Raw genomic sequence first — 142,685 nt, 5'->3', positions numbered from 1 at the left:
CCGTTTATAGTGTTTTCATAACAAAAAATGAGATTTCGGAAATATTAACTTAAACAACTTTTTTAACAATTTTAAATTTTGTGTATTGATAATGTAAAGCAATGCCTTGGTGCTACATTCCGTCTTGAAATTTGAACTTCTGTTTATTATACACAGACTTCGCAGCCAACTGTTGAGTGTACAGGACAATTGCGGGGCTAGAGCTACGATCCTTCTGACACTATTAGTTTTCCCCGGAGAGAGAGAGAGAGACAGACTTTTTATTTCAAATAAAGTTGTTCCTTGATCATTGACAAAATTGATTTTTTTGACGTAGAATACGTCTTACGGCAACATATATAGGGGTTCAACTTCAATACAGGGATCCAATTTCGAAAACCGAAAACATGGAGAGCATCACGAAAATTGTCCAATTTCAAACGTTCTAAACTCAGTCAGTTTTCAACCGATTTCCGTCATTTTTGCAGCAATCGATTGGAAAATCATTTAAGCAACCGTCCAAATGCAGAAAATTAAAATCTGACTGTTCGAACTATTGTATTATTGAAAATTGTTGAACCTTGTCGAAACGTTAATGAATGTCGACCTTTGATTGGTTGCTTGCTGCCTTTCCCTGAAAAGGACGACAGAATGGAGTACCTAGTTAGCCAGGAATGCACTCGTTGGGCTATATAAGAGACTGCTTCTCCTCAAGCAATCTCAGTTTACTAGCAGCAGGCAGCAGCGGCGGACAGTAGCAGCGATGGCAGTGGGCAAACGCGGCGCGGAGCAGCAGCGGGCAACAGCGGCGGCGGTAGTGGTTAGTTGCAGAACCAAACTTTTTCAGTTCGGCTTCCTTTTGATCTGAGTTGGACCCCACCAGTGGTAATTCAATTCAGATATCGTTGGGTGAATACAGCCAGAAATTAAATGAGACTCGCACCGCCAGGTGGTTTGAGAAGCCACCATCTTCCAGGGTGTATATATAGGGTGTGTGCACATATATAACGTGTGTGAATATTTATAGCGTGTGTCGCTAGCGTGCGTGGCTAGCTATATAGCGCGTGCATGTCTATAGCGTGCGTGGCTTGCGTGTGCATGGCTATATAGTTTCTGTGCTTGTCTATAGCGTGTCTGTGCATGTCTATAGTATGTCTGTGCATGTTTATAGCGTGCGTGGCTAGCTATATAGCGTGTGTGCATATCTACAGCGTGCGTGGCTAGCTATATAGCGTGCGTGACTAGCAGTATAGCGATAAAAATTATCATATATAGTTTCAAATAAATCATCTCATGTTGATTTTACACAGTAAATCATTCAGAACTAAATCAAAAATTTGCCATGTCAAAAAACAATATTCAGTTGTCAATAAATGGCATTGACAAACATTATTAACCTCTTTTGACTTCAGCGAAGCCTCAAAGTTTACTGAGTGTATTTTAACATTTATTTGAAGAATGTTTGCGCCAGTGAACCTGAATCACATAATTTTTCGCTCAAGTCCTACTATTTGCAGCGATCAGTTTTAAAATTATCTACGCTACTGGAAACTGCAGAAAATTGTTCGTATTAAACCTAGGTTACCGGGAATGCACTATTGGCCCTCATCGTAGCCACTGCCTAAATTAAGCTTTCTCAGTGCAACTTGATACAAAAGACAGCCACAAAACAATACAATTTCATTCTTGTTTTGGATATGGCGTCAAGTGAAACTGCTTAGCTGCACATAGCTTCTGCTGTTGTTCTTTGTCGTTACCAGTGCCGTCTGTAGAGGTAAACGTCATCTGGAACAGAGAGACCATTAAATTGATTAACCCCATTGAGTGTATTCCCAAACCTATTGCAAGAAATACATTGACTTAAAACAGGCTGTCGTATTCTAGGTTAACTCTGCGGTCGTGTCTAATAAACAACCTCTTCAACTCTTTCACGATGGGTAATTCCTTACGTATAATTAGTTGGTGTTAAGTCAGATAAACATTTTAATATAAGCAAATTCTAGATTTACTACTCTTTGAATTTCGGAGTTTTCAAGCTTTTGTGCAATTTTGATGTTATGGGCCCGTTTGATTTATCACTAACAGCATGTTTCTCCTACTTGACCCATTATGGCCAAACAACATCTGTCGTTACAAACCCAACCAACTTTTCAGAAACAAATCCCCTGTGGTCAATGAAAGCAAATAAATATGTTACCAAAATCGAACCATCGACGCACTGTGTCAACAGGGTGTGTTACAACTGATTCAATTGTGACGTACGGAGAACTTACAAAACAAATTTCTTCTAAATATGTATTAAGAATTTTTTCCTTACTGTTACAAGTGTATACAAATTTTAATAACAGTTCGAATATTTACAAAACAAATGAAAACAAAGGTTCAAACTATAACTGTTTTCAGTACAGAGCATATAGCTCTGAAACTAACCTTATAATCGTTGTGGCAATGCTTTTCGGTCGGAGGGCTGTGGAATGAGCGCGAAGCCTTTTAAGACCACTATTGTTGGCCCTAACTAGTGTTTCTTGAACTGGTATTCCGCGAACATTCGACTAATTGAAATCAGACCAATCAGGAAAAAAGCTTCGATGAGCTTTTTATCATACCAATTGTTTCTCCTCTATGTTTTTCGAACGTTTGTGAAAGATAGAAAAAGTTTTAATGATTTGCAAAATATTGCAGATTTTATCAGGTATTAATCAGGCATTAGACGTAACAAACACTTGCCATATTTTGTTTGGATTTAAGTTGCATAACATTTTTACTAGGGTAAATATGTTTGTTAAATTAGCCGTTACAAATTTGATCTGTAAATACTTTATGTCATTTGTACTCAGAAATATAGAAAATTGAAAAGGAAGGGAAAAAAAGATCTGAGTTGTTATGCTTATATTCCAAGTTCCTTGTTGAATTTAGTATGAATAAACAAGTCCAGTGATAATAAAAATGTCGTTGCCAGCATATGTTTAATAAGAATGATAATTCTACAAACCTCTACAAATTTTTGCTAAAAATTTTGCTAAAGAAGCCTTATTTTACCTCTCGGTGTTATTTCTGTACTTCTGTACAAATATATTCGGTTCAACACAATTGGCATACAGCACTTAAACCTGAAAATCGCAGCACTGAAACGTGAAAATGCAGTATCAAAATCTGCAATAATGCATCCAAAACCAGTTCAAAAGCAAGTCAAGCATTATTCAAAGATTTTCAAAACTCCATCCCCGTTCACTCTTCCATAACGTTACTACCCAAATTAGTATGAGGAAAATATTCCATTCACTAATCATAACAAAAACTAGTGAGTAATGTCATTGACGAAATCGCAACGCAATACAACAAACGTATGATTTCTCGGTAACAAACATAGCACATTTTGGTATCTGTTTGGCTGCTATAGAAAACCTGCTGAAAAAAATACCATCCGAACTACTTACTCTCCCTCCCATCATCACCGCACCGCATCATCGCTGCTGCGTCACTGCGATGCGAGATGCAATCCAACCAACATTTATGGGACTCTCAATTATTCTTTTGCTTGTTGCTATCGTTTTTTCCCTACGATGCGCCACGTACGAAGAGAGAATTACAACGGAGCAACGCGCATCACTCTATTCTCAGAGTTGTATGTAGTCAACTGTTGTATTTGTCATCTCCGAGTGACCAAGGCACCAACATTTTATTACGTATTGAGAGGATACAATTTTAGTCATGAACTGTGCACTTCATGATGTGCACAACTCAAGATGAAAAAACAATCAGCTTAAAATCATTTCATTTCCTTCACTGTCCTCGAATGCATTGATAATATCTACGATCGTGGAGTTCTGCTAGATCGCAAGATCACGTTCAAGCTTCGAAACAAGTTAGTTTCATCGCCACATCGTCCGGGATTTTGCAGATCTACACTGCTTGAAACAATGCATTAGCTCGACCAATCCATGAAAAATACCTACATTATCTGAAATCCTTATGATCTGTGCTAGGAAGACAGAACGCGTTCAACGAAGATTCGTAAATTACCAAATCAGTTTTGAACGTATCGTTTCCATCGCTTGAAAAATAAACAAAAAATTTACCATGTTTTCAGACCATCGACACATTTCACCATGACGAATCGAACAACCGAAAGTATACCGTTCTACGACGTGTTCGGATACTACGAATGGACCCTCACACTGGCGGATCCTCGAACGAAAGGTTGGCTGCTGGTGGATTCTCCTGTGCCAACCCTGCTCTGCGTCTGTGGTTATCTTTTCGTGGTTTGGATCGGCCCCAAGCTGATGCGAGAGTAAGTTTTACATGCACACGGGGCATTATCTCTATGATCATGTGGCATTTCATTTGTGATTTTTTTTAGCCGGAAACCGTTCGATCTCAACTCGGTGCTGATACCGTACAACTTAGTGATGGCACTACTAAATCTGTACATTTGCCTTCAATTGTTCATCGGTTCGATACAGCTCAGCTATAGCTACATTTGCGAACCGTGCAAGCAGAGCTTCAGCGGTCCTGAAATGAGGGTAGGTCGATGTAAAGTTGATCCTAATACTATGGCTGATTTTCGAATGTCGAAGGAAATAGATTTATTTGAAAATATGGGGCCTTTTTTAACAACCCAGTTGGAGTTGGATGATATAATTGATAATAAGTTTACCAACCTTCGGAGACTCTAGGCAACATAAAATAAACGTTTAATCCGTTTAATAGCCGTTAACCAGACAGCTCAACATGGAAGAGAAGAATCAAAAAGAAATAATTCAGCAGCTTACTTAACTTTTCACAACTTTGTCAATCTACCGTAAGCAAAAAATGACACGAAAAACGTATGACCCGATCAACTACTGTGCTTTAAAGGATTGAAGCGAAGAGTTCGCAACAGTAACGTAGCATTGGGGGGTTGGGGGTCCATCGATTTAATTTTCAGTAAATCTGGAAACACGGGACAGCCGATTTTTGTTTCATATTTACAATCCTCTTCATTGTTCACCCATTGAAATTTCTCAACCATTTCCTTGTGTGCATCGGTGGCTGTTTATTCACAGCCGTGCAAAAGATAGCGCGGGGATATGCAGCACTACTGCACTGTCTCATGCGATAATAATTTATCAATCGAAAATTATTGTTGACATACTTCCTGCGGTCATTGATCGGCTCCCGGGGGTCGATCGTTAAGATGAATGCATGCTAGGGCACTGGACCATGTGTGTACAGTTTCCACTTACAGTAAGTTATTGGTCTGCTGTGTTACCGTGTCAGGCTGGCAGACAGAGGATCTTAATTTGTCATGTTCGATGAGAGTCAACCCTTCGTCGTTGCTTAATTTCGCTTTCGTTAACTTGTATTTCTGGTTTAATTTCTTTTTTACGCGCTGCTACATTGGTGAATTCGAAATCCCACATGTGAAACAAAGATCGTTGGTGCGGTCTGGTGGTACTACTTCTCTAAGGTACTGGAATTTATGGACACATTCTTCTTCATCCTGCGCAAGAAAGATAACCAGCTGACCTTTCTGCACGTGTATCATCATAGCACTATGTTCTCGTTCTGGTGGATTGGCGTCAAATGGGTGCCCAGTGGAAGCAGTGAGTATCTAATTTTGTTATCGCCCCCTGAAGACTGATGTTCTTTTTTATTTTCAGCCTTCCTACCGGCCATGGTTAACTCTTTCATCCACGTCCTTATGTACACTTACTATGGTCTCTCTGCCATCGGTCCACATATGAACAAATATCTGTGGTGGAAGAAGTATCTCACCATGCTTCAACTGGTAAGTCGACCGATCAGAGGTACCTTATACACAACTCATTCCAATTCACCCTATAACAGGTTCAGTTCACCTTTGCGATGCTGCTCGGAATCAACGGGATCGTCACGGGATGTGAGTTCCCGCTGTGGATGCACTACACCCTGATCGGTTACATGATTTCGTTCATCGTCCTGTTCGGTAACTTTTACGCGCAAGCCTATCTCAACGGACAGCCCATCAAGCAGTTTGAGATCAATGCCAACTGTTTGGACCTACGCTCGAGAAACAAGGACGAATAGAGAGGATCGGAGAAAGCGACTATTTTCGATTACCAAATTAGCTGCTAAACGTACCGCGTATAGGATTAACGAATGGGGAGAATGGATCATTATCACACTTCACAGCAGTGAACTCAGTGATTTAAATGTATAATTTTGATATCACGATAGACGTGTTTCTGTAATAGTCTAAAGCCTATGTTTATGTTAAACAAATGACTAAAATAAAGCTTGCTGAGAACGTATGTTTATATTAATTTGAGATTTAAATCCATTTCCACTCCAATGAGAGTCCTCTTTGACTTACAATAAGTACAAATTCAGGTCAGAAAACTTTATTCAGGATAAAAAAAATTGTGAAAGAAGTAGGATTTTCTTTTGTAGAATTCTTGCGAATTGTTAGGCATAAAGCTTTTTTATCCACATTTCTCATTATTAAGCAAACCAACCTGAATGATAAAAATCCGGACCAATTTTCAAAACTCAACTCGATAATCAGTTAATCAAATCCGGACTTATGTCAAACACCACATAGTTTCTTCAAAGTTTGATTAAAACAGAACAAAAAAGGTTAAAAATAAAACTTGTTTCTAGACTATCACACATCTTCTTGATAAAATGTATACTTGAAACACAATTTCCTCTAGTGAATTCGGTTAGAACTTCAAAACTTTATGAAGGGAGATTTCATTTCACAGAAAAACAGGGCCCTTAAAAGTTTCTACATGTAACTGAGATCATTCTTTTTCCCAAATGTTAAATCGAACAGAATCCGAAAAGAAATGTAATCCGTACGCCACTTCTTCGTCTGGACGAGGAAATTTTTTTCTAAGTCTAAATCATATCCTCAGCCCGTGTTCATTATTCGCATCCTCGAAAAAATCCCATACATTGCCTACCTTATAACTTTAAAAATAATGCATTCCAGAAAACCGATGCTATGATTCCATCTCTAAGTGTAATATCATAGCTACAACCTTTTTCGAAAAGAGGCAAAAACACTTCAATTCGCTGAGAAGATCATAGCATTCCAGAAATTCGATGCTATAGTGACTTTTTCCATGAATCAACAAAAGAGCTAAGTAGCAATTTCATGCAACATAGGACAATTTTATTATATTTTTTGACGTAGAATGATGTCTAACGGCATCATTAGAGGGGTGCAAATCGGAAAACGAAAAACATCGAGAGCGTCATAATAATTATCCACTTTAAAATGCCTTAAACCTAATCAGTTTTCAATGGAATTCCATCATTCCTACAATAGTCGAATGGAAAATGAAATATGCGTTCATCAAAAGGTGTAAAATTCTAATTTTGTGATGCTTTGTGAAATTTTGTGAATGAAAAATGTATCGTCCTTTGGAACACATATTTCGACTAATTAGAGCTGAAACAAGGCCTTCCTTAGCACAGCAGACGCTAAAGTAATCGAACGATTTGACTTTATAGCCAATTTATTGTTGTTTACATTGCTGTTTTACTCGCTCTAGTCCACAAAGGCACGCCAACCGGAAGTTTAACTCTCAGTAGACACGAACAAAAGCTAGCATGCATAAATTTAGTCTTCATTGTATAACCGAGAGGATGACTCTTGCTAGAAACCGGCTCAAACCGCAGCTGATTTGAGCGCAGCAAGACAGAGCTATCATTCGATTATTTCATTCGATTATATCTAGATAAACATTTCAAAAGGTCCTATCTGCTTTCATCGTTTTTCCGAAGGGTCTTTTTATTTTGGTAATGGTTCAACTTTAGTAGCTCTCCCAAGCGTAGTTTTCGTTCAGAAGGCTAGAGTGATCCCTCCGCTATCAACTTGTGCAAATAACGTGCCATAAAAGGTGTTTGATAAGTTGTGGTGATTGAATGAAAGTGATCGATCAAAAAATCGATCAAAGTAGATAGGACCTTTTGAAATGTTTCTCTAGATATCATTCCACAGCAAACAGACCAACCAGCGCACCGCAGCACTGCATGCTGAACATGTCCGAACATGTTAGTAATTTTGTCCGGATAACCGTGAGTGTGCCAGTTTTTTAATCACGATCACGACTCATTTTTGAAAATGGCTTATGTAAAATTGGTATCGGAGATCACAAATATGTTTAGAGCCTGTACGATTTGTGTATTCGATTTCACGTCTCCGGCAAAGTTGTAGAAATATAGAAATACAGTTGTAGAGAAACACCATGAGCGTACACTATGAAAATAAGCAATTTTTTTGAAAAAGAAATCAGAAAGATAATTTAAAAGAAATTATTGCGAAAAGTTTATTTAAAAAAAATCTTTTTTTTAATGAAAATTAGCTAAACATTGATGGTTTGTGATCATGGAGAGAGAAGAAAACAAAAGTTGTAACTATATAAAAAAAACTAAACCAAAAACATATGTGATGTTAGAATTGTAGATAGTATTTTTGTCGCGAGAAAAAAAACTTTTTTGAAAAAATTGTTAAATAAATTGTTATATACTGAAAATTTCAAAATAATTTTTTAAGATCTATGTTTTTTAATAAAAACTACACATTGGCTAAACATTGATGATTAAGTCATAATAATTATACACTTTCAAATGCCTTAAACTTAATCAGTTTTCAATGGAATTCCATCATTCCTACAATAGTCGAATGGAAAATGAAATATGCGTTCATCAAAAGGTGTAAAATTCTAATTTTGTGATGCTTTGTGAAATTTTGTGAATGAAAAATGTATCGTCCTTTGGAACACATATTTCGACTAATTAGAGCTGAAACAAGGCCTTCCTTAGCACAGCAGACGCTAAAGTAATCGAACGATTTGACTTTATAGCCAATTTATTGTTGTTGACATTGCTGTTTTACTCGCTCTAGTCCACAAAGGCACGCCAATCGGAAGTTTAACTCTCAGTAGACACGAACAAAAGCTAGCATGCATAAATTTAGTCTTCATTGTATAACCGAGAGGATGACTCTTGCTGGAAACCGGCTCAAACCGCAGCTGATTTTAGCGCAGCAAGACAGAGCTATCATTCGATTATTTCATTCGATTATATCTAGATAAACATTTCAAAAGGTCCTATCTGCTTTCATCGTTTTTCCGAAGCGTCTTTTTATTTTGGTAATGGTTCAACTTTAGTAGCTCTCCCAAGCGTAGTTTTCGTTCAGAAGGCTAGAGTGATCCCTCCGCTATCAACTTGTGCAAATCACGTGCCATAAAAGGTGTTTGATAGTTTGTGGTGATTGAATGAAAGTGATCGATCAAAAAATCGATCAAAGTAGATAGGACCTTTTGAAATGTTTCTCTAGATATCATTCCACAGCAAACAGACCAACCAGCGCACCGCAGCACTGCATGCTGAACATGTCCGAACATGTTAGTAATTTTGTCCGGATAACCGTGAGTGTGCCAGTTTTTTAATCACGATCACGACTCATTTTTGAAAATGGCTTATGTAAAATTGGTATCGGAGATCACAAATATGTTTAGAGCCTGTACGATTTGTGTATTCGATTTCAAGTCTCCGGCAAAGTTGTTGAAATATAGAAATACAGTTGTAGAGAAACACCATGAGCGTACACTATGAAAATAAGCTTTTTTTTTTTGAAAAAGAAATCAGAAAGATAATTTAAAAGGAATTATTGCGAAAAGTTTATTTTGAAGAAATCTTTTTTTGATGAAAATTAGCTAAACATTGATGGTTTGTGATCATGGAGAGAGAAGAAAACAAAAGTTGTAATTATATAAAAAAACTAAACCAAAAACATATGTGATGTTAGAATTGTAGATAGTATTTTTGTCGCGAGAAAAAAACTCTTTTGAAAAAATTGTTAAATAAATTGTTATATACTGAAAATTTCAAAATAATTTTTTAAGATCTATTTTTTTTTAATTAAAACTACACATTGGCTAAACATTGATGATTAAACTTGGTGAAATAAAACCTGAAAAAGTTGTAATTTTTTTAAATAGCAACTTTCTATTCTACCAATTTTTTTCTACAGTGTGTATTTGTTTTGAAAGGACGAAGTTATAATTTATAACTTTGCCGAGGACACTATATCAATCAAACAAACCGTCAAACGTTAAAATACCGGACATCACAATTCGGGATTATGTCCTGCGCCGAGTGTCTAAAAATGATAAAAAATATTTCTAGTGTCTACACGGTTTGTTTGATTGGTATACCGTGCTGGATCGAAACCCGTACAGTATCGAAATCCGTACACCTTGATGTTTTTCTTCAGTAAAGCATTATAAAAATGAACATTCATATGATAGTTACATGTATATTTTACATGTAATCATCACATAAATTTTCATTTTTATAATGCTTAAAACTGAAGAAAAACATCACGGTGTACGGATTTCGATACTGTACGGGTTTCGATCCAGCACGGTAGAGTCTTCGACAAAGTTGCAAATAATAATTTTGTCCTTTCAAAAAACATTTCCTTTAGAAAATTATATTTTTTTTTTGGTTTTAAATTTCACCAAGTTCGAACAAGCATAAATGTTTTACCAATTTGTTGTTTTTGTGAACAAATAACTGAATTTGTAGTTTTTTTACTTATTTTTCAAGAATTTTTTTTTTGTATACGACAAAAATACAACCTTGCAGATCATATAAATCAAACAAGCCGTTTAGGTTCAGATAAAAAACAGTTAATTTATAATACGTGATCAAACAATTTTTTCTCAGAAAGACAAGATTATTATCTACAACTTTGCCAAAGATGTTAAACCGATCAAACAAACCGTTCTGGCTCTAAAAATATTTGTAATCATCGATACCTTTTTGTATAAGCTCTTTTGAAAAATGCGTCGTAATAAAAAAAAACTAATAGCATAAAATGGCATCTCTATCTCAGAGGAACATATGTGCAAAATTTTAGCCTGATCAATGATGGTCTATTAAAACCGTTGTCCTGTATTGCTTGGAATTGGTATAAGTCCTTCTTATCAATATTTAAGTGTTCTCGCCCCATTTCTGCAAGTTAAAACAAATATTTCACAAAAAGTATAAACTGGGCTTTTCGAACAACTCCGAATATTTTTGTAGTACATACATGCAGGCGTTTCATATCTTCGAAACGTCACTTAAGCATTACGTGTAGTACCCTCAGTTATACTGCAAAATCTACAAAACTTGAGAAAACCCTGTAAATTAAGTCTCAGAGACTGTTATTGCTTTATTCATAGATTGTAGTTACAGTTTTAGATTTAGAATCCACTAAAAATGAAACTTCTAACTTCAAATGAAGTAATCGTTTTGAATCACATGAAGCATTGAATACATTACAATCATATCTATACAGGTCATTGCTGACTGTGCAATTTGTTTATATAGTCTGCTAATGAAATATAATGAAAGTAGAGGAACGGTCAGCTCACAGCAAGGAAATCGAGAAGTTAGCATTAAATACAGTGGATATAGAGTAAAACAGTTATACAGGGAAAACTCGGAGTATTGTTGTTATATAGGGCTTGTTGAAAATACAAATTATGGGTATAATAACGTCGTGTTTTTTATTTGAATGGCCCATCAGAGTTAAATTACTTTAAATGTAAATTTTAGAACATGAGCCATACGTTGTTTGTAAACTAACAATTGACAAAATGTGATTGAAAAAGTACAACAAAGTCTACTCATCACAGCTAAAATATTACAGTGCACCATTTTTCATGGTTGACATTATATTGTCTGTCTTCTATAAATGAGGCCATTGATTATTTTTTGCCTCAAAAAAAAATGACAATTAAATGGAAAAGGCATATTTTTGCTGCAAAATATAAATAACTTTGAATGGGATCGAGAGTAAAAGAAGCGTTTTTCAATCTAATTCGGTTGTTTTCAAAGATAGAAAAATAAACTTTTTTCTACGAAGTTGCTTAAAACGCAACATTGTAGAACTATCTGAACCTACAAATATAAGAAAATTAAATTATTGATTTTATATGCAACAACTTGGTAGAAAAAATCTTCTCTCTACGATAAAGTGATCGAGCTCTAGATCCAAAATGGCCCATGAATTAGGTTCCTGGACCACTACGCATTGCCAATCCGTCGTTAGGGACACGCGCGATACGGAATCGCGAGTAAAACGTACGCGAAGCCCGAATGCCATTTTGTCAAACTTGCCAAAACTAGCAACAAATTATTGAATAATTGTAGCTCTGTAAGTTACATGTAAACTTTTTGTTTCTATATATTTTCATTAGAAGATTTCTCAGCCTTTAAGCTTGTCTACGTACAAGGATCTGATAAATCATACTAGATATAATAGTTATTGAAATTACACAAAAGATTCGTTTGATGCTTTCAAAACATTGCTACCGTATTACATCTTCCGCAAAGTGGTCAGGCGGGTGTAGTGAATACAGGAATGCTAGATAGTAAAATAGTAGATAGCTTAGAATCTCATGTTTCGTTAAGAACATAAGAGGAGCTATCCTATTTTTTAGATGTTTTTCATACGTAAAATACTATGGTCAGAAGCGGTGCTTTTACCTTACTCCTTGGTTTGATCAAAAACCTTTTTTGTATTATAATACACATAGTATTGGGCCGAATTCCAAAACCAATAAACCATAAGGAGAACTTTTCCATTACGATGAATATTCAGCCTGAAACCCCGTCTAATTGCTTTAAACAGCAAGGCAAGCTCATAAATTCTCCAAGGATTGCGGTATTTATCTTGAAACCAGTCCCGTGTTTGCAATACGCATCAGGCGGGAGAGTTCCCGCCTTCCGCTCTCCGAGTTCTATTTGTAATTCTGCCTGCCTGGCTTAAACAACGAGCAACAAGATGTTTATTTCTTCCAATTCTTGTCAGTCTAAAACCGACCGTGCGACTCGCCACAATCTATTTGAGTAAGCGATAACGAGTCCTCCATCCCAATGTTTTTACTGTCGCTAATCGGATTCTGTGTCATCCTTTACTACGTACTACAATTCTGCATATTCTACTACTTGGACTCGGACTTTGAACTGTACCTGCTATCAAAATTGGGGAAGCCTATAAGTGAGATCCGTTTACTATTCTTGTGAAAACTTCGATCTAATAAATCTCGTTAAAGGTTCCCTCAAAGGGAAAGTGGTTTGGATTACCGGTGCATCCAGTGGAATTGGTCGAGACCTTGCGCTGATCTTGGCAAAATATGGCGTTCGGTTGTGTCTGTCATCCCGCAGAGTAGCCGATTTGATGAAAGTGAAACAAGAGTGCTTAACAGCTTCAAGCGGCAGCTTGCAATCCAAGGACATTTTCGTGATGCAAATGGATATGCTGGAAATTGACGACCATGGAAAGTACTTTGATAAGGTGATCGACCACTTCAAAACGCTGGACGTCTTGGTCAATAACGCGGGCCGGTCACAACGCGCCGAATGGAATACCATTCAGCTTAAAGTAGACCGGGAACTGTTCGAGCTGGACGTGTTTGCCGTGGTTAATCTGTCCCGGTTGGCTTTGAACTACTTCATCAAGAACGCTGTCAAAGGTCACATCGCCGTTACGAGCAGCATTACAGGACTCGTAGCTTTTCCCAACTCGGCAACCTACACGGCAGCGAAACATGCTTTACACGTAAGTCAGTGGGTTTACAGTGCTGTAGCTAAGCCGGCCCGTGAAACCAGTTTGCAGTTTCGCGGCGCCAAAACAAACAGGATTGTCGATTTGTCACTTTATTCAAATTCGTCTGATGCACGCTTGCAAATCTATTGAACAGTTGCTAGGTCTTGGGGCGGATTTTATTGCAGACTATTTGAAATGTTGATGGTTGCTAGCGTGAATGTTGACATAAAATTATAACTATGTTTACTGAACAAAGTCTATTATGTGAAATCGGATGGTGTGTTTTGGAAACTCGTTTGTGCCACATGTGTTTAATCAACCAAAAACCTTAGTTATTTTTTAAATACGTTGTTTTTCAGGGATATTTCGAAACCTTACAAACTGAAGCACTCGGAGTGAATGTCACCATTTTCTGTCCAGGACCAACAGCTACCAATTTTCTGCAGGAATGTTTCACTAATACTCCGGGAGAGGTAGAAAATATTAATGTTTCACATTGCTAGCAAAACTTCCAGCGATTGTTTTTATTTTGACGCGTTAGAAATTCAACAAACCAGTCGGTGCGGACGATAAACGGCTGACCAGCGAAAGATGCGCCGAGCTTTATGCAATCGCTCTAGCCAATCAGACACCCTTCAGTTGGGCAGGAACCCGTCCGATGAACTTTATTTTCTACATTGGTTGTTACTATCCCAATGTTAGGCGATTGTAAGTGCGATCGGAAGCTGATTAGTGAAAAACTTCGTAACATTAATTTGTTTTTAATTACAGTTTGATCAAAGTACTGGGTATTGCTAACATCGATAACCTGCGGAACGGACGTCCGTTAGGAGCAAACTGAGAGTATTGTCGATTGATGCTAATTTTGTGTGTTTGAGTTATCTAAACAAATCAAACAATGAGATAAACAACAAAGTCGAACAAAAAATGTACAGCATCGAAGATTTTATCTTGTCAATTCCATTGAAATCTATTTGATATTAACAAACTTGCGGAAATATTATTTTTGGATCGTTTCGAAAATCAGAGCGTGTTTTAGTACGACACAATCTTTAAATACTAATCAATGTCGAAAGACCATACCCTACGGTTTTTATAGATGGATTTATTAAAAAAGTTGAGGATGGTTTCAAAGACACGACCCCATTGCATTGGTTGACGAATAACTATGTAAATTAATCAGTTATCTACGTGCTGGTCTGGATAAGGGCCGTCTTTATTGTTTTTGTGAACTTCACTTTACTGCAGCATTTTGAACTCAGAACAGCTCCAGCCGGAGCCGCAGAAGGCAATACGCAACAGCATGATATACATTTACGTAGGTGAAAATACTGCACTTTTACTTTCTGCTTCCATACGTATCCGTGAGAACTTGATTGTTTTCTTCCCAAATTCACAACATGATAACACCGTTTTATTCCACTGGTTACCAATACGAAATGTGATTTTTCATAATCCGTATTACATACGGAATAAAACCTCTGCGAAACTGGAAAAATGACATAACTTGAAAAAAAGGCAGAGCCACTTACAATAAGGGTCTAAAATAAAACTCGCACCTTGAACTTTACATTTCGAGTAAGACATAGGTGATAAAATTCCGTTCAGTGATAGTAACATACTATGCAATTGAAGAGGGCACATTTTCATTACACTTTGCACAGTACTCTACTATAGACTGTTCCGAAAATTATAAATACATCTTCTTTCTTGAATAAAACAAAAAATACAGGATTTTTCGGGTCATTTTATTCTGAACTATAGATAATAAGTGTTTTCTTTCCAGTTTCAATTCAAGTTGGGATTATTTTTCGTAGAATACGCGAGTTCTCTAACTTTTCTCTTAACACTACTCATAAGCGTTTGCACAGTGTGTTCTTCGACCATTTTTACCACTTTAAGCCAATCATTTTTAAATTTTTCAACGTTGTCCGCTGGTTTGACATATTTCCTCAGCTTTGCCTTGGTCCCAAAAAGTTTCAATAGGGCGAATTTCAGGGCAGTTTGGAGGATTCATCTCCTTTGGGACACATGTGACATTATTTGTTTCATACCACCCTAGTGCATCCTTAGAGTAATGGCAGGAAGCAAGGCCGGGCCAAAAGATTGGAGGATTGTTATGCTGTTTAACCATGGGTAACAACCTTTTCTGCAAACACTCTTTCACGTAAATTTTACCATTCATTGTGTCATTCGTAATGAATGGACGAGATATTTTCCCACATTCACAAATGGCCTGCTAAACTTTCTTGCCGAATTTTTCGGTGTAAATGGCTTTCACTGGTCCAGGGACATCCTTTCCCTTCGGTGATGTATAAAACTGCGGTCCTGGCAGAGTCTTGTAGTCCAGTTTTATGTAGGTTTCGTCATCCATGATAACACACCTCATTTTTTTGGTCAGAAGTTTGTCATAAAGCTTCCGAGCTCTCGGTTTCACAGATTCAGCTTGTTTTGGATTTCGTTTTGGCTGCTTCTGCTTCCGACGGGTCTGCAGACCCATTCTTCCCTTGGCACGCATAACGTTACTCGCCGAGGTTCCAAGCTTTCTCGACACATCTCGTACTGATACTGAAGTATGCCGCTTGTAGTATTCCTTAACCTTTTTGTCCATTGTAGGATCAACAGGCCCGGGTTTTCTACCACGTCTTGGGGCATCAGTAAATGTGCACTCTTCACAATACTTCCGCAATGCGCTTTGAACTGCTCCGACACTTATACCTTCTTCTCTGGCTAATTTTCTTATAGAAAGACCACTCACGGTGCCCCATTTGTGCACAATTCGCTTTCTTTGCTCGGGAGAAAGGCCACGCATTTTCAAAATTTCGCACTAAATGTTAGAAAAAATGACAGCATCTGTTTCTTTTAGATGTAAACAACAGGACGCAGCCAACGTTTGGTTGAATACTGCACGTTATTTGAAATGACGGTTGATCGTAAGTGTATTTATAATTATCGGAACGGTCTATAAAGTAAGACGTAGTCCTACATCAGAAAGCAAGTGCCTGTGTCATTTCATTTTTGTCTGTCTGAGCAGAACAATTATAAGCAAAATGTGGCAATTTTAAAAATTTTTAAATTGCCATTTTTGATTTGACAGAAATTCTGTACAAATATTACTATTAGCTAAATACGTCTCTTAGTGATATAAATAGCCTTTTTCTAATCACGACTCATTTTTGAAAAAGGTTTAAGTAAAAATAGATTTGATGCTTAGTCCTTTCCCGCTCATGGTGACTCTAGGGCACCAAGAATTGTAATGACTATATTTCGACAGAAAATAGTTTGTTTTGACTACTTTTCTTTACAAAATTTTTTTTTAGTATGCTTTTAAATTGGCTTATCGAATGACAAGCTAACAAACCTTGGTGCTCCATTCCGATTCGGAACTCGATTTTTTAAGAGGGGTGGGGGGTTGTTAGTAGCTTAAGTATTTATGATAAATGTTAGTAAATAATGAGTATGTGTGTCCAATCACAAATGGTGACTTCTCAACACTGTTAGAAATTTGTAATTTTAATTGTTAAGATTTGTTTGCTTTCGCAGTTAGGACTTATCATTCGTAGGGATTTAAACCTACTTGTCAAAAAAGGGGAAGTAAACTTACAACTAACTTAATTGCTAACTTATTGGCTATAAAGAGAGCTTATCGTATCGTTGCAATTGAGGATTGCAACGATTTTTGTCGAAAATTGTTAATAATTTTATTTGACATAGCTTTTAATGTTTCAACACTAGTGAGTCTATGTAATTCGAGTGTACCAAACCAAGGAGAACGCTTTAAAATCATTTTCAAAATTTTATTCTGAATCCGTTAAAGCGTTTTCTTCCTTGTTAAACAATAATTGGACTAGATCGGTACAGCATAAAGCATTGCTGGTCTAAAAATTTGTTTGTAAATCAAAAGTTTATTCTTCAAACAAAGTTTGGAATTTCGATTGATGAGAGAGTATAACCATCTCGTATATTTGATATATTTTATTTGATATATAAGGGATGAATGGTGGCTTGACTATCATTCCAATAACTACACGAATCACAAATTGATAAAGACGTATTAAAATGAGCTTGACTGTTCAATATTTTTAATTTTGCAATAAAGTTTTCGTTTGATTTGCGTAAGCTTGATGAGCACCGATGATCAGGAAAGGGTTTACAGCATTTGGGCTTGGTGTATTCCATTTTCACTTTATTCATCTTCACAGAATGCAAACTGTTACTAACACATCTGGAGTAGTGCAATCGTATTTATATACGAAAACAGATATTATAGGTAATCCAGTAGTTATTGGTTGCGTACTTTACAAACAGTTATTATTAGTAAACAAGTAGGTAGTGTTGCACGACAAACATATTTTTTTTATAAAACATTCGGCAAGGGGGAACGTGTAGGTAGGCTAAGGTTTAGCGCTTGAGTTATTTATCCAATCGTTTTGTTGTCAAAGAATGAATTGTATATTTTTGATCAAGCATTCCAACGACGGTATGGTTTTTGCTGAAGAACCATGGACAAATTAAGAAAAACGTGTATTTTCCGAAATATTAATAATTTTTCGAGCTTAAATTAGAAATAACTCGAAAACCGATGCCTTTAGAATGTTTACTACCAAGAGCTTTTTGATTCAAAATGACTCTGCATCTTTTAAAATCATCAGAATACAAATATTTTGAAAAATGTTTAAATTAGAATTTTTATAAACAAAATAATCTACCATAAAAAAATTATTTTTCATTTCTCCATCATGGACTTTTTTTTAAAAGTTGCGTATTAACATCAAGTTTCTTTAAAAAAAAATTTAAAAAAAATTCAACTCTTTTTTTTTTAAATTGAAATTTAATGTTTATTTTTAATTTTTTTTGGTAAAAATTTTTTTTTTGAACAGTGTACATTTTTTCTATGGTGCATTTTAAATTCCCTACAACTCATTCTCAGACAGTTTTTCTATATAACCAACGGTTTCTGGGCTACAATGCTTCGAATAAAACCTATGCCAAAAGGCATACGCCCTTTTAGAATGTAACTCATGGGTGTAAAAAATCTCTCCACCTGTGAAAAATGCTCAGTTTGCTAAGCCAAATACGTGTGCAAAGTTTCATTCAAATCAAAAATGGTCGATATTCGACCATAGGTCATTTGGCGCGATCTTGCTCATCTGTTCTTTATCACTGAACTGTGCACTATATCAAGCTGTATAGTTACTGAAGTTTTTTGTGCCAACAAAAATAAAATTTTGGGATTATCTCCTAAGCCGAATGTCCATTGATTGCAGAAAATACTTTTTAAGTCAAAACGGTTTGTTTGATCGTGTTTTATAGTGTCTTCGGTAAAATTGTTGCTTGTTTAAATTGAAGTTGTTAACTTTTATAAAAACATTAGGTTTTGAAAAAATGAGCTTTTTTAAAATATTAAATTAATTTAAAAAATGATAAAGGCAGGGTTAATTTTGGAAGTACAAAACTACTATCTACAGCTTTGCCAAAGACATTTCGCCAATCAAACAAACCGTTCTGGCTCTGAAAATCAATATCTTTAACCTTTCTCCACTCACAAGGTTTTTCATGATTTAAAAATACTTTGCCGGTTATTTTGGCCAAAATACTTTGTAGACCAATTAAAGTTAGTGTAAAATATTGCATTTTGAAAAAAAGAGTGAAATTTGAAATGGTTCTCTAGAGCACCTCTGAGCACAGTATGGACTTTTTTTTTCAGGGCATGAAAAAATTTTTATTTCTAATAATTAGTTATTCGAAGTATTTATTTCAAATTATTAAAAATAAGGAAAATAGCGTAATTTTCTAAGAAAAAAATAAAGTTTAGGAATTTTTGATGAACCATATTTAATCGTATTTAAATTTTATTCATATTTAAATCATATTTGAATAATTATATTCATCCATATTCCATTATGGAAAAACAATTTCTTTTCACCAATTTTGATTACATTCGGAACAACTCTATGTGTCTCCGAATTCCGGCCAATATGATACTTCATCATAACGGATATTTATAGCAGGTACACGTTGTGCCTGTGTGCTCAGTGGTCAGAGGCACTATATAAAAACTAATGGAACAAACAAAAAGAAAATAAAATATCAGAAAATTACTAATTTTATGACTCGTTGCACTCAACAAACGATAGATCTAACTTTACGAACTAATTTCATTTTTTGTCATAATTGACTTACATTTTAAGTTTAGTAAAGCGGGCAATGTATGTAGTTTCGCGGCAACGGAGATTGCAGGTTCGAGTCCCGTCTGGACGATAGATCTAAGTTAAATTTATTTTTATTCCTAAATCGATCAATGCATTGACAGAAACACACATTATTTTTTCTTCCAAACTTTTTTCTACAACTTTCTTCATAACAATTAACTTATTGACTCAAGCTGTCATTTGATACAACCCAACTGGTCCCAAGGTACGATGCTGGCCTAACAAGCCAGTCGTCGTAGGTTCGAGTCCCGGCTCGGAAGAAGACTGTTAGTTTCAGTAGGATGGTAGCGCTAGCCCCGATATTGTCCTGTACACTAGACAGTTGGCTGTGAAGTCTTTGTATGATAAACAGATGGTCGAGTTCCTTCTTCAGATCTTTCTGATTTGCCTCCAGGATGCACAAAGTTATTGTTCTGCGATGATATAAGCATTTCCGTAAAAGGAGAAAGTCTTCGTGTCATATGCAGTCGATTGCAGAAAAGTTTAGATATTTTTTCTTCCTACTTGCAAAAGTGGAAAATCTCTCCCAATGCTTCTAAAACTCAAATGATAATTTTTCCCTATAAGACTAGGGCTTCTTTCCTTAAACCAAACAATAATTACGTTGTCAAGATGAATGGAGTTATTTTAAGTTAATCTGACAAGGTAAAGTACTTGGGACTAATTTACGATAAAAAACTTATTTTCAAAGAGCACATTGAGAGTAGACAAGCAAAGTGCATCAAATATACGAGATGGTTATACTCTCTCATCAATCGAAATTCCAAACTTTGTTTGAAGAATAAACTTTTGATTTACAAACAAATTTTTAGACCAGCAATGCTTTATGCTGCACCGATCTAGTCCAATTGTTGTTTAACAAGGAAGAAAACGCTTTAACGGATTCAGAATAAAATTTTGAAAATGATTTTAAAGCGTTCTCCTTGGTTTGTTACACTCGAATTACATAGACTCACTAGTGTTGAAACATTAAAAGCTATGTTAAATAAAATTATTAACAATTTTCGACAAAAATCGTTGCAATCCTCAATTGCAACGATACGATAAGCTCTCTTTATAGCCAATAAGTTAGCAATTAAGTTAGTTGTAAGTTTACTTCCCCTTTTTTGACAAGTAGGTTTAAATCCCTACGAATGATAAGTCCTAACTGCGACAGCAAACAAATCTTAACAATTAAAATTACAAATTTCTAACAGTGTTGAGAAGTCACCATTTGTGATTGGACACACATACTCATTATTTACTAACATTTATCATAAATACTTAAGCTACTAACAACCCCCCACCCCTCTTAAAAAATCGAGTTCCGAATCGGAATGGAGCACCAAGGTTTGTTAGCTTGTCATTCGATAAGCCAATTTAAAAGCATACTAAAAAAAACATTTTGTAAAGAAAAGTAGTCAAAACAAACTATTTTCTGTCGAAATATAGTCATTACAATTCTTGGTGCCCTAGAGTCACCATGAGCGGGAAAGGACTAAGCATCAAATCTATTTTTACTTAAACCTTTTTCAAAAATGAGTCGTGATTAGAAAAAGGCTATTTATATCACTAAGAGACGTATTTAGCTAATAGTAATATTTGTACAGAATTTCTGTCAAATCAAAAATGGCAATTTAAAAAATTTTAAAATTGCCACATTTTGCTTATAATTGTTCTGCTCAGACAGACAAAAATGAAATGACACAGGTACTTGCTTTCTGATGTAGGACTACGTCTTACTTTATAGACCGTTCCGATAATTATAAATACACTTACGATCAACCGTCATTTCAAATAACGTGCAGTATTCAACCAAACGTTGGCTGCGTCCTGTTGTTTACATCTAAAAGAAACAGATGCTGTCATTTTTTCTAACATTTAGTGCGAAATTTTGAAAATGCGTGGCCTTTCTCCCGAGCAAAGAAAGCGAATTGTGCACAAATGGGGCACCGTGAGTGGTCTTTCTATAAGAAAATTAGCCAGAGAAGAAGGTATAAGTGTCGGAGCAGTTCAAAGCGCATTGCGGAAGTATTGTGAAGAGTGCACATTTACTGATGCCCCAAGACGTGGTAGAAAACCCGGGCCTGTTGATCCTACAATGGACAAAAAGGTTAAGGAATACTACAAGCGGCATACTTCAGTATCAGTACGAGATGTGACGAGAAAGCTTGGAACCTCGGCGAGTAACGTTATGCGTGCCAAGGGAAAAATGGGTCTGCAGACCCGTCGGAAGCAGAAGCAGCCAAACCGGAATCCAAAACAAGCTGAATCTGTGAAACCGAGAGCTCCCATTACAACATCCCATTACAAGCGCAGAAGAATTGTATTATTGGTCTAATCAGAAAAGTAATAAAATAATTTTAATTTTGTATATATATATATATATATATATATATATATATATATATATATATATATATATATATATATATATATATATATATATATATATATATATATATATATATATATATATATATATATATATATGTATATATATATATATATATATATATATATATATATATATATATATATATATATATATATATATATATATATATATATATATATATATATATATATATATATATATATATATACATACATATATATATATATATATATATATATATATATATATATATATATATATATATATATATATATATATATATATATATATATATATATATATATCACTTAGAACATTTAACTATTTTCTTGAGAACCGTTCTCCCAATCGTTTTGTTGTCAAAGAATGAATTGTATATTTTTGATCAAGCACTCCAATGAACGTATGGTTTTTGCTGAAGAACCATGGACAAATTGAGAAAAACGTGTATTTTCCTAAATAATTATAATTTTTCGAGCTTAAATTAGAAATAACTCGAAAACCAGTGCCTTTAGAATGTTTACTACCAAGAGCTTTTAGATTCAAAAAAACTCTGCATCTTTTAAAATCATCAGAATACAAATATTTTGAAAAATGTTTGAATTAGAATTTTCATAAAAAAATTAATCTACCATGAAAAAATTATTTTTCATTTCTCCATCCTGGACTTTTTTTTTAAAGTTGCGTATTAACGTCAAGTTTCTTTGAAAAAAAAAATGAAAAAAATATTCAACTCTTTTTTTTTAAATTGAAATTGAATGTTTTTTTTGATTTTTTTTTGGCCAAAAAAAAATCTTTTTTGTACAGTGGATATTTTTTTTATGATGCATTTTCGATCCGCTACAACTCATTCTCAGACAGTTTTTCTATACAACCAACGGTTTCTGGGCTACAATGCTTCGAATAAAACCTATGCCAAAAGACATACGCCCTTTTAGAATGTAACTAATGGGTGTCAAAAATCTCTCCATCTGTGAAAAATGTTCTGTTTGCTAAGCCAAATACGTGTGCAAAGTTTCATTCAAATCAAAAATGGTCGATTAAATTTTCGCGTATTTCCAGGCGATTTGAAATGATTTTGCTCAGATAGAGAATAAGTTGATCTACGAAACACAGTCAGTTGGGCGAAATACTTTGTAGACCAATTTTTTTTTTGTATGGACTTCCTCACTGCGACCAAAATCGTTGATCTATTGTGAGATATGCTGTATCCCGCACTTCTATTATAAGCAATACCGCTATTGAGAAGTGGCATGCTTATTATTATTGTTTATCAGTGCTTGTGTGTAATGAGCAAGATCGCGCCATATGACCTATGGTCGAATATCGACCATTTTTGATTTGAATGAAACTTTGCACACGTATTTGGCTTAGCAAACAGAACATTTTTCAAAGATGGAGAGATTTTTTACACCCATGAGTTACATTCTAAAAGGGCGTATGACTTTTGGCATAGATTTTATTCGAAGCATTGTAGCCCAGAAACCGTTGGTTGTATAGAAAAACTGTCTGAGAATGAGTTGTAGGGAATTAAAAATGCACCATGAAAAAAATATACACTGTACAAAAAAAATTTTTTTTGACCAAAAAACATTAAAAATAAACATTAAATTTCAATTAAAAAAAAAGAGTTGAATTTTTTTTTATTTTTTTTTTTAAAGAAAGTTGACGTTAAAACGCAATTTTTAAAAAAAAAGTCCAGGATGGAGAAATGAAATGGGGGGCTGGTGGGCAGTTGGTTAATGTCCACGGTCCATACAATTTTTTTGAATTTTTTATGGGCAGTTGCCCACGGAGGGGGAGAGGGGGGGCCAAATCATTAAAAATCTGTCCACGTGGTATGTGGATGGCCCCTAAGAAAGCTTCGTCGGAAAGCCGGTAACGGACCTTTTCTCAAATGGTCAATATTTTTTATTAGTTCATAATGAATGTATCTCCATGAGAAATAAATCAATTTTTCTTTAAGTTCATCCCCCTCTTGTTGACAGCAGTAGAAATAAAATTCCAAATTTTTAGTTGACACCCGTTGTACTTTAGTGTCGGCTGTGCTTGGGAAGTGCTTGGATTGCATCATTGTGGGTACGCGATTAGTTGAACTATAATCAAATTGGCTATAAATTTTTACTTCTTTATTATGAAAAACGTTTCAAAATTTGTGTCTCACTGCGACCAGATTCGTTGATCTATTGTGAGATAAGCTCGGGTGTCTGCTGTATCCCGCACTTCTATTATTAGCAATACCACTATTGAGAAGTGGCATGCTTATTATTATATTATCAGTGCTTGTGTGTAATGTGCTTCACCAATCTTTTCCTTAACACTTACTGTTCTACTATACCGAGCCCTGTTGCTCCTGCCAAATATCACTAATAATAACTTCCTGGAGAAGTTTCGTCGTGCGTCCTCCTGGCCAGTTTGAATGATAAAAGGGACTTATTTTTGTTAAGAGGAAGTCACACCAAGGGATTACAGAGGTTAAAGAAGGGTAGCTGGTGGGGAGCCTGAGAATAAACCCATACTTAAGTCCTTTTTGTCAACGAATGACTTGATTCTACTAAGATTCGAGCCCACGATTATCCGCTTGGCAAAGCGGATTCTGTAACCTTGCAGTTACGCAGCTTTCTAGATTACAGATTGGTTGTTTTAAATTTTTAACTTATACAGAACTAGAGCTGAGATGGCTAGTATTGACGCAGACACCGATGTACTGACAAGGTAGAAATCTGGGCATATAGCTCGACAGAGACACTTTTGAATGTTACATCGCGTAGTCATTAAATATCATACACGCTGTTATATCGCATTAATATATTAAGCACAACCAGCCACGATGAGGGTAAATTAAACACAAACTTAATCTATGCAGAATGCCTGTCGGATTGAACCCATTCAAAACTCTTTATATATAAAACGACAAAAGATGCCCTAAAGCTCAAACTGGAAAAATGGAAGATGATAGTCTTTTAGCTATTACTTCCTAATTTTGGTTATGAAATTCATAATGTCAAAATTATGCTTATATAAATAAAAACGTAAATCTATGTCTGTATTTTTGCAAATGTTTTGATTCTTAAAAATAAAGGTTATTTACATAGTAATACTGATGAAATGATATGAATACAAATTACTTGTATAGTGAAGAATGCGAAAGTGTGGCGGTGTTTATGGTTGTCGTTTTGTAAGCGAATCCCGATCAACCACTCTTTATGCACCTTTATGAAACGACAACAACTGAAATCAATCGATATAGGTTCAAAACTAATCGATAGCGATCGTTCTCGTTTCATGAAGAAACTTAAAGAGTGGTTGGTCGGGATAAGGTTCGACTATCCCTCGTTTTTAGGGATGACTCACGATACTTTAACATATTTCAGAAACTGAAAAAGATAATTTTAACACTTAAAAACTGTCTGTTTTATCATTGAGTAAATCTCATATAATAACACAGAGTGTTCAGGACGAACATCTATTGACAGTGCTAGCAGAGCTCCGCTGCTCGAATGAGTAGCTTAGCCGGTTTAGCGATCTTAACAGTGGCAGTCAAATGCTGGCCTGCTAGAGTAAATGCCCTTAACGTGGGTATCACTCCACAACTTCAGTTGTTACCGGAGAGGATGGGTGTGAAAGACGTACATCTACCATAACACGGCCGCAGGTAAATATGCTGAGTAAGTACACTGCGCACTCGCTACCTGCCGTACCGTCATTAGCCGTGATTGCTCAGGTAACGGAGAAGGATTCTCTCCCGGCTCTCGGTGTTTTGCTTTCTACATAGATTTACGCAGAAACCGGATATTTTATCGTGCATGGTCGATGCGATTTTGAACAGTGATTGCATTTCCGAAGAAAGTAACACGGTGGATCGAGCGTACGGTAAACAGTGCCATAATATTGTAAGCAACTGTGTAAGCATTTTTAATTCGAGGTGTGTTCGAAGCGTTTGTGTGTACGAAGCTCGGCTTCGTAGGTATTTGTTTGCTAGGTTTGATACGCATCAACCCAACCCGTACTAGTGTAGCGTTTCTGCTGTTGATAGTGTTGTTTCGTTTTGGGTAAGTAGGAGCGACAATTTGTCGTCGTAGTCACCAGCGCAGCGACGTCGTCGTCTGTTTCGCAGCTGGAATTTTAGAGCGATAAGTCGGAATACCGCAGGGGTTTTCGACAACATTCAGTACAAATCATGGCTTTCTTCTTCAACTTTGTGGCCTGCTGTACGATCATTTACTTTCTGGTGCAGTTCATCCTCTGGCTAGTACTGGATGCGGATATTGAACTCTTCATACTGTCCAAATTAGGAAAACCAATATGTGAGTATATAACTGTTTGCGGTACACCCACTGAATTTTGATTGGTAAACTCACTTCGTCGTTTCTAACTACAAAGCCTCGCTGAAGGGAAAAGTGGTTTGGATCACGGGAGCCTCCAGTGGCATTGGACGAGATTTGGCAATCGCACTAGCAAGAAATGGCGTTCGATTGTGCTTATCGTCTCGTAACATATCGGAGCTGCTTAAGGTCAAACAAGACTGCATAGGTGAGGCAAAATGCATAGATGATATCACAGCTTCGGTATTACATGAGAAAATCTAATCCCATCCATTTCAAAACAATAGCGCAATCGAATGGCATGCTCGGGCCGAATGATGTTTATGTTCTGCAGATGGACATGCTGGATATAAATCATCACAATGATTACTTCAACATGGTGATCGACCATTTCAAGACACTGGATATCCTAGTGAACAACGCGGGTCGCTCGCAACGCGCCGACTGGAACGCTATCAATATAAAGGTAGACCGAGAGCTGTTCGAGTTGGATGTATTTGCAGTGGTGCATTTGTCGCGCATCGCTTTGAACTTTTTCGTGCGTAATTCGATCAAGGGTCATCTGGCTGTGACTAGCAGCACGGCGGGCTTGATTGGGGCACCAAACTCCGCCAGCTATACAGGAGCTAAGCATGCATTACATGTAAGTAGTAATAAGTTCGGCATGCTTCCCCACATGAGTATCGTTTTTCGCAATTAAACTGCAATATTATCAATTCAGAAAGTGAGAAAAAGGTCCGTGTGTAGAATTTTCGTTCGAGGTGGTTTACTAACGAATTTTCAGATCCTCAGAATAAGCTGATAAAGCCATATAAAAGGTTTCATTACTACACTGCGCGGGCTGATTATAATAATCATGTCACTGTAATCACTGGCGAAGAGGACGCAAGCGATTAGTCAAATTGGCAAAAAAAGTGTTATTCTACGTAATCTTCGGTCAGACTCAAAGTTTGGCAGACTTACTAAAGATAAATTGATTTTATAGTGTCAAAACCCAATGAAATTTTTTTACCATTTGCGTTTAACACAATTTTGACAAAATCCTTTGTATTATACATGCTTTTTTCTATTTCTTCCACACTTTTTCATAAACTCTACCTTGTTCTGATTAAATTATTCTGCGCTTAATCATGGACTTGCTTCAGAATTTTTTGTTCAAAATATGAAAAATTAACTCCAAACCACGCTCCACGGGCACGGTTATGATCAAATACCCAATAATTTACAAGTTACTTTTTAATAGAAGTAGTAAGATTAATTTCATTAACAAATTTTATTTTTTTAGGGTTACTTCGAAACACTTCGGAATGAAACCTTCGAGGTTAATATTACAATCTTTTGTCCAGGACCAACGGCAACCAATTTCCTACAGGAATGTTTCACCGATACTCCTGGAACGGTAAGCGCAGGGATTGTAGGTATTCGCATCACTGATTGATCACTTCGTCATTCCTTCAGAAATACAACCAGGCAGTTCGCCCGGAGGATAAACGCATGACCAGCGAACGGTGTGGCTATCTGTATGCGATCGCACTGGCAAACAAAACCCATCTCAGCTGGGTCGGTAATTTTCCCATTAACGCCATTCTGTACATCGGTTGCTACTATCCGAACGTCAAGAGATTGTAAGTACCCTTCGGATAGCAAGGAGCTAATTAGTGCAATCTATTTAACATCCATTGCTTATTTACAGGCTGCTGAAAATTGTGGGCATGCGGCGTCTGCGACAGGTGCGAGATAGTCGATGAGTGAAATCATTCTGCGTGCTTAGTTCGTTGATTTACACTAAAACCACTTACGCTAGCAAGTTCTATTTACAATACAGATCCGATTTTGTTAATTGATTGCACAAACGCAACGTTCGAAGTTGTATAAAACAACAACGTACATTGTACATTGCATTTTTTGCACTGATTTTTTCCTACGATTAGTCAATTGTTAATATTCTTTAGAAAATTGTTAATTTATCATTCATAATTAGCAGTATCGATTTCGAAAGCTCATCAATTAATACGCTGAACAATGCAATGCCATAACATACGTATCATTCCAATTGCATGCCATTTCGGTTAGAAGAGTAAGTTTCGACAGGCACAGTCGGATCCGAATCTGTAGCAAGAAACCACGTTGCACACAATACCAAACGCTTCGAAACTTTCCAAAGGGAAGCTATAGACGAGCTGCCAGCTGAATACAAATTGTTCAATACTCGACAAACCGGAGATTTTTTTTTTGTTTTCGTAAACTGGATTTGTTACCGATATCCCATACCCAATTCACTCAAAAGTTTTAGATGGCAAGAATCAATTGAATCAAATGTTCGAGACTTTGCTTTTCATACAGAGGTTTATTTAGATGATTCTTCAATAGATAGATCACCATCCGAGTTTGACCAAAAACAAGCTCGCCGAGTTCGAGCATTATCTGAAGCATCTTATTTCGTTTAACTAAGTCGAGTGCTGCCTTGAAATCCATCAACGATGGTGAGACTCCAAGCTAACTCCCTTTTTGGAACATTTTTCAGAATAAAAATGCTATTCATTGTGGGAAAATCCAACGAGCCAGACTCATATCCATTCTTTGACGATTCGCTAACCTTCAACTTCTTAGAACAAACATTACTCCATATACCGAATAGAAGGATGTAATACTTCGAACTGATGGCTCTTCTTGTAAATAGGGCAATTTCGACTTTGCATCTAATCCTCCAGTAATTATTCACTTTCCTAAATCTCAATATAACTGTACAGATGCTTTCTGCTATAGGAAGTTCAACAAGTTTCCTGTCCATGACCTTAGCGCTTTGAAGGTCGCTAATCGTTTATCACCGGTAACATCACGTAGGGCTCCCAGTAGCAATTTCTCTAGTCGCGGTAAATTTATCAGTCAACCATTATCAAAAATTAATTAATCAATTGTTGTTGTCTGACTCCTATCGAATCAGCTATTCTAAGGTGGAGGTACTTCGTCACGACGATCGTTCTAGAAAACCTAAAAACACCGAACTTATGAATTCTCATCACTGGACTAACTCTTAACAATCAGACTGTGGTACTTATTACGGGAGTCACTTCACGATAAAATATATTTCACTTTCATACTCACTTCACTTTTCGAGACCTATTCCCGATTTCACCCAAAGTGAGGTGACAAAAATTAGCTCCGTGTAGTGAGATTGACAGTGAAGTGAAAACGAGAATAGGAAAAGTGAAATGAGTTTCGCAGCACAAAAATTTCAAGTCCCAGAAAGTTTAATTTTTCTGATCGTTTTTCGAGGCAAAAAAACGAATTCTGATATCGAGAACCGCTTGTGGCTTTTGTCGTCAGTCGAAAAAGCGAAACTTTGACCGCTTTGAGGTACAACTTCCCTAAATCTGATTGAGTTGAAATTTTGCATGTGGAATGTCCACGAGAATGTCGTTCGAGAAGACGAATCTTTTGAGCCCTGCCGCTAAACGAAACTCGAAGGTCATTTTTTCCTCATACGTTCCATTGGCCGCAGCTTAAAAATTTGTAAGTCCCAGAGTTGTTCTTTTAAACCGTTATGTACTCGGCAATTTTAAAACACGTTAATACTCGGCAAGGTACCCGGGTACCCACCAAAACGAAATGCTTCTTACTTCTTCAATTCATGACCGATTTTCGTCTTAACCTGTCAAAAGATTGGAAAATTTGTCTACTTTTAATATAGGGGATCTGAAAAGCGCTTGGTCCCCATATTGTTCCAGTAAATCCGGATCTTTGGGACTATGTTCAAGATCAGGAATCTGTTCCGAAACGGCCATTTCGGACAACTTATCAGATGGACTCAAAATGAATGAAAATCAACTCCTGGAGTGATTTCATGAATTTTGATACCAATGTTGTTCGGTTTTATTGGCAATTGTCCTAATTTGTCTCGACGGAACATGCTCCCGAAGATCCGGATTTACAGGATCCAGATGTGGTCACAGGTTCATGTCGGTCCTGGATTCTGAAAGTAGACAGATTTTCCTATCTTTTGACAGCCCAAGATCGAAAATCGATCAAGAAATGAAAAAGCAAGAAGCATTTTAATTTGTGGGTACCCGGGTACCCTGCCGAGTAATTATGGGGTAAAAAAAATCGAAGTCCTCCCCTTCGACCGCCCCCCCCTACCCCCTGCAGCTATAAATAGTCTAATGATGAAAAATGTTTCATTTCCACTAGTTAGGAGCATTCCATACGTTTCAGCTGGCTGAATTGAGGTTTTCCTAGTTTTTTTAAAGCAATTAAGTCTGAAAAGGTACCCGGTACCCTGCCGAGTACATAACGGTTAAATAAAAAAAAAAAGATTGTTATTGGAAAATAAATGCAATATACCTATATTATCATTAGATTACAAATCTATCGATCTTCAAACCTTCCCCATCTTCGTGAAATCATTTCACCGTTCGAAATGGTCGTGGAATAATTCCACGCGAAATGTCTTGTTTTCAGGTTGTAAAACTAAGTTAGCAAACTTTAACAATACTCAATTAATCCAATCCAATCACCCCGAACCTATTTTAAGAAGTTTCCATCTGTTTTGCAGGCGTTTTTTTTTTCAGCACCCGAAGTGGCTCCTGGACGGCTGCAATATAGGTCGATTTGTTTTGATTGATGTTTGTTCACAGATTTCTTTATGATTAACGGAATTTCTTATATTCGTAAGACAGCTAGACAATCAAAGTTTTCGTTTCCATCATTGAAATTGTCGATATTGATCAAAATTCAGGAGTTTGAGGCGTGTTTTCTTCGATTGATTGAAATAGGCGCCACTGCTTAAGCCGTTCCTCACGCTATATTCTGGTTTTTAAGAGTTGTCAGTTATTTTTGAGATGAATTTGAAATCATTTTCATTGTGGCCTCTTCGTTTTTTTGGAAAGATTCTTCAGACATGTAAATCAACATTTTTTTTGTTTTCTCTTGTTAGCAGAGGTACTTTCGAGTTTTTATAAAATAATTTGAAATTATTTACTTTTAATTTTTCCTACTCTTTCAGGCACTTTCAACTAAGCTCACAGTTGAATTTGGATTAAGTTTCGTCATAAGTCTCATTTATCTATAAAACCACTTTTACAGGGTGGCCACTCCAATATCAATTTGCCATTTCCCGGTTTTCCCGATGATATTTAATAAAATTTCCCGGTGTTTTCTTTTTAAAACATATAAGAAAAAAATCAATTTTCACATGCTTATTCATGCCTTCCAAAAATAGTGTTACAAAACTATGAAAAACATTTCTCATTCATCGTTTTAAGCTGTTTGTCGACGTTAGCAAGTACCTTCGTAGTGATCTACTGCACAATTTTCGCTTTCTTTACCGCCAAATCGTTGACAATCGCCTTCTCGCGCTTTCTTGCTTCCTTCAACTTCTTTCTCTGTCAAGCTACTCTCGACCTTGCAGTGCTTCTGTATCAGGATGCAAATATAATGCATGGGATAAATTCAAGAGTTGGGGCATTGAGGTTTTGTCTTTTCGAAAAATCTCCTTAAGCAAATTTTCAAGCGGCCTTTGGGAAGAAGAGCCTCAGAGTGACCAATGAAAAAATGCACATAACACTGTCAAGATGCATTTTGCAAAATGCATGAAACGTTGAGATCTGTTCATTCAAAACAATTTTTTTTGAAAAACTTCGATATTGGGACTTACAAAATTTTCGAGCTGGGACCAATCGAATTTATAAGAAATGTTATCATGGTCCGTAAAATAAGTCCAACTGACACTCTGAATAAGCAATTTAATTAATTTAATTCAATTTATTTTTCGTTAATTTGGCATTACATATTATGTGTTAATAGAGTACATAAGCTGAGATATGGATAAACTTTCAACAACTGGATTATTCGAAGGAAATTAATTAGATTCAGAATAGTAGCTTTCTAGTCAAATGAAGTAAAAAATTGGAAAAAAACCCTCGATCATTGCAAATAGTATAAGGGATAGTTAAAGGAAAGGTGAGTTAAATTATTCTAATATCACAGTTTTATGCGGCCAGGCGCTCCAGCAATGGGTTTACTGAATTAGCACATCCGTTCCAAAACTTTGGAAGCATTTGTTGAAACCACTCGTTGAGTTCTTCCATGTTTGCAGCTAGGTGAACATCCTCTGTTGGGTGCAGTGGGTCCAAATTCAAAATCATTTTAGTAGCCGGTTCTGCTTCACTTGTAGCTTTCTTCTGTGGCACGCAGCGCAATCATACCAAGCAGGAAAACTATATGTAATTGATGGTTTGAACACCGTTTTGTACAGCAGCAGCTTTGGTTTTTTGTCAAGGTGTGATCGCCGTTTAATCAGCGGATAGAGTGCTCTTGTGAGTTTATCGCATCTAGTTAAGGTGTTTTAATATGTGCTGCAAAGTTCAGTTTTAGATCTAATGTCAGGCCTAGATATTTGACATCGTCTGACCATGGGACTAATTCCCCACGCACGGTAATCTGACTTCGGGGAAAATTGCGCGGGATTCGTTTTCGTGTGAAGAAGATTGCTTGCGATTTGCTAGCATTAGTTTTGATCTTCCATCGTTTCTGGTAGTTTTCAATAGCATTTTGTGCAGCCTGCAGTTTGTTGACAACTATCGCTGGATCCGAGTTAGAAGTGGTGAATCCGGTGCCGTCCGCAAAAAGAATGTACTGGACACCGTCTACCATTACGAGGTCAGCTGTAAATATGTTGTACAGCGTAGGACTGAGAACTGCTCCTTGGGGGACTCCATAAGGTACCCTTTTCTGGTCAGATAATTGCCCGTTGACAACAACCCTGAACGAACGATTTATTAGGAACAAACGAATGATTTTTAGTATGTACAAAGGGAAATTTCCTTGAAGCATTTTGTGCAAAATTGCTTTTTGCCAAACAGAATCGTACGCTTTTTCAACATCCAGAAGTACTAGGCCCGAAGATTTTCCGAGTGCGAAGTTGGTTTTAACCTCTTTCACAAGTCTTAAAAGCTGATGGTTGGTCGAGTGACCTCTTTTAAATCCGAATTGAACGTCGGGTATAAGACGTGTGTTTTCAAGGTGTTGACTTATCCGATTTAGTATGGTTTAGTATGGTATTTCCAGGGTGGCCACTCCAATATCAATTTGCCATTTCCCGGTATTTTCCCGGTTTTCGCGATGATATTTAATAAAATTTCCCTGTGTTTTCTTTTTTAAACATATAAGAAAAAAAAAACAATTTTCACATGCTTATTCATGCCTTCCAAAAATAGTGTTACAAAACTATGAAAAACATTCCCATTCATCGTTTTGAGCTGTTCGTCGACGTTAGCAAGCACCTTCATAGTGATCTGCTGCACAATTTTCGCCCTCTTTACCGCCAAATCGTTGACAATCGCCTTCTCGCGCTTTCTTGCTTCCTTCTGCTTCTTTCACCCGAAATTGTACCAAGCTTACGGTGCCAAGGAATGTGAACGGAAATCATCGAAAGCATCCAAACACAGGCTCTCTCAAACTACACTTAAGGTGTGGTTGTCCGCAGCAGAAAAGTGGGACCCAAAATCTATCAAATTTAAGGAAATTACAAGTGCAATTGCTGAAATGATGGTTCTGGATCTACAACCATTCTCGATGGTCTGAAGCAGGTCCACACTTGACTATTCAGCAATTTCATTGCAGATTCCCAGCCGGAAATATTTTTCGACGACAATCATTCCTGACATGTATGCTAAATGCAGAGAGGCAATACAGAAGTCACTACCTCGGAACGGGTTCATTTCGTGTACTACGGATATCTGGTCTTCGCCAAGTAACAAAGCTGTTATCAGCCTCACCGGTCATTGGCTAGACGAAAATTGTGCTAGACAGCATGCGATTTTGAACTCCTGTGAATTCCCTGGTTCCCATACCGGTGAACGAATTGGAAAAATACACGGAATATTGGTGGACTGGAACATACCTGTCTCGAGCGTACATCTGATCCTACGTGATAATGCTGCCAACATGATCAAAGGATCGGATAGGCTGAACTGCCACATGCGGGCTGTTTCATTCATACTTTGCAGCTGGTAGTTCTCGATGCTCTCGACTCGCAAAAAGCAGTAAGAGACTTAATTGCCGAATCTCGTAACATCGTTACCCATTTCAATCATTCTCCGTTGGCTTGTGACAAGCTACTCGAAATCCAGAAGAGATACGAGCTAACGGAACATAAACTCGTGCAAGACATACGAACCAGGTGGAATTCAACATTTTATATGCTTCAGCGGCTGAAGGATCAACGGCCAGCGGTAACCTACTACACCGGTGAGTTCAACAGCATCAAAAATTTGTCCGAATGGGAATGGAATTTGATCAGCCCTGTCTTAGAGTTGTTGGGTCCTTTCGAAGAAATTACTCGTCTTATTAGTAACGAAGACTCATGCATTTCGAAAGTTATCCCTTATGTAATTGCCCTTCGATCATACCTGGAGAAGCCGATTAAAAAACAAAAATCTGTAGAAGCAACTAAGGATGCATTGCTCCGTAATATGAAGTCACAATTTAGGCTCATTCTGCAGGAAAGTGTCTTCACGTATGCTACCGTCGTCGATCCAAGATTCAAGTTTAACTTTATCCCAGAAGAAGAACGTGCTCCCTTGAAAGATCAAATAATTGCCGAAATTACTGAATGTTCCCAAGATGCTGTGAGGACATCAGACGACTCGCCACTACCAGGACCTTCGTCAGCAAACGAATTGGGCTCCAGTGGATTCTGGGACTGTTTTGCTGAAATTGGTGCAAAGCAACATGAGGTTGCTAATCAGACATTGTCAGATAAAAGTCGAGTTTGAGCAATACATCTCCGAAAAAGCTATTGAAAGGACTGCTAATCCATACGTTTGGTGGAAGGAACATCAATCGACGTTTCCTGCCGTGTTTAAACTAATAAGGAAGTACTTGTCAGCACCCGCTAGCACAATCTTCAGTGAGCGCTTATTCTCCACTGAGGGGTTGGTTTTTGAGCAACATCGGAGCAGCTTACTACCAGAAAAGGCGGAAATGATTACTTGCTTAAACCGAAACTTCAAGTTTTTAAATGAGTAGATTTCCAATATAGCTTTTCATGTACATTTTCTCCAACATTCGAAAAACTAAATAAACCAGTAACACAACAACTTATGTCAGTTTTATACCTACAACCAAAATAAATGAAATATTCGGCCTATTCGGCCGAATAGCAGCAGAACTATTCGGCCAGCCGAATATTCGGCCAATTCGTAATTTGGCCAATATTCGGCCAGCCGAATATTCGGTACAGCTCTAGTAGAGAATGTTGGAAATAAGTTTTGATTATTTATTTTATTAACAAAATTTCAGCAGATATTGACTTAGTTTCCGCAACATGACAGACGAACACAGTTTGTTAAAAATATTTATATACATTTTCTTTAAAGTACGTCACTTACAAATGCAACTAAAATGATCCGCAATATAAATGTGCTGCTTGTGATTAAAATCATAACAAAAATCGAGGAGTACAAACCGGGTAGCTCCGTTCCGATCTGGTTCGAAATAAAATTGAGACTCGAAGTTTCCGGTCCTTTCTGACTTTTGACCGGATTCTGCCCGAGGCGAAGTCGAACACGAGTCACAAGAAGCTTCAATACGCTTCCAACGACGCTGATTACTTTTTGACTTCTTTAAAAATCTGACAATATATTCTACGGAGCGTAAATTTATCCACCTGACCAAGCCTAAATCTATTTGACGCAGGTCTTGCTGCGAAGCCGCTGTCGACTTTGGCTGAAACCAACAACCAGCTTTCCCCTAACCGGCAGAATCATTCCAGTTGAGTTTCCATGTTGACATTTTCTCAGAAACAAATAAAAGGGCGGACATGAAGGAAGATAATTTTCCCGGCGTGAAGCCTAATTCTTCGGTTTTTCCGTATTTTTTTCCCGGTGATTTGAAATTCCCGGCTTTTTCCCGGTAGAGTGGCCACCCTGCTTTTAGCTAAATTCGGAATCTATTTCTGCTTTGGTATTTTCTTTTATTTAGAAGCGTCCTCCAATTATAAGGCTGCATTTGAATCATTTTCCATTTGGACTTTTATTAATTAGAACCAAATTTAAGATCATTTTTATTTTTGGTTTAAGTGGTTTTTAAAAGTAATTTCCTTTTTTTGGACTAAACTTAGAACTTATTTTTTTGTTTAGAAAAGGTGTTAGCAGGTTTGAGGAAAATTTTTAATTCCTTTCCATTTTCAATTTTTCTCCCTTCGATGAGTTTTAAGAATTTTTGTGTTTTTTTTTTCCTTAACGTGTTTAGATATATTCAACTTTTTTTCATTTTCGACATCTGCCGATTCTTGAGGGAAGTTTGTCTGCATAAACTTTTGTATGCTTTCTTTCTACCTTTTAGAATCGTTTTAAAGTTTTTTAAGGTTGATGTAAAATACATTTTTGATTGTAGTTTTTGGCCTTTTCCTGATGTAGCAGATTTTTTGGATTTTCCAGTTTTCCGAGAACTTGTTAAAAAAAAACTGAAAATGTTTTTTTTTTTATTTCTTTTTTTTTTATTCTCGCTTATTTTCCATCGGTCTAGTTCCGCCACTGTTGTGGCCAATCACCGACGCCCAGGGAGGCGACTCCACACCCAGGACCCTAACTCACGACCCGTTTATTAACGGACCGGCGCCAACGGCTTTACTTCTTATGCGATGAAAGGCGTGATCCCAGATTTTTCGCCTCAGAAAATCTCCCGGTGTCGGCTAGGATTGAAGTTGGGTTGGTTGTGAGTGGATCAGGCCACCTCACAACCATCGACACCTATGTCGGCGGTGGGATTCGAACCCAGGCGTCGAGCGTGGTTGGCGGAGACGTTACCAACCACACTAGGTCCCCGCTCTTTTTTTTTTTTGAAGTAGAATACTTCTCTCAGGAAGTTCGGCTACGAAAATCTAAAACCGAAAAAAGTGAAAAATATGTCCAATTTCAAATGCTAATAAATCGGTTAGTATTCGATGGATTTCCTTCGTTCTTGCAGCAAGAGATTGGAAAATCTTCTAAGATTCTTCCCAAATTAAGAGAATTGTAATTTTATTATTCAAACTATTGTACTATTGAAAATAGTCAAGCCTTGTCAAAACGAAAAATTCGACCTCTGATTGGTCGTTATATGATTGCTTCCCAAGCACGGTCGACAGAATCATATAACTTGCAATAGAAAATATGCTATTTGGCCTATATAAGAGCCTGTTTCAGCCGAAGCCGCTCATAATAGTTCTAGACAACGACAACAGCAGTCATCCCTTAGCAACAGCAGTAGCAGTGCAGTGGATGCCAGCGAATGCGGATAGCGGCCACAGCACAGCTGTGGCGTAGCAATGGATAGCGCACTAGTTGCAGCGGATCTCAGCATCGATAGCAGCTGGACCAGTTGATGCAGGGACAGCAGATACCAATGGCAGCGTATAGCGGCCACGACTGTGGCATGGCTAAGAATAGCGTAGCAGTTGCAGCGGGTATATCTGACCATGAAGCATTTATGCAATAATTGAATGAAAATTGCAATTGCAGCAATCGGCCTTTTTCAAGGCTACTAAATGTTTTTGGAAGAGCATAATGAATGGTTATTAATAAACTGCAACTGAGGTTTGATGCTGCTGCAAATGCACAACAGTGTGATGTTTATTAGGATTTGTTGATACTGTGCATAACAAGCGGTATATATTAAACAAATCCGATTTCAAACAGAAAAGTTCGGTACGTTCTGCTCACGATGCTGAGTCTGTTTTAGAAAATTCACAACTCTTCATTAACAAGGATGTAACGCCTTGAAGAAGACGGTTATGGTTAGACATCACAGCAGAATTTCGACCTTCATACTCATGTCTACCATCGGAAATATTGAACACGCAACATGCGACACGGGGACGGAAACTTTTTTTTCTTCCAAGCCGCACAACACGACACAATACACATTATTTTGTTGCCTTAATGAGAGCTCTATCGGTCTGGCTCGACAGAATGTCTACAAGAAATCGTTTTTGTACATCCGTGTTACGAAACCGAGAAAATCTGTAGGAACTGAAAATAAAGGTCCAGAATGAATAAATTTTACGTGAGAATAATGAGATGTATTTTTCGTACATGAGTATTACGACATACGAAATAAAATTTTTCGAACGTTGTAGAATGGTATAACTGGAAATAATTTAGCAACACCTATTTTTCCAGTTATATAATGCAACTGAGGTTTGATGCTGCTGCAAATGCACAGCAGTGTGATGTTTATTACGATTTGTTGATACTGTGCTTAACAAGCGGTATATACGAAACAAATCCGATTTCAAAATGACTGACACGCAAGCAGCCGGGTTATCTTTCTTGTAAAAGTATTCTACTTCAACCTTGCGGTCATGGCTTTGCACACAACCCTCCTGTGATTTTTTTATTTCTGTTTATAATGGTTTCAGTCAGTTTGCTTGTCGACACATTTTCATGTATTTTGAGTTCAAGTTTGGATTTTTGTTATTTTTTTAAACTTTTATAAATTGTAGAAATATTTTTATGTTTCAAGCTTCTACAGAAGCTTTTAGCCATAATGAAATCAATGTAAAATCCTTTTTGTTTTTTATTTTTATTTGATTTTTTCGAGCGGTTTACAACTTTATTAGAAATTATTTTTATTTTGGCCATCTCATCGTTTAATGAATTTTTGGAATCATGTTTTGACTCTTTCCTGTTCGGCTTCCAGTTTTGTTTTTCTAGAAGTCATTTTGGTGTAGATTTTTGAGACTATTGTGTTATTTTTCTTGCGTTTAGAAGTATTATCAATCATTCAAGCGATTATATTTCATTTAGTTTTTTCTAGACTATAAATATTATTTATTTATTTGACATTTCGTCGTGATCGTGGCTGATTAACAAAGTTTCTCCAATTCACCCGGTTATTAGCCGCACGCTCCAATCCCTGGGACACCGTGTACCCCCACCAGATCTCCCTCCACCTGGTCGCCTTCTTTCTACTGGATCCGAGGCAAACACCGTCTTCGCAGGGTAGTTGTCCGATATTCTTGCAACATACCCTGCTCAGCGTATCCGTCCAGTTCTTAGTACCCGTCGTTCGAAAACTCCGGGCACTCACAGGTCCCACTCGAGCATTACCCAACCGGTCTTATGACTGTTTTGTACAGGTTACATTTCATACGAGGTCTCAGTCTGTCCGACCGCAATTGTTTGTGGAACCCATAGTAGGCATGACTTCCGCTAATACGCCTCCGGATCTCACGGTCCTCAGTTACCAATGGGCCACGATAGACAAACTTGTCGACAATATTGAACTCATCGCCGTCGATCGTAATACTACTGCCTAGGCGTTGTTGGTCGGTTTCCGTTCCTCCGACTATCATATACTTCGTTTTAGACGTATTCATCTGCAACCCAACCCTTGCTGCTTCCCGTTTTAGTCTGGTATACTGTTTTCACTACTGCAGTTGTTCTGCCGACAATGTCCATGTCATCAAAGCAAATGAATTGACTGGATTTATTGAAAATCGTATCAGTCAAAACCTTTATCAGTCTTATCATCTTCCCCGGAAAGCCGTTCTCGTCCATGACCTTCCATAGCTCTTTTCGGTCTATAGTGTCATACGCGACTGTGAAGTCGATGAATAGGTAGTGCGTGGGGGTTTTGTATTCACGGGATTTCTGGGGGATCTGCCGTATGATGAAAATTTGGTCCATCGTAGACCGTTTTTTCACGAAGGCGGCCTGATAGTTAACCCCATCCTTTCACTCCTCCGCTAGCTGTTATGTGTCCCACATTCTTGCAATCAGAAGCTGCAAACAAGTTTCCAGCTCTACCGAGCCCCATCTTTATAAGTTCCGTTAGAGGCCATACTTCTCAGCCGATTAATTGTTTTTAGCTGCTTGACGGCATCCTAAACTTCGCCTATTGTTGGGACTGGCACGTCTTCTACGTTTGACGCACTGACGGGATCGCTTTCTCCGCCGTCATAGTCCTCTGCCTTAGCGCCATTCGAAGTGCTGCTCCCACTTTTCGGTCACTTCACGATCGTCCGTCAGAATACTACCTCATTTATCCCGGCACATTTCGGCTCGCGGCACAAAGCCTCTGCGGGATACGTTGAGTTTTTGGTGTTGAATCAGTAATTGTTCAATTCGTAACTCCGCGAAGACCAATCTTTACCTTCATATTCAATTACAAATTTAATTTAAAACTTTCCATAAGAAGCAACGGCAGATGTTTTGGAATAACCTCTCCCTCAGCTCTCAGTTAGCTCCACCAACTTCGAACGCTTTTCGAAGTTGTCACACGCGGCATGCACCGATTCCGCAGGTTTTTCATCCCAGATTTTCTGGATAACAGCTTTAAACTTTTGAAAGTGGGAGATCTTTGTATTCATCTCCGAAGAGTTTTCGAAAGCTCGGGGCAACACTTTTCTCCCAAACTTCCATTTTAAAATAAACGGCATTGACTTTGACGATGAAAACCAGTGGAAGCTACGCTGCACTCTGAAATCGAGGAACACTCCTTTAGGACTCTGAAAAGTTGTCTCTTGCTGCTGCCCTCAATCGATCATTTGGTGCATTGTATAACATATTAAACAATGTGTAATTACACTTTGAGAGCCAACACACGATTTGTGAAGAGCGCAAATGCAGCAAAAATCTTTTTGAGTTCAATGGACCTCTTGAAAATCCTGTCACTGTGTATATACCGGACGTACTCAGCTCACATATCACTTATAGCGAATTTCTTTATTCTCAGGGTCCATTCACTCTTGACCAAAAGACAACCTAACTGCCGTCAAAGCGTTTCTTTATACGCTGGGTTTCAGTTTGAGTACACCAACGCATGGGCTTAGTTCATAAACAGCCATCTTTCTTACTTGCATTGTAGATCGCAAAACCGTTTCTTTATTCCTGAGTAGGAAAGAATTTCGCTATTTAATACCCTGCTCTAGTTGTTTTCTTTCCTGACTCAACAGTCTGAAAATAATTGAGGGTATTTCTTTTGCAATCATCGGGCAACCAGCAATGGCTTAAACTATTCACTTTTTATTAGCATTATCTCTGCATTAATTGTATTCATATAGTATGTGTGTGTAAGCTATACTATCGATTTAAAATTACTCACGTTTAATTGTTTTTCCAAACGTCCGTTCGTTTAGGTAGAGCTTCAGTGAATTGATGCGTGATTACTGTTACGCAGACCACATCCACAGACGGGGAGTTTTATTCGATTTCTTTCAATTCAATTCAGTTTCCCGACGAAGTCTGGCGCGACAGGGCTTAACAGTAAAATAATGTTTATTGGGTTCACCAGTTGCTTAAGCTTTCATGCGGTGACCACAGTGTTGGATTGTAGTAAAATTAAATTGCATTACCATCGTATCGTGATTGTGAAAAAGTGTAGTTATTTGCACACATTGCTTGAGAAAAAAGTACGATATAACTATTGGGAAGCATGATGGTTTCGAAGCTTAAAACCGTTGTTCACCAGCAAACAATCGGCTCGATTTGCGACACATTCCGTGTATGAGTTAGAGCAAAAAGAACTGTTTGGGATTGCAACTGCTGCTCTGGCGGGAGCTAGCAATATTATTGGACAAACTTTACACTGATAATGTGCCTTAGTTGTAAATTTCTACAGTTAGCACAATCTAGTAAACCTACCCTTATTCTAGGAATTGTTTATATCCAATAAATATTCAATATGATAGTTATCATAAATACCCTTTTTCTACTAGATTTTTCTTGTGTAGAGCAACTGTCTACCACAAATATGAGTAAATTTGATGCGTGATCGTATGTTGTATCATTAATGCTAGCAACAAAATTAATCGTATAATTCTGTAGGGAATTCTTACGTTTCCATTGAAGTAGTATGTTAATTACTTTTCCTCGTTTTGTTTATCTTCCTCGCTCCCTCTACATTCATCCTATTGACTAACATTCGCGAAATTTTCCAAGGAACCAAGCTAAATTCTGCTCCCTTAGCCAATCCAAGATTTTTCAGAATCCATCAATAATGCATACACATGCGTCGCGTATCCACCGCTCTGTGGTATGCGATAATGTTGAAAAAAGGGAGGAAAATGCAATGTAACAAAATAATAAACTACAGTAAAATAATAAAGAAGCAAACCTTGTAACACATCCTGAGTGTCAACGGGCAGCTGGCATGCGTCAGCCAATAATTTACTTCTTCTCGACATTGTGGATTTCGAAGACAGGGGAACTCAGGGATCGTCGTCATCGTCGCATGCCTTTGCTCAACTATTCCTAACAGCCTTTCAGATTATCATTGGGTTTATGTTAGTACCTGGCAGTCCAATTGGACCGCCAATGGCTCCTTGACCCTTCTTGGCCAGACGCCGCCTGCCCCGCACCTTGCGCACGTATGCCTTAATCAGCTTCTGGATTTTGAATGGATTAATTTCACCGGTTCGGCTGTGACAGATCTGAAAAAAAAACATTAATCCGTGAATCAATGGAAAATTAGCGTCTTGATGGCTTTTTTTCACTTACCTTGGGAACAGCACGTCGCAGAATGTCTTTGTACTCTTCCTTGTTAATTTGCTTTTTGTTGTAAAAGGGTTTGATAACCAGTTTTACTTCCTCTACCACCCGTTCCAGTCGATTCAGCTTCTTGAGGAACTGTAGCAACGATAGATAAAATGGTGTATGAATTTTTCATGACAATTGAAATAACGAGTTAAAATAGGTCTACTTCTTACCCTTTCCTTTGTTGTAAGCTTGGACATATCTTCGTCGTCGTCTCCTTTTGGTTTAGCTGAAAGTGAAACCATAATTTAATACGACATACCTAGTAAAATAAACCATAACAACTCACCTCTTCGCTTATGCGGTGCCTTTTTCATACGTTTGAAGCTGTTGTTAGGCGAGCTGCCGAACAGATTGTCGAACATTCCCTTCTTAGCGCCCTTGGACATGATCTTCATCGGTTTATAGGATTGCTTAACAGGTGCAGCCGGTGGAGACTCCATATCTGCACCACCCGCTTCGAATAGATCATCGAAATCACTCGCTCCGGGCGAATACGGTGAGTCAGTTGGGTTGATAAAATCGTTGAACTTTTGTCCGGTGTTGACACCCGGAGGTAGTGGTAATTTGGAAATTAAGCTTGACGAGTTGGCTGTTGTGCTATACGACTTAATCGGATTGCTAGCGGTGGTAGTGTTGTAGCCTACTGTCGACTGGCTAGGAGCCGGAGCCGATGAGGACACGAAATCATCAAAGATGACATCCGAATCGTCACCGGTATTGTTTTGACTGGCCGATACACCGGAGCCGCTTACCACACCCTGGCTGCTACTGTTCGACGGCTGGCTGATAACGATGTTACTCAAGATGGTAATTTTGTTGCTACTGCTACGTGGAGGATCAGGTTCTCCATTCATGACTTCGTCCTGATTTTGAGAGTCTACTTTCGGATCACCACTGCCAGTACCTGAGTCCGGACCATCTACTTTACTGCTACTCGTTGGTAAAACAGCATCATCCAAATCCGACAGGCGTTCAATCGATGCATTATCGCGTCTAGGTGGTGAAGGGGAGGGAGATTTCGTTGGCTCGAACGGATCGTACACATCCGGGGAGGGAGATTGCGGTGCTGGTTCTGGGGGTGTGTTCGGGCCAACCATATTGTAGTTCATGCTAGAGCTCTCTGGATTGTCGATTTCGGGAGTCTTAGCTTCATCCAATTCGCCTGGTTCATAAAGCATATTCAACGGACGAAGGTTCGACGACTTGGGTTTCACTTGCATAGTAAACTTCGGTGCCTGGGGTTTATTTTGCGTGGGTTGTGGTTGGCTCGGGAAACCAGGCGGGGTCTTAGGACCAAACATATCCTCCTCATGACGCTCAGCTGGAGATTTACGTGTTGTTGAGGTCGGTCCATTAGTATTAACTGTTTCAGCGCCTGGTTGCTGGCTGGAGTTAGTGGCACCAGCTCGTCCAGACTCTGGTTCACGTCGGTCCTTTTCCTTTTCTGTATCGCTGTCGCTGAGTACGATTACGGCTCTCGGGGAAGGTGTCAATACGCGGAACGGCGAACGGTCTAGGTCAATAATGACAACCGGTTTGGGAGCTTCGCCACGAGTCCTCTTCAGTCGCTCAAGGCGCCTTCGCTTGGCCTTTTCAGCCTCAGCGCGCTTCTTCGCCAATTCTTTCATCCTCTTTTGTGCCGCTGCTGCCGATAGCGCATCGCTTGCACCCTCCACTGTTGTCTGGTTCTCCTTATTCAGATTTTTGTCGTTAAAACTAACACTAACTAATATATTATCACCTGATGCAAATACTTCCTTCGAGGGTTGATTTTTGTCGCGTACCCGTTCTCGGCGGCGACCCTCCTTGCGTTTTCTTTCCCTTTCCTTTGCCTGTTTGGCGAGAGCTTCCTCGTTAGTTAGAATGACTGTTAGATTCGTTCCGTTCGTTTTCGGTCGTGCAGGCGGCGGTGGTGTCCAGGAATTTCGCTGTCGAACTTTTGCAAAGCGCTCTGTGAGTACCCCAGTAGTGGGTGCATTCAGAATCGACAGAGAACTCGAGCGAGACCGTGATAACATAGGCGAAATTGACCTCCTGCGGTTCTTCTTCTTCTTGACTGGTGATCCAGCGCGCCTTTTGCTTTTCTTCTTACGCGCTTTTTTGTTCTTTTTCTTGCTGTGATCACTCGGTGTACGGCTTCGGCTACGATCAGGCGAAGGGTTAAGTCGTTTCTTCTTCTTATTTTTCTTTGTCTTGCTTCGGGCTTCCACCGGTGAATGTGATCGCGAAATTGATCGCGGTGGAATTCTTACACGGGGTGGAGTAGGATTTCTTGTCATCGATCTGGCAGATAAACGTCGGGCTGGCATCGGCGACCTCGAGCGGGAACGATTGATAAAATTCATCCGGGGACCTCGTGATGGTGATCTTGATACATTCCGTCGATAGTGTGGCGGCGTTCTGTTTCGTGCTCTGTATCGTGGAGAAACTGATCGGCGTCGGTTGAACCGTCGTGCAGGTTCCGGGCTCAAGGAAATGGAGACCTCCCGGCGCCTTTCCGGTGTTCGCGAGCGACTTCGAGTCTTGGAGCGAGGTTTCGGCGTTACATCTCGCCCAAATGGATCTTTTGGCACTTTAGGGCGCTTTTCAATCAAGGTACGAACATCGTAACGGGGCAGTTCCTTACGTTTCGGGCGACGCTCACGGTTGCGTTCCCGGGAGCGACGTGACTCGTTTTCTTTATCATCATTGCGATCTCTTCTTTTGGCTTCCTTGTCACGATAGTTACGTTCTTTTACTTTCTTATTTACCTTTTTGATCGCAAGATCTTTCTTCTTAGTACCGGACGATGCAAGCTTAGCACCGGACGCTGCTTGAGCTTCATCCTCCTTGAATGTGTCCTCATCTTCTTCGGAGATAAGTTCGGTGTCCATGCCATCAATGCCTGTAATAGTAAACATAGATAAGAATAAATTCTATAATTGCATTATTCCTACAAACCTTCCGTGGATGACAACGGAAGTGTTGGAGTACTGTCGCTCTTGTCATGCTCACGGCGAGCTTCCTGATATTTTTCATCCAAACAGGGCGTGTAGCTACGATCCTCTTCACCGTGGGCTGAATCAACTGCTTCTGGATCTGTAATTGCGACAGCGACAATGGGGGATGTTGCCAAAACTGGGGTTGTAGTAGGGCTGGTTTCTTCAGCTGTGGCTGTTTCTAGTAGCGAGACGGCCATGGTACTGATAGTAGTAATTGTAGGAGTAGTAGCAGTATCAGTAGTAGAGCTTGCTAAAGCAACAGCAACAGTTGACGTTAAAGGAGGGGTTAGTGCGTCGAGTTCGTTAGTAGGTTCGGGCTCAGGTTCTACTGGAACAGAAGTTTCTTCGATTTGTTTCAATTCGTCTTCAGAATCGGATTCGAAGGCGTTATGATCGGGTGCACTCGTGGGAAGCTCATCCGTACCGTTGGGAATGGTTTCCTGATCAGGCTCCGTAGACAACGGGGAAACGACAGCCTTGGGGTCAACAGGAACCGCCAGTTCTTCGTCATCTAGCTGAACAAGATCCTCGTCACGTTCGGCATCATATTCATCGTCGGTTTTCTGCTCACTATCCAGCGGATCATAGGGTTCTTCGCCGCCACTTTTGGCATACTGTAGAGTCTCCGAAGAGTAAACTGAAAAATTCGGACAGTTGGATTCCGAAGTCATTGTGAACTTGAACTTCCCAAAGCCTTTCGAAGTACCGGGTGCTAGACTATTTTCAGAACCGCTTTCCACAGCAGTAGCAGATGGGAGTGGTACTGATGCAGGACTGAGATTTCCTGTAGATCTGTCGGTGCGCGACGCATCCAAATCATTATTTTCCTTTTTCTTTTCTTCTTCCTCATCACGGGTTGGCTTTAGGGGAGGAAGATCTACAAACATTGACGTGTCCAATAGATCTGGCACGCTGTCATTATCGTTAGGATCATTCGGGTTGAATCCACCTATCGAACTGGCAACTCCAGAAGAACTAGCCGTCGTTTGCGATTGGTTAAGGCTAGTGTTTGTATTCGAACTGGTAGAATCAGCAGCTCCTGTGCGAGAACTGGAAATATTGATACTTATTTGAGGAGTATTTCCTATGCCGGCCTGAGTGATTCCCGGCACAGTAAACTTTTTCTTCAGTGCATTTCCACCTTGGAAAACTATTTTTCCATTATTGATTTTGACGTCTCCTAATCCGTTCTTAGAATGCCAACGTTTTTGATCTTCCATAATGCTTCCAAGTAAATCTATGGGTCCGCTGCTAGAACTGGCTTCGAAGCCACTCTTCAAAGCTCGTCGTCGTCCAAGAGGGTTTCGGAGAGCAGCGCGTATGCCGCTCTGTACAGCTGTTTCACCCCTACCACCTGGCGTGGTCTCCGCTTCCATATCCTGAGCTTGATCGTCATCCGAAAAATAGTCTAAATCATTAGCCCCTCCGAAAAGCTTCAAGGTAGGGATGCCAGTACTGAACCGTGTGGCTTGCAGCTCTGAAGCGTCTTGTGTAAGACCTTCAGTTAGCCCGTTCGCTTTGATGCGACGACTACTGCGCGTTTTACTGACCCTACGTTTCGATCGTTTTTTACTTAATTTCTTCAGTTTTTTATAGATTTTTGTTCGTTTCAAGGCAAATTTCTCATCGTCGTTGTTTACGTCATACTCAGAGATGATCATGCGAAGAATTTTTCGTCTGGTACGGCGTTTTCGTCGTTTACGGAGAGTTTTCGCAGGGGCAACACGAGCGGAAGATGACGCCTCTGCCACTGTAGTGCTTGCCGTTGTTGACCTTCTCGTAGATGGCCCCGGCTGGTCAACATTCTGAACCACACTCAACCGAACTGATGTGGCAGTGCGACTTAAGATCGCCGTGCGAATCCGCTCACTTTGGCGTGTGCGAACAATCCGTGGCGGACTGTTAATGCGTTCACGAAATCGGGTTTGACGTATTCCACCAATTTCGTTCAGATCATTCAGCAAATCCTGCACTTCCTCATCGTCTTCATCTGAAGCTGAAGCGAAACAACAGTCGCAGTACCATGAGCCGGAAGGAACTTCTGTCAGCGGTGGATCCAAACATTCCATGTGGTACCCCAAGTTGCAGGAATCGCACAACAGCATGGTGTCTTCTCTATCCGGTCGGCGGCAGACCTCACAGTAGGTTAATTCATGATCCTCTAGCAGCGGAATATCCACGGGAGACTTTTTCTGAACTAGATTTTTGCGAACTAACTGCTTTCTATCCACACTTTTGTAGATGTTGATAACATCAAAACTCTTGCGATCGATAGGACAGGTAGTCACATTTTTGGACCACTCCTCGATGCAGGGCGCACAATATACGTGCTCACAAACCTCCGGTACACCGATTTCCTGATCGTTAAGCGACAACAAACAGATCGGACATTTGTCGCTGTCATTGCTACTAGCGGACGAATCGGATGCGTACCCCAAATTGCTTATCAGAGTGGCTGCTGCTTTTTCACCACCCTCCTTTAGCAACTTTTCATCGTCACTGTTCCAATCCGATTCCCACTCGGAGCTATCGGGGCCGTCAGTCTGGAAGAACAGAAAAAATCATAAATGAAGACAAACAATAAATTCGCTTCCCCTAAGCTGGCCGATAACCCTCTGCTCGGATCGTAATTTTGAACCAATTTTCTTCTATTTCGGATATCTTCATTACGGATTGAAGTTTCATTAAATTGATTATAACTAAGTTAGATTTTTGATTCTGACGAAAAAAAGTTGTTATACCTATCCAAATTTGACAATATTTATGAAATACTTTTTGAACTTACACGTTTTGCTCTCCTTTGTGCATGTTGTGTTACAAATTTCGAACATTGCCACAGCAATTAAAACGCAAAAAACATAATCAAACTATCTTTCTTCGAAAAAGCTTTAACTAAAAATAATTGCAATATTAGCAAATGACAAGAAAAAAAATTTTTTATGTTAATGCATTGAAAGATTAAAATGAAATAGAAAATATAATGGACAACAATTAGAAAATATGAACATCCGAAATAATAAAGATTCACGTAGGATAAGAGACAGGGTTTTGTCATCTATTTTGTTTGCGCGTCATTTTTAGAAACCCGTTTGGAACAAATCGCAACGTAACACATTTCGGCGACTAGCTTAAATCTAACGAAAAGTTTTTTACACATACAACACCAGCCACACAATCATATTCATACATACACGCAAACACAAGCTAGCACTTATCTAAAACAACAGACAACAACTATTCCGTAATCCTTGATCCGTCCCCAGGTTGCAATTTCACTTTATCTCGCATACCTGCTGCTGGGTTCCGCTCGGGCCTGCTTCATCGTCTTCCTCCAGAACAATCTTCTTGCCCTTTTTCTTGCGCGCAGGTTGTTCGATTTCGCTTCCACTGTCGCTGCCATTGCCTTCTGCCATGTCGCTATCATCATCCCGCAATCGACCGCCGGCAGCACCCGTACTCGCCGCTCCCGTCGCCCTGCGTCTCAGCGACCGACGATTACCACGGGGTACGATTTCCTCCTCGGATTCACTCATCGCTAATCCTAGTACGGTGCACCGTAATCGGTATCCAGTCCTTCGAGCAGTGTATGGAATCCACTTTTCAATGCTACTATCAATGGGGCTTAATAGCTACTGTTAGCTGCGGCAGTACCAGCGCCAGCCACCATTATTGTGCCTAATAAACACAAGATTTTTTCCTCTTCGTCACCCACTCGGAGGTCGTCAATCGGGGCGAAAAATTCTACCTTTCGAACGCAAAATTAGCCGTTTTTACTGTCACTGCGACGCCTTATAATCGCCAAACGATTCACGGTGAAGTAAACTTCCGTTTGCAGCACTTTTCAGCAATAGATTACACCTTTTTGCAACAATAATTTACATTTGAAAACGCAGCAAAATTCTGTAAGCCTTTACGTACAACACCGGAGAGGCAGGACAAAAATGGCGACTCCGAGAGAGACTCGTTCGAGAATCGACACGATTCGAAAAAAAAGCACCAAACCGATGCCAGTAGATTGGCTTTCACGCTTACACAAATGGTGCCAGCAATCTATGCGTTTCTTTCTCTCACATCGTACATTCTGGACTGCGTTCGCTTCAGTGACGTTTGTGACAAACGCTAAATGTAAACGTAAAGGTGTGGAAAAAAGCGCAGACAATTTTTGACGTACACACAAAGAAAATATTAGCAATCCTCGTACCAACCCGAAAAAAAGTACTACGTGTTTTGTGGTAAGAACAGAGAATGTACAATGTTTTATTGTAACCATATAAACAACATGGTATTTTTACTGTGAGCTTCCAGTCATAACCATGTTTTAACCATGATGAGTATAACATGGTGTAACGATTTAACTCTGTGATTTAACCAAAAAGTAGACGAGGTATGAGGAAGCATCACTGTGCAACAGCTAAGCTAATAACTTTTTCGTGTTTGTTGACAATTTTCACTTACTAGACAAATGAATACCGCAAATTCAGGTGTTTTAAGTTGAAAATTGTTTCTTAAATGAATAAATATTGGTAGCAAAGAACCATCCAATAATGATGTCACGCAAAATTTGGAAAAAAATAACTCCCCGTCTCCCCCGGTCACATACTATCACAACTTCCTTGCTCCCCCCCTAAATTACGTCACGTTTTTATAGCCCCCCTTTCACCTTATTTGTTCAATATATGACTGAAAACTGTGAAACTTTTAAAAAATGCATTTTTCCTAAATTAGAACGATTGTACCGAAAGAAAAACTTTTACTGAGAGGAAAAGAAGATTTTAAAAGATAACTAGAAAGGTTCTGTTGAAGGAGTCGCATATCGACGACAAAGAAAGCTGAAGCAGAAAGTTACAGTTCTGAAAGACCATCCATATTTAGTTCCTCTTCTTCAATCAATTCGCAATCCAACTCTCCTCCATATGTTACAGCATTCTTATTCACGTTTTGTCACAATTTTTGTACGATCGAGAGAGACAAATAGTAGGAGGGTGGTATCCAAGACACGACCGCATAGTTGACGTAGGACTACAATAATTTTATATTTTTATTTTGAAGCTATGTTTGATTTGAGCTCGTTTTACTTTTGTAGTTTGCTTGATTTATTTTAACCAATTTAAACTCAACATCTTCCAAAAGGGAGGTATTTTGGTTCGGGTGGTAAGTATCTAGGTCGTCAGCCCGAATTCACCAAGCGACACCTCAAACGACTTGGAACTAAAACTAGTTCATTGGGGGCCATTTCTACTGTTAAGGTCGTCTTTGACCACATAAAAAGTCAAAAAGTCATGAAAAAAGGAACGTTCATTTTTGGCATGGTTCGATTTTGGCAACAGAAAATATTCTGGCGTGTTGCCAAAATCGAACGGGGTCTGTATTTTGATTATTTCTTTGTACCACTCTATCTTGGAATAAAAAATATTCTCTTCAACATTCGCAATGGCTATAGAGCTCTAGACCCAAATTTCCCCCTAAATTTGGTTTCTGGTCTATTGATGAATACCTTTCATTCTAATACAGCAAATTTTCTTTAATACGCGAAAAGACAACCTTCTATAAAATATTTAATTGAGTACGATTTAGTAGAAATTAAACTTCTTCCTTCTATATCTATTTGTCTTGTTAAAGTTGGCTCAATCACCGATCACAAAGTGGCAAAGATGTCACATCAATTTTTTCCTGCAGTTTCAAGCTCGTGGAAAAAATATAGATAATGAATGACAGTTTTAGTAGAAAATGTATAATCACAGAAAATTTGAAATTGACATATAATTTTATGAACATGTTAACATTAAATTCAGGTCAATTTAAACATTTCATCAGTATACAGAATCAATCACAAAAAAATTGATGAGTTTCAAGATACCAAAGAACAACGAAAATACCATTTTTGAAGGTTATATGTCTGTTATTTTCGAAAATAAACTGGGCAAGAGTGATGCACAACATTAGCCTCGGCAATTAATGATTGCATAGCGTTGTTCAATTACAAGTAATGTAATGGAAAATAATATTTTCTTGTAAATGCAAATTCAAAAAAAAAATTTCAATTGAAAAATACAAATACTAATGTCGGAACTCTAATATTAAGCTGAAATGAATTTGGTTTTCCTCTATACCGCCACCGCGGGATGCAACTAGTATTGTCATATTGGACTAAATTCATTTAGCTAGTAAAATGTAATCATCAGTACAGCTCGTTTAACTAACTATTCAAAGATATGTACGGAGCATTTTTGTTTTCTATTGTCATTCAAATACCCTATATTTAGTTATTTAAAAAAATCTGAAAAAAAAGCAGAATGTAGAGTTCAAAAATAAACAACGCATTTTGTTGTCCCCGGCGGCGCAACGTATTTTGCGGTACCCGAAAAATCAAATTGAATTCTGATATTTGCTGCTATACGAAACAAGAAGAAGAAGAAGAAAAAGAAGAAGAAGACATTTCAAACGGCAATTCGATTGTGTTCCACGCCCCACTGCCACTGTGCGTCAACAGCGGCAATGTAGTTTTCACTTGGCTTGGCTGCACACAAATGAATATCGAGTTCTGCACTGATAGACGACGAGTGACCAGCGCTCTATTCATACAATGCTCGGTGCAGTACTGTTGCCTGTGCCAGCATGTTTTCCTTCAAGACATCAGTTTTATCCACATTAACATATTTATTAACAGCAGAACGTTATACTGTCTGATAGTGGGGGTGGTTACGAACTTTCCGAAAAAGCTTCACCTTCAAGACATCAAAATAGTATAGGCTCATAGAAGCAAGCGTTTGTTGACCTATTGGGACGGGGAGATTCTGTCAAATTTTTTTTTGCCACTGCTATACAGGATATCACAGCAGGCAGTTGGTGTCTATTCATGAAGTCTGTGCCAGGCGTGCTCGCATATGATTGGTACATTGTTGGTGAAAACTCGACCTTGAAACTTTTATTCAATTTTCACTGTTTAACAATGAAATGATAATGAAAATTAAGGAATCACAAAATTGTCCATCATTTTATCAATCCAACGACATATCGATTATTGTGGTCCATCATGTGGTTACATCGGTATAACCGTTTGAAATCTTTCAGTCCGTCGTTACATCTTGGTTTTAGTTTTCGCGGAATGTATTTCGATATAGTGCGGTTAGACGTAGTCCTACGTCAAAAAATGAATGAAATTGCGCTGTCATACATAAACAAACATGCACGGTAAAATAGAACTAACGAACATTATGCTTTTTAATCGTGAACAAAAAATTCTCATTTATTTTCGCTCAAGCAAATTCTTTAAGCAAAAAAGGGATCGTAGAACTATAAATGAATGATGCAAGTAATAGTTCTGAGTTGAACTTTGTGGTATAGCGTCTTTTTCATCTATTTATTTTTTCATTTATTTATTTTTTAGTTGAAATGTGATGTCGCACAATAATCGAAATGCGATCACGCTTTCTATTTTGTATGGAGAAGGTGTCATTACGCCGTGTGTATTTGGGCCTTTAGACATTTACCGCGAGCCGATATCAACAGGTTGTTATATAATATAAGCTAATTTTTATCGCTTTAGAAGATGAAGAAACTCCCGATACCATCAATTTTTCAAAGTTTTAATAAACTCAACTAAAGAGTTCTAAATCAACAACAGTAATATTACAGTCAAACAAACGTGCCACTCCATGACGATTTTTTCGACCAGCAAAATGTATAGGCAAGAGCGAGTCTATATCAGGAGACAGTTAAAATCACACAACGCTAATCAGCGAATATTGTATAATTGAATTAATATTGTAGTTTTTAGTCGTTTCATAAAACTTCAGCAATTTTACATTGTAACAAATATTAGGGTTTTGAAATTTTTTTCTCTAACACTTACTAACTGAAATCCGTCCTCCGACTTCAAAAAATGCCACAAATTGGAAGAAGGAAACCTAAGCTTTATTTTTCCCCAAGAAACAATTTTGGGACTCATAAGAAAATTATAGTTTATCTGCAACTGCTGTCCAACTAATCGGTATCAGTTTTAGCCACCTGCGTGTGAATTTCTTGCAATTATCTCTACTTATCAGTTGTTGTGAATTTGCGGCTTTCTGCTTCCGAGATTTTCTTTTAAGCGCATTTATTTTGTTATGAATTTTGCCTCCGGGATTTTTTTCTCACCATCACGGGGAAGCTAGTATGTATCCTTGGAATAGAAATAGAAATAACCAATCGTTTAAAACCAACCGCATAAAATTTGTCATACTTGTTTGTGTATCGTGAACATGGTTCGCGCATAGTTTGGCATATCATTGGCAGTGGTTTTCGAACGATTTTCTCAATGCCACTCGGCAACAACTCCTGCTAGCTCGGACTGTCGTGGTTCTGAAATCTCGACTCCTCTGTCTTTTAGTTTTAGAAGCTGTTGACAGAGCAATGAGCCATTAAGAATATTCTCTAAAACGTTTGGACTTAAATCATTGGAATGTAAGATAGTATATCTAGCTAATGGTTGTTGATGTACATCTATCCGTAATTAAATCAATCCAGCTTTCTACAAGCGGTAAAGGCGGACAGTGCACGCAGCCCATTTTGACGTTTTCTGTAAGTCGGGTAATTTTCAATCGTAATCGTGGTTTAGTCCTCGCTCTCCACGATTCGAGTCAACTGCAACTCGGTCAAGAATCTTACCATTTCTGGGAACTCACTCACAGACTTTATCCCGCATAAACAAATACCATACACGAATTGTTTCCCGTATAGTATCTTAACCATTTATAAAAAAGTCACATAACTGTTTACATACCATATCAGCTTCAGTTTTGACCATCTAGTTTCTAGTAAACTGAGAAATAACCATTTGGTGAACTAGGCGTTAGGTATGGTTACCATCCAAAAACAGCGATTTTCCCGAACATATTTTTTTCGATATTATACACGATATGGTAAACTAATAATCCAAAATTTTGTATTAAAACTATTCTTCATATAGTATAAATATGTTATTTTGCAGTAGTTTCCAGTTGTTCAGGTATCATTTCATGAATGGTATATTTATATTGATTTATATTCTGATAATCGTTCGTGGAATAGTCGTGATATTGTTTTGAATATTATAAAGATTGTTACTGGCGATTTCTTTATTTTTTTTTCAAAAACATGATATTTATGTTTTTCACCTGCAGATATCATCACTTGCCAGCCATGTAGCACATTTCTCTTTGTGAGTAGTCCTATTTGTATTCTTCGGGCTGCGAGGGGCGCTGTTTTGCATTCGTCGTACAATGTCGACTTCAACTTCGTTCTGCATGGAGATACTGGATAGAAAAAAATGTTGTTCATATAAATACTAAAACCGAAAGATTTGTGACCAATTTATTACTGTGTGACAACGTGTCTGTCTAGTAGTATGAGAGTTATTTAGTTAAGATCAGGGTTGTATCACATAAAGTTGTGATGCCCATATCCCCGGTCATGAGTTTCCACGCCAGGTTGGTGGAAAAAGTAAGGCTCTGCGGCTACAGTGACCAAGAGCGGTTTGTCAGGGCACAGCTTATAAAAGGAATGATAAATCAGAGCCTTGCCAATTCTGCCAGAACGTATGGATATGAGACAAACTTTATCCAAACTTTAGGTCTTTAGGACAAACTTTAGGTCCATCTCATCACGTCGATGTTTTCGCAATGGAGAGACACCACCCACGATTGGAATCAAACCGTGAAGCAGACTACAAACGTAGAAGAACAAACTCCGCCACCCATGGTTCTTTGCAGGCTGAATTTTCTCGAAGCAGATCAACACGCACACCTGGACGACGAGCACGCTGTTCAAGGTGTCGCTACCTGTCTCATCGGGACGAAATGTGCCCAGCCCTTTCTCGAAACTGCAACAAGTGTGGTAAAAAGGGACACTTCGCGGCTGCTTGTCGCTTGAGACATGTGAGCAGCATTAGTCAGGATCGACAGGATGAAATCCGTGAACATTCGAATTACAAAGAACAGGTAAAACACGACCGTGACATGTAAAGTTACAAATTATGACAATAAAGTGAATTTTGTTTTTGGACCATTTCTCATTCTATTCCTTTCAGCGAGTGTATGCCCTTTCGCTCCAAGATGTGCTGATTAAGTGCAATGTGGGACATTCACAGCCGATCGAGTTTATGATAGATTCGGGATCCGACGTAAATATACTTTGTGGCAAAGACTGGGACGTACTGAAACACGAATCAGAACTGGGCACCGCTAAATTTGAAGCTAAGGGACGTTTGTCACAAACGAACGTTCGCTCATATCAACGAGTCAGCCAATGGCTGTAGAATGCGTAATCCGTGCTACCGTAAACATCGTGAACCATGAAGGCCTTCTCATCTCAGCAGATTTTCTTGTGGTTAGGAATGGTCGTCGATCTTTACTGGGCCGTTCGACATCCAGCGACCTTGGGCTTCTTGCAGTAGGGCTATGCGTTAGCAGTTGTGAGGATTTGCCTAAAGGAAAGGTTTTTCCCAAGATGCCGGGGGTTGTGGTTAAATTTAGTATCGATGAAACAATTCCACCGGTGAGGAATGCATATTTTAACGTCCCCGCGGCATTCCGCGAGGCTGCTAAGCAAAGGCTGAAACAAATGGAGGAACAGGACATAATTGAACAGGTAATCAAGATAATTCATACGAAAATTTACTATGAGGCAAATGCTCGTCTAAACATTTCCAAAAAAATGCATAGGGAAAAAAAATGGCTGAAAATAAGACCTGCAAAGCTATTATTGCTAGCCTTAACACTAGCATAGCTTTTTTAGAGTACTTGCCTATGTTTTTGAGATTCATAACCCACATAATGTTGGATATACGTAATCTTTCTAGGTAACCACCGCGCCGAATTGGATCAGCGGCATGTCGGCTGTCCCTAAAGGGAAAACTGACTTCCGCTTGGTCGTAAACATGCGCGCGGCCAACAAAGCCATCAAGCGTGAATATTTCCGCATGCCACTTATCGACGATATGACGATAAAGCTCCATGGAGCGAAATATTTTTCAAAGTTAGATTTGAGCAATGCATTCTACCACCTCGAGCTCAGCCCGGAGTCACGAGACTTGACAACGTTTCTTTCCGAATCTGGCATGTACCGATTCAAGCGGCTCATGTTCGGCGTCAATTGTGCGCCGGAAATTTTCCAACGGGAAATGACGAATATCTTGAAAGATGAAAAAAATATCATCGTGTATATAGATGATATTCTCATCTTTGGTTGAAGCCTAGAAGAGTGTAGGAGAACGGTTGCAACGGTGTTACGAACCCTAAGGAATCATAACTTGACATTGAATCTCAGCAAATGTAAGTTTGATAAGACCCAGATTAAGTTCCTCGGACACGAAGTAGACGAGTGTGGGTTTCACTTCGACAGAGAGAAGGTGAAAAGCATTGAGAGCTTCAGGAGTCCAACAACTGCTTCAGAACTTCGAAGTTTCCTGGGGCTAGCGTCGTTTATCAGCCCCTATATTTCAAATTTCGCGGACATCACTTCTTCGCTATGGACAGTAGCCACTACGAAGTCATGGAAATGGGGCCCAGAGCAGCAAAGAGATTTTGAAGCAGTGAAGGACAAAATTTCACATTGCGTTACTTCTTTGGGATATTTTAACGAACACTTCTCCGAACGCATTAGGAGCCGTACTTGTTCAGGAGGACATCAAAGGGTTACCTCGCGTAATAAGCTTTGCGTCAAAGGCCTTTACATCAACGGAAAAACGGTACGCCCAGAACCAGCGGGAGGCGCTTGGTGCAGTGTGGGGTGTTGAACATTTTTCGTACTTCCTGCTGGGTCGTCATTTCTTGCTGCGCACAGACGCACAGCGGGTTGCGTTTATATTGAATCGATCCCGCGAAAATACAAAACGTGCTTTGACTAGAGCGGATGGATGGGCTTTACGTCTGAGCCCCTATAGCTATGACGTACAGTATATCCGGGGCTGTGACAACATCGCAGACCCTTCGTCCCGACTCTACATCGCGAATGACGAACCGTTCGATGAAGCTTGCAGTCCTTGGGAAATTGCTAGCGTTGAGTCTAACTGCTTCGAGTTCTTGACAGAAGCCGAAGTGAGGGAAGCTACTGCGAATGACGAGATTCTCCAGCAAGTCATAGTAGCACTTGAAACAGGAAAGTGGCTTAAATCGCTCCGTAAATACGAGTTAGTGGCAAAAGATCTTACTGTTTCAAATGGCGTCAGAATTAAAAGAAGCTGCGCGGTTATCCCTGGATCTCTCCATAAGAAAGCTTTAACTGTCGCACACAGAGGGCATCCAATGTCTGCAAAAATGAGAAGCATTCTTCGCAAAGGGTCTGGTGGCCAGGCATTACAGCCGATGCTGAAGAATGGGTTGATACTTGTCAGGTATGCGCTACTACTGGTAGACCAGAGAAGCCCACCCCCATGAAACGATCGTTAGTCCCAAAGACAGCATGGCATTCCATCGCGCTGGACTTTAATGGTCCACACGCCAAATTAGGCGGAGTGTCAATCCTGGTAGTGGTAGATTATAGGTCGCGCTATTTGATAGCTCGTCCGGTTAAGAGCACAAGTTTTGAGAACACCAAAAAGGTTTTGGATAACATTTTCGAGCGCGAAGGATATCCTCAAAACATCAAGTCGGATAACGGCCCTCCTTTCAACGGTGAAGACTATAAGGCATATTGCAGGGAGCGTGGAATCAACACCATCTTCAGTACACCTCTATTTCCTCAACAGAATGGCCTCGTAGAGGGGTACATGAAACTTGTAAATAAAGCCATGGCGACTGCTCTCTCGAGTGGAACGAGCTACGAGAAAGAACTGCAAGACGCAGTTGATGCTCATAATGCGGCGGCTCATACAGTTACCAGAATACCTCCCGAAGAAATTATGATGGGCCGGAAAATACGACGTCACTTGCCTCTACTGCTCGGTAAACAATCAGATCACGATGAAGATTTGATCAACACCAGAGATCGTCAGGCAAAGTTGCGATCAAAAGAGTATGAGGACTCTCGTCGTGGAGCTAGAGAGTGTCGCATAAAGCCTGGAGACGTGGTAATCACTGAGCGATTGACACGGACGAAGGGAGATACAAGGTTTGACCCAACTAAGCTAACCGTTGTGGCACATAATAACGGCAATCTCGTGTTATGCGACAATAGTGGGAGAAACTTTCGTCGGCACGTTACCCAAACTTGTAAAGTAAGAGAATGGAGGGACCGCGAACCTGTGGAGGAAAATGAAACACATGAACAAGTAGAGTCACGACGTTGTTCCAACAGGGATCGAAAGCCTCCAGCGTATCTGGAGAGTTACGTACGAGTCTGTGAACTCGAAGATCTGAACCGTCGTGAATTTAGATAAACTGATAAAATTATGACGGGAAAATAAAGGATACATATACAATCTCTTGTCTGTTTTCATTCCGAAGAAGAGGAAGATGTGGGATATGGGCAACACAACTTTATGTGATACAACCCTGATCTTAACTAAATAACTCTCATACTACTAGACAGACACGTTGTCACACACACCAACACGAGCTCATGCTTGGATCGACCCAGCTCATCGACCATCGACACGGTGTGACGGAAAAGCTCGTCCTCTTTCGACAGCAGGCAGTTGACAAGGTAAGACGCGGTTTCCGCAGCGGAGATACTTCGAGTGATTTCCTCACGGAACTACCCGTCCCGTTTCCACAATTACCTTCCATTATAGTTTGACAAAAACCTGCGACTACAGCGTTTGCTGGAATGTATCACTTCGTTTTTCGATAGAGCTTCAACCGTTGAAGGTGTGGTGAACAAATAGTGCTCACTATCCTATTTGGTGATACTGAATATAATATTGTACAGTCGCCGTTCGATAACTGCAAGTTTTGTAACTGCAACGCTTTTGAACTGCAAGACCGATAACTGCAACAACTTTGCAGTTATCGGACCGCAATCCGTCAAATCTGAAATCAAAGTCATATTGACATTGAAGTGACAAATCTCGCGGGGGGATTCTAAATGCATTCGAAAATGAAAATTGTTGAATATCTAGAAACATTTCAAAAGGACTTTTTCATTTCGATTTCGTTTACTTGTTGTCTCTTCATTCTAGATGGGAGTTTATAGATCTCCACTATCAAGGGGTTATATACCTTTTTGGTCGAGAAAAATGAGGGAAGTTTGAATTTATTTTCAAGTGCCTAGCACCATTTTCATTGCATCAAAGTGGTATTTTCCTGAAAGCACAGTTTTTCAACAACAACAAAATACGTTTGATTTTGAGATATACCAATTATTACTGGAGTAATGGCCGTTTCCCCGAAACGCTATTTTTTGCAGAGGCTTGCGGTGATCCTGATAGAAACTCAGCGGGTCAACCTTAATCAAAAAACTCATTATTTCATTAGTTTAGAAGTGTGCCGTGTCCTTGAACGATCGCTTTTATGAGTATTTTGTTTTCAGTGCAAACGGGAACGTTTTTCCCAAAAAATGCACGTTTTGAGCGCTAAAAATTGCATTAAATTTTTTTTTGCGGCAAAATGTAACTGTATGTTTCAAAAAGCGATCGTATAAGGACCGGCGAATTTAATAACGAAAATTAAAAAAAAAGACGAAAGAAATCGGTTCAGTAGTTTTGCCGTAATCAGGATCACGGCAAAGTCATTTTTCGGAAAACTTTATTCCGTGATAATCGCGTGTAAAGTTTCAAGTTTAGCTTATGCGGTCGTGGCGAGGCGCCCTGCAAATCGTTCTAACTTTCTTCCTTTTGCTCAGATCTTTATGAAAATTTGTAAAAATGTTCTCAAGATGTTGTATTTGAAGATAATGCAATAAAAAAATTTTCGGTTTTTTTAAAGCTATAAAAGTATATAACCCCTTAATCAATGAAGCAAAATCACCATGTAATGTGGTTCACTTTCCGTAATTATTATAAGAGAAAAAAATATTCCTTGTGCATTGTTTGGCTAGCTTTCACTACTCAGTGAGGCAGTGCATAGTAGATCACAAACAATATTTTGTGACCTAGCGTTAAATAGATCATTTTAGGAACTGATAGGTGTCACGGATCCTGCTGACATTGATGTTGCTTTTACTTGCGTTATGTCAGCGGTTCCGAGCTTTCTGTCAAAATTTTATTCATGAATTGAGTTCAGAAACGCCTCGTAAAATGATCTTCTGTAGTGATGAACTTTATCTTCGCCTACGTATTGGTTATGTAAAGTAGTTACTAAAACGCAATAAATTATGATGCGGAAATATGAATATCAAATTGATTAATCAAAAAGCTTGCCTCTTTTAGTTTTCTGCTATTTTTTGCCACTATTCCATTAAAAAAATACATTTCGACATCATTGTAAACAAAAATGGTAGTGACGGACCCCCCTCTAAATTTTGGCATGTGTCAAGTGTTGCAGTTATCGAACGGCATTCGATAACTGCAATGTAAACATGTAGCAGTTAACGAACGACGACTGTAGCTCAATAGTTCAAGTCATTCAATTTAGTACAGTAATAACTGATAAAAGATATTATCACGAACAGTTACCATACATCATTAAGTATAGTTAAAGTCCTTACCGCTTCAGCAATGGTTTTTGATTATGCGGGATATGCTTTGCAAAAAATGGAATATCCAATGTTATATACTACTTTTTGAATAAAACATTCACAAATAAATACTACTTTTTGAATAAAACATTCAGGTACTGAAAGTGTTAGGCAGTTAGTTGGTCGTCTCACACCCAGCGATGCCAGATTGGAAGACATTAGCCTACATTCGAAATACTTTTCACGTTATATTTACCGGAGGAGTTACGTGAATATTTTCCACTATCGTTTTCTCGTAGATTCTACGTGATTGTCATTTGAGTTCATCATGGCCTGGTAAATAAATTATCCTTTGAAACTTATTCAGTAGATGCATGCATTTCATGTGAGTTTCACGTAGAATTCATCTACTGGTAAACGACGAATATGCATACCTGAGTGGTTTATTACGCAACATATTTTGATAATTTCTAAAACCCGTTTCCTAGCTCTTAAAAATTAGAGAAATAAGCATAGTTTACAGTTCCAAGCAAAAAGAAAAATTTGACAAGTGAAAAAGCGTAAATTTTCGCTTCCGAAATCTGTTGTGAAAACCCGTTTGTGGAACACGCAGGTATTTCACCAGCCTGCACAGTTTACAGTTTAAGTGAAGCGAAATTCACGAGTTTACACTCCGAGCGAAATGAAAATTGGCTGCAACTGACAGAATATAAACGCACGCAAGTTTTCGCTTGCTGCTGCTTTTTTTACTACCATTTGCATGCGTGAAAAAAGAAAACCCCAGTGAAAAAGATGAGATCCACAACCTTCGATTTCGCTGGATCGCATTTGTTGACAGTTCCAAGCGAAGTGAAATGTTTGCAGGTTGCATTTTTCACGAGCGTGAAAAAATGAACATTTTGTATGAGATTTTCACTTTGCTTGGAACTCTAAATAGGGCTTTAAATGAAAATTGTACATTTCGTAAAACGTGATTCGCTATCAGATATCATACAGGTATGCAAATTCGTCAATTCGTAAATGAATAAAACAACATAAAAACTAATAAATATTACGACATTCGCGGGGATTGTTATTGTCCGCTGCAGCTGTTTTTCAGGTAACTCTTCCACCTTTGAACTGAAGCTGTGTGAAACCTGTAAGCTCAAGTCACGTGTTTATTAGGATTTTTCGAAAATTCATTTATTTTCAAGCCATTCAGAAATTCTGTTTTATGTTCAGAATAAGACAACAGCTTCGCCATTTTGATTTCTGGTTATTTTCGCACAGAGAATTCACGCGATACATCCTGTTTGACGTTGTCAAGTTCACGTAGATGGTACGTGATTAGCCATGGTATGCATGGGATTTTCACGTAGATGTTATGTTTGTCACATAAATCATGCAAAATGACAGAAAATGAACAAGTATAGGAACTTTCACGTAACAATAACGTGAAAAATATTTTGAGTGTATGATGAAGACATCCATTTTTGTGACGACAGCGTGAAGACATTGGAGTAAACATTATATTTGAATTTGATATTTGAACGACCCGAATTTTACATTAGTGCATTAGTGGTGACCTTTTTTGCTCGACAGTTTTCGATTTGCCAGAAAGTTTTTTCAGCCTTCGGGCTTCGGGTAGGAAGACATTTTTGCGCGGACCATGAAAACTTTTGAAAAAAAAATACCTGGCATCCCTGCTCTCACACCAGATCACGGTAAACAAGTGCGTTCAAGTGTTCTAGAGAAAAAAGCAAAAATCATGCGCTCACTGACGTCAGATATCGTTACTGTGAAGCTTTCTCAGCTGTCAAAATTCCGTTTGGTAAAAAGGGCAAAATTTCGTGAACCTCTTTTCTTTTCAACTGCCTACCACGCTTTAGATAGAAATATATATTTTGTTGTGTTTATCAACCTTATTCACCCGGGAAAGAACATATATGCAAATACCCCGCCGTAAAAATACTCACCTCCATTGAAGAGTAATGGAGGATATACAGTTTACGGCTGGATTTTTGTATACGAGCTCGACATGCAAACTGCTAATGTAACTTCTCATGAATGTTTAAAATTTAACTTGAAATGCTGATTGCACCTTTTGTTCACTACACAATTTTATCTTCAAAATTTTATGAACGCAATCCGACTATTTTGCGATTTTGACATATTGCTAACTGTTCTTTACAGTTTAAGGGTTGAAAGATCAAAACAGCTAGCGCACGCGATTCATCTTTTGACAGTTCTCGTGGTTGCAAAGGCGTGTTTATATTGCCGCATTTCGGAGAGCACGCTGCTTTACTGTATCTTTCGTGTGTTTCGATCATTTCTAGGACTGTTGCTAGTTTTTGTAGTGCTTAATAGTGACAATAGTTAATATTGTGTCATTATGGCGGTTCCAAATCCGAGGGAATTTTCTCAGGACGGGAAATATTTCGCTTTTATCAACAGCCAAGGTAAATTTGTCGTGTACGAAGTGGAAGCAGGTCGCGTTTGCCAGGAGTACATACCAAACCTGCACCTCAATGTTCCGTGTACATGCTTTACCTGGGTGGAAATCGGTTCCGGCGGTGGTCTGAGCGCCAAGAAAAAGAAAAAACGAGCCAGCAGCGGTAGTGGAAGCCAGCAAACGTTTGTCGCGTTCGGAACCAGTAGCGGCACAGTGGCTTTGTATGGTTTAGCTTCTTCTAAGATCGAGAAAACTTTCAAGGGTGCAGGACACTCTGGGCCTATCACGGCAATTTGTGCAGAAGTCGGAGCAGATTCGCTTTACACAGCTGGTGCCGATGGAAAGGTAATAGAATGGAGTCTGAGTCAGTGCGAACAGAAAAAAGCGCACAACGTGGGAGTCGAGAAGCTCACTTGTTTGGCTGTAGTTGACAAGGGAGAGACAATATTAACCGGTGCCAGGCAGCTGAAGCTTTGGGATATGCAACAGGAAGAAGTTAGTAAATCGTTTGTCGGTCACACATCGAACACGGTTCGAGCGGAAAGAGTTTTCGGCAGCGATGAAAAGGTTTACGTTTTGACTACTTCTGTCCATGATCGACATGTGTCCTTGTGGTCGATGGAAGGCGATGGAAGATCGCCCGTTGGAATATTCACCATGGACGATGCTCCAGAGTATATTTCGACGCGAATGTTGGATTCCAAATTGCATCTGGTGACCGTTTCCAAATCCGGAATGGCTTATTACTACATCAAGAGTTTGGATAAGTAAGTTTAACGCTTTTCACATTGTTACGTTCAGTTTATATTTCTTTCTTTCAGAATAAGCGTGAACAAGCCAATAAAAGCCAACCACACGTACGAGGTGGCGCTTGACACTGCCGGTAGTGGATCTAAGGCTGTTGATCGTTTACCAATCTACACAGCTAGCATTGAGTTTTCTCCCAATCAGGAACAGTTGTTGGTGGGATATGGTACCGAAATCAATCTGAAATTCGAACAGATAACTATCGAAAAAGATATCAAACAGAACGTTATCATACGTGAACAGAAGTCGATTTCCAAACGGAGTGAGGACAAATTGCTTAAAACCAAAACGCCCACTGTGGATAATGCGACTGCCGAATTCTTGAACCCGGTGAACGCCAGTAGAAAATCTTTAAAAACGGTGAGTATTGTTTAGAAACTATATTTTTCGTTGGCATGTAAACTAGAGAAAACTATATTCTAGCTTGAAATTCCTATGGAGGCCCGCTTAGAAAATTTAGCGCTCGCCTCTTCGGATAGTTCTCCAAGGGGAAAGGAAGCTCAGAAAAACATGGCTCATTTGCTCATTCAGGGTTTACACAGTAAAGATGCTGCTATTCTGCGGAACGTATTTAGTCGGAATGACCCGGATGTTATAGCGCGTACGGCTGAACGTGTACCGGCGCAATACGTCAGTGTTCTGTTGGATGAAATATCTGGTCTTATGCAGAAAAAGACTGTTCAGTGAGTTAAAGTGTTTTGTCTGATAAGAATTTCAACCTTTATAACTTTATTATGTCGCCTTTACAGTGTAGCAACCGCTATCTGCTGGTTGAAAGCATTAATTCACAGCCACGCAAGCCAGTTGATGGCTTTGGGTTCAGAAAATTTACTTTCAAACTTTGGTACCTGTCTGGGAATCATTGAGTACCGTGTGGAGCATGCGAATTCCCTTTCCAAGTAAGCTACCGGAACCAAGTTGAAATACATTGTAACTCGTTGCTTTACACTATTCACAGGCTGAGCGGTCGGTTGGACTTGCTGGTTAGTCAAATCGATCGAAGCGATCAATTGACGGGGACTGCAGATACTGAGCAGGCACTAGTTTATCAGGAGGAGGACGATTCCGATGTAGACTCAGTTTTGGGCAAAGGAGTAGAATCGTCGGTGGAGGATTTCGATGGTGACATGGATGAAGAGAACGAGGATGAGGATGTCACTGCTGGAAGTTTCGTTCGGTTGCGAAATGGTTCTATTCCGGATGAGGATACGGAAAACAGTGAAGTGGACGAACAAGTAAATGGTGTACAGGAGGAAGAATCCAGTGACGATGTCGAAGAGGAGGAGGACGACGACGAAGAGATGGATGTTTCTGATTAGCTAGTGCATCGTTTTATTTAGAATATTTGTGTTAAAAATCGATATATATTACCAGTAAAAATGCATTTTGGAGTCATTTATTTAAAAAAAACGGAGGTGCTTTCAAATTCGAAGCAATGGTAAGTTTTAGTTCAAACCCTACATATAAAACTAAAAACGAGAAGAAATTTGTCGGTCGTATAAGAGACTCTAATTTGAAAAGCTAGATGAATGACTGAACAAAGTATATCACACATTTTAAATTATTTCCCGATTCTCCGTCGACCATATTTCTTTGAACTTCCTCAAACATTTTTCTGCGAATACTCTCAACACGTATTTTTCAATTATTCAACTGTTTTTCGTATTTTCGTTCAAATAATCATCACATTTGTTCGAAAATTTGCCAAATGCCATTACACAGCCGTTTTGTGTTTTTTAAGATTTCCGTTTTTTACGGAATTCGGATTTTTATTCTCAGTTTTTCGTAGAAAATAATTATATACGACTTTCGTTAATATTACAAAGTCTTTATTAAAAGTACATACTACACAAAAGAACAATACTGTACTCGGCAGTGAGAAAGTAATATCAGAACTGGTATAACATGTTTAGAAACATAAAAGTAACAAAAAAGCTTAAAATTCATCGCTGTAATTTTCATTTATATAACAGCGAGCTTTTTTCGCCTTACGAGGTTTATATACGTAGCCGGCAGGTCCGGACAGATCTATAGTTGGTAGAATCGGTTCCGGTGGAGGCTTGATTGCATCCAACTCGCGCTCCTCAGATAAACGTCGTTTGAGTGTACCTTTTAGGTAAACTTCTTTAAATAATGTGTCTTGTTCTGGATTGCGAGCACCACGATCGATTTCCTCAAATATGCTATCCAACTGACTGTCAACAGCCGCCACGTCGATGCTGCTTCCTACTTGCAGGTACTCCTCGTGATGCTTGATAGCGGACGATATTTCCGCCTCCCCAAGACTTTTCTTCACAATCGCTTTATCCAGTGCTTGCTTAAGATAAGAGCATCGATATAAACTCTCGTCCACAGTTCCCAAAACGATAAAGCGGAACACGTGAACCTGCTTAGTTTGTCCGATGCGATGGGCTCGATCTTCTGCCTGGAAATCGGCCTGTGGATTCCAATCGACATCGTAGAATATCACAGTGTCGGCAGTCGGGAGATTAATGCCTACCCCTCCGGCACGGGTTGTTAGCATAAAGATAAACTTGTCTGACCCTGGAGCGTTAAAATCGTCTAGCAGAACTTGTCGTTCGTCAGTGTTGGTATCTCCAGTTAGACGTGAATATTTGTAACCCTTCCATGCCAAATAATCATCCAGAATGTTTAACAGAACTACAAACTGAGAGAAAATAAGGACCCGTGATCCGCGTTTATACAGTCGAGCAAGAAGTTTATCGAGTACGATCATCCGTGAGCTGGCATCTACTAAATGTTGTCCTTCCTCGAAGGGCTCCGGTTCCGCACCAGGCATCAAGTATGGGTGTAAAGTCACCTGCCGTAGATAAGGGAATATATTGGCCATATGAAAGTTCACACTATATCCTGCACCACGAGTAAGCTGAATGTCCCGATTGATCACTTTTTTGGACCAATACCTCATTGCCCTCGTGGGAGGCATAAAGATGGTAGTCTTTATCTTTGGTGGAATGTTAAGTTCAACTTCAGCTTTTATACGACGAAGCATAATCGGCTGGAGGATATTTTTCAGTCGCAACGAGCGTTCGTGATTTGGATCAATGCAGTCCTCTACTTTGAACCAAGAGTCGAAATCCTCTGCATCGCGGAAGAATTCTGGCAGAAGCAAATTCAACATTGCCCATAGTTCGTGCAGATTGTTGTTGATTGGAGTACCAGTTAGGAATAAAATGCTGCGATAAGTAATTTGTCGTAGTAATGATGAAAATTGTGTGTGCTCATTTTTACAACGCTGAGCCTCATCGAGGATAACGTACTGATAATTGATTCGTTTGAAATGCGTTTTTTCGGAAACGAAAAATTGATAATTTGTAACAACAACGTCCCATGATCTACGGCCTGCTGCCAGGGTCTTGTACAGTTGCCCTTTATCTTGCTTGTAACAATGTCCCCGTAAGACTCGAACATCTGGAATAAATCGTTGGAATTCTCGAATCCAGTTGTTAATTGTTGATAAAGGAACAATAACTAGATGGGGTCCTTTGATGTTTCTAAAAAAAAAAACAAATATTAGTTCACGCATTGTACTTTTTGTAAATCACTTACTTGTGGTGCCTCAGATAACCCAACATAGATATTGATTGCAGCGTTTTACCCAAACCCATCTCATCGGCCAAGATTCCATTGATACCCTTATCATACAGCGATATGAGCCAGTTCAAACCATCGACTTGGTAATCTCTCATTACTCCATTGATGAATGACGGTGAGGTAGTAAAGTATGCCCCAACCTTCAAAAGGTCCTTTTCCTTTCCGATATGCTGCTGCACGCGTTTTCTCTCCCTTTTGACCGGTTGATTATTGTTGGAATCTTTCGTATTTCCTTTTGACGCCGGGTTTTTAGTACCTTTGCGCTGCTCGATAAACTGTTTGAACTGTAAAAACTGATCCTCCAGAAACTCTAAGCGACACATTTGAGCGTCGGATAGATCTCTGCGGTAAGCACTCAAGTTGGTGGAATCGTCAACAGAGTGGTCCATATCCATCACATCACTGGGAGTCGCGGAGTGACGACGCTAGAGTGGAGTTGAAAAACATTCAAATATTTTAAAAAGTAGGCCATGAACTGATTCGTTTTGTGCAAAACATGGAGTACGAATACGGAAACGGTACCTACTTTTATTTTAAATAAACGTGATCGGATCTTTTCCGAGATTGTGTTACTTACCTCAGGATGCTTGATATCGGAATTTTCGCTATTACCAGCTGCCGCATCGTCTCCATTGTTTGCAACCTGATTGCTCATGTTGTTGCTGAGAAATTGCAAAGGCAGCAGAATTTTGCTTACTCGTTGAGATATGTCAGTAACAAATGGAATTATCATTTAAGAAATTGCATTAAATTTAATTAACAGGAACAAACACGAATCTTCGATTCTCAAACTCAAGCAATCCACTTATTCTACGCCGGTGTTGGTCGTTAACTGATGTTGCATGACCTGCCTTAACAGCGAAGTAAAAAAGCAGCTGACAACCGTTTTCGCGCCGATGTACTCACGTTCTCTCACGCTCAATCCTGTTAAGAGAAAATGTGAACGTTTGCTAGGACAGTGGGACCTTGTTGAATCGTACTTAATTTTCTTATTAAAAATTTCGGTTCATAAGAGTTTTAATGAGAAAGTATCATATTTTGCGCTATTAGAACTTATAGTTTTCTCGATTGGAAAGTAAAAACGAGAAATTGAAAACATTACTGAAATGGGCAATATTTTCAAGAATTTATCATCAGATATCAGAGATCAGAGATGCTAAATACTTTTGATAAATGTCTGCAACTGCTCGGAAAACTGGAAAAAATTGCTTGAATTCCGAAAAAAATCTCTATGATATAGACCTTTTTACGTACGAATGTGTTAGTCAGAGATGCCAGATATACAGACAAATCTGTATTATACAGACTTTCTGTGTTGCGATACAGACACGCATAAGCCTACAGATTTTATACAGACATTTAGTATAATACAGATATTACACAGATATCTGATATTCTACATAATGGTTTTACCAGTATACACAAAAAAACGAACACAAAAACCAAAAGTCACTGTAGCCGTTGCTGGAAAAAGTGAACTAGGAACTGAACACTTTGCTGAACATATTAATCTTGCGTTTTTGAGAGTGAAATCATGACAACGGGAATCGAGTCAGGCTATCGGGGTTTTTATCGGCCCCGTGGGCACTAATCTGCCTGTTTCGCCCCCAGTAACAAACAGTTGATTGTCTCGATCGATTGCCATGCAGGTTATATTGGTGAAAAGACCGTTTGTTCTATTCGGAGCAATATCCAACGTTGAAGAATTGCTTAAAATGTCCCAAACCTTGAAGGTACTATTTTTATAACCGCGAGACTTCTGCCATCATGTATCAGTTTAGCTACATTACGACGAACGATGATTTTTATCACGGGAAAGACTCTTACTTCTATGTGTTACTTAGATTTAAAAGATACATTAGTTATCAATTAATCAACCAACTATGATAGACTCGAAAAAGAACAATCAAAACAAGCAATAAAACAAAACAATCTGACAGGTCGACAAATAATTAGGTATCAATGTATCGGTAACTTTTTTTCGCAGTGGTATACAGACTTATACAGACATTTTTATGGATTATACAGACTTGCCAAAAAAAAGTCTGGCATCTCTGGTGTTAGTGCCACTAGTTGGGGAAAATATTTATAAATAACTGTTTTGTTCGCAATGCTATGTTTTTAGCAGCTGGACAAAAATTCAATTGAACACTCATTATATGTTTCAAACTTGTTTCTGAAGAAATTTTCTCATTCGTGATCAGAATTCGGAAAAAGCTGCTGAACATAATCGACCAAAAATGGTGAAAAGTGATAAAAGTCGAAGCAACAAGATGCGATGATTTACAGTTTGGAGGAAACAAAAGCAACTTCCCACGGGTTTACACGTTTACTAGTGTGCGTAGGTGAAAAGTCACTTATATCTATAGACTTTGACGACTTTGACAAAAATCTGCAGAAGCTATGAAAAATATCCGCAAATTAATTATAATCTGCACACGGACTGTAAAAATCTGCACATCTGGTATCCCTGTTTATCACCCACTTATGCCTTGTTCGCCTTGTTCAGACTACGCCGCATATCACCTGATATCGCCAGAAGATATCGGATATCAATTCGGGTGTTACACTACAGTGAGATGATAGGGTTTGACATTTGCTTTGGTATTTGGGTTGTTTAGCTCTATCATTTTTTTATATCATCTGAAAGAGCTGCATTTTCTGAGCAAAACGTGATTTTCAAAAATTTTCTATCGTTGTTCTTCGATTTTCAAATCACGAATTGAGTTGTTAAGCTATATCAGAGTTTTTTTTATCATCTGAAAGATCTGCATGTTAAGTAAAACAAGATTTAAAAAATATTTATCACGATTTAAAACTGCTCGAAATCGCTACAATGACAGTTCAGCCATATACCAATTGGGTCCTGAAGCTATACCGGTTTTTTTTTATATATTATTTGAAAAAGCCGCGTTTTCTGAGCAAAACGTGATTTTTGAAAAACGTTTATCGTTTTCCTTCGATTTTTAAACGAAGAATAAAAAAACTGCTCGAAAGGTCTTAGATGACGTTTCGCCCATATACGGTATATGAGAGAACTGTCACTTAAGGCACTTCGAGCAGATTTTTATCCTTCATTTAAAAATCAAAGTTTCAAAAAATCACATTTTGCTCAGGAAATTACACTCTTTCAAATGATATATAAAAATCGGAAACTCTGCTCGAAGTTAAAAATCACTGTGATAAAGCATTTTTGAAGCCCTATTAATTCATTGTTTTGCAAAAGACCATGAAAAACGTGGCTCGGATTTTGACATGTTCGTTTGGCTCATATTAGTGTTGGGACTATCCGGATTAAAATATCTGGATATCCGACCTCGGATATCCGCCAAATATCCAAAATCCGGATCAACCGGATATCCGGATATTATCCGACAGGATATCCGGATTTTCGGATGGTCGATATCCAGATATTGTATCCGAACATAGTTTAATTAGAATTGTGTAAATAATTACTTACGAGGGGATGGGGGATTGTGGAAAAAGCCATTTTTCGCGTTACATTTCATTCGAACGGGCCTAGAAGACAGAAAAAAATCCGGATAGTATATCCGGATATCCGACTATTCGATTATCCGTATCAGGATATCCGGACATCCGAATAGTATTCGTTTACACATTCGTGATCCGAGCTTCGGATAACTGGATCACGAATATATCCGGTTAAAAATCCCAGCACTAGCTCATATATGCCTTTTAGCTAGTGCGCACGCCGACATCCTGTTGTCGGATCCCTACTGATTTTACGACAAAGTTATTTCCTTTTGGTAAACCTTTTTTCTAAACAAAACCTAAACCACCGACAAACAGACGAGCGTAAACGGTTTTTGTCTTTGCTAATGGGGAAAACGTTTTTGTCTTCGCTAATTCGCGTTGACGGCGTTGCTGATATTTGTTTGGTTTTTGCATGTAACAAAGAAGGAGAGAAATATTTTTGCTTTTGTCATCACGCACATTTTGACAATTACATATGAGTGTTCACGTAAGTGCGAACAGCCTTCAAAATCTCTTTCAACGCGAATAACCCGAATAGGTGTGCACGCTTGCTTACATCAACACAAGCGGCATTACTGATGGTTTTTGTCTCTGATAATGAATGTGCACGCTTGCTTATAGCGACAATAGCGGCATTATGGCTCACTAAGCAAAATTTCAAAATAATCGTTATTATTTTGAATATTGAGAATAGGTTATGTTTCCATTTAATTCTACTACAAAAAATCGAATACCCTTTAATCGAATACTGTCCGCAGATACGTATTTCGGTTGCTACATACAACTATCATCAGTGCTTATGTGGACTGAATAGTTGCAACCATGGTATAGAGTTCTCCAAGCGAAAACACACGAACACCACGACACGGTCCGATTTACACTGTATATTGAAATTTGTGAGGTTGGCAAATGGCTGGACACGTGTAACTTGAGACCCTAATGTGGCCATTCACCTCTGTCCAGCAGCTCCTATCCCAACCTCCACGTGGTGCCGACCGGAATACGAGTAACCTTAGCGGAGATCGGGTAACCAACCCCGGTGGAAACTATGGTCGTATGCTGACTGGGAAGGGGGTCGTACACGGCTGTATCCCCAAAGGGGCGGCGTACAACAGCGTCTGACCCGGAGCGGGCGGCTGAATTATGGAATGCTGTATCCCGCCAGTTACACCTAAGATGGCAGCCCCATCAGCAGGATGTAGGTATCGCGACTCTGGTAAGGTAGTATACCGAAACCTCCCTTCAACCACGAACAACGAATTTAGAAATACGGAACGGATCAATCGGCAAAGATCTAGGCTACGAACACGGAAAAAGATTAAGGTAAACGATTGGAAATTGGGTACTTGGAACGTCCGATCTCTCAATGAACCGACGCGGGCTGGCTTGCTTGCTCGAGAACTACAGCGGCAGGGAGTCGAAATCGCAGCGATTCAGGAGGTTCGGTGGCCAAATTCCGGAGAAAGGGAATTCCGTGCAGTAGACCCTATTGCACGCACTTCTTTCAAGTACCACATCTACTACAGTGGCGGCAAAGTAGCGGAACGGGGCGTCGGTTTCGTAGTGCTGGGAAATCAGAAAACAAGAGTCATCCGGTGGAGGCCCGTAGATGACCGTATATGCGTGTTGAGGATTAATGGCAAATTCTTCAACTACAGTTTAATCAACACCTACGCACCGACAAACGACAAATCCGATGAAGTCAAAGATGAGTTCTATGACAAGCTTAAGCGAATCTATGACGAGTGCCCAAAACACGACTTAAAAGTCGTCATCGGAGACGCAAACGCACAGGTTGGGAGGGAGGAATTCTTCCGTCCGGTCATTGGAAGGCATAGCCTCCACTCGTCAACCAATGAAAACGGCCTGAGGCTGATAAACTTTGCCGCGGCCAGAGGAATGGTCATATGTAGCTCCTATTTTCCACGTTTATTCGGAAACACACCTGGAGGCATCCAAATGGAGAAGACTGCTCCCAGATCGATCACGTACTGATTGACGGTCGGCACTTTTCGGATGTTACTGATGTTAGGTCTTTTCGGGGACCAAACATTGACTCTGACCATTATCTCGTCGTTTGTAAGATCCGCGCACGGTTGTCGAACGTGCTGAAATCTCGTACAGAGAGGACGACGCGTTTCAACATTCAGCGGTTGAAAGCTGATGGCGTGGCAGCAGAATACGCCAGAGAGCTGGATCAACGGATCGCAGAACAGCAGGAGGAAGGAGTAGAAGACATAAATGGGCTGTGGAGCAGTATTCACGGCGCCATCGAAACGACTGCGAGAGAGGTGGTAGGTACGACGCGTGGAAGACAGCCTAACGGCTGGTTTGATGCTGAGTGCCAGAGAGCGACAGATGAGAAGAACCGTGCCAGGAGCCGCATGCTCACTGCGGCTACGCGTCAGAACAGAGAGAGGTACAGGGTGGCAAGAGCTGCCGAAAATAGAACTCACCGTCGGAAGAAGCGCGAGCACGAGGAGCAGGTGCTCGCCAGCGCAGAGGACAGCTATGCTGAAAACGACGTGCGGAGATTCTATAGAACTGTCAACAGAGTCAGAAGCAGGAATTTCCCTGTGCCGGTCATGTGTAATGACAAGGACGGCAACCTGCTTACTGATAAACCGACGGTTGCAGCCAGGTGGAAGGAGTATTTTCAGGCGCTATTGAATGGTGAGGAGCCGGATGAGCAGAGCAGGAACAGGATGACGAGTATGAGTGACGAACAAGCTGTGGAGCCACCGACACAGGAGAAGGTGAAAAAGGCGATTAGTGAGCTGAAAAACGCAAGGCCGCTGGGAAGGACGGTATCCCGGCCGAACTTCTAAAAGCGGGAAGCGAGCGGCTGTACTATGCGGTCCACCAGATAATATTAAGAATCTGGGCGGACGAACAAATGCCGAACGACTGGTTGGAAGGCCTCATATGCCCTATCTATAAGAAGGGCCATCGATTGGATTGTGGCAACTATCGAGGGATAACGTTGCTCAACTCCGCATATAAAGTGCTCTCCCGTATCCTGTTCTTCAGATTGAGACCGCTAACGGAATACTTTGTTGGCGAATACCATCTGTTTGTGGACTTCAGGGCGGCATACGACTCAGTGAAAAGAAATGAGCTGTGGCAGATCATGCTGGAACACGGTTTCCCTACGAAACTAATAAAGCTGAGTCGTATGACACTTGAGGGATCCAAATCGTGCGTGCGGATAGCTGGCGAGACATCAGCCGCGTTCGTAACGTTGGATGGACTGAAGCAGGGGGATGCGCTCTCCAATCTACTGTTTAACATCGCTCTTGAGGGTGCAGTACGAAGAGCAAACGTCGAAAGAAACGGTACGATGACCACGAAATCTCACATGCTTCTTGGTTTTGCGGACGACGTCGATATCATCGGTATCAACCGTAAGGCCGTGGAGGAGGCTTTCATACCTTTTAAGAGAGAAGCAGCGAGATTGGGACTTGTCATTAACTCTGCCAAAACGAAGTACATGGTAGCTGGCAGAGAGCATGGGTGTTGGTTCTGAGGTGGAGATAGATGGGGAACGATTTGAAGTGGTTGACGAATTCGTTTATCTTGGTACGCTTGTGACATGTGACAACGATATGAGCCGTGAAGTGAAACGACGAGTTGCAGCTGCGAACAGGGCTTTCTACGGACTGCGTAACCAGCTAAGGTCCCGTAGTTTGCAAACTCGCACAAAACTAGCGCTGCATAGGACGCTGATACTCCCGGTGGCCCTTAACGGACATGAAGCATGGACGCTGAAGGAAGCTGATCGACGAGTGCTCGGAGTTTTTGAGCGTAAAGTTCTGCGATCGATACTTGGCGGTAAATTGGAAGGTGGAGTGTGGCGCAGACGCATGAATCACGAGTTGTACCAGGTATACAAACATGCTGATATAGTGAACGTAATACAGCGGGGCAGGCTTCAGTGGGCTGGACACGTAGCCAGGATACCTGACGAGAGAGCCGCCAAAACTATCTTCAGTAGAGAACCAGGAAGAGGCCGTCGACTCCGTGGTAGACCTCGCACGCGGTGGATGTGCGCGGTGGAAAAAGATGCACGATCTGCTGGTGTACGGGGAGACTGGAGAACGGCTGCCCAAGACAGAAGAACCTGGACATCTCTAATTCGTTCGGCCCTAGTAAGTATTGAAATTTGTGAGAGAGTGAATCAAACTCGGTAGTTTTTTATCCTCTCTTTCAGATGACAGTTCTCACAGGTGACAAAAAATGTATACAGCTAACAAAGAAAAATCGTATACATCGCACTAATACACACGCGCCTGGAGAACTCTATATGGGCGAACAGTCATTGTAGCGATTTTGAGCAGTTTTAATTTGTGATTTTAAAATTGAAGGACAACGATAGAAAGTTTTTGAAAATCAAGTTTTGCTTAGAAAAGGCAGCTCTTTCAGATGACATAGAAAACTGATATAGCTAAACAACTCAATTTGTTCGTTGCTCTATTTGAGCCCTAAGTTCCATTCAATCAATTTCTTTTTAGTTAAACATTGACTAATTGGCTTGCATTCCCTTTAGCTTCAAATAATACTGCTGCTTATACCCCGTTCACACTACACCGCATATCACCTGATATCAGGCGATTCGTGCTATCGAGGCCATATCACCATCGATATTACCTGATATCCCATACAATCGAGCTGTCAACGGATATCACCTCGGCTACATGCTATCGCGGATATTATGTTCTAAAACCAATAATAACCACCTTTCCAGCAGTTGGCAACACGGCCAACAGACATTCGACCAAGAATTGGTATGGTGGCCTTCAAGCGTTACGAACGTCTATTTTTGTACCGTTCATCACAAAACTTCCTTTTATGCCGTCACAATTTGTTTCTATATGTTTTGGGGCACAATTGTTGTCAGAGCCGGATTTAAGGGGGGGCCCAGGGGGCCCGGGCCCCGGGCCCCCACATTTTTGGGGCCCCCACAAAACGAGAAAAAATTCTTTTCTCTATCAAAAATGAGATTCAATCAAAAGTTCAATTTACAGTAAGAAAATTTGAACAGACCATTTCAATCTGAAACTTTCCTTCAGTGTTATTTTTTCGCGAGCGCCAATATCACAACCACATCCATAAGATTTCACCTTCGATTCTCTTGGAATGACACACATTAACAGACCATTTGAATCGAACAAGCGCGCATGGGAGATCAAGCAGGAAAGAAGATAATCCACAAGTTTTTTTTTTTCATACATTGCTGTTGATTCCGAAAATAAGTTTACCTGTCCGAATCAGGGATACTAGATTTGCGTTGCAAAATGCAGATTTTCAGAGTCCGTGTGCAGATTTTATTGACCTGCAGAAGTGTGTAGTTTTCCTAGGTTCTGTAGATTATTGCCAGCGTAGCCTTATATTTGCGCAGTCTTTCTCAAATTGTGTGCAAATTTTTGCTTGCGGATCGCATTTTTTTCGAATTGCGGTAGGTTTTTATTTTTCAGATATCAAGAAAAAAATTCCGGATTTCGAGCAGTTGCATACATTTATTTATTTGAGCCTAATGATCTCGAACGCAACTGGAGAAAGGTCTTTATCGAAGATGAAACTGACTGAAAATAGGTTGCGTACGACTATGAAGAGTAAAAGGCTGTCAAACTTAGCATTGTTAAGTTGAAAGTACAATATTCTGAAGGAGCTGAATGTTGATTATTCAATCAATAAGTTCTCTGCAAAAAAAAAACTCGTAAGAAAAATTCTAGCAAATTTTTGGTAACTTTTCAATGAGAAATAAGTGTTTTTAACTCGTACGATAAAAAAACGGGTTTGTTTTATTCTGGGGCCCCCACTGTAAATTGGGCCCCGGGCCCCCACAATCGTAAATCCGGCTCTGATTGTTGTACAAAATATCACTTAGAATATCACATTACATACAAAAATCTTGAGAAATTGCTCAAAATTATCCGATATGCTGTCAATAACTGCAGTTAACATTTGGTCGGTTTGCCCGAATCAACATAATATAAGGGTAAACTGACCATTTTTCGGGTGCCAGTGCCAGTGATGTTGGTAACGCGTCAAATGTGTGGTAGCTGACGGCGCTGCCATCCCCGTGCATTCGACGCAACCCTACAAATTTCGAAATTCGCGTTGCATGCGAAAAAGTAGGAAGGAAATATTCTTACTCTTGTCATCCCGCACATTTTGACAATTGCATATGAGAGTTCACGTTGGTGCGAGCCAACTAGCTGACATCTCTATCCTAATCCCATTGCTCTTGTTGTCTTGTTTTAGTTGTCTTGTTTTAGCTTGTTTCTGGCGATATCAGGCGTAGTCTGAAAAAGGCATTAAAATTGGTTTAAAAGCAGAATATTCTAGTAGAGACAAATATAAATTCATCTGTAAAATTACCAATAAATCAGTCGCATGCAAAACGTGCAAAACTGAATTGAATTTAGTCTTCAAATGGTTCCCAGCCCTAAACTTCACAAGCATATTTCCCGGCTTTCAATTTATTTCTAAACAGTTGGCAGCGGTGACAGTTAATCGAAGACAATCGAAACCTTCAGAAATCAGCGCTCTTTTTCCCTCTCGCGTTGTCGGTCGGTTTGAGTTTTATTGCGGGAAGGAAATTGTGTAATTTTTGCTGTTAACTCGTCGGGATTAAGAATAAAAATAGTTGCAAAAGATGTCCAAGGAAGAGGAAACCGTCGAGGCGACGGATACAAACGACAATTCGGTGAGTTTGCGGGCAAAAACATCGGTTTAAAAGTGGTCACTTTTTCTTGCGAAATTCTGCAGCCATTGTTTGAGCGAGTGAGAGCTGCTGCACGCTTTAAGCGAGGAAGGACGCCTACACTGAATGCAGCTGATTGTTAATGCTTTTGTTTTTTTTTGTCTTGTTTAGAATGATTCCACATCGGACACGACTTCGTCCCATACTAAGGAACCGGATTACGATGCTACGTTGGAAACAGACCGTAGCAAGCGGTTCGAGTTTTTGCTGAAGCAGACGGAAATTTTTGCTCACTTCATGCAAGCTGCCCCGGCCAAAGGTTCCAGTCCACCGGCCAAAGTTAAGGGCAAGCCCAAAAAGAGCGAGAAAGGCGAAAAGCCGGCTGCCTCATCCGCTGGTCCTGCGGGTGACCCGGGAGAGTAAGTTGTTTTTTTTTTTCACTAATGCTAGAGGATGAGAGATGGAATGATTATATGTGTAATCCTAATTTTCAGCCACCGACATCGGAAAACCGAGCAGGAAGAAGATGAGGAACTGCTTGCGGAAACGAATACCAAAGCAAAGACGGTCTTTCGCTTCGAGTCTTCACCGCCGTACATCAAGGCAGGCGAGATGCGAGATTACCAGATTCGTGGGTTGAACTGGATGATTTCGCTGTACGAAAACGGCATCAATGGCATTCTGGCTGATGAAATGGGGCTTGGTAAAACGTTACAGACTATCTCGCTGCTGGGTTACTTGAAGAACTTCCGAAACAATCCTGGGCCGCACATTGTGATCGTACCGAAATCCACACTGCAAAATTGGGTCAATGAGTTTGGCCGTTGGTGTCCTTCGTTGCGTGCCGTTTGTCTTATCGGCGATCAAGAGACCCGCAATGTATTTATTCGGGATGTTCTAATGCCTGGTGAGTGGGACGTTTGCATTACGTCGTACGAGATGTGCATTCGAGAGAAGGCGGTTTTTAAGAAATTCAACTGGAGATATATGGTTATTGACGAGGCTCATCGTATCAAGAATGAGAAATCCAAGCTGTCGGAGATTTTGAGAGAGTTCAAAACGGCTAATCGACTGCTGTTGACGGGTACACCATTGCAAAATAATTTGCACGAGCTGTGGGCTTTACTGAACTTTTTGCTGCCGGATATTTTCAACAGCGCTGATGATTTTGACTCGTGGTTCGATGCGAATGAATGCATAGGCGACAATAAACTGATAGAACGTTTGCATGCGGTGCTAAAGCCGTTCCTTTTGCGTCGTTTGAAGTCCGAAGTCGAGAAACGGTTGTTACCGAAAAAGGAGGTCAAAATTTTCGTTGGTTTGTCAAAAATGCAACGCGAATGGTATACCAAAATTTTGATGAAAGATATTGACATTGTAAACGGTGCCGGAAAGATGGAGAAAATGCGTCTGCAGAATATTTTGATGCAGCTGCGAAAGTGCACCAATCACCCATATCTGTTTGATGGAGCCGAGCCGGGACCACCGTACACGACGGATTATCACTTGTTGGAGAACAGCGGCAAAATGGTTGTTCTGGATAAGCTGCTTAGGAAACTACAAGAGCAAGGTTCTAGGGTCTTAATTTTCAGTCAAATGACACGTATGTTGGATATTCTGGAAGATTTCTGCTATTGGCGGCAATTCCAGTACTGCCGGTTGGACGGTCAAACTCCGCATGAAGATCGTACTAAAATGATTGACGAGTACAATGCTGAAAATAGTACCAAGTTTCTCTTTATGTTGTCAACACGTGCCGGCGGTTTGGGTATCAATTTGGCCACAGCCGATGTGGTTATCATTTACGATTCGGATTGGAATCCACAGATGGATTTGCAGGCGATGGATCGTGCCCATCGAATTGGTCAGAAAAAGCAGGTGCGCGTATTCCGTCTTATCACTGAAAATACTGTTGAGGAAAAGATTGTAGAACGTGCTGAAATAAAGTTGAAATTGGATAAGTTGGTTATCCAGCAGGGCCGTTTGATAGACAACAAAACTAACCAGTTGAACAAGGATGAGATGCTAAATATCATTCGTTTTGGTGCGAATCACGTATTTCAATCGAGAGACTCTGAGATTACCGATGAAGATATTGATGCCATCCTGCAGAAGGGAGAAACCAAAACTCAAGAGCAGAATGCTAAATTAGACAAACTCGGTGAATCCTCACTTCGTAGCTTCACACTCGATACCGAAAATCTAGAAAACCGTTCGGTCTATCAGTTCGAAGGAGAGGATTATCGTGAAAAACAAAAACTGCACACACTCGGCTCATGGATTGAACCGCCGAAGCGTGAACGAAAGGCAAACTACGCCGTCGATGCCTACTTCAAGGAGGCACTTCGTGTAGCCGAGCCAAAAGCACCGAAAGCTCCCCGCCCACCGAAACAGCCGATCGTTCAGGACTTCCAGTTCTTCCCGCCACGTCTCTTCGAGCTGTTGGATCAGGAAATCTATCATTATCGCAAAACGGTCAACTATAAGGTACCGAAGAATCCAGACTTAGGTCCCGAAGCGAATAAAGTCCAACGGGAGGAACAACGGAAAATCGATGAGGCGGAGCCACTGTCGGAGGACGAAATCGCCGAGAAGGAATCTCTACTAACGCAGGGTTTCACCAATTGGAACAAGCGTGATTTTAACCAGTTTATCAAGGCCAACGAAAAGTACGGCCGGGATGATATCGAAAACATCGCCAGAGAAGTGGAGGGCAAAACACCGGAAGAAGTTATGCAGTACAGTGCGGTGTTCTGGGAGCGCTGTCACGAGCTGCAGGACATCGAGCGACTGATGGGTCAAATCGAGCGCGGGGAGGCTAAAATACAGCGTCGAGCGTCGATTAAAAAGGCTCTGGATGGAAAGGTATCTATTACATATTTACTTTTGCATGAGTTTTCAAAATAGATTGATACATTCATAATTCATTTTTAGATGTCCCGCTACCGTGCTCCGTTTCACCAGTTGCGCATCTCGTACGGCAATAACAAGGGTAAAAACTACACCGAAGAGGAGGATCGCTTCTTAGTGTGCATGTTGCACAAGCTTGGCTTTGACAAAGAGAACGTCTACGAAGAGCTGCGTACGGCTGTTCGTTCCGCACCGCAATTCCGGTTCGATTGGTTCCTGAAGTCGAGAACCGCGTTGGAGCTGCAGCGTCGCTGCAATACGTTGATCACGTTAATTGAACGCGAGAACCAAGAGCTGGAAGAGAAAGAACGGCTTGAGAAGAAGAAAAAGACAGGAACGGCCGGAGGTACCCAGAAGGCAGCGACTGGAAAACGCAAGACGGAAACGGCCACCACTCCTAGCGATAAGAACACTAAGAAAAAGAAGAAGACTTAAATTTCCCCGCCCCTGTGTCGGTACGGTAAATTATGACAAGCAAACATTCGTAGGTTCTACAATAGCTTGGTAATTTCTAAATATACACGACTATCTTATAAGAATTGCTGTGCAAAGTTTTATTTCAAGCAGTTTTATTTTAGCTCATTGACTAACTTATTGTCTCAAGTATTACTATCATTTGATTGGTTCAATATATAAGCGTATGTATCATGTCAAGCCAATAAAGTAGAAATGCAAAGCTTCGATGTTTTCGTATGGGTTTCGGGCCATATTATGTTAAACACCTATATTCTAGTGAGAGTAAAATTTGCAAAATTAACAAGCACTATGATTGAGAATTATTATATTCAGTACTTGTAATAAGATAAGACGTGAATAAAAGAAAAATGGATTCTGTGGCGGATTTTATGATATTGCATGAACGTTTAATTTGACAACTCCTTACAGATTTTCCTGTAAGTGTAAACAGTATGAATTTTGTACTTTTCATTGTCTAGCTATTCGTTACTTCGGTCGATTGTTATGATTACAAATCATTTCGAAAAGATTTTTCATAATTTCGACGTAGCCTTTTTGAACACTGTTGCGAATGTTATCTTACGTACAAAACGGCTTTACCTGTACGACTTTACCAGACTTTTTACATATTTAATTTTTCTTGGAAACAAAAACTGAATATGCTGTAAAACCTTATTCTGTTCACAAGGTAAGAATAGAATAGATATTTTCATTCCAATTGCTGTAAACTTCCAAGGGACCATCTGCAAAATTATCATTTTTCCGGCTATACCCATCAAAAAACGCCTAAATCCTAATAAATGGCCCAACTTACCAATATGTTGGTGAGATATTTGAATGTTGTAGGAGATCGACGTTACCTGATTTAAGACTGGGTGCGAAATTGAACCCACGCATTTGGTAGCGTCAATACTAAGCATCAGTTTAGGCCCTACTTATCTCGTGAGATAAGATTCTCTACTCAATTGAGGCACGGTTAGTAGATGTTCATTCATTGTCAAAAGAGAATGTAGATGAAAGCCTCAACAGTAAAACGGTTATAACAATTGAACAGTCGTATTAGAGTGCTGCAGTTGTTTGGTTGCTGGTCTGTGTGATTGTAATAAGTTTAGGTGTAGTTTGTTACTTGTTTTACTACGACGTGTGTATAATAATTAAGATAAACAAAATACCCCTGGGAGTAGTGAATAGCTTACTAACCGTCATCGAACGGTAGACAACTTTTTGTGTCATACTTAGATGTTTAGATATGTTTAGGACGAATTGTTAACAAAGTTGTTAGTTAGCAATATCAAGAGATTTGCTTAAATCTACTACTAAAGCAATCCCCAGGTTGGTTAGAAGCTTAGCTTCGGTGATATCTAATACAATCACATGAAAGTTTTGATGAGTTCATTCCAATGAACTCACCTGCACAAAAGTTCAGTAGTAACCATACAGGTTTAGAAGTGTAAGTATGCCGATAATTAATTTACTGTTTGCTCGTGTACAGTGAAGACCTGTCGGGTACAAACGAATCTTAATTATTCAAAAAATGCTTTACACCACAATTTTAATTCGCAGAAAATTACAAAGCTCTCCGCTTGATGATGACTACAACCCATTCGAGAATCGACGGGTTAGGAAAGCCACCTCGTAAGTGTTCAAAATATGCCGCACTCGAATATTGTTCTATTGTCCGATCTCTGTTTTATTCAGCTCCACTGGAACGTTAATTCATCTGATAAAGAGCTCTCTCGGTACGGGCATTCTCGCTATGCCTTTGGCCTTTCGGAATGGCGGTTTGGCGTTCGGGATTTTGGGCACCGTGATAGTCGCTGTGATTTACGCTCATTGTGTGCACTTACTGGTAAGAGCACTTCAGCGATAGTTAGTTAAGTCCGGCTAGATGGTTCAAAGTATAGTTCAGAGTCTGAAAAAAAAGTTGTTCGTATCCGCGAAGCGCCATTTTGGTGAATGTATTTACCAATGATAAAGTCTTGATTGGGTGCTTGCGTTACTGCCAAATTTGACCAAGTCCGGTGTTCATAAGGCTATGATTGGTTTTGTTGCTCTGGACAATGTTTGGTATTGTAATTTATGAATATCGTATCATAAATGACACACAAGACTTGTGTTTTATGTACATTTCTCATTATACAATTGAATCATAAGAAAAAAATTCGTATAAGGGGCCATCCACATACCACGTGGACAGATTTTTAACGATGATTACATCCCCCCCACCCGTGGACAAATGCCCAGACATTTATTCTTTTTTTTGTAAGGATCGTGGACATTGCACAACCCCCCCCCCCCCCCCCCCAAGCTGTCCACGTGGTATGTGGATGGCCCCTGAGAAATTATGTGGAATTCGCGACTACGAAGTTGAAAGAGATTTTCAAGGCTGTTCGCACCTAGGCGAACTCTCATATGCATTTGTCAAAATGTGTGTGATAACAAAAGCAAAAATATTTCCCTCCTTCTTTTTCTCATGCAAAAACCAAACAAATATCAGCACCTTCGTAGTCGCGAATATTTTCATTTTTTACGCGTAGGCAAGATCGCCACACGGGGTAAAATTGGCATGTTCTTTCAAGGTTTCTAGTAAGTGATTCGCTGTTACATTGAGAAAATGAATGTTTTGCTTCATTCTTATGAAGTTTTTTGGCATATTATCGATACACATTAACACATCGTCTGAATCCAAGCAGAACAACGAAAGAAGCAAAAATTGAAAAATATCTTTCATATCATTATTCAATGTTGCTTTTGTCTAAATGTATTTATTATATTCACCGTAAAACGAGTTGTAATGTCTACCTGTAATTTGGTAGCATTCATTGGCCTCCCAATGATTTTTGACTATCAACGTATGCGTTAAAAAATGGACTTTTTTTCGGATGGCGGTAAAAAAACAACTAAGACAGAGGATTAAGTTTGATAAATTTTACATGGAAGGTAATTATGTTAGCTTACTCGCAAAACAATTCTACGCTCTCGCGTGCGGCCTTCCGGCAGTTAACCGGAACATTCGCCATGGTGGACAAAAACATGCATGTAGGCATGTTTTGAGTACTTTCTACATTCTATCTATCAATTCTTCCTTAGTTTTCGCGACAAAATTGTTGTAATAGATCTACGCTTCAGGTTTGCCCAGAAATTCTCGACGAGGCGCAACTTGGGGTTGTTGGGCGGGTTCGCCAACTTAGGTACCACATCGGTATTCAGCTGCTCCATCTCCTCCAACGATCGCTTCAAGTAGCGGGCCGACACCAGATCTGGCCAGAACACCGTTTCTTCGCCATTATGGTATTTCTTGATGAACGACGTAACTTCCGACAAGCACTTCGTATTATAAATTTCCCCGTTCACGGCCAGTCTCGAGCGAAAGAAGACCGGCTTTGACATCCCCTTGCGCTGATTGTCAGCCACAGCAGCACCCTCTTGGGGATCTCATTTCCTTTGTGGGGAAGTGAAATATGAAGTGCCCTGCCAGTCGTTGCATTCTAGGGTAAGATAGGTTTTGCCGTCCATCACCACCGCCACGATGTGATTCGCCGGGGAAATCGACTTGATTATCTTAATCAGGCGTTGTCGCTGCGTCGCAGCCCTGAGACTAGTGGACGGGACTGCTGCTACTTGACCTGTATGTCCATGCTCGCCAGGTTCTTTTTCATTGTTTAGCCGGTCGCACCGACCTCCCAGCCAAGCGCACGCAGCTATTCAGCCATCTTTCCCCTGGTCTTTCTCTTCAACATCCTTTAGAGCTCCTTTTCACTCAGGGTCGTCGACTGTTCGGAATCAGGCTTTCTTTTAATGCTCTGATTGTTGTACAATAGTGCCAGGATGTTGTAGATGCCTGGAATTGGCGTATTCGGTGTCCACGAACAGCCCCATCATGTCCATTTTCGACGCGACAGGGTTCCGTTCTTTGAACGCGCACACTTCTGAACGGAGTAGAGTCCCTGTTTTCGTCATTCCGGTTAGAGTTCGACTGATAGAGTTGTCAAATTTTTTCGGCTGACTCATGGGTCAATATGATTGATGCTGCATGCGTAGTTTCGTCAGTGCGTGTAAAGGTAAACCCATGAATCGTCGGTAACTTTTGTCCATTTTTTTAACGCAAACGTTATTACAGTTTTTTTTTCGAATTTTTGAAATCGAAAATACCGGTTTTTGAGCATTTCCATTACCGGTACAGTCGAATCCCTTTATAACGACATCGCAAGGGACTGTCGTTATAGCGAAATGTCGCAATAATACGAAGAATGTTTGCATATGTAGAACAGAAGGTACCGTTGAGAATGTCGTTATAGATTCAGCAATGTCGTTATAGAGAGATTCAACTGTACTGTTGTCGTAATAAAGAATGACAAGTATTAGTTTTGGTATGCCGTTATAGAGGAAGGTCGTGATAGCGAAATGTCGCAATAAAACGAAGAATTTTAGTATAAAACAGAAGGGACTGTTGAGAATGTCGCTATAGCGAGATTTGTCACTATAAAAAGTGTCGTTATAGAGGGATTCGACTGTATTTCGGTATCCAGCTTTCCACGAGCGGTAATGGCGGCCAGTGCACGCAGCCCATTCTGACGTTTTCTGTAGGTCGAGTAATTTTCAATCGTAGTAACGAGGTGAAAAACACAAGAAATTTGCAACGTAGCATGGCAACTTTAATAAACAGTTTTGTTTATTTTGACCCGCGCATGCGCATGACGCATTTCAAATAACAAAACGCCCATTTTTGTTGAAGTTGCTATGCATCTTTACGACGTTGTTATAGTTCATGCTCCGCTACTGCGACCTGACCTATAGAAAACGTCAAATTGGGCTGCGTGCACTGTCCGCCATTTCCGCTCGTGGAAAGCTGGATTGAAAACAAATATCGGTTTTACCGGTTTTTGATTTTCCGTAAACCACCTTAGGTATTGCCAAGCGGGATTTATGAGTGCCCACGCCACCACGGATTAGATGTTCACGATTCGGTCAGTTATGCAAAAATACCGTGAGTACAACGTGCTCTCACCACCGACAAACTACATGAATCCTTGAACAAAAATGTACGATTATTCTGCTCAAAAATTCAAATATAAATACGTTACAACACTAGCGCCACACATTGGGTTCGCGCAACAACTCTACCGTACTACAGATGACCAGAGATGCCAGATGTTAAGGCTTGTCTTTATTTGGAAGACATTTGAGCTCGCATAAAGACGTGAAAGCCTAATAGTCGGCGGATTAGTTGAACACAATTTAGTGTGTTTACTATGTTGTTTGGTAACTGTAAAATTTTCAGTAGAGATGTGTTCACATATTAATAATGTGTGAAGACATGTTTCGTGATGCGTGATGACATTTGAAAAAATGACCTGGCATTCCTGTAGATGACTGATCAGCATTCCGTCATATCAAACGTCACGTCGGTTGACAGCCAATTTTGACATAAGCGATCGCTGCATTTTAAAATGACGGTTTTGGATTTTTGATCAAATTTAAGCATCCAGTTTTATGTCAGTTTGTCGGTGCTCTCACATCATTTATTTTCTCCATGTTGGGTATTTTCGTCACTGCGACCAATTTATTGATATTTTGTGACATACGACACATCACCTTTTCATCGATGCTTAAAGTGAAACCTCATTGAATTCAAAAATGGCCGACTTCGAGTCACCACTTCGAATTTTCAAAAGCACAAGACTTGTAAATATTTATTGCGTTCCCTATGAAATTCTATTTTGTGTTTGTTTCACCACAGTAAACATAAAATAGCATTTTCACAGGGAACGCATTAACTATTTCTGAGTCTTGTGCTTTCGAATTTCGAACTTCGGAGTAAGGGGATGGAACTAGGAAGTTACACTCCCCCAAACATTTTGAAGCTATTGAACGTTTTCTTCACGTCAATCGTGACGATTGCGCAATAGCGTATGCCCCTTCTCTTCAGCTGGAGTGCAACCTCCGTCGTCTTGGTGACGGAGAGGATAGCATCCAGCGTGCACCAGCCCTTCCAAAAACCGAACTGGTTACTTGCCACACCGTTTACACTCTTCGTGTACCTCACCAGTCCGTTGAGGATAATTCTCTCAAGCATCTTGTCTGCAACTTGTGTTTTGATCGCCATCCTGATTGCCAGGTTGGTCTCCGTGTCTTGCTTACCTTCAGGGAGTTGGCGATCACGATGAGTTTCTCATTCGAAACCTTTACCTCTCCCTCGATCTCGACACGGCTGTCGATGGCCGACCATCCCTGGTCTGTGACTGGGGATACTGGAACGTCGGACGTGAGTCTCAACTGCCGGAGGTCAAATATTGGGCTCGTGGCGTGGGAAGAGTCCCTCGAAGATACGCGCCTTTGGTCTTGGCTATTACAATACAGTAGGCGTCACCTCACGGGTTCATATTGGCACTCGCGCATAGCCTATCTAAGCAGGCCCTCGTGCTTGCCTTATCCGCACTCCAGCGCCGATCGTGCAGAACCGACTTCTGCGCGGCGCTCAATCCTCTGTTCGTCTGTTCGCGCACGCTGCATCCTTCGTCTTGCACGGAAGCACGAAGGTCCGCTATCGCGTGAGTCCACCAGTAAACCGGTGGCTTCCCATTCCCAGGATGGTGAGTCCTAGGCATGGTGGCGGCGCATGCCCGGGATAGTATAGCAACTAGTTGGTCAGCAGTCGGGCAGAGCCAGCTGCCTCCATCGCGCTTTCTCTTGTTGTCTACACTATAGCAAACCGACTGGTGATCGCTATTGGTGTAGCTATCGTCTTCGCTCCAGTTCGTGGTCAGTGTTGGGCTGAAGAACATCACATTGATGATCGACTCCGCACCATTTCTGCAATATGTATATTTGGTGCCAACGTTGGTCAGATTTGAGTTGAGTTTTGTCAAACCTCCAACAGGATCTCTGGTTCATAAAGCGGCTTCCCCACGCAACAGCCCAAGCGTTGAAGTCACTCGCCACCACCAACGACGTTAGAACCGTTAGCTCCTATGATAACTGGTCGATCATCTAGGTGAACCTTTCGGTAGACCAACGTGGCGGAGCATAGTAACTGCAGTAGAACACTCCATTCACCTTGGCAACCGTGTACCCTTCGATTGAGGTTGAAAAAACTTTCTGAACCAGGAACCTGCTCGTCGTTCATACGGCTGCCATACTGAACTTATCCGCAACCCAGCTACCGTTTCCAGGAGATATGCCGTAAGGGTCCGATACGATGGCGATGTTCGACAGCGACTCAGTGACTGCTTGGTTTATATTTTTTATTCGCTTATTTTCCGTTGGTCTACTTCCGCCCTGTTGTTGTGCCATTCACCGATGCCTGGGCAGGCGACTCCACCCAGTACTCTAACTTACGACCCGTTGTTTAATGGATCGGCGCCGACGGCTGTACATCCTAATGCGATGGAAAGCGTGATCTCAGAGATTTTTCGCCTCAGCAAATCTTCCAGTGTCGCCTAGAATTAAATCTAGACCAATTGCGTTGGTTGTGGGTGGATTACGCTATCTCACAACCATCGACACCTATGTCGGCGTTGGGATTCAAACCTAGGCCACCAGCGTGGTTGGTGGAGATGTTACCAACTTCGCTAGATCCCCCGCTCAGTGGCTGCTTGGTATAGCAGCTGCTGAGCCGCGTAGCATTGGTTCAGCTTCAGTTGCGTCACCCTCATGCCTGTAGTTTCGCAGCCTGCCTGCCGGCTGGGCACCTTCCATAAAGTGTTTGGCGTCCCGTTTTCGGGAACATACCATGCAATTGGGAGCCTCCCCGCAATCCTTCGCTTTATGGCCTGCACCATTACAATGCCTGTCCCTTGCAGGTTCAGAACTTATGTCCTCCCTCATAGCACCTGAAGCAAACGTCCGGTTGCTGGAGTATACCCAGAAGGCTAATAACCAGCCGACCTTTAGCTTGCCAGGTTCGCATCTGCCGACGCTAGTCGGAAGGTGGCCAATTGGGTCTCCGCTGGACCCTTTCGGAGGCGGATTGACTCAGTGGCCACCTCTACCTCGCACTTCTCGTTGAGGGATTGTGCAATATCGCACCCCTCGGTGATTTCTTTTAGGTTTTTAAGCTGGAGAGTCACCTCCGAGCTGAGTGACGATTCACCCCTCATTTTCTTCAAGACTTCCGAGTACTTAGACCCGTCAGTCTTGAGTATGAGGGCGTCCCTCCTGCTCCTCGCCTTCTTGATTTTTGGCGGACGTTTGACGTTCAGGCCTTTAAGGGGTTATATACCTTTTTGGTCGAGAAAAATGGGGGAAATTTTAAATTATTTTTAAGTGCATTGCACCATTTTCATTGCATCAAAGTGGTATTTTTCTGAAAGTACAGTTTATCAACAACAAGAAAATACGTTTGATTTTGAGATATACCAATTATTACTGGAGTAATGGCCGTTTCCCTGAAACGCTATTTTTTGCAGAGGCTTGCGGTGATCCTGATAGAGACTCAGCGGATCAACCGAAATCGAAAAACTCATGTTATTTCATTAGTTTAGAAGTGTGCCGGGTCCTTGAACGATCGCTTTTATGAGTATTTTGTTTTCAGTGCAAACGGGAACGTTTTTTCCCAAAAAATGCACGTTTTGAGCACGAAAAATTGCATTAAAAATTTTTTTGCGGCAAAATGTAACAGTATGTTTCAAAAAGCGATCGTTCAAGGACCGGCGAATTTTATAACGAAAATTTAAAAAAAAAAGATGAAGGAAATCGGTTCAGTAGTTTTCCCGCAATCAGGATCACGGCAAAGTCATTTTCCGGAAAAACTATTCCGAGATAATCGCGTGTAAAGTTTCAAGTTTAGCTTATGCGGCTGTGGCGAGGCGCGTTGCCAATCGCTCTAACTTTCTTCCTATTGCTCAGATCTTTATAAAAATTTGTGGAAATGTTCTCAAGATGTTGTATTTGAAGATAATGTAATAAAAATTTTTCCGGGTTTTTTGAAAACTAAAAAGGTATATAACCCCTTAAGTCTGTTCGTGTGCTAGCTTGCGAGGCTAGCTCCACCAACCGCTTATTCACTTTGTCGGGGGCTGGTTCCCCCGGGGACTGTATCGTTCGCTTACCGACCTGCCTCGTAGAGAACATCGCGGTGACTGAGGACATGAGGGCATCGGTCTGAACCTGCTTGGATACAGTTCCCCTCCTAGTCCTCACCTCCTTTTTGGAGGCTTCAATTCGAGCCACTCGTTTGGCGTACTCCTTCTGAGCTTCGTCGATGGTGGACCGAAGCAGGAGGAGGCTCTGCTTCAGATCTCTGGCGATATTGCTCCTATTCGTCGCGTACTCGATGATCGCATCGAGTTGTTTGGAAAGCGCTGCCACCCTAGGCCGCTTGTCCCTGCTTTTTTCGATTGCCTTGACTAGCAAAAGACCATCGACCGTTATATCCGGTGTGGGAACTGGCGTGTTAGCCTTTCCGCCACCAGGTTGAAGGCTAAAACCAAATGAATTGTATATGATGTATATGAAAGAAACAGATTGAAGAGAAAAGAATGCTAACCTCCCACCTCGAGTTCAGATTGGTGTTGATGAAATCGAGATGGTCGACGAGCTCACCGCCGCATCAAGTTGACTATCTACAGGACACTTAAAGCGGTAGTGCTTTGTGGCAATGAAGCATGGAATATGTTTGTGAACGACCAACGCGCTCTAGCGGTTTTCGAACCGCATGTCATCTCTGATGGATTAAGGTAGATAGCGGAACATGGAGAATGAATCACAATCTGCAAGAGCTGCGTGAGGAGCGATCTATCGTCCATACATAATAAAATGATAAGTCATTATATAAAAGATTTTTCAATTTCATAACTCTTCGCAGGTCAGTACATCTCAAAAGTCATGTAAACGAAACAAGATCCCGTCGCTTGGGTTTTCTGAGACTGCTGAAAGCGTGTGCGCCAATGGACCTCCGCGTGTACAAAGATTTGCAGGATTTGCCAAGTATACAACTCCTAATAATCGCTTTGAAACCATCATAGTTAGGACTTATTTTCATCTTTTAGGGGCTACATAGATTACATGCTACTAGTGATGAGCTACTTCTCGGTCAGTGTCTATCTGGTCTTCATATCCACAACAATGCGCGATGTTATCAACTACGAACTGGAGCTTCAATGGGAAACCCGAACTTACATTCTGATGACAACGGCCGTTGTGGCACTAATAACGCAAGTTCGAGAATTAAAATATTTGGTTCCGTTTTCCTTGCTCGCCAATTCTTCCATATTCGTGGTGTTCATCATTACGCTTTATTATATCTTCAAAGAACCTGTCTCCATAGAGAACCGGAATCTTTGGCCGGAATGGAGTAATTTACCATCGTTTTTCGGGTGAGTTACCATTGTATATCGGTGTATCAAACCTTCATGATTTTGTTCCACGCAGTATAGCAGTTTATGCAATCGAGGGCATTGGAATTGTGTTACCGGTTGAAAATAAGATGAAACATCCTCAGGACTTTCTAAAACCAATAGGTACAGTTAATGTGGGAATATCCTTCATCAGTGTACTCTATGTCGTCACTGGCTTTTTTGGCTATGCACGTTACGGACCAGATACTAAAGGATCAATTACGCTCAATTTACCCACCGAGGAAATGTAAGTTTACAATGGATATAGGTAGGAGAAAATCAACATTGATTCCTCTTTGTACGCAGATTAGCTAAATCAACGCAACTGTTGGCTGCTTTGGCAATTCTACTCACCACCGGTTTGTATTACTACGTACCCATGGAAATCCTGTGGCTAAAGATAGGACACAAGATTTCTCCGAGGTGGGAAAATCTGGCCCAAATAGGCATACGCTTGGGAATAGTTGTCCTAATGATGGGCTTAGCACTGACGATTCCTCAGCTGGAGTACTTCATCGGATTTGTGGGTTCTATTGGATCTGCGACGTTGGCCCTGCTAACCCCGATTACCTTGGACACAATTTTCCGGTGGCCGAATGATTTTGGCTGGCTGAAGTGGCGGTTGGTGAAGAATGCCGTACTTGCGACTTTTGGAGGATTCATCCTGATCGTTGGAACTTACTTCAGTATACAGGATATTATTGAAAATATTTAGTGTTTTTTGGAGTAGACTGTGAATTTTTTAACAAAATTGGGCGTGCATGTTAGGTTAATGATACGAATTAATGTACAATAAAAATGATTTTTGACTCAAGATTGAGCTGCATGAGTCAATAAGTTATAGCCATAAATTTAAAAAGTCGAAGTTGAAATATTAAAAAATTGTACAATCGAAGAGACAAAAAAAAAGTAAAATCAATCATTAGAGAAGCGACAAATCTAGAAAACAAAAAATCCAAAAACTCAAAGTTTTAAGGAGTTGTAAGGTTAACAAGCAAAAAGTACAAAATCTCAAAATAGAATTGTTTCTAAACTTATTTTTGTTCCATTTAAATGTATTTTTTATCTGTTTGACCCTGTTGTACGATGATGCTAAGTTATTAAATAAATAAATAAAAAATTTGCTTAAGAATGAAAAAGTGCATTGTGAATTACCGTCCAGATGTCCACACCACGACAGATTATGGTTTGACGATATGTTCTAGAGCTCAAAAGGATAACTTCACTCGGTAGAATATTCGTGCTACACCATTTGTAATTAGCATTCCTTACACATCCAATGGCATGTGATAGTAAAACTCAACAATTGATATAAAATATTTAATGCTTTGTATTTCATTTTAAACAAGTGTATGCATGCATTGTTCCAAATAGTGTACAATCGTAAGTCTAACAAGCGCTCAACGTTTCCTGGGCACCCCGGGCGTTTTGCATATACTGTTCATGAAATCAGTTGTTTCTCTTCCAGCTGGAAAAAATAATCACACAACTTGTTTTTTGTCCCCAATGAAAAGCGTCCCTTTGGCGAGGTATCTTAATGTAAGATGGCATGGGAAGGCTTGCAGGGTTGCCGGAGATCACTCCGTATGACCATTCTCCGTGTACAGCTTGACAATCTCCTCGATGCTTACGTACGAACCGGCAACCAGAGCGAAAAGTGCGAACGCTCCGAAAATGACGTTTTTCACCAGCACCCATTTGAACGTTCCGAGCTCGTTTGGCCACAGAAATACGGTTTCCACGACGCATGGTACTAGCAAACCCAGGCTGGAGAAGAAGACCGCTCCTACCAAACCGATGAAGGGTTCCAAGTTGGGAACGGCCAGCGCCAGGCCACCCATCAGAATCATGATTCCAGAACGAATTGCAATCTGCGAGATGTTGTGCTTGTCCTTGGGAATTTTGTCATGGATTTTTCTCCAGAAAATGTCCATGGGCACGTAGAACTGTAAACCGAAGGTTAGCAGAATAGCGGCGGCAATCAACAGCTGCGCAATCTTGGCCAATCTGTAATTGAGAATATTGTTGAGTTTAGTTTGTAAATTGCAGTTTTCGGTTCAACCTACACATCCTCGGTGGGTAAATTCAGCGTAACACTTCCTGCGGCCAGTGACCCGTAGCGGACATAACCGAAGAAACCAATGACGGCGTAGAGAGTGATTACAATTCCCATAGCAGTGTTCAGAACTCCCGGGCAGCCAAGGAAATGTTGTGGCTTAGCCATGGAGTTTTCAACGGGCATCACAACTCCGATTCCTTCCATTGCGAATATGACGGTGCTAATCAACGGGAGTGATGTTAGTTTTGAGAGTAAATTCAACATGGGCAAGGGTTAGGCATACCTGAAAAACAGTGGAAGTGTCGCGAACGAGGCGAAGCCCGGCTTATCGTCGAACACCAGTGGATCCTTGAAGATGTAGTACAGCGTAATGCCGAAGGTGACCACGATGAACAGATTGGCCAGCGCCGAGAACGGAACGAGGAACTTCAGCTCGCGGATTTGACCGATCGCCAGGACCGGGATCATCGTGAACAGAATGTAGATACGCACGTCCCAGTCCAGGTCGGCCATCGTGTTGATGACCTTCTCGAGGGAGCTGCCGATGAAGACGATGTACACGCATCCGGCACTGTAGTACGTTGCCATCAGACCGTAGTCGACGAAGTTTCTGCACGAGAGAAAAGAGAGTTGATTATTCATGGGTTTTAGAAGCTAAAAAAACTGCCGCAAGCTTATTTGAAAAATTGAATTTTGAGAAAACAAGTTAGAGGAAGATTGTTCGACATCAAACTAAGGTTTTAATTAGATAAAATCATATTTAATCATCAGTCATCAGTTATATTTTACATGTTGCTAGATCTGCTGGTTAACAAGGTGGCTGGAGAACGGCTGTCCAAGACAGAAGAAGCTAGACATCTCTAAATGGTCCGGCCTTAGACCGGAAACGGTCCGTCGGCCAATAAAGTAAAGTTAGTAAATCGAACTTCTAGAACTTGGTAAACGGTTGGGCAGTGTGTACTAGCAGGCATAAAATAGACTCCATTGTGGTCCAAAGCATAATGCCCACCAAATCGTATCCGGTAATCCGGTGGAAACGTGGTCGTATACTGGCAGAGAAGGGGAAACTGTTCTCTTTGGAGAACAGCTTGACTGAGCGACCGGTCCCCATGACAGGGGTGGCTCAAAAAGTGACTGTTCCGGAGCGGAAGGCTGAACTATGAAATGAGGTGTCGCAACAGCTACACCTAAGACGGCAGCCTCATCGTGAGACTAGGCATCCGCAGCCCCAGTAAGGTTGCATGCAGAAAAAAAAAGACTACAAACACTCAAGAAGTAAATACGAACCGGAACAATCAGCAACGATCTAGGAGACGAAATAAGGACGAGGATTGGAAGCTCGGTACATGGAATTGTAGATCGCTGAACGTGCCAGGTGGCGACCTGCTGGATCAATTAGAACTCTTGCCACTTCGAAATCGTTGTGCTCTAAGAGCACAGTCGAAAGGAGAAAAGGTACAGAGGTTTTGTGGTCGCAGGGCACTGCACTACCAGAACGGCGGCACCACCAACGATCTGGGTGTCTGCTTTGTAGTACTGTGTAGATTGCAGAAACGTGTGATCAAAAGGCAGGCAATTAGTAACAGATTGTGTATGTTGTGAATTAAAGGCCGCTTTTACAACTACACTATCCTTAACATGCACTGTCCTCATGATGTAAAAAGCGATGTCGAAAGAGAAGCTGAAAAATTCTACGACAGCCGATCGCCTCGAATCATCAAGACCGTCAGGGGGAACATAAATGCTCAGATCGGATGGAAAATAATGTACGAACCGACCTGCACAGCCTGCACACCGAGACGAACGAGTACAAAGTACGCACCAATTCCGGTTCGGATATTGACTCGGACCACTACCTAGTTGCGGTATGCTTGCGATCGAAATTGTCCACCGTGTATCACGCACTACATAGCCGCCCGCGGCGGAACAGCAAGCAGTTCCGGGACTCCCAGGCTGCGGAGGAATACGCGCAACAGTTCGAAGCGATACTACCCACAGCGGAGGGGCGCTTCTAGAGGACGGCCGGTGCAGGATTTGCAAAACTATCAGGGACACCACAACGGTGACACTACAAGTAGATACAACTGGTATAACGGGAATGCTAGGTAGCGGTAAATTATAAGAACCGGACCTGGGCGGTACACCTGGGCAAGTCAACGAGGGAGAACAAGAGCAAGTACAAATGGGCACGGAACGACATGACCACAATTCTCAGACGAAAGAAGCGCCAGTAAGAGGATTGTGAACATGGGAGCTCGTGCAGCTGTCCCGTGCAATCGATATGTACGGAAGTTCAATGAGAAGGTGAACCAGTCTCGCAGAGGCTGTGTGCCGCCAGCTGACATGTTCAACGACGCGAATAGAAACATTCTCACGGATGCCAGCGAGTTGGCAGACAGGTGGAAAGCTTCTTCGACAGACACCTCAATAGTAATACAGCAAGCCGGGTACCAACGCCGGGTACCAACCCCCGATGTTAATAAGGTTTGTTGTCTGATCGAGAAGCTCAGCTCTTTAAGCACGGTTGAGAGGAGCTGACTAACGCGCTGCACTAGGTCAAGATTTGGAAGGAGGCAAAGCTGCCAAATGAGTGGATGGAAGCCAGAGTGCCGCAGTTACCGCGGCATTTTGCTTATTGATACCGCCTTCAAAATGCTATATCAGATCCTGTTTCGTCGTCTAACCATAACCAGGATGTCCCGGATTCCCGGATAAACTGATTGATCAAGGTCATTATGGTGTAAGTCATGAGCTATGTGCGTGTTTCGAGCAGACCCATGTCACGGCGACTGTTTCCTGAAGCCGCCGCCAATGATGATGGCGCTACTGTTAATGATATGATCTTAAGCTCCGTTCATTGTGCCGCATAGGCTGTTGCACATTTTTTCGCGTGAAAAGTTCTAATGAATACATATCAATATGAATATTGAATTTATGATCCAGAACGTGTTGAAACATGTCTGGACATATCTATTAATGTCCTGCACAACATCTAGAGAACGAACGAAACGAAAAAAAACATTCTTCGCTTTTTAGATTTCTACACACCCTTTGCAGCAACAGCTGATCTTGCATGAACGAAGCTTATTCGGCTGTTTCGAAAGCACTGACAGCCTTTTGACGTAAAATCGAGCCAGAGAGCCAGAGAATATTGGCTTCAAGCAAAATGTATGGGAATGACGTTCGTGACATGGATGTGGTTTCGAGCCCCTTTGAATGCCCCTTCGAATCACGCAGAGGGTTAAGATAAGATGATGGACTTTCCTGTTGGCTGTTTAATCCTTTAACGGACCGAGGCAAAAAAATGTCATTAAATTTTATTGTTCATTTCTGATCACTGATGATAGCTCATAATTATCAAGCAGAAAAAAAACGAAAGTTGCTGGTGGCAATATAGTTGCCACTGCCTTATAAAGGGTTAACATCGTCATCGAGTGTTTGATTCGGAGGGTGGGCATCGACACGGGAGGCACGATATTCTCGAAATCGGTTTAGATTTTGGACTTCGCTGATTTTGACATGATAACACGTAACTCTCTGACAGCGGCCGCTTGACTGAAAGCCGAAGCCAGATGAATCGGACTACGAAAAAATGCGTCGAAACGGAATACATGCGAGCAAGAGGCTCCTAGAAGAACAGCTTTAGCTTCCCAACTCAAATCTCTGTAGATGGCGATGAGCTTGAGGTGGTCGACTAGTTCGTGTGTTTGGGGTCACTGATGACCGCCGACACCAGACTGGAAATCATGCCTACTTTCCACTTCGAAAGACACTCCGATTAAATCGAGTGCGACGACGCACGAAGTTGACGCTGTATAAAACCCCGAGAAGACCGGTAGTCCTCTACGGAATCGAAACAATAACGCAGAGAATCGCGGAGGATTTGAACGCTCTTAGAAGGTGCTACGAACTGCGAGCTATCTACTGTGGAGTACAGACGAATGGCGAATAATGGCGAAGGCGCATGAGCCTTCACGTCGTGAGGACGCCGGACGATAACCCTGTGAAATCGCTTTTATTCAGCAACTCTAGCAGTACCAGAAATAAAGAGGCGCTGCGTGCACGATGACTCGATCAGATCGAAGAAGACTTGCGGGGAGCAATAAGATGTAGAGCAACATGTCAAAAGGGCCTATCTGCTTTGATCGATTTTTTGATCGATCGGTTTATTTCAACCGCCACGGCTTATTAAACACGTTTCATGATATGTCCTTTACACCATTTGATAGCGGAGAATCTAATCTAGCTTTTTTAATGAAAACCACGTTGGGAATAGTTACTTTAGCTGAACCATTAAACAAATGAAAAGTCAATCAAGAAAATCGATGAAAGTAGATAGGCTTGTTCTTGACACAGCACGGCTCTTATTGAGAGATTAAAAGTAGGAGGGTGGTATCCAAGACGCGACCGCATGACGTAGGACTACGGTATTGTTCTATATTTCGTTGCTTCGGAGAAATCTGGTGATCCTTTGCACGCTTGTGGGAATTGCATTTATACATCATATTCATATGATGAAATATTGCGAGGATTGAGATGTTCATATTCAATACATTCGTTCGTTCACTAAAGGCCCGAATACACACAGGGCGTAATGATGCCTTCTCCATACAAATTAGAAGGCGTAATCGCGCCTTACGTTGGGACGCCTTCCAACCAGAACCTTCTAGCTGTGCCTTCTAGTGAAGAAGGTAGCAGTTCGCCGCCTTCGGCTGCGTACTGGACTGCCTTCCGTGTAGACGTATCGTGTCTTCCACACGGTCTTGTGTTGCCTTCTTTTGGCGAAGGTGCTGGCAGCGCCGTGTTGTATCATTTTCCGCCTGCTGGTGATTCTGGTGCTGGTGCTGCCTTATTTTTTCATCCAACAAACATAAACAAACATGAATTGGGTGGCATGGCGACAAGAAGGTTAGCACACGGAGGGGTACGAGACGGCGTGATTGCGCCTTCCGTGTAGACGAGCGGAAGGTGGTAGATGCTAGAAGGTACATCAGGAGGTTTCAAGAAGGTACTGACAATTTTCGTCAGGAAAGCGTTGTCACGCCGTGTGTGTATTCGGGCCTTAAACGAAACTGCTTTACAGACTGCTATCGCTGTACACAAAAATCTGGCATTCGCATGTCACCGGTACGGTCTTGGAATTAAAATGATGGGTGAAATGTTCGATTGGAATCTTTTATATCAAGGTTTCGTCAGTTAGTTGGAAAGAGGGTGGCACGTAGAAAAATAGGAAATGGAAAGGGGAGTGAACCATTTCTAAAAGCTACACCGGCCGCTGTTGAACAATGAACACTTAGGAAAATAGCGAGAATTCGATTATTTACATGGCTTTCCTCGCTGTCAGTAACGTTTTGAAAAAGAGAAAATTCAACTAGCCACTTCAATTATAACACTTTGGAGCATCAAAAGGTGCCAGTTGTCGATGATTCTTGTTCTCTGGTTATTCCGGGCAGAATTCCAGCCAATCTGTCACTTTTGCAGCAACTATGTACTACTCAACAGCGGCCAGATATACGGGTGAAATACGGCATGAGATGACCGGTACTGTTTTGTCTTTTCTTTGTTTTCGCGATATCAGAACCTAGCGTCCGAGTGATACCAGTACAACTTTGGAATGAAAATGATGGGGTGAAATGTTCGAATGGTACCTTTTACATCAAGGTTCCGTCACTTAGTTGGAAAAAGTGTGGCGCGTAGAAGAATAGGAGTAGGAATTGACAAGGAAAGTAAAAAAAAAGGAACAGAAAGCGACCTCGAAAAAGACAACAACAACGACCACAAATCGTTTACAAAGTCGGTTCGGTTGTACCCGTTAGTGTCGGCTGTGCTTGGGAAGAGAGGTAGTGATTGGTTTCTCGATATGATTTAGGCAATCGATGTTATTTATCAATTTTTCAATAGTGTATCTCAAACAATAGGTTGTTTTTGTTATATAAATTTTACCGTAAAAGAATTTCTGATCGATTGATGCCAAAACCTCGATGATCTGACTATAAATGACTGAAATATAAGCGCTCAAGCCCTGACCACTTTCTTCATGGTTGAATTTCTTGATTTCCGAATTCAGGTACCTACCTAACTTCCAGAAAGATGTAGTCCTACGACGAAAATACTTTGATGCTTGAAAAACATAACGACTTCGTTGCATTATCGAGGCTAATGCTTGGACGAATCGGGAACTTTTCTGCCGTCCACATGGAATGTGGGTGGCTTCTTCCACAGTTACAAAGTTTTGCAAGCGAATCTGGTTCAAAACAGTCATCTTATCGATGAAGATCAAACTCCTTTGGCCACATTGCTAAGTTTTCCAGAACCCGAACCACTAATAACACTGTGCTACAAATGAAAAAAAAAATGCAAGAGCTTCTGAAGTCACCTAGTGTAGGTTGTAGGTCTTGTTGAGTGTAACATTCGCTCATACTAGAAATTTTCCAAACACCCCCAAAATCTGATGTTATGGTCAAAATACGGTTTTTTGGACCTCAGTGCATACAATTTTTTTTAACTCAATCATTTTTCAACCGATTTTCAATATTGAGGCGGGTTCGGAAAAAAGATAAACAGAGCTTTCAAAAGATTTACTGGTTTGTACTAATATCACTAAAACATTATGAGTTATTCGAGTTTAAATATAACTTTTTAGTTTTTTTCACGCAATTTTACAATTTAATTCGAAATTTGCCACCTGTTTTTGTGAGAAAGATACTACAAATATACTAAACTTTTGAAATTATATTCAATGACGAATCAAACAAAAGTGGTTTTGTGAAAATCGGTGAATATTTGACTGAGTTATATATTTTTTAGGAAAACCAGAATTTATGGCTTCTATCCCACAATTATTTCGCGGTGCTACAAATAGTTAAAAAACACAAGAACTTCTAAAGTGACCTACCGTAGGTTGTAGGTCTTGTTGAGTGTAACATTCGCTCATACTAGAAATTTTCCAAACACCTCCAAAATCTGAAGTTATGGTCAAAATACGGTTTTTTGGACCTCAGGGCATACATTTTTTTTAACTCAGTCATTTCTCAACTTATTTTCAATATTTAGGCAGTTTTGGAAAGAAGATGAATAGAGCTTTCAAAAAATCTACTGGTTTGTACTAATATCACTAAAACATGTTGAGTAAATTAAATTCAAATAAAAATTTTTAGATTTTTTCACACAATTTTTTAATGTGAGGTCTAAGAACTGGGTTTTGATCATAACTTCAAATTTTTGGGGTATTTGAAACTTAAAGTATGCGCGGTATTAACACTTGACTAGAGCTATTACCCACACTAGGTCACATCAAAAGCTCTTGCATTTTTTACCATTTGTAGCACCATAAAACAATTGTGCGTTAGATGCCAAAAAATCTGGTTTTCTTAAAAAACCTATGACTCAGCCAAATATTCAACGATTTTCACAAAACCACTTTTGTTTGATTCGTTATTTAATATTATTTCAAAATTTTATTGTATTTGTAGTATCTTTCTCACAAAAATAGGTGACAAATTTCAAGTTATGTTGAAAAATAGCATGTAAAAGTCTAAAAAATTATATTTAAACTCAAATAACTCAACATGTTTTAGTGATATTAGTACAAACCTGCAAATGTTTTGAAAGCTCTGTTCATCTTCTTTCCAAAACTGCCTAAATATTGAAAATCGGTTGAGAAATGACTGAGTTAAAAAAAATGTATGCCCTGAGGCCCAAAAAACCGTATTTCGACCATAACATCAGATTTTGGAGGTGTTTGGAAAATTTCTAGTATGAGCGAATGTTACACTCAACAAGACCTACAACCTACACTAGGTCACTTCAGTAGTTCTAAATCGCTGTAGCACAGTGTAATCTTACAGTCGAAATATCCATATTCTTGAAAAAACTAAATATCTTGTGTTTCCGACGACCTGGAAAGTTACGGTCTTGAGCAAATTTGTTCAGACGGTCAAGGGCTTCTGGTTGATGAACGGTTCAGAGCAGAGCTCTGTCGTCACGTGGCACTAATGTGAACGCAATGCTTCATATTTTGTGCCTTTTGACCTCCTCAAAAAATGCAGGAAAAATTGATCGATAATAATCGATGAAACACTGGTCGCAATGCGTTGGAAACAACATTTCGAGGTTGTTCAACGGCGAAGATAATATAGCCGTCGACAGAAACTGTAGAATAGAGATCTTGAATGAGGCCGGGGAAGCTTGTTAGGCTTGATTAATAATAAAGCTAGAGAGGATGGGCTTTCAGACGAAGTTTTCAAAGCCGGGAGTGAGCAGCAGTTACGTGCAATCCATCAACTCAACTTTAAAGTTTGGGCCGCGGACAAACTATCAGCGGACTTGTTGAACAGACTCATTTGCTCAGTCTATAAAAAGGACCACTAACTTGATTGCAGCAATTATCGAGGCATAACAATCCCTAATTTAGCTTAGAGGTAACCTTTAGTGGAGAGTACCTGTGCAGGTTTTTGGGAAAGGTAATCTACTACGGACCAAATGTTCATCTTGCTTCGAACCCTCGTCAAGTTCAAAGAAGTAAACTTGTAGACTCATAATCTGTTTATAGACCTAAAAGCGCAACGAGTTATGGTAGATTATGCTCAAATATTGGTTCTCAACAAAATTGATCAAGCTGATTCGTGCCATTCTTGGCGGTTTCTCAACATGCGTCAGAATATTGGGTGTAATTTCGGACCCGTTCGCGACGTTGGGAAGCCTGAAGCAAGATCTTAGATCTGTTGTTCAACATTGCCTTGGAGTAAGTAAGGCGTCGTACACAAATTACGTAACACGTGAAGGGGAGGGGAGGGGGGTTAAGTTTACGTTACTTATTGGTACATATGGGGGAGGGGGGTAGTTGAAACAGTTACGTAACTTTGAGTTTCCTTTAAAATCGATTTTTTTAGGGGCTTAGCGTTACGCAATTTTAGGTGAGGGAGTTATATCGAACGTTACTTATTGTTACATAGGAAGAGGTGGGGGTCTAAAATTTGAATTTTTAGTGTTACGTCAATTTTGTCGACGCCTAATAGGAGAGCTGGCGTACAGTTAATGTTAAATTTACTCGTCCGCAGATACGTTTTTTGAAATACGACATGCACTGATGCAGACTACGTGTCGAATTACGTATCTGCGGACGGGTAAATTGAATATTAACTTCTGAAGTTGATAGTAGAATTTAATAAAAAGTTCTTCCTTTCGATATTTGCGGATAATATTGGTATCATCGATATTAGCCGCAGAGCAGTGGAGGAGGCATTCGTGCCTTTTAAGAGAAAAATCCGCGAGATTTAAACTTATCATCTGTTCTACCGAAACAAAAACATGGCAGATGAGAGCATAACCGCACGAAACAGGACGCTGATTCTCCCGGTGGTATTCTACGGCCATGAGTGTTGTTCGATGAGGAAAGCCGACCGGTGAGCACTTGGTGTCTTCGAGCGTAGGATCCTGCGTCCAATAGTTGGCTAAAAACTGGAGAAGGGAGTGTGGTGCAGGCGCATGATCCACGACCAACAGCACGGCGACCAACACGAGGGACAACTAGTGAACATAATATTCAGCAGAGAATCCAGCAGACTCCGTGATATTAATCGAAGGACGTCCGATCGGCGGGTGTTTGGAGCGATAGGAGAAGGATAGTCCAATATGGGAGGAGGGGGGCGTATTCTGGTTTCGGCAGTGGGTTATGAAGCATACCATGTAGAATCAAAGTAAATATTGGTAGAATGATGCCCGGAAAGAAATCTTAAAAATAATTACCAATGTGGACAGTTGAAGAGCGAAGAATCTTTTTAAATATTATAGCTTTTAGGAACTTGAAGACTTTTAGAAAATTTCTTCTGGTCAACACCCTCAAAACAAAAAGGTTCAGACAAACATGGGCGTAGCCAGAATTTCAAATAGGGGGGGGGGAAGCTCTTCAAAATTTTAGAAGTAAAAAAATCACTAAGGTTTACTAAGGTCGCTTTTTACGCGGCTTTTTTATGTGGATTCCGGAATTTACGCGTTTTTTTACGCGGATTTCGAAATTTACGAGTTTTTTTACGCGGATTCCGGAATTTACGCGGCACGTATCCTCCGCGTAGAAAGGGACTTTAGTGTGTTTTGAAAAATAGAAATAAATACTAATCTTTAGTGATTGTCAAGGCAACCAGTGAAAAGTTGTCCTTGACATCAGAGTGGAAAATTTGATAATTCTTTGTCCAACCTCGAATATAAATAGATGTTATTTACTAAAAACTCTTAAGTTCATTTAAACCTTTGGACATATTATTTTGGCGACGAGGATCTCAAGAATCCACGAACATGGCAAAAGATAGAGTTGATCAGCAGCCGCAACCGGGGATTCAAGATATGATTCACAAGATGGCCCAAATTTTACAGCGGATAGCGGTCCAGCAGCGTCAGTATCAAACCCCGGAGCAGATTTTGGAGTCCCTCTTTTTGAACATCATCGAGTTTGTCTTCGACGAAGAAAACGGAGTTACGTTCGGACGTTGTTGTTCAACCGCTACCAGGACCTCTTTGAGAACGATGCAGGCCAGCTGAATGATGCGGCGACGGTGCGTTTACTTCTCCGAAAACTGGACACCCATTTGCACAGCCGCTATCTCAACTACATTCTGTCAAAGCTTCCCAAGGACGTGAAGATTGAAGACACAGTCAAGATTCTCAATAAAGTCTTCGGGTATCAAACGTCAAACGTTCCGGAAGCGGTTCATGTGTCTGGTTGCCTTTCACGATTGTTGTTGACCATCTGACGATTAACACTCAGCAAGCAGAGAGCACTCAACCGCTGTTCAAATATTGTTGACCTCAGCCAGGTTTTCACCCGACGTAATGCGCTAAACGAGCGTTAAATCGTGCATGTTTCCATGGTAGAGCAAGTGCAATTTTAACTGCTTTCTCAGTCGCAGGAAAGAAAGAACGGGCTTTAGCTAGCAGGTCTATAAGATTCAACTCTTCCAAGTTCTTACGGTCTGCTCTCATACTGCTGCAATGTTTATACAAAACTTCCACCTTAAAACAAAATTGTCAACTTCATAAAAAATTACGAAATTTTCGGTTTTGCGCTTGAACTCTTCCAACGATTTGCGTTTTACGTTAGCAGGATGTAGCAAGGACAAGGCGTAGGCATCTTCATCGAACCGTGTTTCCAGTGAGGTTACAAGAGAATCAAGGTAAGGAATTGTCACAGCTCGGTTCCAATACTCCAAGCTAGTCGATGCAGGTGGATTTGCCCGGTACTTTTGCCGCTGCAATATTCTTGGTGGATCAACTGAAAAACCTGTGCAATTCCACGCAACATAGCGCAAGCATTTCAATCAATTATTTTTGATCTGGCTGATACTTTACACAGATGTTTCTATGGGCTAAAGATGTCGTTTTGTGCTATTAGAGTTATTGAAAACAAAATTCTGCACCAATGTCAACATGCCACGGCCCCCCCTGTCCCCCTCTGGCTACGCCTATGCAGACAAATGTTTCATATCTTTTGCGTGTCAGTTTGTTGTTCACTAGAGATTTTTTTTTTGTTCAGCGCGTCTTGATAGAGTTTTATAGTCCTCAGCTTTAACCATTAATTCAGCTTAGCTTTGGAAAAATGAAAAAATCCTCACTCTGTGTGGTATTTATACTTAGACTGTATGATTAATATTAATTCGACCACTAAATCATCTCTCTCCCCGGTGCGAATCTTCCAAATGTCGGTTCCAGCAAAATTTTAAATATTCATGGGTTCACAGCAACCTGCTGGATCCAAAAATGCACACTTCAAACTACACCGCATCAATCTCCACGGTACGACAAACGTGCGACGAAGGTTAAAATGTAAACACACATTAATCACAGCTGACCCTAATTAAATAATAAGTGCCCAAAAACCGGCGTGACATCGCACAGTGCCTAAATGTGTGCAAAAACCTAGCCCTCCCCTCTCTATCTGTACCTATTGTAACATTACCGTAGTGTGGGCAGCTTGACGCGGTGGTTTGTTTAGGGGTTGGCGTGTTTTACCTTGATGCAATCTGTCGCTGGCTGCCTTCACTATAGATTGTTGCACTATAGCTACTGTTCAGCTGGATGCCAATATGTACTATACATTAACGACAACATTGCCGGCGATTGCTGATAGAGAGAGGCATGACTTTCAGGCTGTGCAAAAAATTAATCGCTGTCCAAATTTGTACCGCTCGCGATATACGGTGGACCCGAGCTGCGTTCGCAGATTAGATATTTACCGATGGAATACGTTGTATCGTACTTTTAAGAGGCCGTTTTCGACTCAGTACCTTAGAGGAAACACTGTAGATCTGGTTAATTGTTGTATCCCAAAACTGGCCACAGGCCAGTATGTACTGGCTCTGACCAAACTGGTCGACATTGACATTGGCATTTGATTACCGTAAATACTGTTTGAGGCTTTGATAAACTGTTTATAATGGAAGAGATGAAAGATAATTGGTGAACATATGCGTGAGAGTTTAAGAGGGGTTTTGTCTACTAGTCGCGTCTGGGTGATTGTCAGCTATTTATCATGACTCATTTTTAGATCAAGACTAAGTAGAGGGTCAATTTTCCCATTATTAGAACTTGAGCTACAATTATCCATAAGATTATTTCATGGTTTCCGTGCTTTTTACCACACGGTAATTCAGTATCATTTGTGTTATTTTGTTGTTATCTCAACATTTTCAAAAAAAAAAAAAAATCTAAAGAAGTGTTTAAAGTTCCAAGCTTGGAACCGTAAACAAATTTGATCCAGCGAAATCGTTACACAAAATAAAAACTTTGGTTTAAATATCGCATGCGACGGCTTTTTTGGTTGAATGCAGGTAATTTTGGGGGTACTCACTTGGAGAAGTTGGCCATCCGCCGCAGTTTGACGGGCCCGTACTGAAAGACTCGTTCGGCAGTTTCCGCGAAGCCAAGCACCGGTATCCGCGTCCTTTTGCACACATCGTGTGAGGTTTTGACCTGCGGAAGAAAAGAGGACGTTCGATTAAATGTGATAGGTTCGAGCAGGATATACCGGCTCGGCTAACCGGTTTTTGGGAAGAAGCATTTGCTGCAGTTCTGTTCTGCTGGTGCTTATGTTCATCGATTGCGGCAGTTGTGTTACTCGTTTTAATCAAGGACGTTTCCTGAACCGGGCGAGTAGGGGTTCATCAGCACGGCTTGTCCGGAAGCGTGTAACGCGTGCCTTCTCTGATACTTAATGTCTCGCCATCGTCGGGCAGGTTTACGGTGGATGCTAATGAGGGATGATCCGACCGAGAACAGTTATCGCGTCAGGTGATGAATGGATGAATGAAGGTGGAGGAGGTTAAACGTGACGATAATCTTTGATCGCAGCTGATCGTGTTTCGCGCTGCTGTACATTTCGTATGATGGAGCATTAAATTGAAGTTTACTGCCGTGGTCAGGTTTATTTCATGTCGCGGAAATAAATTGTGACCACAGGGGCGTAAATATTTTGCGGTGTAAGCCATCATTGTTTACCTTCTCAGAACACTATTCTGAAACGTGTCAAATCTGTTGATTTATGTTTTCAATTAATTACTACTGACAAGATGAAGGTTGGCAATATAAATTATGGTTCACTGGCAATTGACTTATTTGCGGATTTATCTATGTAAGCGTGGCAGAAAATTTTTGGAATTTTCGTAGCACGTCAATTGTTGTCAATTTAGAATGTTTTCTTATCACCTTCCATGCTTTTCGCTTGGACAACGTGGAACTACGTAACGCGCCTGTTGTATCGTTATCAGTTATAATCCGCGTCGAGCGATTGATTACCGCTCAGGAGTCAAGTTGTTTTCGCTTATCGCCCATCATGATAACAACCGTGTGGGTGTACGGGAGGTAAAATATACTTAAAAATAATGAAATCCCAATTAATTCCTAAATAGCTTGTTGTCTGACCGAAACGATATCCCAAACCAGTGACGGCGGGATTTAATTTTTATTTGTGTTTCCCCTTCAAACGCAAAAACAAGTTGGGTGGTAGTGCAGGTGACGAACAATGATGAAAAAAAAATGTTTCCAAGTTTATCAGTGTGATAGCCGTTGTTGCAAGCATTACAATTGATTTCAAGAGTCAGCTATCAGAAAGGTTGTATTTCAGTCAGTAGCCACTAAGCCAAGTAAGAGCTGCGTGTCGTGTCAGTAGTTTATTGCAGAACAAATATATAGGTAGATAAAAGTGAGTCAAGAGTTGGTTCGGGATATTGACCGATTTAGCTACTCACCAGAACGTGTACACAGTGGGTACAGATTAGACCTATTATCACGGTTCCAATGGCACCAAAAATGAGACCAGCATTCTTGAACGCCACCGGCATGGCCAGAATACCGGTACCTAAGGAACTTTTGAGTAAGTGGATGAGAGATCCGCTGGTACTGTTGAATGAAAAGAGAGAATAGGTTGCAATGTTGTTTCAGCTGACCAAAGTTTGCTTTGTAACATACCTATTAGGTTTCTCAACCTGCCGATGCTCGAACGGGTTGTATTCGTCATCGTCGATTTGGTTGTCTGCTAGTTTTGTTCTGAAAATATAAAAATATGTTAATTAATATTAATTTGTGTACTAAAATATATATGCAAATTATCGACTGCAATCATTCTCACGCCTCGTGCGGTGCAACAGCTGTTTTGAGTGTGGAAATGGATTGACTCAGACTCGTCATGATAGGATAATTAGTTTACGAGTATCACCGACTTTATGGTCACCAGTAAAACCGTGTTACCTTATCGAAGCTGCCAACAGCTGCGGATAGATACAGTGGCTTTCATTCAATAAAAATCAAACCAGCCTATCCTTTGGGGGTGCTGTAAAATAAATAGCACCGTCACGCAGTAAATCGTAGCACGTTAGTAAATTGATAAATTTGTGGACTTCTTTAGATGGACGGATGCGAAAATAGAAAAAAAAAACCAGCAGGGTTCACCAAAACGTTAGCACACTGATGAAATTTACTACTAACAGTAGCGCTCTTTCCATTCTTAAGATCTTGATGATTGTTTTTCAAACTTCTTTGAAACCATTTTCATTTTCATTACTCGAGACGACCTTCCAAGTTCCAAGATCCAAGTTTTTTTTTTTCAAACAAATTAATTCAACGCATTTTCTTGGATAAACGCAAAAATGAAGAGAAAATCATTGGTTATGCGAACTATTGTACTATTGAAAATTGTCAAGCCTTGTTGAAACGAAAATTACGTCCTCTGATTGGTCACTTGCTGCCTTTCCCTAAAAAGGTCGACAGAATAGTATAACTAGTTAGCCGCATCGTAGCGAATTGCGGAAGTAGCAGCAGCGGGTTGCGCCAGTGAACAAATCACATCACTTATCTAAGAAGCAGCGAGGTAGCACCAAACGTCTCGATATGCCAGTTAAGGGCTTCGGTCTTCTTCCCGCAATAAAGTTTTGCATTATCTTGGCAACAACACGTTCTGTGCTGAATCCAAGAAAACACAATCTGTCGCGGCCGTCTTATTTACTGAATGCGAAAACAGCTTTTACAGATTTTGAACAACAAAATGTCTTTCTCAAGGCAAATAAACAAGTAATTGAAGGTTAATATTTTTTTGGCAATAACACAACATTCTGTGCTGGGTCCTAGCAATCAAAATCTGTCGCGATCAAAAAATTTACTTTATTTATTTACCTTATGCGACCCACTATTGGGGCAGCACAAAAGCTGCAATTAACATAACCGATTTTGAACAACAAACTGACCTGTTCGGTTAGAACGCCTTAACAAAGAATTAATTGAAGTAGATTCAATCAATCAAAATGAACAGAATTTCGTCGTCTAACAGCTGCTCAGTTGCAACATGATGCAACACGCAATAGCGAGCAAACGAAATCGCTTGATGTTACAAACCGCAACACGATACGGGTTAAAATAGTAGGTTTTATTCGTTGTGCCGGTGTTTATTCGTTGTGTACAAAAATCAAATGGGAATTGTGGAATAATTCGTCTAAAGAATATTAGAGAATAGTAAAACTGAACAAAAAGGCGTGGCCTATTTCGTAGCAACCTTCGGTTATAAAAGAGTGTTTCTGGTAAAACCAGCTACATTCATTAGTCGGAAGGTGAGCTGGGTAGACCGTCCACAACGTTGACAGCAGTAGCAGCAGATATCAGCACTCAGAAGTAACAGCGGATTGCAGCGGATTGCGCCTGTGGCGGCCTTTAAATCAAACAAATCACTTGCCTTGTGGTTGGTCACCATGTCTCACGAGCAGCGCGGTTCTTCTCACTTCTCAGCGTGTGTCGTCAGACTGTCGTTATTGCCCCACTACTGGGGCAGCATAAAGCTTGCCATCAGCAAATTCAATTTTGAGCAGCAAAATGCCTTTCTCAAGGCAAATAAATAGGTATTTGAAGGTTAATCATTTTTTGACAACTCAAGCGAGCAATCTGTGCTGGATACTAGCAATTTAAATCTGTAGCGGCCGTCTAATTTACTGAATGTGAAACAGCTTTTACAGCTCGTGTTTTCAGTGTCTTTATTCCCCCACTGTTGAGGCAGCACAAAGCAAGCGGTTGGAGACTTTATGACTCATTAATGAAACACTTACAACAATGCATTTGTTCATAGTGTGCGTAGTTCTACGTCAGTTATGCCGTCGTGTCTTGGATACAACCTCCTACTTTTTATGTAAATTTTTCCGAATGCTGTTGAACAAAGTTCAAGTTTTCATCGACCAGGGGTTTTCTTTCACGAGGATTCAGTTGTATTCATGTAATTATTTGTTACTTCATGTCTGATAGTCAACGCGGAAAAAACTTTGTTGTCCCCTAAGACATGGCCACAATAGAAAATACAAAACAAAGTGCTATATGAATGGTTCCCAATCTTTTGCCTTTGCGACCGCTTCTGCTAAGCATAAAGAGTTCCGCGGTTCTTTTACGAAGCATAAACAGTTTCGCCAACCCCTAAAAGAATTTAGATACAAGTTTTGTAATACGTGGCTGTGTTTGTTAGTCTCATATCGTCATCTCATAATTTGTTTTATGTTTTCATCATAATATGCAGAAAGGTTGGAATCTGATTTAAAACCTGAATTAATCCACCTAGTGGTGCAGAAACCTTTGTTATACTAACTATTACTTTATACATATTTGGCCAGTCACTTACAAATCGTATACCATCGTAAGTCCAATTTCAATTTCAGAGTTTCAGAGAATTAACCAAAGACGATCATTCAATTAAAGCTTGACGTGGTTTTTGCAAATAATATGAATGTTATCACTGGAGTACATGAGTCTTATTTTTTCGATCACAAACCAATTTTCAAATGCTGGCTAGAAGTAATTGAATTTTTTTTAGATAATCGAACGTGGGGAAACAGTAATAGATAACAATGATGCTGATTTCATACTAAAACAGCAAACATGTATGTTAGTTTAATGCGGTTCTACTCATTCGCTTTATTTTCAAAAATCGCAGGACTTTGATTTATGAATCAGCATCAAGTTTTTTTACGAATTGAAACTTTCACAAACCTGCTCTCGAAATATAGTTTAGAATTATACAGGAAAAAAATATAGCAAAAAGTTGTCAATTGAATACTATCTCAAATGCATTATCTGAAAATAAAGGCTCTCCACGATCTTTGAGAATTTTGGATTTTCAGAGTGTAGGCGAGAACATTATTGTTTTCGAAGGCCTAGGCTGTATGAAAAATCCGAAATAAAGCCTTTTTTAAATTTTGCTGCGATGACGAGAAGTGGAATAACATGGATACTCTGTTTGCACTTAGTCTTAAATTAGAAAGCAATATTTATATCATACATGAGCATATTGCATCATTCATAGAGATTAGTGACTTTTCACCTGCGCACATTAGTAAACGTGTATAGCCATGTAGAGTTGCTTCAACACTTTTTCCTAATTTTGCCGATTACGTTAACCAACTACTTTAGATTCCTGGTCACAAATTTCAAACATAAAATAAGTATTCAACTGAAAAATTTTCCAGCTGTTCAAAACGTAGTATTGCAAACGAAACAGCGATCCATTTGTGTTTTTCTCAACGGGTGGCACTAACACATTCGTACGTAAATAGTTCTATACATCTTTGGTAAAGCTTTTCAAAATGTTACATGTGCACACTGTGGGATCAGATTTTGCTACAATACTTGGCTCCCGAAAGCTGTAAATGTTTCTTACTCTTCGCAAATCTTGGTTCAACGTACAATTTAGTATATATTTCATAAGAAGTGAGGACGGGAGCTTTGGAAGAAAAGGAGCTAAGGAAGCATTGCAGTTTCTTCTAAAATCTGGTTTAAATTTCCAAGAAAAAGCTTAAGGATAATTTATTTACACCAGTTAAGACGCACTACGAAGAGTGTAAATATTATGAAAAGTTGTCCATGATTGTTGATTTCCTTTAAGAAATAAATAGCGATACGAAAAAACAGGGATAGAGAAGAGTAAAGAGCAGTGAGAGAGCAAAATTATCCAGAAAGTAAAATATCCCCTCTTAAATATACTTTGGTCAAAACTCTACAGTTCAAGCAACCAATAAAAGATCGCACTCGGTATAATTTTAAAAGAGCTCTTGGGCTTTCATTTGAGCATGTGAACATCAAAATCGGAATAAGCGTTCTGTAAAAAGAGTGTTTTTTTGTTATTTTTCTTTTTTGGGTCGATTTTGATATACTACACATATAAACAACATATTTACACATACATACGTACAGGCACACATACACAAACATACAAAAATTGTTCAATTCGTCGATCTGAGTAAATTGGTATACAACACATGGCTCTCCGTGCCATTTATCTTGCCTTAAAAGTTGAATTTCTTATATAAAAAATACTTTTTGATCAATATTTTGAAATCTAAGCCACTAATTAAAAATCCACTCGGCAGCATTCTGGGGGAGCACAGTAGCTTTAATTTGCGTATAAGATCATTAAAATCGGATATTGCGTTCTGTAAGAAAGGTGCGTTAGTATTTTGCGGCACATACATACAGACAACATACATACACACACACACATACACACACACATACACACACACATACACACGAACAGACATTGCTCAGTTCGTCGAGCTGAGTCGAATGGTATATACGATTCGGCCCTCCGGATCTTGGATCTATTTTGCGTTTTTCGACCGTTTTTATAACCTTTGTTTAGTATAACAAAGGTAAAAAGGGGCTTCGCATCCACAATTGGATTGCAAGCTGCAATGCTAGTGCAAAACCAGTAAAGAAAAATGTTTAATTTTCAATTATTCGTTGTCCTGATAAGAACACTTTTTGAGATTAAAAATTTTTTCGGCTTTCACGTTTCGATGTCACTTGAAGTGAGCGGCTAGAAATCAAACTAACACATAATATCATGTTGTTCTGACTGGTTGTTGTTTTTGAGTGTATTACTCAATTTCGCTTCACGAAGTTTGTTTTAGACTAATGCTGTAATAGCTCCGCCTTTTTTTTAAGTTACTAGCTGACCCGGCAAATTTCGTCCCGCCTATTTTCGTGTTTAATTTAATAATTTTAAACATTTCAATTTCATTGATTCCTTGCGATTTGTTTATCTCGTTTGAAATTATTGGTTTTATCGGAATGACAACATCCTTGACTTTTGGCTTTTGTACATCACCTCTATTCCGGAAATATATTGGGTGAATTTCAGTTATTTTCGTTGTTTTCCAAAAAACTGAAAGTGGTCATCTTCAAATTCAAAATGGTGTCCAGGGTCAATGCTTGGCTTCTTTACATCATTTCGATTACGGACATATCCATATGTAGTAGTATTCGGTTATTTACGGCTGTTTCCTAGAAGTTGCCATTTTACAATTCAAACTGGTGTCTGAGGTCAAATTTTAGCTCCTTACATCATTCAATATCCGGTGATACTCATATTGGGTGGTATTTGGTCACTTCAGGCTATTTTTCAGAAACCGTAATTTGCCATCTTGGATTTTAAAATGGCATTTGGAGACAATTTCTGGCCCATGAGCGTCATTCTGGTTTGAGAAACACCCATATTGGGTGTTATTTGGTCATTTTCAATCTTCAATTTTGCTTCAATCTTGCTTAAAATTTTGATAGGAAAACCGCTCTTATATTCATTTCATTGCTCTTATTTGTTCAATCTACTGTAAAATTTTACTTTTTTTTAAATAAAAGTAGTTTTATTTTACCTCTTGATTAAGTTGAGTAGTCGGAAGTTAAGAGCGATGAGAAGAGCGAAATAAGAGCGACTGGAAGAATATGGGTGCTAAGATGAATATTGGGGTGGTTCCCACACTTGTTCTTCATCGAAAAATTTTTTTTTGTTTTACTTCCCAGTCAATCATGTTGTTTAAATATACGAAATTGAATATTTTACAACTGACCAACATACGTCACCATAGTTTTATTTTCAAAATATCTCTCTATGAGCAACGATGTGCAAAACGGGACCCAAAAATCTGAAAAGTACAATAAATTTCCTATTGATTGTTGGTTATCCGATCGTTCCGAACTGTTTCACAAGATTGTGCGGTAGAAATGAAATTAGAAATACATGTTTTTTTTGCTTCCCTGCAATATGTTTTACCTCGATTGAGAAATTGGTTATATTTTTGGAAAGTCTTGAAAATGTACCAAAAAGTACACAAATTTCCCTTCAAAATGAAACTCACTAATTTTATTTTAAATTTAATGGTTTCATCGTATTTTTCGGAAAATTTTACGTAAGAAGCACTTACCACCCCGTAGTTATATGAGCCAATCTTGAGATATAACATTTTTACGAAAAATTAATTACGAAATTCAGAACTATTCTCGTAAAAATGCTATATGTCGAGATTGGCTCATATTACCTCGGGTTGATAGTTGTTTCTTATGTAAAATTTTCCAAGGAACACGATGAAATTATCAAATTCAAAATAAAAATGGCTGCATTTGCCAAAAAATGTAAATTTAGTTTTCAAATACAAAAATAATCTATCTGGCAACACTTCCGGTCAAAAATAATATTTTTTTCTAGATTCCTTGGTTTATTTCCTTTGAAATCCATCTATCACTATTTTTCGGGTGTCTTACGTCTATAAATTGTAAAAAAAATAATTACGAAGTTTACAACTTTTCACGTAAAAATGTTATATCTCGAGATTGGTTCATATTACCTCGGGATGATAGTTGTTTCTTATGTGAAATTTTCCAAGGAACACGATGAAGTTATCAAATTCAAAATCAAAATGGCTGCATTTGCCGAAAAATTTAAATTTAGTTTTTAAATACAAAAATAATTTATCTAGCAACCCTTACGGTCAAAACTTATATTTTTTCTGGATTCCTTGGTTTATTTTCTTCAAAAATCATCTATCAGTATTTTTCGGACATCTTACGTCCATGAATTGTAAGAAAAAGAAAAAAGAGATTTTGAACAAAAAAAGCGCGACTTTGCAATAAACAGGGGGGTCCAACAGAGCGGGGGGTATCCCAATCGACACCGAATTTGGGATTTTTCCAATGTGACAGTAGGTTAATAATTCCCCCAACTTTGAGCAAAATCTGTGATGGTCGTATCCAAGTTTGTGCTTTTTCGTGGTCACTTCGTATGGAATGACCCATATAAGAAACACTATCTTTCAATTCAGGGATGAGCAATAGTGCGATGTTCATCACTACTCGATAGTACTGTGCACACACCTCGAGAAATTGGAGTACAAATAATCAGCGCATCAAAACGCAATGAGCGATTGATTTTCGCACATTCACTATAGGGTAGATCTGCTTAATATAGACCACTTCCTTTAGTGGACCACCTGAACTTCTTATACCAAATTACACATTGTAAATATACTTATTTTGATTCATGCTTTGACAACTTCAATAATGTTCTTCATTAGAAATGTTGCAACAGACGTTTACTATAATATTCTTCATTAAAGCTGCAAAAATATCTTTTAATAACAGCTACCTGGTTTGCCATGGTTTGTTAACGTTTTCATAGGAAATGGCTTTACCAAAAACTGTATTGACATCACACTTTCCGAGCGAAAATAATCAGATTTTCGATGAACGGGTAGCATAATAGTGTCTTTAAAAGATAAGTAATAAATTTTTCTCGAAAAACACTTAAAATATTGAAAATAATAGTGGCCCAATTAAGGATGGAAAAAATACTGTTTTCCTGATTCCGGCATGCTTCATTTCGAACAAGAGCTATGACCGAAATAACGCCGCGAATCATAGTTACCATAGTTACCATAAATTTGTTATGATTGAGTTATTGTATAAAATTGCTGCTAAAATGGGAAAAACGCCGGAAATTGGTAAAAAATATACTGGAGCAGCTGTTACTGAGTGTCTTTAAGCAATAAAAAGTGGTGTTTCGACTAGAGAAGCTCGCAGGCGCTCAAATGTGCCACGATCCACCGTAATGTTCCGTGCAAGCAGCAAGTGGTCAGGAAAACCACGAATAGGTAAACAAACTGCATTGACTGCCGCGGAAGAGGACTCATTTGTTCGCTGGATAACTCTAGGGAACCTGTATATTAGAGAAATGACAAGACACTCACCGTTAAGGCAACTGTCAACATCAAAACGGATAACGGCAATGCAAAATTATACAGCTCGCCCGTTTTGATGTTGACAGTTGCCTTAACGGTGGGTGTCTCAGAGTCTCTCTGGTGTATAGGCTGACTAGATAACTCGGATGGCACGTAAAGGATTCCCTATTATCTACAATTGATCCAGATCCAGAACTCTCAGTGCGTAAGCCAGAGCTGGTTTCATCAGCGGCAGCTAAGGTTGAAGAGATATATTATTTAGACCTGGCCTAAATTAGGAAATTGTTGTGGTCCAAATAAGGGAACGGTGGCCCATTAAAGGAAACTGAAACGATGATTTATTTCTTTTATTATGAGAAAATAGAGGTATTATCTAGTTGTTTTTCATGCAGAAAAGATGATAAACATGTTACTTCATGTTTATACATAATGAAATACTTAATTCAGTTTAGATATTTACACTTTTTCGTGCAAAATTTGCAGCTACGCTACTAAGTGGTCCATTAAAGGCAGTTATACCTTACATAGTAAGCCAGTGAACAGCCAAAAGCAAGCGAAGCGGAAGCGTTTTCCTGATTGCTTGAACGCTGCAAAACTCAAAATCCTTAAAGTGTATACTAAAATACATATGCCCTTTTGGAGGATTATTCTTGCGTCGGAATAATCACCTGCGGAAAATACCCATTTTGATAAGTCAAATACGGGTGCAACGTTACATTCAAATCGGAGACACTTTAATCTAATTGGATTTTCAATTACTGCTGTCAAAAAAGGTTCAAGTACTTGAACTAAAACCAAAATTATTTCTCATGAAGATATATTTATTATCAACAAAAAAAGGAACATTTGACAAAGGTAACCGCCTTTCTGCAAAACTTTTCATGATGCCACAACAAAAACGTTGTACGGCCTTTACATCGACTTTTGAAATGGAATCAAAATGTTCGTCAGTCAATCGTCTTAATTGATAGTCAAACCACTGGACTTGATCCTTGATTTAGACAAGAAGAACGAAGTCCTTTTTTGTCCGATACTACTAGCCCGTCTTCTACTACCTTCCTGGCGAATTATTGTTGTGGTTTGCAGGAAATTATACACAGTCGAAACCGAAAGATTTTCGCTTTTGAAACATGAACCTTTTTGCCAACATTTTTGTGTAAGTCAGTTAGAACTGTACAACGTGCTTGCACAAGGCTTCTTGCTTCGACACCATTTTAAATAGAACTGAGCATGCGTAAACCAGAGATGCCAGATATTTTTGAAAAATGTCTGCAACTGCTCGAAAAACCAGAAAAATGTGCTCGAAATCTGAAAAAAATCTCTCCGTGATCCAAAAAAAATTCGCTCGCGCAGGCAAAAGTCTGTTAAAATCTGCACAAATTTTAAGAAAATCTGCGCAAATATAAGGAGACTTTGAAAAAATCTGCAGAAACAGTAGAAAAACTGCAAATATCTGCAAATCAATGAAAATCTGCACATGGACTCCAAAAATCTGCGTTTTGCAGACAAATCTGCACATTTGGTATCCCTGGCGTAAACAAAACAACAAATACTAACATGAAGAGGAGGGAGAGAGAGAGCCTACATTTACTTACATAGTCCTTTTCTCTCTGAGCGGGTTTGTTGTTGAGTAACGTAGCTTCAAAAAATTCCAAAATTTTAGTTGTCACCCTGAGTTTGTAGAGAATGTAATGGCTGGGTAATTGTATACGAACTCGACATGAACGACAAAACCCATAACATAAGGTAAGTCAGTAATCTGTCAGTTATTATCTAAAGTTTTGAGAAGATCAGTATAACAATACCCAACATGACATCTCGACTAAATTGTGGTATTCATATAGGGTAAAAACCAATTTTAGGCAGTTTATGCAGCCTAAATCTCCCAGATGGTCTCGAGGTACGATGCTACCTAACAAGCCAGTCGTCGTGAGTTCGGGTCTCGGCTCGGGAGAGATTGTTAGTGTCAGTAGGATCGTAGCGCTAGCCCCGCAATTGTCCTGTACACTAAACAGTTACCTGCGAAGTAACAAATAGTTCAGTTCCGAATCGGAATATAGCACCAAGGCTTTGCTTTTTTATGTAGCTTCCTTATGGAAGAATGTGTTTTTTTTTATCAGATATATGTCATCAACATGTCCTTTAAAAGTCAACGTCGCAGTTTACTTGAAAAAATGAAGTATTGTCAAACATGAAAGTAAATATTTTCAAAGCGCCAAAACATTATTCTTAGTAAAAAGCATTCAAAGTTGACCCGCCCCGTGTATTCTCTACAACCTACTACGCTACTACACAATTTTTTCATTACAATAATATAATGAAGTGATTATATGATTTCGTTTTCTCATGAAAGATGAATTATTACATTCCAATTTATGATTCGGTGTTAGTAACAAAACTTTTAATAACGTTTATAACAAATTTTTTTTGGAAGTTTACTCAAAACAAGTTTAGTCAAAATGAAGATAATTGCAGATTCAAATGTTTCGGAAAGAACTCACTGTCATGCAATTTACGAATTCGTTTATCAATTTGGCTATTTTGGTTTCTCTATCAGTTATCACTTGCCACCAAATTGATAAGTTCACACTTATTGGTAGCAATGAATTCCGTAACTAGAATATGACAACGGTGAAGCATTTTCAGAATTCATTGATAGAAGTTGGCATTTGGCTATTTTGATTGCGCACGTGATTTGCAGCTAGGGACTGATAGTGAGATATTGAACGAAACCAGTGGCCAGCTAATGTGCACTCGAAGTTTAGTGAAGTTGTACCTTTGTCATTGCGATGTGCTCAAAAATTATCGGTATCAATTGGATCAGAAGTGTTAAGCTCGCAGTAATTGATTGTCTACGTTTGTTTGTCGTACACCCGTTCGCCTATCTTCAGTCAGTCTGTCAGAGATCACCGAAATATTTAGATAAACGTTCGTTTTTTGTTCGATGATAATATTATGACGAGACTTAAATGCAATACAAATCGTTCCGACTGTCGTACGCCGGCGAGTGCATTGTTGAATGATTTTCCTGTCAATCAAAACAAAATTAGTCACAATCATTGATGAAACAATGGCAAGATAATTGACAAAATTGTCGAAAGCGGTCAAACTGCCAACACGTAGCACGTAGCTAGTCAGAGTCCACGTAATTGCCTATGCCTACCAGTGTTGAGCACCGGCGGACGGTTGAAGCAGAAACGAACCGGACTGTCACGTTTATCAGGTTACGCCAAGAGGAAGTAAACTAAAATAAAACAAACGTCAGCGCAAAAGATCCTTGCTGTTTGTATAGGCTGCATTCTTCGTTTTGCCGGCTTTTGCAGGAAACCAATTCATTCTGTTATTCTGCACATGCAGTGATAAATTTGTTTCCCAAAATGAATGACGCTTTCGGAAATAAAACAGCCTTTTATGGCACGTAGTTGCCAAATCGGCTAACAGAAGGGTTTAATAGCTTTTAAACGATTCTGTCATATGAATTAACTTGTTGGTAATCATAACCTCAAGAACAAAACACAAAAAGATAATTAATGAATACTCACGACGAATTAAAATCGCTGGCCACAAACTGAGGGACTCCCGGTTCAGGGTTTGATTTCACCTTTTCCTCCGTCATTTCTAGCTATCCAGGATTGGTGTGGCAGGCTCCGGTCGGTATCTGTTTATCTCCCAAGGTAGCGTCAGGTATCGTAACTGCAAAATTAATAACAAAGAATCGTTATTTGTTTGGTGATTTTCTTGTTTACTAGATAACACACTTGATTTGGTGGGTAAAAAGTGAAAAACAAGTTGCGATACACTGTTGATCCAGTTGATTGGCACTCGAGAAGAAAAAAAAACTGTTAACAAGCTTTATTCAGGCACAGGTGGACGCGTTTTTATCCGGAAATTTTCGATTGTGGAGCTGTGTAGAAGTAGGGCGCATTTTTTTCGTTTAATGTTGTACGCCTCAAACAAGCACGACAGAGTTGAATAAACTATAGATTCAACTGATGTCGTATTGGTCAATGGACATCTTAAAACAAGATTTGGTTACTGAATGGGCTGGCATATCAAGGACTTTTTTGTTTTTGTTTGGTCTTGTCATGTCCACCCGCACTTGATACAAAGCTGTTTCAGTTGTTTATCCCCTGAAGCCGTAGATGCATCCTTGAAATGTCGGTTTGGATGGTAATTGATACGTATTCGTGACTCTTTGCATAGTAGAATTTAGCCTGTCATCTGTTGTGTGAATAGACTCCCACATAATGTGCACATTTTGTTCAAGTTTCCTCACTGTTTCTTTATACAAACAGCTTTACAGGTGAAATGATCAAGAATTGGTAGTGGTTAATGTCTGAAAACGATTTCTTTGGAAATAGTTTTTTTTGAAGCAACAAAACTATATTGGTATTGCAATAATTTTTTTTTCCAATGTGTTGTGTGACCGCTTACATAATTCCAAAACATTAACATTACTTCCGAAGCAGATTATTCCAGATAGAATACAAGTCAACTTGATTTAAATAAACTTCTAACCTTTCCGGACGACTTTTCGTAGTTTTTGACTGTTCACACCCTATCCATCCAGCTATTTTACTACACAGTGTTTGAACTTTTATATCTATACCAATTTGAGTTATTAGCTTTTCTAGTCATCTATGAAATCCAATAAATTTCAGCTTTTTATAATTGCACAACACGACATTTCAGGTCATCATTGTTGCACTGGACAACCTCATAAAAAAGTTGCCTTCAAACTAGAAAAAAAATTATATCATTTTGGATTTATTTTAGTTACTGGAGTTAAAATTCGAAAGTTGAGCTGAATAAGCTGTAAAATAAATGTTCTTTAGGTAAAAATCGAAAAGCCGTAAGGAAAAAGCGTATATGACTTCACCTCAACCCCTACTCGCTGCCTAATCGTAATATTGCAAGAGGATAGAAAAAATGATCGTTTTAAATATTAAAAAAATTAAATTATCAGCAACTAATTTTCACTTTCTTTTTGAGATTATTGAAATTGTATAGAACTGTTTTTTCAGTATCATAAAAATAAAACATGTTTGAGTTCACAAACTAAACAATAATTGTATTTGCATTTAGTTCAATTAAACCTACAAACACTTCACGATATTTTTTAAAATCTGATAATTAATCACATAAATAAACCAACAACGAATCGAACTGTGGATTCAGCTATTCTTGTCGACAGTTTGTTTCTTGGAAATTTTACTGTTCCGTCCACAGCACGCAATATTTTTTGCACTAAATCACCTTTTATCAATCCTCGAGACCACACCAAGGATCACCGCTTGTTCTTATGATTGTGTTTCACTTTATTCGAGTAGTTCGCGGTGGGAACTTCCTCTCAACTAGCACTGCACCGATCGAGGTTCCGCGAACGACTGAACGGAAACTTTGTCAATCGATAGCCATATCAACGGGACTCGTGCGCGAGTTATGTACCTACATGATACCTGCCTACAAGATGTTACCGCAGCTCAGACCGCTCTCGGATAGATATGGGATTCGGCCCGGTCAAGCACACACAATAGGCTACCGTAATTCACATTATCTTCACACGATTCATCATCTAGGTATAGACACTATAAATAATGGCTATCCTTTCGGGACAAGTACTGCGAGGTATTCGGATTGGAAGAACATACCAACTCTAATCTCGCACAAGTGACAAAGTTTGCCGTGTGCTCATTTTTTCTGCTCTGGAATACCTCGTTTCAAGTGCCTCTGGATATTCACATAGGATTTTCCTTTTTGAATCTACTTATATACAGACGTCAATCTGTCCGAAGTGGGTAAGCTTTGAATTGTCGTAAGTTGAACATCGTAAATTCTTTGATAACGCAAAAGTAATAGGTTTTTGCCGATAGATGTTTGTATCTCCTTACGATTTAGTGGATGGGAATAGTGTGTAGGAATTCATGAACTGAAACATCAATAAAGGGTTCATTTTCTCTTTGAGCTTAAGACAATACCCAGCAAAAGTCATCGCACCGCTCTCAGGAATCTTGCCCAAGCAGAGCGAATCTTATCACTATTAGTGCCAATCAAGGCTTCTTACCAGTGGTGGGTTCCTCTTACCCCAAAACGACATCAATCTTTTCGTGTCAACTGATTGATTTGATTGGATGTTGAGTATACATCGTCGTTGAATTTGTACTCTACCAATCGATTTAGCTTAGTAACGATTCATTATCATATCAAGCGGAAGCATTAACGGTTACGTCAGCGAAATATAAAAAAACGAAACTGATTGCTTTCGTTTCCATCCGGTTGAGATTTTGATCGGATGACAATGTCTCCATTGAACTAATCCATTTCAATGGATTTTCAGTTCCAACGGGCTGCAGCTTTGATTGCGTCCGGTAGATTTTTGCATCCCATTGACTCATGATTGGTGCCCTTGAAAAGATAACCAGAACCAGAAACTTGTTAAAGAACAGCGAACGATACAGCCTCATTTTCTTTGAAAAAGTTGATTTTTTTTGTTCACACAACATTTATTTGACACGGCACAATACAAATTAATGTTTTACGGAGCCAATTAAATCTAATGCCCTATGGTCTAGAATATCTTATAATCTAAAGACAAATTCTTTACCCTCGCTGCCGACTACGAGCTGAAACTAAATCTAATACTAAAACTAACATGGTTTTTTTTTTGTTTCGCTGTTAAATTGGCACCTTGATGCTCTTCAAGTAGCTATAAACATGTAGCATGTATGGCAAGTTTCGCTTAGCGAGAATATCATGAACTGGCACATAGGGCTGTATTCCTCGGGCCCTGAGGGTATCCAAAAGTAGAGATCTGGCGCCGCAGAATTCAGCCCACACCCAAACCACGTGTTCAATGTCTTGATACCCCAATCCACAAACGCAATGATTACTGCTCGCCAGCCCACTACGCAAGAGATGTGCATCTAGCCCGTAGTGGTTGGACATAATCCGAGACATCATGCGAATGAAATCTCGTCCTACATCCAACCCCCGGAACCAAGGTTTGGTGGAAACCTTGGGGATGATGCTGTGTAGCCACCTCCCCAGTTCTCCCTTATCCCACGAGGCCTGCCAGTTGACAAGTGTACTTTGACGTGAAAATTTTAAAAATTCATTGTAGGCAATTGGTCTGTTATAAATATCACCGTTTGTTGCGCCCACCTTAGCCAAAGTGTCCGCTTTCTCATTGCCCGGAATGGAACAATGAGAAGGGACCCACACTAAGGTAATCTGAAGATTTTTCGGATAAAGCACTCAGATTTTCCCGTATTTTCCCCAGGAAATACGGAGAGTGCCTTACATCCTTCATCGATCGGAGAGCCTCAATAGAACTGAGACTGTCCGTAAAGATGAAGTAATGGTCCGTGGGCATTGTTTCAATAATACCTAAGTTATACTGAATTGCAGCCAATTCTGCGACGTAAACAGAAGCAGGATTATCGAGCTTGTAGGAGGCGGTAAAATTATTGTTGAAGATACCGAAGCCAGTGGACCCGTTGAGAAGTGATCCATCAGTATAAAACGCATTGTCGCAGTTGATGTTTTTAAATTTGTTATGAAATATTTTAGGGATCTGCTGCACGCGTAAATGATCCGGGTTTCCACGAGTTTCTTCCATCATGGATGTATCGAAAAACACAGTAGGAACAGAAGTATCTAACAAGTTGACACGATTGGAGGTGTATGAGGAAGGATTTATACTTTGAGACATGTGATTGAAATACACAGTCATGAAACGGGTTTGAGAATTAAGTTCAACTAGCCTATCGAAATTTTTTACCAAGGGGTTCAAAACCTCACATTTGATGAGAATACGAGTAGTCAGATCCCGAAAGCGGTCTATTAATGGGAGAACGCCCGCCAAAACTTCCAAACTCATCGTATGGGTCGAATGCATGCAACCTAAGGCAATACGCAAACAACGATACTGCAATCGTTCCAGCTTGATTAAATGGGTGTTTGCAGCGGAGCGGAAGCAGAAACATCCGTACTCAAGCACCGACAATATCGTTGTTTGGTAAAGCCTTATGAGGTCTCCTGGGTGGGCGCCCCACCATGATCCAGTAATTGTCCGGAGAAAATTCACTCTTTGTTGACATTTTTTCATCAAATACCGAACGTGACATCCCCAGGTGCCTTTCGAATCGAACCAGACACCAAGGTATTTAGATATCAAAACCTGAGAAATCGTTTCACCCATTAACTGTAAGTGGAGCTGAGCAGGCTCACACTTCCAAGAAAAAACTACTATCTCAGTCTTCTCCGGAGAGAATTCGATACCTAGCTGTAAAGCCCAAGCAGACAAATTGTCCAAGGTATCTTGCAATGGTCCTTGCAAATCGGCAGCTTTGGCTCCTGTAACAGAGACCACGCTGTCGTCTGCAAGTTGTCTTATCGTGCATAAATTTGCCAGACATGCGTCAATGTCATTCACATAAAAATTGTAAAGAAGGGGGCTTAAGCATGAGCCCTGGGAAAGACCCATGTAGCTAATACGAAAAGTTGCCAAATCGCCATGCGTAAAATGCATATGCTTTTCGGACAACAAATTATGCAAAAAATTGTTCAAAATTGGTGAAAATCCTTGTCGGTGAAGTTTGCCCGAAAGAATGTCAATAGAAACGGAATCAAAAGCCCCCTTAATGTCCAAGAACACAGATGCCATTTGTTCTTTGCGAGCATAGGCTAGCTGAATATCTGTGGAAAGCAACGCAAGACAGTCATTCGTTCCTTTGGCACGGCGGAAGCCAAATTGAGTATTTGATAGTAGACCGTTTGATTCGACCCAATGGTCTAAACGACGGAGTATCATTTTCTCCATCAATTTCCGGATACAGGATAGCATTGCAATCGGCCTATAAGAGTTGTGATCAGAAGCTGGTTTTCCCGGTTTTTGGATGGCGATCACCTTCACTTGCCTCCAATCCTGCGGTACAATGTTTTGCTCCAGGAACTTATTGAACAAGTTCAACAAGCGCCTCTTGGCATTGCCTGGTAGATTCTTCAACAAGTTGAATTTGATTCTATCTAACCCAGGCGCGTTATTGTTACAGGACAGGAGGGCAACTGAAAATTCTGCCATCGTAAAAGGTGATTCTATCGCATCGTGGCCCGGAGACGTATCGCGAACAAAGTTTTGCACAGAAACAGAGTCCGGACATACTTTCCTGGCAAAATCAAATATCCACCGACTTGAAGACTCCTCGCTTTCGTTGACCGTTATACGATTTCGCATTCTTCGGGCTGTGTTCCAAAGAGTGCTCATCGATGTCTCCCTCGACGTTTCGTTTACGAACCGGCGCCAATATCCACGTTTCTTTGCTCGGACCAAGCTTTTGAACTTGGTCTCAAGCTCCAAATACCGCTTAAAGTCGCCGGGTTGACCTTTCACCCAAAAGAAGGCCTTAAACGCGTCGGATTTTTCCGTGTAGACATCGGAGCACTCTTTGTCCCATCACGGAGTGGGAGGCCGTTCTTTGATCGTCACGCCGGGATATTTCTTCGTTCGGGCTTGCAACGCGGCGTCTAGAATCAAGCCCGCGAGGAGGTTGTATTCTTCAAGTGGTGGGTGATGTTGAATCGACTCGACAGCTTCTGATATCATTTCCTCATATAATTTTCAATCGATATTCCGTGTGAGGTCATACGGAATATCAACTGATCGCGTGCGAGTTGAACCATTATCAATAGAATAGGCAAATGATCGCTACCGTGGGGATCGAGGACTACCTTCCATATGCAATCCAACCGTAGCGATGTTGAACATAAAGATAAATCTAAAGCACTGGGGCGCGCTGGAGGTTTCGGAACGCGTGTCATATCCCCGTTGTTTAATATTGTTATGTCGAAGTCGTCGCAGAGGTTATAGATCAAAGAGGAATGGTTATCATTAGAAGGGCAACCTCAAGCCACGCCGTGAGAGTTAAAATCTCCCAAAATCAAACGTGGCGAGGCAAGAAGTTCTATTAAATCAAAGAGCAGCCGTTGCCCAACCTGTGCTCTGGGAGGAATATAAATTGAGGCAATACAAAGCTCTTTACCTTGTATTGTCATTTGACATACGACAGCTTCGACGCCTGGGACCGTGGGGAGGTTAATACGATAGAAGGAATAGCACTTCTTAATCCCTAGAAGTACTCCTCCGTAAGGGGTGTCTCGGTCGAGACTAATTATATTAAAATCATGGAAGCTAAGATCTACATTTGAAGTGAGCCAAGTTTCATAGAGGAAAAATGCATCGCATTTATGCTTATTAATCAAAACTTTAAATGAATCAATCTTGGGGATGATACTTCTACAATTCCACTGTAAAATAGAGATAGAATCCTTCATCTCAGCCGATGAATAAGCCATTGAAGGATACGATCGCTGCAAGGAGGGGCCATTTAGCAGTCAACTGTTTCAAAAACGTTTTAACTGTTGGTAGAAATGCCAGCAGAAGACTTTTAAGAGGATCAGTTATGTTGAAATTTTCAAAAATCCAGTCCACATTATCTGAAAACTTCAGCAGTCCAGATTCTGGCTGAATCTTGGACGAAAAAGAAGGAACAGTTGGGTTTTTTGATGTTTCTGGAAGTGCCGGAAACTTCTTACTTGAATTCAGTTTTGCCAATCCCGGAGGAGTTTGCTTCGGATTTTCTACAGCACTTTTTTGTTTCTTAGCATCAGTCACTTCAGATGGAGACCTTCTCTGTCCTTTCCTAGGAAGCCTAGGAGAAGAAAGGTTTTTCCTCTTCCTAGATTTCCCGGGTTCAACAAACGAAGATTCCACAACTGAATCGTCAGAATCAGACTCATCGGATGGCAAGACCTCGAAGAGATTCGGGGAAACCAGTTTGGTGGCAGCGGCCTCTTTGAGCATTCCTGCGAAAGTGCGCTTAGCGCGCTCTTTCAGAGACCGCTTGATCTTGTCTTGGCACTGTTTGTACGCGGGACATGCAGGCAGCTCATGCGGAGTCTGCCCACAATAAAGGCACTTTTCAGCACCCTTATTACAGGCGTCATCCGCATGTTGCTCTCCGCACTTGCCACAACGTGCTTTATTGCCACAGTGGGAGGCCGTATGGCCCAACTGTTTGCACTTGAGGCAATTCATTACCCGCGGTACAAACAAGCGCACGGGCAGACGCACCTTGTCCACGAGCACATAGCTCGGCAGAGCAGACCCGGCGAAAGTCACGCGAAAAGAGTCTGAAGGGGTGTAAGTTTTTACACCCTTGTCGAGCGATACTGAATGTAATTGCTTATATTCAAGTATCTTGGCAGGTTCAAGGCTAGAATCCTTGAAAAGGCCTTTTCCAGCCTTCAACAGGTCCTCGACAGTCAGACTCGATTCGCTGACCACATCGTCAATCTCAACTACGCGAGCTGGAATGTACACGAGGTACTCCCGCGTGAAGAGCTCACAAGCAGCAATCTCGTTTGCTTGCTTGAGGTCGGACACCAAAAAACGCAGCTTATTCGGGCGTACTTTGGTAATATCAGTCACGGCTGTAAACCGTGCCAGATCTTTACATATTTGCATTGTGTTCAATGCTTTCACTTTCGGCCGGAAAAATACAGCCCCAATACCAACTTTGCCCTCCGGATACTGCTTAAGCCGATGGGTAGCTTCCTGCGGGGTTCCATTCTTAACCCTTGGAACTTTGTATCCGGGAGGGCTAGGCGGTAGAACGAGCGGGTTTTCATCCCCGCGTTCGTCGTTCATGTTGGACGCGTAAGCCACACACGCAAAATGCCAATCAACAAATAATATTGTAGAAAAAAACCAAGAGAAAAAAAACTACTTATCTTCTGCAGCCGCTCTCCACCGCAATCAGCGCACGGGCGATGCCAATCTCCAGTCCTTTACTCAAGAGTCCGCTAGCAAAAGCTGCAGCCGCTCCAGCCACACAGCAGCACCAGTACAGCCAAACAGCAGTACGCCGGGTACTGGATCTCTCGCAGTAGCGACACAACGTACAGTCTGTGGCGTACGGTAGCAATAGGCGATGATGCGTTTCTTTGTCTTCAATAGACGACGGCAACGAGCAGCAGTGCACACGCAATACAATGCACGGTGACCTTGAAGGCGATTAACTGGTCGGCACTATCGAGATCGAAATGAAATTGCGACCGAACACGACGAGAGCACAACTCGGAATGATGAAAAAAGTTAATTGTTGAATGTTTCGACACAAGCGTGACATTGTTTTGTGGTGCTAATTAGCTGTGGAAGATAATATTATTTTAACAGTTTCCGATGATGCGACATGAGGTGAGTTCAAGTTCTATAAATAATAATGACTATAGTATACGTTTGCGTTACAAAGATCAAATATTGCTGTTTGTGTATCGAGTCATGTTTTGTATTTTTTTTAAATTCCTATTTTTAATTCCAAATAAAATCCGAATCTTCACAGAGTTTCATACGAAAGCTAAAATGTTAAACAATAGGATTTTAATTTGGGATTTGAACTATAGCAACATTATAATTTTTTCACTCAACATTTATTTGACACTGTGGCATAAGTATGATATTTGCACTATTTGTGTCTGTTAAGTACTACTTTCCCAGCTGGTCTCGAGGTACGATGCTGGCCTAACAAGCCAGTCGTCGTAGGTTCGAGTCTCGGCTCGGGATAGACCGAGAGTTGAAAAAAAGTTCACGAGATACTGTTCTAAGTGAAACAACGTGCCGTGATTAGTTCCGTCGCTTTAAAGACGGATGCTGGCGACTGTTCGCATGAATAAAGGCTAAAATTTTCCAATGACACTGAATTGGAGGAATTACTTGATAAGGATCCATGCCAAACGCAGGAACAGCTTGCTCCGGTATTAGAAGTTACCCGCCAAACCATTTCTAAGCGATTACATACTTTGGGAATGGTTAAAAAAATGAATTATAATTTGAAGCCAAGGAACGTCGAGTCAATTTTCACCTGTGAACAACTGCTCTAGCGGTAATCCAAGGAAAAGAAAGTTATGTGAACCGCTCGGTCATGGCGCTATGTCGCCGGTTCGCCCAAACATAAACGCTGTGGAGGTAATGCTGTAGGGTTAAGGTTGTTGTTATATATTAAGATCTGTTGAAACCAAATGAAACCATCACTGAGGATATCGACTTCAATTGATGCGATTAAACCAAGAACTGCGCTAAAACCGATCACAATATGAGCACGAAAAAGTGGTTCTACAGCATGATAACACTCGACCAAAGTCGTTAAAACCTACACAAAAACGCTCAAATGTGAAGTCCTACTTCACCCGCCATGTTTCCCAGATATTGCGTCATTGCTTGTTTCGTTCGATGGCACAAGGCTTGGCTGATGAACAGTTCTGAAGGCATCGAAAAATGACTTGAACCGTGGATAGCCTCAGAAGACGAACACTTTCATCGTGACGGTATTTGGGTTCTGATACAAAGACGGGACAATTTCAGGCGGAGCTGGAGCAGCTGTACCTTGCCAGTGATATGCGGAAATTCTATGAGAAGGTAAACCAGTCTCCAGAGTACTTCGATGGACACCTGAATGCCGATACAGTAAACAGAAAGCGGGGCAGGAACTGACCTAGGAGCAGCAGCAGCTGACGACCGAGTACCAGCCCCCGATGTTCATGAAATTCTTCGTGAGATCGGGAAGCTGAAGAACAACAAAGCCGCAGGCAAAGACTACCAAGCAAGCTCTTAAAACATGGGAGAGACGCGCTGGTAAGAGCGCTGCAATGAAACATTTCCAGGATTTGGGAGGAAGAAAAACTGCCAGACGAGTTGATGAAGGGAGTCGACTGCCCCATCTACATCATACCAACATCGACCTTGAGGGTGTTAAAAAAAAAAAAAAAAAAAAAAAGACGGCGATGAACTCGAGGTGGTCGACGAGTTCGTGTATTTGAGGTTACTGAAGACCGCCGACAATAACACCAACAAAGAGATCCAGAGATGCATCCAGCCTACTTTTCACTTCGGAAGACACCTCGATCGAGTCGAGTGCGATGACGCACGAAGTTGACACTCTACAAAACCCTGATAAGACCGGTAGTCCTCTACGGAATCAAGACAACAACGCTTCTCGTGGAGGGCCTTAACGCCCTTGGAGTTTTCGAACGGAAGATGCTGCAGACTATCTACGGTGGAGTACAGACGGACGACGGAGAATGGCGACGACGCATGAACCATGAGCTGCGCACGCTACTTGGAGAAAACCCCATTGCACAACTGGCGAATGTCAATAGGTTCCGGTGTGCCGTTCACGTCGTAAGGATACCGGACGACAACCCTGTGAAATCACTTCTCTTCAGAAACCCAGAAAAGTTAATAAATGATATATATATATATATATATATATATATATATATATATATATATATATATATATATATATATATATATATATATAAATATATATATATATATATATATATATATATATATATATATATATATATATATATATATATATATATATATATATATATATATATATATATATATATATATATATATATATATATATATATATATATATATATATATATATATATATATATATATATATATATATATATATATATATATACTAGTTGAACGTTCCCGGCGATGCTCAGGATCAAAGGTTTCAAAGATAGATTTTTTTTATATTTCATTGCTGCAGTAGCTCATCTCATTTCAAAAATATAATTCACATCTTATACTTCCATCATCACTTTAAGTACTTCAATATTCTGAGAACGCACAGAACGGAAATACCCATATTGGATTTTTTTTTGAGATTCTGGGCTGAAGTCACCATTTAGGATTTCAAAATGACGTATGGAATTCCACTTTCGAAAGTATTGAAATTGTTGGCCTAATATCACTTTAGAAGTCATAAATTTGCGTGTTTCACGTAGTTTTGTGAATAATATCTTAAATTTAGTAATCAGATACTTGTTATTTTTCTTAAAATGTCTTTTCTGAACGCTAACAAACATTTTAATAAAAAAAAAAACACATGTCATCGCTATAAAATGACGTATGGAGTTCCACTTTCGGAAGTATTGAAATTGTTGGCCAAATATCACTTCTGATAATTTTCCTGAAACCGGAAGTCGTCATTTTTTTATCCATAAAACTTCGTAGAAAATAAGAAAATAAAAGATTTTTAATACTTAAGCTGCCTCTTAATCGATATTCAAATCAATAAATCGTAACCTTCCCTCCAGCTAAATGTCCCAAAAGTTCTAGTTTGGATTAACGTAAAAAAAGTAAAAAAGTAAAGTTAAAAGCTGAATGACCTTCTGGTTAAAAGCTCTCTAATAAAAATCAAATTCAAATTCAAAAATGTATAAAAGTAAACCGAATGCCGTTATAAGTAACTATTCGCTAAACTACGAAAACATCAGAAATGTAAATTGTTTATGCTCGAGACAGGAATTATTTAGAAAAAAAATTTTGGAGATGTTGAAAGAACAACGAAAATTTTATTGGAAAAAAAAAACACACAAATCATTGAATTTTGATTCAGAGGCTAATTGTGCATAGAAGGTCAAAATTTCGCATGTACACTAAGGTCGCTTTTTACGCGGTTTTTTACGCGGGTTTTTTACGCGGATTCCGGAATTTATGCGGCTTTTTTTACGCGGATTCCGGAATTTACGCGGGTGTTTTTTACGCGGATTCCGGAATTTACGCGGTATTTTTTTTTGCGCGGATTTTGGTTTCTCTTCACTCAGATTGCAGAACTAACGCTGTTTTTGACGCGGATTCCGGAATTTACGCGGTTTTTTTACGCGGCACGTATCCCCGGCGTAAAAAGCGACTTTAGTGTATACGTATAATATGTATAAATTTAAAAAAAAGTATTTTCAGGTGATTTTCTGTATTCTGTATGCTGTATGTGGTTCTCGTGGCTCTGTGGTTAGCGATGTCGATTGGCTCCCACACGGTTGTGATATCGGGTTCGATCCCTGATCAGGTCGAGAATCTCTTCGAACTGGAATTTTTTTTCGACTCAGCTCTGGGGCACGGTGTATCGTTGTACTTATCCTACAACATGCAAAATGTGCTAAAAACAATATCGATAATGAATTTTCTCAACTAATCTGGTTGATCGAGAACGCTATTAGAAGGCTAGCGTGCAATACTGTTGTGCTGTATACAGAAAATCATCTTCAAACTTACATTTTATTATTTCTCAAATGTCTTTCTTGAACGTTAACAAACATTTTAATAAAAAAAATCACATGTCATCGCTTTGAAATTAGATTTAGAGGCGAATTAAGCATAAAAAGTCATACTTTTGCGTGTTTTACGTAGTTTTGTGAACAATATCTTAAGTTTCAGTAATCAGATACTTTTTATTTTTCCTCAAATGTCTTTTCTGAACATATACAAACATTTTAATGAAAAAAGAATCACATGTCATCGCTTTAAATTTTGATTGAGAGGCAAATTCAGCATAAAAAGTCATGAATTGGCATGTTTCACGTAGTTTTGTGAATAATATCTCAAGTTTTAGTAATCAGATACTAATTATTATTCCTTACATGTCTTTCCTGATCATTAAAACACATTTTAATAAAAAATAAATCACATGTCATCGCTTTGAAATTAGATTTAGAGGCAAATTTAGCATAAAAAGTCATTATTTTGCATGTTTCACGTAGTTTTGTGAACAAAACCCAAGTTTTAGTAATCAGATACTTGTTATTTTTCTTCAAATGTCTTTCCTGAATATTAACAAACATCTTAATGTAAAAAAAAATCACATGTCATCGCTAGAAATTTTGATTTAGAGGCATATTCAGCATAAAAAGTCGTAGTTTTGCTTGTTCTACGTAGTTTTGTGAATAAAATCTCAAGTTTAAGAAATCAGATACTTTTTATTTTTCCTCAAATGTCTTTCCTGAACGTTAACAAACATTTTCATGTAAAAAAACCCACATGTCACCGCTTATTTTTTTGATTTAGAACAATTTAAAAAGATGGTGGCGACTGTACACCACTGAGACGGAGGCAATAACATCAATAAGATCAAGCGTTACGGAATTCCATTTTTATATAGTAGATATATATATATATATATATATATATATATATATATATATATATATATATATATATATATATATATATATATATATATATATATATATATATATATATATATATATATATATATATATATATATATATATATATATATATATATATATATATATATATATATATATATATATATATATATATATATATATATATATTGGCAGAGCTGTATGCCACCACGGGTCGGTAATTGGCGATCACCGAAGGCCACGGAAGTGCTCACTGCTAGCAAGCAGTCCCGGACCATCAGCGGGAGCTAGCCTAGGTCGTGGCGAGATTCAGGCACTGGGCCGCTGAATTCTCGCAAAAGCCACACTGGCCGGAAGCAGCTCCGACGGAGCGAGTAGTGCCGCTCCCACCACCCAAATGCACTATACCGCCCATTGGGACTGATGCCAGTAATGTTCCCAATTACGGCAACTGGTCGCATCACTATAGGATACGAGTCGGATTTCGTTTTCGTACCATGATTTTGGGCTGGCACCTGCGCCGAGCTCCCTTAGTAATGTCGTGTGATAACGGCTTGAAACGGCGAGATTACAACCGGTGCAGGGGTCTCCGTCCCGTAAAACCTGGCAGGCCTTCCAGTACGTTCCGAGTCCATTGCCTGGTGGGAACCAGGCAGGAGTAGGATCAGATGTCTTTTCCTGACTTGCGCCGGTCGGGGGTGTCATAGTTGCCCATAAGGCGCTATGGCAGCCGCCCCTAGCCATGGCCTCACTGCTCCGGCATAGACTACCTTGGGACCATTTAGGCGACTACTCCATTATGGATAAGGATAGCGGCTGGTAGGGGGACCCAATAAACAAGAATGCAGAAAAACAAAACTCTGGAGATGGGGGCAGATGGGTTGGAAAACCCATTTGCGCGAGGTGGCATCCAGCGGTCTCCGCCTAGAAAAGTGGAGACGGATGCAGTGAAGGTCGCCTGCGAAGACGGTAAAGGCAGTACGCCTACTGGATCTACGCAAGACATCGCGGTGGCTGGTCCACAGCTATTAAAGGCGGTCGGAAGACAGCGGGACACGCTACCGAGGGTAGTGGCCCTGTCTGAGCAGCTCGATGCTATAATCGAGTTTGCGAAAAGTCGCAGCAATACAACGAAGTACTTGAAGCAGGCCCTCTACATGCTTCGGTCCTCCGTCGATGCTGCGAAAAAGGAGCACGCCGAGCTCGAAATGAAAGCTGCGGCTGCGGAGAAAGAGGAGACGAAGGTGACCGAGCTGGCGACGAAGTCGGTCCAAACGGACGCTAGCACGTTTGCGGCGGTTTGCGCGGCAGGGCCAGCTGCCAAACGAACGCGACAGTCCCCGGGAGAGACGGCCCCCGGGGGCACCAAGAAGCGTTTAATCGCAAACAGCCCTCAGACCGGGGTAGGAGTGGCGCAAGCAACGCCCACGGTGGCAGCCAAGGAGCAGAAGGCTCCCGGTAACCCGTGGGTAACGGTTCCGGGAAGGAGTAGGAACCAAAAAGTGGTGGCCAAAAAACCGCATCCGGTTACAAATCCTGCGACGAAGAAAGTTAAAAATAAGGGCGACGCACTCATCCTTAAGACAGAAGAGTCAAAGTACTCGGAAGTCCTTAAGGCAATGAGAGGCGATGCGAAGCTCAAAGATCTGGGGGCAGATGTGCGTAGCATCCGCCGATCCCGCAAGGGAGAAATGATCGTTGAGCTCCGCAAAGAAGCCAGAAACAAGGGCCCAGCCTATCGGGCATTGGCCCAAGAGGCGCTTGGAGATAGAGTGCAGGTTCGGGCACTCACGTCGCAGGTAACCCTACAACTTAAATACCTGGACGAAGTCACCGAGGCAGGCGAAGTCGTGGATGCCCTCAAGGAGCAGTGCGAAGTGGTTGTGGCACCGGAGGCAGTTCGACTGCGCAAAGGCCCAGTAGGAACCCAGACCGCCACTGTCAGGCTTTCGTCAGTAGACGCAAACCAGGCGCTAAAGGTAGCGAGGCTCAAAGTGGGCTGGTCAATGTGCCCACTCAGCATCTACCAGCCGCCGGAGGTCTGCTTTCGATGCTTCGAGCAAGGACACAAGTCCTTTAGCTGCAAGGGGCCTGACAGGAGCTCCCTATGCAGGCGGTGTGGTGCTGCAGGCCACAAAAGCAAAGACTGCGGAGAGCCCCCGAAGTGCTTGGCGTGCGCCGGGAAGCGTGACGCAAAGCACATAATGGGAGGCCCGAGGTGCACGGCCGGTAAGCCGACTAGCAAGCCACGGGCGTGAGAGTGACACAGCTAAATTTGAACCACTGCTTCGCGGCTCAGCAACTGCTATACCAAGCAGTCACTGAGTCGTTGTCGGACATCGCCATAATCTCGGACCCCTACCGAATTCCTTCCGGAAACGGTAACTGGATTTCGGACGGGTCCGGTATGGCGGCAATATGGACGACGAGCAGGTTCCCGGTTCAAGAGATAGTGTCAACTTCAAACGAAGGATACGCGGTTGCCAAGGTGAACGGAGTGTACTACTGCAGCTGCTATGCTCCGCCTCGTTGGTCTACCGAGCAGTTCGCAAGGATGATCGACCGAGCCACCGGGGAGCTGATCGGTCTATCACCGTTGGTAGTGGCGGGCGACTTCAACGCATGGGCAACTGAGTGGGGAAGTCGACGCACAAACCAGAGAGGCCGGATCTTGTTGGAGGCTTTGGCGAAGCTCAACATAGATCTGGCCAACGTCGGCTTGAAGAGCACCTTCAGTAGAAACGGCGCGGAGTCGATCATCGATGTGACATTCTGTAGTCCAGGATTGATCACGAACTGGAGGGTAGACGATGGCTACACTCATAGCGACCATCTGGCGGTCTGTTATAGCGTAGACTGTAAAACGAGACCGCATGTGGCGAGTAGAATTAACACTCCAGCTCCTCGCGGGTGGAGGATATCACACTTCAACGAAGAGGTATTTGCGGAAGCAATTAGACTAGAACACGAGGCAAGCAGAATTCGTAACCCGAGCGCTGATCAACTTGTTGCCATACTTTCGCGGGCGTGCGACGCCACTATGCCTAGGAACCGCCAGCCTAGGCATGGAAGGCCACCAGTCTACTGGTGGACCGACGCGATAGCGGACCTCCGCAGAGCGTGTCTTCAAGCGAGAAGAAGGATTCAACGTGCGCGAACCGACGAAGAAAGGGAAGATCGTCGAGGGGAATTCAGTTCCGCAAGAGCGGCGCTTAAGAGAGCAATAAAAGCTAGTAAACGTGCGTGCTTCGAAAGACTGTGCGCTAGTGCCAACACTAACCCGTGGGGTAACGCCTATAGGATGGTGATGGCCAAGACTAAGGGTGCGATGGCGCCCGCAGAAAAATCACCAGCGATGCTTGAGCGGATCATAGAGGGACTCTTTCCACGCCACGAGCCAAATCCTTGGCCTCCGGCTGGCGAGTCACTTCACCGACGTTCCAGTATCTCAAACTCAGACCAGAGGTGGTCGGCCAACCTGCCGAACACCCAATATATGAGTGACGGCGTTAGCCGTGCCGAGGCAGAGGAGGCGGAAACGGTTACGAATGAGGAACTCATCGCGATCGCCAACTCCCTGAAGGTGAGCAAGGCACCGGGATTGGATGGGATTCCGAATCTGGCTGTGAAGAAGGCCATCAAAGAGGCCCCCAGACTATTTCGGGAAGTCATGCAGAAGTGCCTGGATGACTGTACATTCCCAGACAGATGGAAGCGACAGAAGCTGGTCTTATTGCCGAAGACAGGGAAACCACCTGGTGACCCGTCGGCATACAGACCGATATGTCTGCTCGATACGGCGGGTAAGGTGCTCGAGAAGGTTATTCTCAATAGACTGGTTAGGTACACCGAATGTGCAAACGGTCTGTCGAGTAACCAGTTCGGCTTCCGAAAAGGCAAGTCTACGGTGGATGCTATTCTGTCCGTCACCAAAACAGCAGAGGTAGCACTCCAGCGTAAAAGATGGGGCATTCGCTATTGCGCAATCGTCACGTTGGACGTGAAAAATGCGTTCAATAGTGTTAGCTGGGATTCCATAGCCCACTCGCTTCGGAAACTAGACATTCCGGTGTCTTTGTACAGGATTCTGGAAAATTATTTCCAGAATCGTGTGCTAGTTTACAGCACAGACGAGGGTCAAAAATGTGTCCCAATTACCGCAGGGGTTCCACAAGGTTCCATCCTGGGCCCGGTACTGTGGAATATCATGTACGATGAAGTGCTGAAACAAAAGCTCCCCCAAGGGGTTGTGATCGTTGGATTTGCGGACGACATCACACTTGAGGTCTACGGCGAGTCGATCGAGGAGGTTGAGTTGACGGCTTCGCACTCTATAAGCGTCGTCGAGGACTGGATGCGCTCCAAAAAACTGGAGCTGGCGCATCATAAGACGGAGATTTCAGTTGTCAATAACCGCAAGTCGAAGCAACAGGCGTTGATCAGTGTCGGGAATTGCACCATCGCCTCTAAGCGCTCCCTGAAGCTGCTGGGGGTGATGATCGATGACAAGCTCGCCTTCGGGAGCCATGTCGAATATGCCTGCAAGAGGGCTTCAATGGCTATTGCAGCATTATCTCGCATGATGTCCAATAGCTCAGCAGTGTACGGCAGCAAGCGGAAACTTCTAGCTAGCGTGACTTCGTCCATACTGAGATATGGCGGGCCAGTGTGGTCCAAAGCACTAGGTACTAGTAAACATCGGAGTAAGTTGGAAAGTACCTACAGGCTCATGTGCCTGAGGGTTGCGAGCGCGTATCGAACTGTGTCATACGACGCAATCTGCGTCCTGTCCGGCATGTTGCCTATCAGCATAGCCATTAAGGAGGACGTAGAATGCTTCGATCAACGTGACACAAGGGGCATACGAGGTACCAGAAGATCATTCTCGATGATCAGATGGCAGCAGGAGTGGTCCAATTCCGCGAAGGGTAGATGGACGCATCGACTTATTCCGGATGTATCCGGATGGGTCGGGAGGCGCCATGGAGAAGTGAACTTCCATCTGACACAGATTCTGTCAGGCCATGGTTGCTTTAGGCAGTATCTACACAGATTCGGGCATGCGGGGTCCCCCATGTGTCCCGAGTGCGCGGATGCGGAAGAGACTGCTGAGCATGTCTTCTTCGTGTGCCCTCGTTTTGTGCATGCGCGGAGCGACATGATGGTAGTGAGCGGGCCAGACACCACTCCGGACAACCTAGTTCGGAGGATGTGTAAAGACCCAAACATTTGGAGGGCGGTTTGTACAGCCGCCTCTCAAATAGTTTTAGAATTGCAAAACAGGCGACAGGTTGACCACCGACACGCCAGTGTTAGCTAACGGCCAGTCTCCAGGTTAGTTAGCTAAGTTAGCAAAAAGACCTAAAGAACCAAGAGGGTGCACAGAGCACAAAAGCCGCTCCCCGAAGCAATACCTAGCGGTGGTCCCGGGGAGTATTATGGGCTGGAGACTGAAGGGGTTTTAGTGGGTCCGGTCACTGATTCAAACCAACCCCACACTCCCTGAGGTTGGTCACCTCAGGGGTTTGGATGCAAATTTCCCCTTCACCTGAAACAAAAAAAAAAAAAAAAAAAAAATATATATATATATATATATATATATATATATATATATATATATATATATATATATATATATATATATATATATATAGATATATATATATATATATATATATATATATATATATATATATATATATATATATATATATATATATATATATATATATATATATATATATATATATATATATATATATATATATATATATATATATATATATATATATATATACTATATAAAAATGGAATTCCGTAACGTTTGATCTTATTGATGTTATTGCCTCCGTCTCAGTGGTGTACAGTCACCACCAGCCTTTAAAATCGTTCTAAATCAAAAAAAAATCAGCGGTGACATGTGGGTTTTTTTACATAAAAATGTTTGTTAACGTTCAGGAAAAACATTTGGGGAAAAAAAAAGTATCTGATTACTAAAACTTGAAATTTTATTCACGAAACTACGTAAAACAAGCAAAAATATGACTTATTATGCTGAATTTGCCCCTAAATCAAAATTTAAAGCGACGACATGTGATTGTTTTTTCATAAAATATTTTTTTATGTCTTCTATTTGAGGAAAATTGAAAAGTATATGATAGCTAAAACTTGAGATATTATTCACAAAACTACGTGAAATATTCAAATTTATGAATTTTTATGCTGAATTTGCCTCTAAATCAAAACTCAAAGCGATGACATGTGATTCTGTTTTCATTAAAATGTTTCTTTTTGTGTTCAAAAAAGACATTTGAGGAAAAATAAAAAGTATCTGATTACTAAAACTTAAGATATAATTCACAAAACTACGTGAAACATGCAAATTATGACTTTTTATGCTGAATTTGCCTCTAAATCAAAATTTAAAGTGATGACATGTGATTATTTTTTCATCAAAATGTTTTTTTATGTTCAGAAAAGACATTTTAGGAAAAATAATTAGTACCTGATAACTAAAACTTGAAATATTATTCACCAAACTTCGTGAAACATGCAAATTCATGACTTTTTTCGCTGAATTTGCCTCTAAATCAAAATTTCTAGCGATGACATGTGATTCTTTTCTCATTGAAATGTTTGTTAACATTCAGAAAAGACGTTTGAGGAAAATTAAAAAGGATATGATAACTAAAACTTTAGATATTATTCACAAAACAACGTGAAACATGCAAATTCATGACTTTTTATGCTGAATTTGCCTCTAAATCGAAATTTAAAGTGATGACATGTGATTCTTTTTTCATTAAAATGTTTGTTTATGTTCAAAAAAGACATTTGAGGAAAAATAAAAAGTATCTGATTACTAAAACTTGAAATATTATTCACAAAACTTCGTGAAACATGCAAATTCATGACTTTTTTTGCTGAATTTGCCTCTAAATCAAAATTTCTAGCGATGACATGTGATTCTTTTTTCATTAAAATGTTTGTTAACATTCTGGAAAGACGTTTGAGGAAAATTAAAAAGTATATGATAACTAAAACTTGAGATATTATTCACAAAACTACGTGAAACATGCAAATTCATGACTTTTTATGCTGAATTTGCCTCTAAATCGAAATTTAAAGCGATGACATGTGATTCTTTTTTCATTAAAATGTTTGTTTATGTTAAAAAAAGACAATTGAGGAAAAATAATTAGTATCTGATTACTAAAACTTGAAATATTATTCACAAAACTTCGTGAAACATGCAAATTCATGACTTTTTTGCTGAATTTGCCTCTAAATCAAAATTTAAAGCGATGACATGTGATTCTTTTTTCATTAGAATGTTTTTTTATGTTTAGAAAAGACATTTGAGGAAAAATTATATGTATGTTTGATGATGATTTTCTGTATACAACACAACAATATTGCACGCTTGCCTTCTAATAGCGTTCTCGGTCAACCAGATTAGTTGATAAATTTGTTATCGATATTGTTTTTAGCACATTTTGCAAGTTGTAGGATAAGCACAACGATACACCGTGCCCCAGAGCTGAGTCGAAAAAATTTCCAGTTCGAGAAGATTCTCGACCTGCTCGGGGATCGAACCCGATATCACAACCGTGTGGGAGCCAATCGACATCGCTAACCACAGAGCCACGAAGACTACATACAGCATACAGAATACAGAAAATCACCTAAAAATACTTTTTTTTAAATTTATACGTATTATACGTATACATGCGAAATTTTGGCTTTTTATGCGCAATTCGCCTCTGAATCAAAATTCAATGATTTGTGTTTTTTTTTTCAATAAAATGTTCGTTGTTCTTTCAACATCTACAATTTTTTTCGCAGAATAATCCATGTCTCGAGCCTAAACATTTTACATTTCTGATGTTTTCGTAGTTTTGTGAATAGTTACATATTACGGCATTCGATTTACTTTTGTACTTTTGAATTTGAATTTGGTTTTTATTAGAGAGCTTTTAACCAGTAGGTCATTCAGCTCTTAACCTTACTTTTTTACGTTAATCCAAACTAGAACTCTTGGGACTTTTAGCTGGAAGAAAGGTTACGATTCATTGGTTTGAATATCGATTAAGAGGCAGCTTAATCATTAAAAATCTTTTATTTTCTTATTTTCTACGAAGTTTTGTGGATCAAAAAATGGCGACTTCTGGTTTCAGAAAAACCTAAACCTAAAGTGATATTTAGCCAACAATTTCAATACTTCCGAAAGTGGAACTTCATGCGTCATTTTATAACGATGACATGTGTTTTTTTTTTCATTAAAATGTTTGTTGACGTTCAGAAAAGACATTTGAAGAAAAATCACAAGTATCTGATTACTAAATTTGAGATTTTATTCACAAAACTACGTGAAACATGCAAATTTATGACTTCTAAAGTGATATTTGGCCAACAGTTTCAATACTTTCGAAAGCGGAACTCCATACGTCATTTTGAAATCCAAAATGGTGACTTACAGTTTCTGTAAATCAGCCCAAAATTACAAAGAACAATCCATTATGGGTATTTACGTTCTGTGCGTTCTCAGAATATTGAAGTACTTAAAGCGATGATGGAAGTATAAGATGTGAATGATGTTTTTGAAGTGAATTGAGCTAATGCAGCAATGATATATAAAAAAATCTATCTTAGAAACCTTTGATCCCGAACATCGGGAACGTTCAACTAGTATATATATATATATATATATATATATATATATATATATATATATATATATATATATATATATATATATATATATATATATATATATGGATATATATATATATATATATATATATATATATATATATATATATATATATATAT

General features: G+C 40.1%; 12 protein-coding genes across 18 annotated transcripts in view; 9 read left to right on the top strand and 3 right to left on the bottom strand.

Annotated features, from left to right (window-relative positions):
- Nucleotides 1-6,559, top strand: part of LOC129724752 (elongation of very long chain fatty acids protein 4-like) — a 20,792-nt gene extending 14,233 nt beyond the window's left edge. The window contains exons 2-6 of one of the 2 annotated variants that reach the window (XM_055679900.1): nt 4,070-4,270; nt 4,340-4,502; nt 5,393-5,564; nt 5,622-5,749; nt 5,809-6,559. In XM_055679900.1, coding sequence (XP_055535875.1) covers nt 4,089-4,270; nt 4,340-4,502; nt 5,393-5,564; nt 5,622-5,749; nt 5,809-6,027 — 864 coding nt within the window. In that variant the 5' untranslated portion in view covers nt 4,070-4,088 and the 3' untranslated portion in view covers nt 6,028-6,559. The remainder of the gene's footprint in view (nt 1-4,069; nt 4,271-4,339; nt 4,503-5,392; nt 5,565-5,621; nt 5,750-5,808) is intronic. The other variant, XM_055679899.1, reaches the window with a different exon arrangement.
- A 6,247-nt stretch (nt 6,560-12,806) lies between these two features.
- Nucleotides 12,807-15,220, top strand: LOC129725108 (dehydrogenase/reductase SDR family member 7-like). Its single transcript, XM_055680562.1, has 5 exons — nt 12,807-13,006; nt 13,062-13,567; nt 13,915-14,028; nt 14,097-14,263; nt 14,327-15,220. The coding sequence occupies exons 1-5, from the start codon at nt 12,883-12,885 to the stop codon at nt 14,394-14,396; spliced, it is 981 nt and encodes a 326-aa protein (XP_055536537.1). The 5' UTR covers nt 12,807-12,882; the 3' UTR covers nt 14,397-15,220.
- Nucleotides 15,221-25,672: 10,452 nt separating this feature from the next.
- LOC129721980 (dehydrogenase/reductase SDR family member 7-like) lies at nt 25,673-28,686 on the top strand. 5 transcript variants are annotated; one of them, XM_055675132.1, is made up of 7 exons: nt 25,673-25,799; nt 26,202-26,451; nt 26,528-26,677; nt 26,757-27,112; nt 27,755-27,868; nt 27,928-28,094; nt 28,163-28,686. In XM_055675132.1, the coding sequence occupies exons 2-7, from the start codon at nt 26,325-26,327 to the stop codon at nt 28,215-28,217; spliced, it is 969 nt and encodes a 322-aa protein (XP_055531107.1). In that variant the 5' UTR covers nt 25,673-25,799; nt 26,202-26,324; the 3' UTR covers nt 28,218-28,686. The 5 variants fall into 5 exon arrangements, with proteins under 5 accessions (XP_055531107.1, XP_055531106.1, XP_055531104.1 ...); XM_055675131.1 differs by having other exon boundaries at nt 25,798-26,037; XM_055675129.1 differs by lacking the exon at nt 25,673-25,799 and adding an exon at nt 25,822-26,017 and having other exon boundaries at nt 26,070-26,451.
- Nucleotides 28,687-34,131: 5,445 nt separating this feature from the next.
- On the top strand, nt 34,132-35,243 carry LOC129720406 (zinc finger BED domain-containing protein 4-like). The gene is made up of 2 exons (XM_055671884.1): nt 34,132-34,380; nt 34,476-35,243. The coding sequence occupies exons 1-2, from the start codon at nt 34,132-34,134 to the stop codon at nt 35,241-35,243; spliced, it is 1,017 nt and encodes a 338-aa protein (XP_055527859.1).
- Nucleotides 35,244-41,457: 6,214 nt separating this feature from the next.
- Nucleotides 41,458-49,923, bottom strand: LOC129722211 (PHD and RING finger domain-containing protein 1). Of its 2 annotated transcripts, XR_008727573.1 has the most exons (7): nt 49,261-49,923; nt 45,930-48,513; nt 43,276-45,873; nt 43,160-43,215; nt 42,951-43,079; nt 42,568-42,883; nt 41,458-42,481 (listed from the first exon to the last, which is right to left on the bottom strand). XR_008727573.1 is itself a non-coding variant. In XM_055675503.1 (6 exons), exons 1-6 carry the CDS (start codon nt 49,501-49,503, stop codon nt 42,716-42,718), a joined length of 5,778 nt encoding a protein of 1,925 aa, XP_055531478.1. In that variant the 5' UTR covers nt 49,504-49,923; the 3' UTR covers nt 41,458-42,715. The 2 variants fall into 2 exon arrangements, 1 of the variants encoding a protein (XP_055531478.1); XM_055675503.1 differs by having other exon boundaries at nt 41,458-42,883.
- A 5,821-nt stretch (nt 49,924-55,744) lies between these two features.
- LOC129725594 (uncharacterized) lies at nt 55,745-56,652 on the top strand. The gene is made up of 2 exons (XM_055681597.1): nt 55,745-55,926; nt 56,016-56,652. Exons 1-2 carry the CDS (start codon nt 55,786-55,788, stop codon nt 56,241-56,243), a joined length of 369 nt encoding a protein of 122 aa, XP_055537572.1. The 5' UTR covers nt 55,745-55,785; the 3' UTR covers nt 56,244-56,652.
- Nucleotides 56,435-59,303, top strand: LOC129720405 (uncharacterized protein K02A2.6-like). The gene is made up of 4 exons (XM_055671883.1): nt 56,435-56,575; nt 56,787-57,171; nt 57,590-58,149; nt 58,221-59,303. Exons 1-4 carry the CDS (start codon nt 56,435-56,437, stop codon nt 59,301-59,303), a joined length of 2,169 nt encoding a protein of 722 aa, XP_055527858.1.
- A 4,398-nt stretch (nt 59,304-63,701) lies between these two features.
- LOC129722295 (WD repeat-containing protein 43) lies at nt 63,702-66,102 on the top strand. The gene is made up of 5 exons (XM_055675640.1): nt 63,702-64,678; nt 64,733-65,078; nt 65,142-65,401; nt 65,468-65,617; nt 65,677-66,102. Exons 1-5 carry the CDS (start codon nt 63,852-63,854, stop codon nt 66,035-66,037), a joined length of 1,944 nt encoding a protein of 647 aa, XP_055531615.1. The 5' UTR covers nt 63,702-63,851; the 3' UTR covers nt 66,038-66,102.
- Nucleotides 66,103-66,567: 465 nt separating this feature from the next.
- On the bottom strand, nt 66,568-69,222 carry LOC129722998 (SWI/SNF-related matrix-associated actin-dependent regulator of chromatin subfamily A member 5-like). The gene is made up of 3 exons (XM_055676910.1): nt 68,911-69,222; nt 68,289-68,758; nt 66,568-68,233 (listed from the first exon to the last, which is right to left on the bottom strand). Exons 1-3 carry the CDS (start codon nt 69,064-69,066, stop codon nt 66,655-66,657), a joined length of 2,205 nt encoding a protein of 734 aa, XP_055532885.1. The 5' UTR covers nt 69,067-69,222; the 3' UTR covers nt 66,568-66,654.
- A 9,141-nt stretch (nt 69,223-78,363) lies between these two features.
- Nucleotides 78,364-82,120, top strand: LOC129724141 (chromatin-remodeling complex ATPase chain Iswi). Its single transcript, XM_055678789.1, has 4 exons — nt 78,364-78,537; nt 78,706-78,953; nt 79,029-81,399; nt 81,469-82,120. Exons 1-4 carry the CDS (start codon nt 78,487-78,489, stop codon nt 81,877-81,879), a joined length of 3,081 nt encoding a protein of 1,026 aa, XP_055534764.1. The 5' UTR covers nt 78,364-78,486; the 3' UTR covers nt 81,880-82,120.
- Nucleotides 82,121-82,948: 828 nt separating this feature from the next.
- On the top strand, nt 82,949-93,387 carry LOC129723019 (proton-coupled amino acid transporter-like protein CG1139). Its single transcript, XM_055676943.1, has 7 exons — nt 82,949-83,350; nt 83,464-83,535; nt 83,599-83,749; nt 91,706-91,827; nt 91,890-92,216; nt 92,272-92,484; nt 92,544-93,387. The coding sequence occupies exons 1-7, from the start codon at nt 83,301-83,303 to the stop codon at nt 92,950-92,952; spliced, it is 1,344 nt and encodes a 447-aa protein (XP_055532918.1). The 5' UTR covers nt 82,949-83,300; the 3' UTR covers nt 92,953-93,387.
- A 162-nt stretch (nt 93,388-93,549) lies between these two features.
- Nucleotides 93,550-122,232, bottom strand: LOC129723644 (proton-coupled amino acid transporter-like protein pathetic). Its single transcript, XM_055677984.1, has 8 exons — nt 122,076-122,232; nt 120,362-120,512; nt 108,754-108,831; nt 108,534-108,684; nt 107,138-107,259; nt 94,580-94,906; nt 94,304-94,516; nt 93,550-94,244 (listed from the first exon to the last, which is right to left on the bottom strand). The coding sequence occupies exons 2-8, from the start codon at nt 120,433-120,435 to the stop codon at nt 93,815-93,817; spliced, it is 1,395 nt and encodes a 464-aa protein (XP_055533959.1). The 5' UTR covers nt 120,436-120,512; nt 122,076-122,232; the 3' UTR covers nt 93,550-93,814.
- Between the last annotated feature and the right edge of the window lie 20,453 nt (nt 122,233-142,685).

The sequence above is a fragment of the Wyeomyia smithii genome, chromosome 2 (genome assembly GCF_029784165.1).
Source record: "Wyeomyia smithii strain HCP4-BCI-WySm-NY-G18 chromosome 2, ASM2978416v1, whole genome shotgun sequence".
NCBI classification, from domain to species: domain Eukaryota; kingdom Metazoa; phylum Arthropoda; class Insecta; order Diptera; family Culicidae; genus Wyeomyia; species Wyeomyia smithii.
This window is presented reverse-complemented; position numbering and strand designations above follow the sequence as displayed.

Coding starts and splice junctions, on each gene's coding strand:
- LOC129725108 (XM_055680562.1), top strand. CDS start 12,883: ATGTTTTTACTGTCGCTAATCGGATTCTGTGTCATCCTTTACTACGTA. Junction 14,029..14,096: donor TCACTAATACTCCGGGAGAG/GTAGAAAATATT, acceptor TTGACGCGTTAG/AAATTCAACAAACCAGTCGG. Junction 14,264..14,326: donor TATCCCAATGTTAGGCGATT/GTAAGTGCGATC, acceptor TTTTAATTACAG/TTTGATCAAAGTACTGGGTA.
- LOC129721980 (XM_055675132.1), top strand. CDS start 26,325: ATGGCTTTCTTCTTCAACTTTGTGGCCTGCTGTACGATCATTTACTTT. Junction 26,678..26,756: donor GGTCAAACAAGACTGCATAG/GTGAGGCAAAAT, acceptor TCAAAACAATAG/CGCAATCGAATGGCATGCTC. Junction 27,113..27,754: donor GAGCTAAGCATGCATTACAT/GTAAGTAGTAAT, acceptor TTATTTTTTTAG/GGTTACTTCGAAACACTTCG.
- LOC129720406 (XM_055671884.1), top strand. CDS start 34,132: ATGTATGCTAAATGCAGAGAGGCAATACAGAAGTCACTACCTCGGAAC. Junction 34,381..34,475: donor GGAACATACCTGTCTCGAGC/GTACATCTGATC, acceptor CATACTTTGCAG/CTGGTAGTTCTCGATGCTCT.
- LOC129722211 (XM_055675503.1), bottom strand. CDS start 49,503: ATGAGTGAATCCGAGGAGGAAATCGTACCCCGTGGTAATCGTCGGTCG. Junction 48,514..49,260: donor CGAGCGGAACCCAGCAGCAG/GTATGCGAGATA, acceptor CTGTTCTTCCAG/ACTGACGGCCCCGATAGCTC. Junction 45,874..45,929: donor TCCGTTGTCATCCACGGAAG/GTTTGTAGGAAT, acceptor TTACTATTACAG/GCATTGATGGCATGGACACC.
- LOC129725594 (XM_055681597.1), top strand. CDS start 55,786: ATGTGCCCAGCCCTTTCTCGAAACTGCAACAAGTGTGGTAAAAAGGGA. Junction 55,927..56,015: donor ATTCGAATTACAAAGAACAG/GTAAAACACGAC, acceptor TATTCCTTTCAG/CGAGTGTATGCCCTTTCGCT.
- LOC129720405 (XM_055671883.1), top strand. CDS start 56,435: ATGCCGGGGGTTGTGGTTAAATTTAGTATCGATGAAACAATTCCACCG. Junction 56,576..56,786: donor AACAGGACATAATTGAACAG/GTAATCAAGATA, acceptor TAATCTTTCTAG/GTAACCACCGCGCCGAATTG. Junction 58,150..58,220: donor ATCTTACTGTTTCAAATGGC/GTCAGAATTAAA, acceptor TGTCGCACACAG/AGGGCATCCAATGTCTGCAA.
- LOC129722295 (XM_055675640.1), top strand. CDS start 63,852: ATGGCGGTTCCAAATCCGAGGGAATTTTCTCAGGACGGGAAATATTTC. Junction 65,402..65,467: donor ATGCAGAAAAAGACTGTTCA/GTGAGTTAAAGT, acceptor TCGCCTTTACAG/TGTAGCAACCGCTATCTGCT. Junction 65,618..65,676: donor CATGCGAATTCCCTTTCCAA/GTAAGCTACCGG, acceptor CACTATTCACAG/GCTGAGCGGTCGGTTGGACT.
- LOC129722998 (XM_055676910.1), bottom strand. CDS start 69,066: ATGATAATTCCATTTGTTACTGACATATCTCAACGAGTAAGCAAAATT. Junction 68,759..68,910: donor CCGATATCAAGCATCCTGAG/GTAAGTAACACA, acceptor ACTCCACTCTAG/CGTCGTCACTCCGCGACTCC. Junction 68,234..68,288: donor GGTTATCTGAGGCACCACAA/GTAAGTGATTTA, acceptor TTTTTTTTTTAG/AAACATCAAAGGACCCCATC.
- LOC129724141 (XM_055678789.1), top strand. CDS start 78,487: ATGTCCAAGGAAGAGGAAACCGTCGAGGCGACGGATACAAACGACAAT. Junction 78,954..79,028: donor CCTGCGGGTGACCCGGGAGA/GTAAGTTGTTTT, acceptor CCTAATTTTCAG/CCACCGACATCGGAAAACCG. Junction 81,400..81,468: donor AAAAGGCTCTGGATGGAAAG/GTATCTATTACA, acceptor ATTCATTTTTAG/ATGTCCCGCTACCGTGCTCC.
- LOC129723019 (XM_055676943.1), top strand. CDS start 83,301: ATGAACTCACCTGCACAAAAGTTCAGTAGTAACCATACAGGTTTAGAA. Junction 83,351..83,463: donor AACCATACAGGTTTAGAAGT/GTAAGTATGCCG, acceptor TTTAATTCGCAG/AAAATTACAAAGCTCTCCGC. Junction 83,750..91,705: donor CTCATTGTGTGCACTTACTG/GTAAGAGCACTT, acceptor AACTCTTCGCAG/GTCAGTACATCTCAAAAGTC.
- LOC129723644 (XM_055677984.1), bottom strand. CDS start 120,435: ATGACGGAGGAAAAGGTGAAATCAAACCCTGAACCGGGAGTCCCTCAG. Junction 108,685..108,753: donor CAGGTTGAGAAACCTAATAG/GTATGTTACAAA, acceptor TTCATTCAACAG/TACCAGCGGATCTCTCATCC. Junction 107,260..108,533: donor CCCACTGTGTACACGTTCTG/GTGAGTAGCTAA, acceptor TTTCTTCCGCAG/GTCAAAACCTCACACGATGT.